This window comes from Artemia sp. Qi Xiang Cuo, chromosome 3 (genome assembly GCF_049724085.1).
Source record: "Artemia sp. Qi Xiang Cuo chromosome 3, ASM4972408v1, whole genome shotgun sequence".
Taxonomy (NCBI): domain Eukaryota; kingdom Metazoa; phylum Arthropoda; class Branchiopoda; order Anostraca; family Artemiidae; genus Artemia; species Artemia sp. Qi Xiang Cuo.
Genome location: NC_142796.1, coordinates 82,747,167 through 82,891,345, shown reverse-complemented (window position 1 = coordinate 82,891,345; position 144,179 = coordinate 82,747,167). Strand labels below are relative to the sequence as shown.

The following is a 144,179-nucleotide window of genomic DNA, read 5'->3' as shown; positions in this document are numbered from 1 at the left end:
CTAAAATAAACTACAACTCTAACAAAAACTCTAAGATAAGACTCTAAGCTAAAACTCTAAACTATTAACTAAAACTAAACGAAACTAGAACTTCAACAAAAACTCTAAGCGAAGACTCTAAGCTAAAAACTCTAAACTCTTAACTAAAACTAAAATAAACTAGAACTCTAAAAAAAACTCTAAGCTAAGACTCTAAGCTAAAATTCTAAACTCCTAACTAAAACTAAACTAAACTAGAACTCTACCTAAAACTCTAAGCTAAGACTCTAAGGTAAAACACCAAACTCTTAACTAAAACTAAACTAAACTAGAACTCTAACAAAAACTCTAAGCTATAAAAACTCTAAACTCTTAACTAAAACTAAACTAAACTAAAACTCTAAGCTAAGTCTCTAAGGTAAAACTCCAAACTCTTAACTATATCTAAACTAAACTAGAACTCTAAGCTAAGAATCTAAGCTAAAACTCGTTTAGGAGGGATATTATGAAAAGAACTTGTTCTGAAATGCCTTTTGAAATGTATTGCTTGGTGTTGTGGCATTCAAGAGCTGTAAAGTAAAGTTGTGGGTGAAAAGGATGGGTACTTCAACTTGTAAAATGGGTTTAGGAAGGACATTAAGAAAAGAACTTGTTCTGAAATGCCTTTGAAAAGTAATGCTTGGTGTTGGAGTATTCAAGAAAGCTGTATAGTAAAGTTGTGTGTGAAAAGGATGGGTACTTCAACTTGTAAAATGAGTTTAGGAAGGACATTAAGAAAAAAACTTGTTCTGAAATGCCTTTTGAAAAGTATTGTTTGGTGTTGGAGCATTCAAAAAGTAGTATAGTAAAGTTGGGGGTGAAAAGGATGGGTACTTCAACTTGTAAAATGGGTTTAGGAAGGACATTAAGAAAAGAACTTGTTCTGAAATGCCATTTGAAAAGTACTGCTTGGTGTTGGAGCATGCAAGAAAGCTGTAAAGTAAAGTTGGAGGTGAAAAGGATGAGTACTTCAATTTGTAAAATGGGTTGAGGAAGGATATTAAGAAAAGAAATTGTTCTGAAATGCCTTTTGAAAAGTATTGCTTGGTGTTGAGCATTCAAAAAGCTGTAAAGTAAAGTTGTGGGTGAAAGGGATGGGATAGTTCAATTTGTAAAATGGGTTTAGGAGGGATATTAGGAAAAGAACTTGTTCTGAAATGCCTTTTGAAAAGTATTGCTTGGTGTTGTGGCATTCAAGAGCTGTAAAGTAAAGTTGTGGGTGAAAAGGATGGATGCTTCAACTTATAATATGGGTTTAGGAGGGACATTAAGAAAAGAACTTGTTCTAAAATGCCTTTGAAAAGTATTGCTTGGTATTGGAGCATTCAATAAAGCAGCAAAGTAAAGTTGTGGGTGAAAAGGATGGGTACTTCAACTTGTTAAATGGGTTTAGGAAGTACATTAAGAAAAGAACTTGTTCTGAAATGCCCTTTGAAAAGTATTGCTTGGTGTTGGAGCATTCAAAAAAGCTGTAAAGTAAAGTTGGGGGTGAAAAGGATGAGTACTTCAATTTGTAAAATGGGTTTAGGAAGGACATTAAGAAAAGAACTTGTTCTGAAATGTCTTTTGAAAAGTATTGCTTGGTGTTAAGCAATACGTTTTGTTTCAAAAAGCTGTAAAGTAAAGTTGTGGGTGAAAAGGATGGGTACTTCAACTTGTAAAATGGGTTTAGGAAGGACATTAAGAAAAGAACTTGTTCTGAAATTCCTTTTAAAAGTATTGATTGGTGTTTAAGCATTCAAAAAAATAGTATGGTAAAGTTGTGGGTAAAAAGGATGGATTCTTCAACTTGTAAAAGGGGTTTAGAAACGACTTAAGGAAAAGAGCGTGTTTTGAAAAGATAGAATATAGCCTAAAAAAAGTATTAAAAATGGCGGGCTCAGGGGCCTTTGGAGCACCAGGGGCCCTTTGGAATCCGGGGGGATCTTTGGGGGCCGGGGGCTTCCTTTGGGGTTGGGGTAGGGGGATCGGAGCCATTTGGGGTTGGGGTAGAGGACCTTACGACACTCTTCAAATGGAACTTATGTATTATAACGACCACAGAGTTTCACCCCCAAATCCTCTTCTAAAACCTCTTCTAAAATCATCTTTTAAAATGTCTCTAACTGTTTCGCCGAAATAATTCCCTAAAATGTCTAAAATGGTTTTGCCCAAATAATCCCTAAACGTAATTTCTGTGTGTCCCCTTTGTTTTGGAAACCCTGCGCTGTCACATTTCAAATTACTTGGAAATCCTGTCGTGAATCAATAATTCCCCTTAGAAACAACAAATTAATTCCCCTTTCGTGACAAATCAATCAACCATGACATCATCTGTCAGACATTAAAAAACTTCGCCCCGGAAACAATTCTTCTGATCGAACTCCAAAGATATTAATAAACTTTGCCCCGTAAACAATTCTCTTGGAAATACATCAAAGAGATTAATGAACTTCACCCATTCCTTTTTCATGACAAATCAATCAATCTTGACATCACCTGTCAGACATTAATCAATAATCCAGAAAACATTCATCAAAGTGAGAAAATTGCTGTTTTTCCATTCTCACTGACAAAAACCATAAAACAGACATGAATTACTGTTGACATCCGTGAAAAACATCAAATAAATTGACCCACACTCATAACTGTCCAAGAAACATCCATATAAGTGAGAAAATTCCTGTTTTTTCAAGTGAGAAAAATCCTGTTTTTCCATTGTCACTGGCTGAGAAAGGAAATGTAACCAGCCCTCTGATTGGCTAAGAAGGAAACACGTGATCTAACTGTTTCCTAATTCCTGGACACCTTGAAATTCGCCCCGAGCATGCACTTGGACAAAACAACAACATCAAATAAATCGACCTTTAGAAATTTAGGTCATTGACCCACTTCAATTATGCAATCATTCTCCCTGGGGATGCCATGCCCTTATTTGCTGTACCGACAGCATTAAACTAAATTGTAGATGGCAGCAGGGGTGTCCGTCACGACCTCCTGATAGGTTACTACTTGTATAGTAATGGATGCGTTCTATATTTCTATTCAATTTGAAAATAAAATTCTTGACTACGAATGATGGAAGAAATAGCGATCGGAAAACTGCATTCGAAATGATTTAAACTCCTTTCATAAAGACGATACTTTTTTTGTCAACATATGAATAAATATGTATATAGCGATATTTGCAATTGCATATTGCGTCTGTCTGGTTTTTATGCAAAGTAATGAAAGAGACGAAATTTAACGAGCAAGAAAGTAGTGAAGAAATATGGTATGCAAAGTAATATTTAGCAGTGGAACTCAATGGTGATAAATCGCTAGGGGTGGCACCGTAATTGCGTGATTTCCAATTTGAAAATTGAAATTTTTACTAACCCCCCCCCCCCCTCTGGATACCACCTTGATAGGATGCCGTCTCTGCTATAAATTAAAAATAATAACTTTTTGGCGTTCCTGCTTTCAATAAAAAAAATTTGAAATATTATAATTTAAATGCAATACCTCCCTTCCCCCCCCCCCCCGCACTTTGGATATCACTTTGATAGGATAGCGTCTCAGCTAGAAAAATAACATTAAAAAAATAATTTACTTAATAATTAACTAGGTGTATACTAGGTTAACTAGGTATATGGTTCAAACAAACACGCAAAATAACGTCAAACAGCTTAGTGTTTCTTGAAAAAAAAAATTGAGGGTATGCTTAAAGGGGTACAAAACAACAACAAAAATGTTGAAACTATTCAGATATACTTCAAATTATTGGAGAACTGAGTCATAGGTTATCTTTGGCATTCAATAAGATCCAAAAGAATCTAATTAAAAGGGAGCACACACAAAAGCCAAATAAGGCCAGTATCCTATGAGAAATCGCAAAATACCCGAGACAATGAGCTAGTCCCAATGGGGGGGGGGCTGGGTCTATCAAATTATTTCAATGGTTTCCCAGGGAATTTGATATCATTTTCTTCTTTCTCCACTTTAAATGAAAAAAATAGTTATCTGTTTGTCATCCCTGCTTTCAATTAAAAAATTAGGTATTATCATTTTAAAATGATATCCCCCGATCCCCCCCCCCTATAGGCAATAACTTAAAATTTATTTATGAATCATATTTTTAGGGTAACGTCATTTTCAATCTTTAAGACCCCAACCTTGTACATAGCTTAGTCAATAGCTAAATTTTGTCCCAATAGAAGTTTTTTTTTTTTTGGGGGGGGGGAGGGGTAAAAATGTTTGAGGAAGAAGATTGTATTTTCTATAAGGCTTTCAACAATTGAGCATTAAACATTAAGAAAATCTTATCTAAAAACAGTAAAAGAAAAAAAACTCAGCAAACTTACAATTCAGCTGTAGAAACAATCTGTCAGCTGTCAATTTAAAAATCCAGCTGAAGGCTGAAGCTGTCTAGTAATGAATGCGTTCTATAATTCTATTCAATTTGAAAATAAAATTCTTGAATGATGTAAGAATGCTGAATGATGTAAGAAATATCGATTGGAAAACTGCATTCGAAATGATGTAAACTCATTGCATAAACACGATACTTTTTTGTCAACATATGAAGAACTTTGTATATTGCAATATTTGCAATTGCATATTGCACCTGTCTGGTTTTTATGCAAAGTAACGAAAGAGACGAAAATTAACGAACAAAATAGTTATGAAGAATTATGGTATGCAAAGTAATATTTGGCAGGGAAACTCAATGGTGATAAATCGCTAGTAGTGGCACCGTTATTGCATGATTTTCGGAGACTCGGGGAACCAAATTTTTTTTCGGGGTGACGCATAGATTTTCGGGGAAATACCCGAAACTATCTCGGGGATAGGTGCAAGCCCTGCTTGATTTCTAATCAGGAAAATCCAAATACTAAACCACACGAGAAAGAAAAGCTCCGACTTTGCGGTTGACGCAATAAAGAATTGCCGCAAAATTAATTTAAAGTCGACCAAACGCCACCGCTTCTATTGACGGCGGCGTGCCTGCGGCGTGCCGGCGGCGTTGCGACACATAAGTGGCGGTCGACCGGGCCTGTCATCGGCGGCGTTCGGTCGATCCGCCGGCGTGTCACCGGGGTCCAATTTGGGCTATATATTTGCACATTAAAGGGGGGGTTAAGTATTCAGACAGTGTAAAGTTAGAAAACAATTCTTACTTCATAATATGCAGAATAATTTTACCTAACACAATTTGCATGCAGATCCACTATACTGCCCAAATTTGTTTCTAAAGTATTATATTTTCATCGTGTTGTGTGATATTTCATATTATATTGTGTGATATTTGTATTGTGTGATATTTGTATTGTGTTGATGTTTATATTGTGTGATACATCATATTATATTGTGTTATTGTGTTATGTGTTATTATATTAAATTCTTCTTAATATTTTTTTTCTTATATAATACCGATTTTGTATAAGTAAGGATTTCGCAATTTCCACTTTCTCTATTCACAGAGTCCAGGTATTCTCTAGCTAAGCCAATCTTTATTTCCCAGTAAAACCCAGTAAAACTCACCGCAGCACCAAGCCGCCTGAGGCCAACACCGCGACGCACGCTCCTCCCCCCCCCCCAATCTATTCAAAGCCTCCCTTTTTACACCCGCCCACGAAGGTCCCATTTCCTTTAAATCTTTATTTATGTCTTCCTCCCACCCCAGACGGGGACGACCTGTTTTCCGTTTAGCCCTAGATGGTTGGCCGAAAATAACGATCTTCGGCAATATGTCATCCTTCATCCGCACAACGTGCCCTAGCCACCTCAACCTTTCTTTCATATGTATAGTAGTATATTAAACTGACAATGCACGTTCATTTGTATTTTTTTCAGTAAAGTGTAAATTATGTTCTGGTCTTGGGAAGGCATAGGGGTTTTGAGCCCTACTCATGTTAATTTCTACTCGTTTTGAGTTTGACTCGGTTATTTATTGTAATTTCCGTTCGTTCTGGGGTTCATTTATTTATCGATGCTGATTTGTGGTAGTTTCACGCTTGGTAGATTATTTGATTTTATTTTCGCTCATTTTTTGTTTAATTGTGTTCTTTACTTTTCTTTGAAAAACTTATTTTGTGGAAAAACATTATATATAATTAATTTCTGTTCGTTTTATATTGACATAGTCTTTTCATGGAAAAAGAAAATAATGCTTTAAATCTTTTCGTTTTTTTAAGGCTATAGTTTAGCCTGCTAACTGTATGTCGGAGAAAAATTTTCAGAAATTTTTAACAAAATACACCCTTCTAAAATTATGGACACAAATAGTAGTGATTAATTTAGTTTCATACCTCTAGTTTACCTGAAATAGTCCTCTAGTTTACCTGAAATAGAAAACTTGATACCATTCGCAAAAAAAATATGTTCACTTTCTTTCATAGCTTGGATACACTTACCCTATTTTGATTTGGTTAAATCTTGAGAGCAGAAGTAGCCCCGAAATTTTTAATATAATACTCTCAGTCGTTCTTGGGATACTGCTGATAGTGCTGAGATGCCTTATTAGGAATTAGCATTAACACAGGGCATTTTGATTTAATCTTAAGGCAACATTTAGTTTTTAAACATAATGGGCAAATGGGAGGGTGGGCGCGGGAAGGAGACTAGTTGACCTCCAATCACTTTCTAATATTAAAAAGGGCATTAGCCCTTTCTATTTTAAGTAGAATGAGCCCTTTTCGAAGTTCCTGCGACAAATCTTTTGATACGAAGTGTCCTGGTCTAAAAAAAATGATAAGAATAATACATTGTACCTACATCGATCTTTACTATAAAAATATCAAGCCTTCCAATCACTTTCGACTATTAAAAAGGGCACTTGCCCTTTCAATTTTCAATAGAATGAGCACTTTTTCAGTTTCTACAACAATGCTTTCTATAAGCACCTTATATGCCCCCAGGGCATAAATTACAATCCTTGACTATTAAAAAACCACTACCCCTTTCAACTTCCAATCTAATAAGCCCTTTTGAAGTTTTTACGACAATACTTTCAATAAAAACCTTATATGAGTAGAGTGCTAAGTTATACTTCTATGGAACTATGTTCCTTCCTGTACTATTTGGGGAGATTATGTTCCTTGGCACCATTCCAGACCATGTACTTATTGATTCTAGCCGACTATGTTCCTTCCTGTGTTATTTGGGGAGATTACGTTCCATGGCACCTTTTCAGAGCATGTACTTGTGAATACGTTTCCAAGCAACGCGATAAAACACGCTTTTACAATCGAAATTGTTTGATTGACATTTGCAAAAAGGGATAAGAAATTCGCAAATTGGACTCTATGAACGATATTAATTAATGTTCTAATAATAGGAGTGCGATTGATTCTATTTAGTGATTGGATAATTTCTTAACAAGAAATCTCTGAATAAAATATTTTTGGAGGGATGGGATGATGGGAGCGAGGTGTCTTAGAGTACTTATAATGGTGTTATTTGGGGAGATTATGTTCCTTGGCACCTTTTCAGAGCATGTACTCGTGGATACCTTTCCAAGCAACGTGATCAAACACGCTTTTACAATCGGAATTGTTTGATTGATATTTGCAAAAAGGGAGAAAGAATTCGCAAATTGGACTCTATGAACGATATTATTTAATATTTGAATAATAGGAGTGTGATTGATTCTAATTAGTGATTGGATAATTTTTTAACAAGAAATCTCTGAATAAAATATTTTTGGAGGGATGGGATGATGGGAGCGAGGCGTCTTAGAGTACTTATAATGGTGTTATTTGGGGGGATTATGTTCCTTGGCACCTTTTCAGAGCATTTACTTGTGGATACCTTTCCAAGCAACGTGATTAAACACGCTTTTACAATCGGAATTGTTTGATTGACATTTGCAAAAAGGGATAAGGAATTCACAAATTGGACTCTATGAACGATATTAATTAATGTTTGAATAATAGAAGTGTGATTGATTCTAATTTGTGATGAGATACTTTTTAACAAGATATCTCGGAATAAAATATTTTTAGAGGGATGGGGTGATGGGAGCGAGGTGTCTTAGAGTACTTATAATGGTGTTATTTGGGGAGATTACGTTCCTTGGCACCTTTTCAGAGCATGTACTTTTGGATACCTTTCCAAGCAACGTGATTAAACACGCTTTTACAATCGGAATTGTTTGATTGGCATTTGCAAAAAAGGATAAGGAATTCGCAAATTGGAATCTATGAACGATATTAATTAATATTTGAATAATAGGAGTGTGATTGATTCTAATTAGTGATTGGATAATTTTTTAACAAGAAATCTCTGAATAAAATATTTTTGGAGGGATTTGGTGATGGGAGCGAAGTGTCTTAGAGTACTTATAATGCTGTTATTTGGGGAGATTACGTTCCTTGGCACCTTTTCTGAGCATGTACTTGTGGATACCTTTCCAAGCAACGTGATTAAACACGCTTTTACAATTGGAATTGATTGATTTACATTTGCAAAAAGGGATAAGGAATTCGCAAATTGGACTCTATGAATGATATAAATTAATGTTTGAATAATAGGAGTGTGATTGATTCTAATTAGTGATTGGATAATTTTTTAACAAGAAATCTCTGAATAAAATATTTTTGGAGGGATGGGGTGATGGAAGCGAGGAAATGTTTCTTCAACTGAAAGTAAGCAGCAACATCAAAACTTAATCGGGCAGAAATAGAGGCTTTTTTGCACAGAAGAGTTTTTTTTACGTATCTTAAAATGACATGAAATTAAGTAAGTAACAATTGCTTTCTTGAATTCGCTTCCTGGACTGGACACAATACAGATATTTAATTCAAGAAATTATGAAAAAATTGCAAGTAAGTAACAAACTCTTTCTTGAAGTCACCTCTTGTATACAATACAGAAATTTCATTCAAGAAATTATGAAAAAATTGTAAGTAAGGGTTCAGTTGTAATCAATAGGCTCATCAAAAGAATTGGTTTCTTATGCTGATTCCAAAGATTTAGGATTCATTAACTTTAGTGTTACCAATCAAAAGCTATGATTTTGAGAAAATTGCCTGATTATCAAAAAATGAGGAAACACCCTCCAAAAGTCGACAGGAATGAAATTATCTTGGGGGGAATTTTCCATGGAAAAGGGGAAGAGTATTTTTACGTGAAAACAACTTCAACCGTGACCCACACACATAGGGACGACAAACACACAGAGACGACACACACAAAATGATGACTTACTCATAGAGACGACACACACTCAGAGACGACAAACACACAGAGACGACACACAGAGAGACGACACACACATAGAGACGACACACGCACAGAGACGACACACACACAGAGACGACAAACACAGAGAGAGAAGACATACGCACAGAGACGACAAACACACACACACAGATACGAAACAAACATAGAGACGACACACACACACACAAAAAGACAACAAACACAGATACGACACACACACAGAGATGACAAACACACAGAGACGAAACACACATAGAGACGACACTCACACAGAGAGACGATACACACACACAGAGACGACACACACACAGACACGACAAACACACACAGAGACGACAAACACACAGATACACGAAAAACACACAGAGACAACACACACACAGAGACGACACACACACAGATACGAAACACACACAGAGATGACACACGCACAGAGACGACACACACACACACAGAGCCGACTCACACACAGAGAGGACAAACACACAGAGACGACAGACACAAAGAGACGACTCACACACAGAGAGGACAAACACACAGAAACGACACAAACACACAGAGACGACACACACATAGAGACAACACAGACACAGAGACAAAACACACACAGAGACGACACACACACAGAGACGAAACACACACAGAGACAACACATACACAGAGGCGACACACACACATAGAGATAACAAACATACAGAGAAGACTTAAAAACAGAGACGACACACCCACATAGGGACGACAAACACACACACACAAAGACAACAAACACAGAGACAACACACGCACAGAGACGACACACACACAGATACGAAACACATACAGAGACGATACACGCAAAGAGACGACAAACACACACAAAGACAACAAGCACATAGACAACACGCAGACAGAAACAATACGCACGCACACACAGAGAGACGACAAACACATAGCGACGACACACGCGCAGAGACGACACACACAGAGAGACAACACACACAGAGAGAGAAGACACACGCACAGAGACGACACAAACATAGCGACGACACACTCACAGAGACGACACACGCACAGAGACGACAACACACAGAGACAACACACAAACACACACACACAGACGACACACACATATCGATGACACACGCACAGAGACGACACACACACAGAGACGATAACACACAGAAAGAAGACACACGCACAGAGACGACAAACCAACACAAAGAGACGACACACACACACAGAGATGACACACACAAAGAGACGGAACACACATAGAGACGACACACGCACAGAGACGATACACACACAAACACACACAGACAACACAAACACACAGACGACACACACACACATAGCGACGACACACGCACAGAGGCGACACATACACAGAGAGATGACACACACACAGAGACAACGCACACACAGAGACGACACACACATGGCGACGACACACGCATAGAGATGACGCACACACAGAGACGACACACACACAGAGAGACGACACACACACACAGAGATGACACACACACACACAGAGACGAAACACACATATAGACGACACACGCACAGAGACGAAACACACACAGAGAACATCACACACAGAGAGATGAGACACACACACAGAAACGACAAACACACGTAGAGACGACACACACAAAGAGACGACACACACAAACATACAGACGACACACACATAGCGACGACAAACGCAAAGAGACGACACACACACAGAGACGACAACACACAGAGAGAAGACACACGCACAGAGACGACTCACACACACAAAGACGATACACACACAGAGATGACACACACACAGAGACGAAACACACATAGAGACGACACACGCACAGAGACGATGCACACACAGAGACAACACACACAGAGACGACACACACACACACAGACGACACACACACAGAGGGAAGACACACGCACAGAGACGACACACACACACACAGAGACAACACACACACAGAGACGACAGACACACAGCGACGACACACGAACAGAGACGACACACACACACACAAGAAAAACAAACACAGAAGACACTCAAAGATAGATAGACTACTAACACACACAGAGACGACACACACACACACACACACACACACACACATAGAGACGACACACACACACAGACAACACGCACACAGAGATGACAAACACACATAGTGACAACACACGCACAGAAAGGACACACAGAGACGACACACACACAGAGAGAAGACAAACGCACAGAGACGACACACACACACACACACACAGAGAGACGACACACACACAGAGATGACACACACACAGAGACGAAACACCCATAGAGACGACACACGCACAGAGACGATACACACACAGAGACAACACATACACACACAGAGACGAGACACACACACACACAGAAATGACAGACACACATAGAGACGACACACACAAAGAGACGACACACACACACACAGGTACGAAGCACACAGAGACGACACACTCAAAGTGACGACTTACACATAGAGACGACACACGCACAGAGACGACAAACACATAGAGACGACACACATAGAGAGACGACACACACACACAGACGACAAACACCCAGAGACAACACACACAAAGAGACGACACACACACACGGATACGAAACACACAAAGAGACGACAAACGCACAGAGACGACAAACATATAGAGAAGACACAAAAACAGAGACGACACACCCAAAGAGATGACACACACATAGAGACGACAGACGCACATACACGAAACACAAACAGAGTCATAGTGAGAGAGATATCCAAAAAGTTGGGTTGATCTAGGTTCACTTAGAGTGGCACGCCACTAAGTGAATCTAGATCAACAACCCAAAAGATGACACACACATAGAGACGACACACGCACAGACACGAAACACAAACAGAGTCATAGTGAGAGAGATATCCAAAAAGTTGGGTTGATCTAGGTTCACTTAGAGTGGCGCGCCACTCTAAATGAACCTAGATCAACCCAACTTTTTGGATATCTCTCTCACTATGACTCTTTTTTTGTGTCGTGTCTGTGCGTGTGTCGTCTCTATGTGTGTGACATCTCTGTGGGTGTGTCGTCTCTGTTTTTGTGTCTTCTCTGTATGTTTGTCGTCTCTGTGCGTGTGTCGTCTCTGTGTGTGTTTCTTATCAGTGTGTGTGTGTCGTCTCTGTGTGTGTGTTGTCTCTATGTGTTTGTCGTCTCTGTGTGTGTGTGTCGTCTCTGTGTGTGTGTAGTCTCTGTGTGTGTGTCGTCTCTGTCCGTGTATTGTCTCTATGTGTAAGTCGTCTCTGTGTGTTTCTCGTGTGTGTGTGAGTGTCGTATGTGTGTGTGTCTTCTGTGTGCTTGTGTCGCATCTGTGTGTGTGTCGTTTCAGTGTGTGTTGTCTCTATGCTTGTGTCGTATCTCTGTGTGTTTCGTATCTGTGTTTGTGTGTGTCGTCTCTTTGTGTGTGTGGTCTCTATGTGTGTTTGTAATTTCTGTGTGTGTGTGTCTCGTCTCTGTGTGTGTGTACCGTCTCTGTGCGTGTTTCGTCCCAGCGGGTGTTTCGTCTGTGTGTGTGTGTCATCTCTGTGTGTGTGTCGTCTCTCTCTGTGTGTGTGTCGTCTCTGTGCGTGTGTCTTCTCTCTGTGTGTGTGTCGTCTCTGTGTGTGTGTGTCCTCTCTGTGCGTGTGTCGTCGCTATGTGTGTGTGTCGTCTCTGTGTGTGTGTGTCTTTTCTCTCTGTGTGCGTGTCGTTTCTGTTTGTATGTCGTCTCTGTGCGTGTGTCATCACTATGTGTGTGTCGTCTCTGTGTGTGTGTGTCGTCTCTGTGCGTGTGTCGTCTCTCTGTGTGTGTGTCGTCTCTGTGTGTGTGTCGTCTCTTTGTGTGTTGTCTCTGTGTGTGTCTCGTCTCTGTGCGTGTGTCGTCTCTATGTGTGTTTCGTCTCTGTGTGTGTGTCATCTCTGTGTGTGTATCGTCTCTGTGTGTGTGTATCGTCTCTGTGCGTGTGTCTTCTCTCTGTGTGATGTCGTCTCTGTGTGTGTGTCGTCTCTGTGCGTGTGTCGTCGCTATGTGTGTGTCGTCTCGGTGTGTATGTGTCATCTCTTTGTGTGTGTCGTCTCTATGCGTGTTTGTCGTTTCTGTGTGTGTGTCTCGTCTCTCTGTGTGTGCTGTCTCTGTGTGTGTGTGTATAGTCTCAGTGCGTGTGTCGTCTCTATGTATGTTTCGTCTCTGTGTGTGTGTGTGTGTGTCATCTCTGTATGTGTGTGTGTCGTCTTATTGTGTGTGTGTCTCTCTGTGCGTGTGTCTTCTCTCTGTGTTTGTGTGTCGTCTCTGTGTGTGTGACATCTCTATGCGTCTGTCGTCGCTATATGTGTGTTGTCTCTGTGTGTGTGTTGTCTCTGTGTGTGTGTCGTCTCTCTGTGTGTGTGTCTTCTCTGTGCGTGTGTCGTCGCTATGTGTGTGTGTGTCATCTGTGTGTGTGTTGTCTCTGTGTGTGTGTGTATCGTCTCTGTGCGTGTGTCGTCTCTATGTGTGTTTCGTCTCTGTGTGTGTGTCATCTGTGTGTGTGTGTGTCGTCTCTGTGTGTGTGTTTGTCGTCTCTGTGCGTGTGTATTCTCTGTGTGTGTTGTCGTCTCTGTGTGTGTGTCGTCTCTGTGCGTGTGTCATCGCTATGGGTGTGCCGTCTGTGTTTTTTTTTGTGTGTGTGTGTGTTTGTGTGTTTGTGTGTGTGTGTTTTTGTGTGTTTGTGTTTGTTTTTTTTTGTTTTTGTGTTTTTGTTTGTTTCTTTTTTTGTTTTTGTGTTTTTGTGTGTTTGTTTGTATATGTGTGTCTGTTTGTGTCTATGTGTTTGTGTGTATATGTGTGTGTGTATGTGTGTGTGTGTGTGTGTGTGTGTGTGTGTATGTGTGTGTGTGTGTGTGTGTGTGTGTGTGTGTGTGTGTGTGTGTGTGTGTGTGTGTGTGTGTGTGTGTGTGTGTGTGTGTGTGTGTGTGTGTGTGTGTGTGTGTGTGTGTGTGTGTGTGTGTGTGTGTGTGTGTGTGTGTGTGTGTGTGTGTGTGTGTGTGTGTGTGTGTGTGTGTGTGTGTGTGTGTGTGTGTGTGTGTGTGTGTGTGTGTGTGTGTGTGTGTGTGTGTGTGTGTGTGTGTGTGTGTGTGTGTGTGTGTGTGTGTGTGTGTGTGTGTGTGTGTGTGTGCTGTGTGTGTGTGGTGTCTGTGTGTGTGTCGTGTCTGTGTGTGTGTCGTGTCTGTTTGTGTGTCGTGTCTGTGTGTGTGTCGTGTCTGTGTGTGTGTGTGTCTGTGTGTGTGTGTGTGTGTCTGTGTGTGTGTCGTCTCTGTGCGTGTGTCGTGTGTGTGTGTGTGTGTGTGTGTGTGTGTGTGTGTGTGTGTGTGTGTGTGTTGTGTGTGTGCTTGTGTGTGTGTGTGTGTGTGTGTGTCGTGTGTGTGTGTGTGTGTCTGTGTGTGTGTGTGTGTGTGTGTGTGTCGTCTCTGTGCGTGTGTTGTCTCTGTGTTTGTTGTCTTTGTATGTGTGTTTCGTCAATATTTGGGTGTGTCGTCTCTGTTTTTGTGTCTTCTCTGTATGTTTGTCGTCTCTATGTGTGTGTGTCGCCTCTGTGTATGTGTTGTCTCTGTGTGTGTTTCGTCTCTGTGTGTGCGTCGTCTCTGTGTATGTGTTGTCTCTATGTGTGTGTCGTCTCTGTGTGTGTGTCGTTTCTGTGTGTTTGTCCTCTCTGTGTGTGAGTCGTCTCTTTGTGTCTGTCGTTTCTGTGTTTTTGTCCTCTCTGTGTGTGAGTCGGCTCTGTGTGTGTGTGTCATCTCTGTGCGTGTGTCGTCTTTTTGTGTGTTTCGTATCTGTGTGTGGTCGTCTCTTTGTGTGTGTTGTCTCTGTGTGTTTGTCGTGTCTGTGCGTGTGTTTCGTCTCTCTGTGTGTGCCGTCTCTGCGTGTTTGTCGTCTCTGTGCATGTGTCGACTCTATGTGTAAGTCGTCACTTTGAGTGTGTCGTCTCTGTGTGTGTGTCGTCTCTTTGTGTGTGTTGTCTCTGTGTGTGTGTCTCGTCTCTGTGCGTGTGTCGTCTCTATGTGTGTTTCGTCTCTGTGTGTTTGTCATCTCTGTGTGTGTGTCGTATCTGTGTTTGTTGTCTTTTTGTGTGTGTGTGTCGTCTCTATGTTTGTTTCTTATCTGTGTGTGTGTGTTTGTCGTCTCTGTGTGTGTGTCTTCTCTCTCTGTGTGGTTAGTCTCTGTGTGTGTGTCGTCTCTGTATGTGTGCCATCGTCTGTGTGTGTGTGTCGTCACTGTGTGTTTGTTGTATTTGTGTACTTGTCTTCTCTGAGCGTGTGTCGTCTCTATGAATAAGTAATCATTTTGTGTGTGACGTCTCTGTTTGTTTGTCGTCGCTATGGGAGTGGGCCACGGTTAAAGTTGTTTTCACGTAAAAATACCCTTCCCCTTTTCCATGGAAAATTCCCCCCAAGACAATTTCATTCCTGTTGACTTTTGGAGGGTGTTTCCTCATTTTTTGGTAATCAGGCAATTTTCTCAAGCTCATAGCTTTTGATTGGTAACACTAAAGTTAATGAATCCTAAATCTTTGGAATCAGCATAAGAAACCAATTCTTTTGATGAGCCTACTGATTGCAACTGAACCCTTACATACAATTTTTTCATAATTTCTTGAATGAAATTTCTGCATTGTGTATACAAGATGTGACTTCAAGAAAGAGTTTGTTACTTACTTGCAATTTTTTCATAATTTCTTGAATTAAATATCTGTATTGTGTCCAGTCCAGGAAGCGAATTCAAGAAAGCAATTGTTACTTTTTAATTTCTAGTCATTTTAAGATACGTAAAAAAAACCTCCTGTGCAAAAAAGACTCTATTTCTGCCCGTTTAAGTTTTGATGTTGCTCCTTACTTTCAGTTGAAGAAACTTTTCCTCGCTCCCATCACCCCATCCCTCTAAAAATATTTTATTCAGAGATTTCTTGTTAAAAATTATCCAATCACTAATTAGAATCAATCACACTCCTATTATTCCGACATTAATTAATATCATTCATAGAGTCCATTTTGCGAATTCCTTATCCCTTTTTGCAAATATCAATCAAACAATTCCGATTGTAAAAGCGTGTTTAATCACGTTGCTTGGAAAGGTATCCACAAGTACATGCTCTGAAAAGGTGCCAAGGAACGTAATCTCCCCAAATAACCCCATTATAAGTACTCTAAGACACCTCGCTCCCATCACCCCATCCCTCGAAAAATATTTTATTCGGAGATTTCTTGTTAGAAAATTATCCGATCACTAATTAGAATCAATCACACTCCTATTATTCAAACATTAATTAATATCATTCATAGAGTCCAATTTGCGAATTCCTTATCCTTTTTTGCAAATGTCAATCAAACAATTCCGATTGTAAAAGCATGTTTAATTAAGTTGTTTGGAAAGGTATCCACAAGTATATGCTCTGAAAAGGTGCCAAGGAACGTAATCTCCCCAAATAACACCAATATAAGTACTCTAAGACACCTTGCTCCCATCACCCCATCCCTCCAAAAATATTTTATTCAGAGATTTCTTGTTAAAAAATTATCCAATCACTAGTTAAAATCAATCACACTCCTATTATTCAAACATTAATTCATATCGTTCATAGAGTCCAATTTGCGAATTCCTTATCCCTTTTTGCAAATGTCAATCAAACAATTCCGATTTTAAAAGCGTGTTTAATCACGTTGCTTGGAAAATTATCCACAAGTACATGCTCTGAAAAGGTGCCAAGGAACGTAATCTCCCCAAATAACACCATTATAAGTACTCTAAGACACCTCGCTCCCATCATCCCATCCCTCCAAAAATATTTTATTCAGAGATTTCTTGTTAGAAAATTATCCAATCATCAATTAGAATCAGTCACACTTCTATTATTCAAACATTAATTAATATGGTTAATAGAGTCCAATTTGCGAATTCCTTATTCCCTTTTGCAAATGTCAATCAGTGAATTCTGATTGTAAAAGCGTGTGTAATCAGGTTGCTTGGAAAGGTATCCACAAGTAACTGCTCTGAAAAGGTGCAAAGGAACGTAATCTCCCCAAATAACACCATTATAAGTACTCTAAGACACCTCGCTCTTATCACCCCATCCCTCCAAAAATATTTATTCAGAGATTTCTTGTTAAAAAATTAACCAATCACTAATTAGAATCAATCACACTCCTATTATTCAAACATTAATTAATATCGTTCATAGAGTCCAATTTGCGAATTCCTTATCCCTTTTTGCAAATGTCAATCAAACAATTCCAATTTAAAAGCGTGTTTGATCACGTTGCTTGGAAAGGTATCCACGAGTACATGCTCTGAAAAGGTGCCAAGGAACGTAATCTCCCCAAATAACACCATTATAAGTACTCTAAGACACCTCGCTCCCATCATCCCATCCCTCCAAAAATATTTTATTCAGAGATTTCTTGTTAAAAAATTATCCAATCACCAATTAGAATCAATCACACTCCTATTATTCAAACATTAATTAATATCGTTCATAGAGTCCAATTTGCGAATTCCTTATCCCTTTTTGCAAATGTCAATCAAACAATTCTATTTGTAAAAGCGTGTTTAATCATGTTGCTTAGAAAGGTATCCACTAGTAGATTCTCTGAAAAGGTGTCAATGAACTTAATCTCCCCAAATAACAGCATTATAATAACTCTAAGACACTTCGCTCCCATCATTACATCCCTCCAAAAATATTTTTTTCAGAAATTTCTTGTTAAAAATTATCCGATCACTAATTAGAATCAATCACACTCCTATTATTCAAACATTAATTAATATCGTTCATAGAGTCCAATTTGCGAATTCCTTATCCTTTTTTGCAAATGTCAATCAAACAATTCCGATTGTAAAAGCATGTTTAATTACGTTGTTTGGAAAGGTATCCACAAGTATATGCTCTGAAAAGGTGCCAAGGAACGTAATCTCCCCAAATAGCACCATTATAAGTACTCTAAGACACCTTGCTCCCATCACCCCATCCCTCCAAAAATATTTTATTCAGAGATTTCTTGTTAAAAAATTATCCAATCACTAGTTAAAATCAATCACACTCCTATTATTCACACATTAATTCATATCGTTCATAGAGTCCAATTTGCGAATTCCTTATCCCTTTTTGCAAATGTCAATCAAACAATTCCGATTTTAAAAGCGTGTTTAATCACGTTGCTTGGAAAATTATCCACAAGTACATGCTCTGAAAAGCTGCCAAGGAACGTAATCTCCCCAAATAACACCATCATAAGTACTCTAAGACGCCTCGCTCCCATCATCCCATCCCTCCAAAAATATTTTATTCAGAGATTTCTTGTTAGAAAATTATCCAATCATCAATTAGAATCAATCACACTCCTATTATTCAAATATTAAATAATATCGTTCATAGAGTCCAATTTGCGAATTCCTTATCCCTTTTTGCAAATGTCAATCAAACAATTCTGATTGTAAAAGCGTGTTTAATCACGTTGCATGGAAAGGTATCCACAAGTAACTGCTCTGAAAAGGTGCAAAGGAACGTAATCTCCCCAAATAACACCATTATAAGTACTCTAAGACACCTCGCTCCCATCACCCCATCCCTCCAAAAATATTTATTCAGAGATTTCTTGTTAAAAAATTACACAATCACTAATTAGAATCAATCACACTCCTATTATTCAAACATTAATTAATATCGTTCATAGAGTCCAATTTGCGAATTCCTTATCCCTTTTTGCAAATGTCAATCAAACAATTCCAATTTAAAAGCGTGTTTGATCACGTTGCTTGGAAAGGTATCAACGAGTACATGCTCTGAAAAGGTGCCAAGGAACGTAATCTCCCCAAATAACACCATTATAAGTACTCTAAGACACCTCGCTCCCATCATCCCATCCCTCCAAAAATATTTTATTCAGAGATTTCTTGTTAAAAAATTATCCAATCACCAATTAGAATCAATCACACTCCTATTATTCAAACATTAATTAATATCGTTCATAGAGTCCAATTTGCGAATTCCTTATCCCTTTTTGCAAATGTCAATCAAACAATTCTATTTGTAAAAGCGTGTTTAATCACGTTGCTTGGAAAGGTATCCACAAGTACATGCTCTGAAAAGATGCCAAGGAACGTAATCTCCCCAAATAACACCATTATAAGTACTCTAAGACACCTCACTCCAATCACCCCATCCCTCCAAAAATATTTTATTCAGAGATTTCGTGTTAAAAAATTATTCAATCACTAATTAGAATCAGTCACACTCCTATTATTCAAACATTAATTAATATCATTCATAGAGTCCAATTTGCGAATTCCTTATCCTTTTTTGCAAATGTCAATCAAACAATTCCGATTGTAAAAGCATGTTTAATTACGTTGTTTGGAAAGGTATCCACAAGTATATGCTCTGAAAAGGTGCCAAGGAACGTAATCTCCCCAAATAGCACCATTATAAGTACTCTAAGACACCTTGCTCCCATCACCCCATCCCTCCAAAAATATTTTATTCAGAGATTTCTTGTTAAAAAATTATCCAATCACTAGTTAAAATCAATCACACTCCTATTATTCACACATTAATTCATATCGTTCATAGAGTCCAATTTGCGAATTCCTTATCCCTTTTTGCAAATGTCAATCAAACAATTCCGATTTTAAAAGCTTGTTTAATCACGTTGCTTGGAAAATTATCCACAAGTACATGCTCTGAAAAGGTGCCAAGGAACGTAATCTCCCCAAATAACACCATTATAAGTACTCTAAGACACCTCGCTCCCATCATCCCATCCCTCCAAAAATATTTTATTCAGAGATTTCTTGTTAAAAAATTATCCAATCACCAATTAGAATCAATCACACTCCTATTATTCAAACATTAATTAATATCGTTCATAGAGTCCAATTTGCGAATTCCTTATCCCTTTTTGTAAATGTCAATCAAACAATTCTGATTGTAAAAGCGTGTTTAATCACGTTGCATGGAAAGGTATCCACAAGTAACTGCTCTGAAAAGGTGCAAAGGAACGTAATCTCCCCAAATAACACCATTATAAGTACTCTAAGACACCTCGCTCCCATCACCCCATCCCTCCAAAAATATTTATTCAGAGATTTCTTGTTAAAAAATTATCAAATCACTAATTAGAATCAATCACACTCCTATTATTCAAACATTAATTAATATCGTTCATAGAGTCCAATTTGCGAATTCCTTATCCCTTTTTGCAAATGTCAATCAAACAATTCCAATTTAAAAGCGTGTTTGATCACGTTGCTTGGAAAGGTATCAACGAGTACATGCTCTGAAAAGGTGCCAAGGAACATAATCTCCCCAAATAACACCATTATAAGTACTCTAAGACACCTCGCTCCCATCATCCCATCCCTCCAAAAATATTTTATTCAGAGATTTCTTGTTAAAAAATTATCCAATCACCAATTAGAATCAATCACACTCCTATTATTCAAACATTAATTAATATCGTTCGTAGAGTCCAATTTGCGAATTCCTTATCCCTTTTTGCAAATGTCAATCAAACAATTCTATTTGTAAAAGCGTGTTTAATCACGTTGCTTGGAAAGGTATCCACAAGTACATGCTCTGAAAAGGTGCCAAGGAACGTAATCTCCCCAAATAACACCATTATAAGTACTCTAAGACACCTCACTCCAATCACCCCATCCCTCCAAAAATATTTTATTCAGAGATTTCGTGTTAAAAAATTATTCAATCACTAATTAGAATCAGTCACACTCCTATTATTCAAACATTAATTAATATCATTCATAGAGTCCAATTTGCGAATTCCTTATCCTTTTTTGCAAATGTCAATCAAACAATTCCGATTGTAAAAGCGTGTTTAATCGCGTTGCTTGGAAACGTATTCACAAATACATGCTCTGAAAAGGTGCCAAGGAACGTAATCTCCCCAAATAGCACAGGAAGGAACATAGTCGGCTAGAATCCATAAGTACATGCTCTGGAAAGGTGCCAAGGAACGTAATCTCCCCAAATAGTACAGGAAGGAACATAGTTCCATAGAAGTATAACTTAGCACTCTACTTATATGCCCCAATGCATAACTTACCACCCTTGCCCTGAAGGCTGGGGGAGGGAGTTGTCATCCTCAAAGACCTAATTTCCAGAACTTTCAACTATGTTGAAGAAAATTGTTATCTCAAAATTTTGATTGGATGTGTTTGGGGAAATGGTGGGCGTCAGAGGTGGGTTAGTTGCCCCAAATCAAAGACCTAATTTCCAGAACTTTCAACTACGTTGAAGAAAATGTATATCTCAAAATTTGGATTAGATGTGTTTGGGGAAAGGGTGGGCGTGAGAGGGGGTTTAGTTGCCCACCAATCACTTTCGACTATTAAAAAGGTCACTAGCCCTTTGAATTCCCAATCGAATGAGCTCTTTTAGAAGTGTATACGACACCACCTTCTATAAAAACCTTTTATGCCCCCAGGGCATAACTTACGACCCTCGCCCTAAAGGCCTTGGGGAAGTGTCCTCCTCAAAAACATAATTTATATCTCAAAATTTTGATTGGATGTGTTTGGGAAAATGGTGGGCGTGGAAGGGGTGTTAGATGGGGGGCGTGTAAGGGGTGTAAGGTGCCTTCCAATTACTTCCGACTATTAAAAAGGGCACAAACCACTCCAATTTACAATCGAATGAGCCCTTTTTGAAGTTTCTACGACAATTCCTTCCATACGAAGTGCCTTGGTCTAAAGAAAAAAATATTAATAAATGAATAATACATTGTGCCAATATCTTTCTTTACTTAGGCAGCGCGATTGCGCTGCCTATGCTCGTTGGAACTTGGTGTCACTAGTGGCTGTGAGAACCGAGAGGGAAGAACGGGAGGTAAATTATAAGATTCGGATGAGAAACAATATTCGCTATCACTGTCATTGTTACTTGGTGTCAAGTGTACCTGGGAAGAAGGGAGGGGCTAAGGAAAGAAACGATCAGATTAAGAGGAGATAAGGCTGTTCAGTCTTGAAGGAATCGAGTCTGTTTCTTATTGATATTGCCTTCTTTACTTTGGTGCTTGGCGTCATTGGTACCCGGGGACGAGGGAGAGACCGGGGGGGAGGGGAAGGTAAACTTTCAGATTAAAAAAAGATCAGGCTATTCAGCCTTGAGGGAATCGAGTCTGTTTTTTATTGTTATTTCCTCCTTTACTTTAGGTACCTGGTGGCATTTGTACTCTTGACAAGAGAGGGAATGGAGGGGAAGGAAAAACTATCAGATTCAGATGAAATCAGGCTATTCAGCCTTGAGGGAATTCAGTCTGTTTTAATTGCTATTGTCTCCTATACTTATGGTACTTTTCCATTGGTACTCGGGGTGGGTGAAAGAAGGGAGGGGGGAAGGTAATCTTATGACGTAGATAATTTTGGAGACAACACTGCCTCTCCATGACGATAAAATAAAAAGTTCAAAATAGAGATAAAATCCTTTTTAATAGACAGTGTGTAGAAATTCACAAAAATACCAGATATTTCGGTCACATATCAGTGACCGTCATCAGTAGTAAAACTCTTTACTACTGATGATACGGTCACTGTATATGTGACCGTTTTATCTGGTATTTTTGTGAATTTCTATACACTGTCTATTAAAAAGGATTTTATCCCTATTTTGAACTTTTATTTTAACGGGAAGGTAATCTATCAGATGAGGTCAGCCTATTCAGCTTTGAGAGAATCGGGTCTGTTTTTATTGCTATTGCCTCCTTAATTTTAGTACTGGGTGTCATTGGTATCCAGGTTGGGGAAGGGAAAGAAGGGGAAGGTAAACTGCTATATTCAGAAGAGATGAGGCCATTCAGTCTTGAGGGAATCGAGTCTCTGGTTTTATTACTATTACCTCCTGTACTTTTTGTCACCTTTTTTTCTGTATAGAAGGAAATGAGACAGAAGTGAATACAAACGATGACATTATCCATACTTTGTGAATTGAAATGATGACTTAATAATAGGCTTAATAGGCAAGTGAAAATAATTATATTTTTCATAGCCTCTTTTATTTTCTTTTTCATTCTCTTTTCTTTTTTTTATTCATTTCTACAATATCAATGATATTTAATATCTCAAAGGCAAAAGCAATATGAAATATCTCTAGATTTCCATTGATTTAATCAAGTATCTTCCATGGAGCTTAAATTATATATAAGCTGCCATTGCTGTGCCAGTGCTGTTTGCCAGTGCTGTGGCAAACTTCAAAGCCACAAGGACCCCAAATAATGCGAGTGCAAGTGCTTTTTGCCGAAGAAGAAGACAAATAGAACAGCACCTGAAATAAATAGAACAGCACCTGGTTGACGAACACAACAGCAACATTTTAAGAAATTTAAAAATAAATTTCTTGTGAATTATTGTCTAGATTTATCAGTAGTTGTAACGAACCAATCGTGCTCAAAATCCTCCTCAGGGCCAAACTGTGGTGTTTTCTTTGTGGATGGTGATATTTTCCCCACAGTAGAGTGCAGACGGTCTTGTATCATATTACTTTCTTTTCCTGTTTAGCTTAAAGCTTATTCCAATAGGCGATGCAAAGAACTCCCCCTAAAAATAGTCCCTCCGGATCCCACCGTAAATACTAATGAAATTGATCCATTTTCGCCCCATCTTGGCTGGTCAAGCTCTCTGTCACAAAGCTCACGTGAAAGCTCAAATTCTGAGAATAGGACAACTGTGAATATGTGGGAGAATAACAACATATATTATAACATATCTCAAATGGTCCATACCCTTAAATCCAAAAAAAAGGGAACACACGTAACCGCTCAACAGTATTTTCCTTTCTCCTGTCCTAGATTCTCCTTTCTAAAAATTAGGAAGATATCTCAAAATTTACCCTAATACCTCCTTCAAGATAAGAAATATTAATACAAAAAGGGTTGCAAAGTTCAAAATGTTAAAATCAATTTTTTCTTTCAACATTCACCGGGATGGATCTTTGCTAATAGCTGTCCCAGATCAAAAATCAGCAGATATAATGCTTAATCTAAAATCTCTTCTGAATACCCCAATTAATTCATCTAAATGGAACCCAAAACAATCTCCAACAAAAATAGTAGTATATAATGTTCCCCTAGAAATACCAATTCAGGAGTTAAAAGAAGGGCTCTCAGATAGGGCTGGTAACATAATCCCTGTAGTAGATGTAACTCAACTGGGTAAACCCAACTCTAATGGATTAAAAACAAGTAGATCTTTCTTATTTATACTGAAGGAAAAAAATAATATCCCAGAAAAGTTATTCCTATTTGGGCAAATCAAACCGCACAAGGAATACAAGCCAAAGCCTATCCTGTGTCAGAAGTTTCTGAAACTGGGACACACAACAAATAAATGCAATGAAATTCTCCTAGCCTGTAGTAATTGTAAAGGCTCCCATCCTAAAGAGTTGACAACTTGCAACAACACTCAGCCTACATGTATCAATTGTAATGGCCCACATGAATCCACCACTAAATCACAATGCCCTTTATCACAATGCATATAAGAAAAGAGCACTAACACTCCAAATAGCAACAGAGAAGGCCATTTCATACCCTTTTGCAGCTATGGAAGCAAATGCTGCCCAATCACACCAAATAAAACCCATATTGAAATCAAATAAAACTCCTAAGTCAAACACTCCCAATGCATCAAGCACTCCTTACAAAAGACCATCCTTTAAGCCCCCAGGCTCACATCTCTATCAGAAAGAATCACCAAGCCAACAAGCCTCCTTGTCTAGTGAGATGAGGTCGGCCTGGCACCCCCTCCCAACAAGAAACAAACCAGAAACACTACCAGAAATTAATCCCTTAACTGACAAACTGGATGCACAACCAAACCTGCAAACCCCAAATATATGCTTATTCATTCTAAACTGCCATGCAGGTCAGGCCTTGAATGTACAAAAAAGGCAGCAAACAAAAATCAGTGTTAAATTGACAAAAACCCACATCCCTAATCATATGCTCATTCAAGCAAAAAAAGATCTTACTTTACTGTTAAAAAGGCTGAACATTGATAAATAGTCAAGTTAAAAATAAAACAACAACACAACACATATCAATACTCCAGTAGAACGTAAGATCACTTACAGAAAATAAGTCCCCCTTTCCCAATAAGTATTTTTCTAAAATTTATCATAGAATTCGTTCTGGAACAAATGGACTAAACTTTTTGCATTTTCGTATCAGTTTCCTAATTCAAGTGGTTCAGTTCCCCTGTCCCCTCTTTGCAGGTATTGTATTATAAATAATGAAACAATTGACCACTGCCTATTTGAATGTAATATGCTGACGTCTGCACAGCATACTTTGCATTGTAAACTGTTAAAGTGCTTCAAACACCACAAAATCTCGCTATCACCCAAGAACCTAGCCGACTATACCTGCACACAGAGGTAATTGATATCTATCATCTTATAATTTAACTCCTTGAGTCGAAAGATCTATTGAAACATATCTGAGAATATCTAATAAATAAGAGACAACCAAGCCAGTAGCTCTGTAGCCCACAGAGTGAAGCAAAAGAAAAAGGGCTAAATAGTATCAACTGAAAAGCCCGCCTGCTATGAAATAGAAGAAGAAATATGGCGGATAATAGACATAAGGGGTCTATCCACAATAAAATGGTAGAAGTCCTCCACAGACTTTGGTAATTTTCATTATTCTAGCCACCTCGTTTCTCTTCCTTCTTCATTTACGTCATTGAACGCTTGGTGGATTACACTAGAAGTGTAAAATTCTTCGTCTGCAGATATACCTACAGACGAGTAGGCAGCGCCTATGATTCAACAAATGAATGTGCATTGTCAGTTTAGTACACATATACTGATATTTAGTAATCAAAATGTTAATATTGATTACTATTTGCCTCTCAATTACTTGGACTATCTGTCTTGGCTTTTCTTTGTCTACAATTACCCAGCCCAGTCTTGATGCAACCTATTGCAACTTCAACAGGTTCTTTCAGAGGTCAACCTAATGGCGGCACGATTTTTGTTGTTTCTGACATGTCGGAAATTTTTGGACATGTCAGAAGAAATTCCCGTGCCAAACCTGGTATACCCCAAAATAATTGATAACTTCAATTCAAGCCTTGCAATGGCTGAGAGATATAGCTTAGAGTCTTAGCTATAGCTGAGAGTCTTAGAGTCTTATATACTTAGAGTCTTATAGCTTAGATTCTTATAGCTAGCTTAGAGTCTTATAGGGCCTCCAAATAAGACCCTAGGCTATAAGAGCTAGCTAGATTTTAAGAATCTAAGAGCTAGCTATAAGAATCTAAGAGCTAGATAATCAACGGACGCGGTTGAGGCCTTCGACCTCGACCGAGTCCGTTGATTTTGAATTGAAGTTATCAAGTATTTTGGGTTGCAATAGGTTATACCAGGTTCGGCACGGGAATTTCTTCCGACATGTCCAAAAATTTCTGACATGTCAGAAACAACGAAAATCGTGCCCCCATTAGGTTGACCTCTGAAAGAACCTGTTGAGGTTCGTTGACTCTTATGGATTTGATTTATGAAAGTTATAAAAGTAAAAACATTTTTTTTTTTTTCAGTAAAGTACAAATTTTGTTCTGGCCTTGGGAAGGAATAAGGGTTTTACGCCCAACTTATGTTAATTTCTGCTGGTTTTGAGTTTAACTCGGTTATTTATTGCAATTTCTGCTCGTTTTGGGTTTCATTTATTTATCGATGCTGATTTGTGGTAGTTTCAGGCTTGGTAGATTATTTGATTTTATTTTTTTTTTTCATTTTTGGTTCAATGGAGTTCTTTACTTTTCTTTGAAAAACTTATTTTGTGGAAAATTTTTTTTTAATTAATTTCAAAATAGGCTAGAGGTTTGCCTTTAGTTTCCCTTCAGGAGTTGAGTTGGGATTGAATGAATAATCTCACCTTTCATTAAAATAGATGGCGTTGACAAGGATTAGACAGTTTTCTCTACTTAACTCATTTGGCGTAATGGCTTCTTAGATTAATCCATCTGTCAGCTCTTCCACCCATTTGTCAATATCAATTCTTGTAGAAGCTTTACTAAAATCTTTATTTTGAAGCACCGCCTTAAGATATTTTTCAACAAGAGAGAAAAACGATGTCAGAATCTTGAAGTTTTCTGTTATTTAACATCTATTAGCAATTTTTAACTTGTTTTTTTTTCGCTTTTAAGAGCAGTTTTTTCGCCTTTAAAAATTTTCCTTAACACTTTTGTTAGGTAGAATGCAGAGCGTCATGTACATGTTTTTTAGTGTTACCTTTAGCACCAGCAAGCACCATTGCTTATACTGTGCTGATGCTGTGTGGTAAAATAATGATGTTTCTATTCGGCCAAATTTTATTTCATACTTCCCCATAAAAATGAATTGTGAACTATGCCTTTCCGACTGTGATAGAGCCAAGGCGGCATTTCTTATGAAATATGTCCAGCAGGAAGAATAAACTAAGAGCTTCAGATTTAAAAATTAGGCCCCCTAAAAAATCAGGGGGCCATCAACGCCCCTCAAAATGTCTGTCCGACTCGTAAAAACGTAACACAAACGCATATAAACAAACTTTTGATGCGTTTTTTAAAGTTCGTTTAAACTCTGAAGCTCTTAGTTTATTCTTCTTGCTGGACATATTTCATAAGAGATGCCGCCTTTGAGATATTAATGAATAATAAAAAAAAAAAAAAAAAAAAAAAAAAAAAAAATGGGTGGCTCAATCACAGTAGGAAAGACATAGTTCACAATTCATTTTTATGGTGAAGTATGAAAGGAAATTTGGTCTATGCTTTTTCAACTGTGATTGAGTCACTCAGTTTTTTTTTCATTTTTTTTTATTCATTTAACAGCATCTATAATATCTAATATTCAGAGGCAGCATCAGGGAGTAACCCCATATGGAAATGTATACCCCCTATACCCTGATTTACACAAGGAAAACTTGGGTGTAATTTTTATAGAATTAGTTTTTTTTTAACAAAGATACAAAGGGAAAGGTAATTTTCAAACTCTAGGAGTCAATATTCTCTTCTAATTGGCATCCCTGGCAATTTTTAACTAATTTAAGGTTTCTGTTGCAATGCTGCTAAAAATTCTTCAGATTTTCTTGATATTCTTTGTCAAACAATGCCCAATGGATAAGTTAATATAGTAATCATAACTTTTTTTTCTAATACTTTGAAACTTAAAACTTTGTAACACTTTGAAGGGTCGCTATTTAAATGTTGGGGAATGTGTCACAATATAATGTTACACAATCGGTGGTAATACTTTGACTTATCCTTTATCTGAACTTAGACAGAATTATTGCACTGTCTATGATTTTTGTTTTGGCTTTATGTGGCCCGATGATATCAATACTATTTATTGATATAAATTGGTGAACCCACAAAAAATCAATTCAATAAGAAATCATAAATAACATTTCAATAAATCACGTATGTTATAACTTTAGCACAACAAATTAAATCTTACAGAGTCAATATCCATTCAAATTACAAGCAAATGAATAGCGCCATACCCGGGGATATTAAAATAGAGTTTGATCCAATTATGAGATTGCCCATTTTGTACTGGACGTGGAAGTTAGGAAAAATGGAGGATAGATATGCACTGCTGCATTAGTGGTGAAGCCGACTGAAAAAAGCTGAGTGTATACGACATTCACCTTCGCCCACCCGAAATATTGTTTTTGCTATACTAGTGTCGTCTGCAATAACTTATTTCTGACAATTTTAGTAAAAGCCAAGCACCAATAGCCTACTTATATTTATGATTGTTTAATGTGTGTTTATTGTTTATAATGTATTGCGTAATGTTTTTATATTCACCAAGCAGTGTGTTTGTTAAATAGCTGATTTTCTTCACTACCGGTGCCACTACTTCAACAACTCTTTCCCCCCAATAAAAATTCTGTAGCTACGCCCCCGCTCCGAAGTATATGTGACCACCCTTTCTATACAAACCTCATATACCTACAGAGCATAACTTACAATCCATGCCTTGAGGAATGTGAGGTGGGTGTCATTCTGAAAGACATAACTTCCAGACCTTTAAACTGCGCTGAACAAAGTTGCTATCTGAAAATTTTGATTGGTTGTATTTGGGGAAATGATGGACGTGGAAGGGAGGAGGGGCTGGTTGCTTTTAAATCACTTTTGACTCTTAAAATGGGCACTATAACTTCCGATTTAAAATAAAATGAGTCTCATCTGAAGTTTATTTGACCAGCAATTCCATAAAAACCTTGTATGCCCCCAGGGCATAACTTACAACACTTGCACCAGGGCTCTGCGGGGTTGTGCCTATCCTAGAGGCATTGTTATATGTTCTTTGGACTATTTTGAACAAATTGGCTATCTCTCAATTTCAATCAAACGCCTTTGGTGAAAAGAAAGGTAGTCTGGGGGGGGAGGTAGTTGCCCTTCATCACTTTTGACTCTTGAAAGGGAACTAGAACTTCCAATTTTCAACGAAATGAGCCTCCACCAAAGTTTATACAACCATCCCTTCCATAAAAACCTTAAATGCCCCCGGGGCATAACTTACAATCCTTGCCCCCAGGCCCTGGGGGTTTGTTTCAACAAAAAAGCCTTGTTATATGATCTTTGAACTATTTTGAATAAAATGACTATCTCAAAATTTCAATTGGATTCATTTCGGGAAAATGCGACGCGTGTGTATGTTGAGCGGAGGGGGTAGCTGCCCTGGGATCACTTTGACTTATAAAAAGGGCACTAGAACTTTTTGATTACCAATCCAATAGGCCCTTCCGAAGCTTATACGACCATTCTTTCTATAAATACCTTATATGCCCCCAGGGCATAGCTTATAACCCATGCCCTCAGGGCTATGGGGGGTTGTCATCCTCAAAGACATAATTTCTGGACTTTTAACTACGCCAAAAAAAAATGGCTATCTCAAATTTTGACTGGATGAGTTCGGGGAAATGATGGGCATGGGAGGTTGGATGCCCTCCAATCACTTACGGCTATTAAAATGGGCATTAGTCGCTTCCATTTCCAATCGAATGAGCGCTTTTCGAAGTTTCTGTGACAACTACTTCTATGCGAAGTGCCCTGGTCGAAAAAAACAAAAACAGAGAAAAAAAATATTAATATATTGTGCCAACATCGCTCTGTACTTAAGCAGCGCTATTGCGCTGCCTATGAACACACAGGAAGCTTTTGGATTTTCTTCGTTTAAATATAGCGAAGAACAAACAAAGTGGAGTCAGAAAGAAAAATCACTCAAAGATGACATAATGCTCCTGAACAGCGTTGCCAACGCTTTGAGATAAATGGTACCATTTTCCGACCAAAGTTGTACCACAAGAGTTAAATTTGTACCATCTGAACAGTAGATTAAAAATTCGAAGCTCCCGTTGCTTTGCGACGCTTGCCGGTAGTTATGTTTAACTAATTTTGCTGAAAAATGACAAAAAGTTCTAGGCCAAAGTTCTAAGAGCAGGAAAAATAAACCCAAGGCAGTAGCAACCTCATTGCTTGAAATATGAAGAATGCTTCTATAGACTTTTTCAGCTTAACAAAATAAAAGACCCAAACCACTAAAAGCATTTTAGAAGAAGGTTTCAGTAAAATTATTTGAAAGTGTTCTCGAATCTGACTGTTGGGGTTAATCCTTTCTTTCAAAATTTGGACATTAAGAGGAATAATGGATAAAGTAAGAAGGCCAATAACGTAGTGCCAACAACTTATAATCCACCAATAGAATGAGTAACGAGCGCCAGAAGCTACAAACAAAACATATCAGCCATTACGCCATGAAAGTGGCATACTCCACAGATTCCCATGGGTCCACGGATTAGGCTACCCACTGGCGAGTTAAGCGTTGACCACATAATTCACTGGTCTACCTATATAAGCTCTTGGTCGATTCTACTGATCAGAACTAAATTAATTTAACAGGAGTATTTCGACTGTTTTGCACAAGAAATCATGTTAAACCATACAAAGGTAATAAAGAAACTGAAACATTAAAAAAACAAAAAATAGGAGCATTTGTGCTAGTTCTTCTAGTTCTTCTAGTTCTCTTTTTTATGCTGTTTCTTCTTGTAGCCCGACCTTTTCATATCTCCTTCCACAGTTTTTCCACTTTGGATGCAGAACTTTTTTCAAGGATGGTTTCCAATTCTACCCCGAGTCCAAAACACGGCTGGATCTGAGTCAATCAAAGTCCCAATCTCAGAGCAAACGGGTAATATCTTCCACTCTTGGACAAAATCTTCCAGATCATTGTCACTCAGTAAATTCGGAAACTGAGCCAGAAGTGGTGCAATGTTTGGCTGATTTTACTCTACTTCCATAGCAGAGCTTGGATGAAGCCTATCGAAGTTTCTTACCAATGAATACTTGGAGTTGAAAAAACGTTTTCTCATCTCATCACAGTGCACGATCAAAAATTTCCTATACTCTTTTTAAACTTAACTGCAGCAGATAGAGATACCTCTTCTTTGGCAAAAATCACTTCCACTCGTCTCCCACATTCCATGTCCTTGATATCAACGTATTGTTGGTGTCCCGTGGTTTTATGAGGCGGGAATTACTTTCTTTGGTATAACTAGGCAATAAAAAGTGGGATGCTATTGTCTTGTACGCTTCAGAAAAACGAATACTGACAAGATGAATCTGGGTGTTCTCTTCCTGAAATTGCTTGTTTAGGTCTTCGATATACTTCAAAATATGAACCAGGAAGGCAAAGTAAGCCTTGAAAGCCACTGACAGCAGATTTTTTAGTATGACACTGGCCTTTCATTGCTTTTTTGCCTCTTTAAGACTTTCTGCACGGAAGAATAAAGTCAAGCAATCCCACCGCTCTAAATATTAAGTAGAACGGCTTGTCTAGATAATCGTTGAGTTTTTATATGTCTCAAAATTCGACGTTCTTTCAACTCTATTTACTTTTGCAATTCTAAAATCTCACTGGCCCATTTTGGGCTCTGAAAAATATACCTGTATTCATCCTGACCAACATCTTAAATTTCTCTTGGCATTTGTTTGCCGGCAGTAGTAGCACATTTGTGAATGGAATGGCATGAACAACCAAGTAAAAATAAACTCGAGTAGTCTTTTGACAGTTTTGCCTAAACACCACCTTGCCGCCCCTTCATAACCGACACATTATCTACAGCAAATCATATTAGGTTTGCCTTTGGACCTCCAATCCGGTAAATATCTTCAGCTGTACATTGCTGAACTTCTATAAATCACAAGAAGGAGTCTCTTACAGGAAAACTGTCTTCTCGATCAACACCATTCAGATCAAGGTGGCGAACGACTATAACCTGGCCTTTTTTGTTACTCATGTCTGTGCTGTCATCAACTATTATCGAGAATGTCTGCTTCTTGATGATTTCGCAAAGATCTTCGAACCAAATTTACCAATAACACTGTTCACAGGATGTGAACGACGTTAAAGTTTGGATTGTACCCAAAAATTTCAAATGTACCGCATCGTACCAGGACCTCTAAATTGTACCAAAAACGGTATAGTTGTACCGCGTAGGCAGCGCTGCTCCTGAAAAGTGACTTTTCAAAAGCTATGTGTGTTATATCATCTCTTTTCAAAATATACGTGTATTTTATCATTTTGTATGTGAAGATGCAGTTTTGTCAAAAATTACATTTAATTTTTGTATATTATGTTTTTTTTAAATATATAAATTTTTATATTTTACATATTATGTTATATAAGATTACGGGTGATGTTATTGCGACATTTCAGAAAATCATCAGGTAACAGAATCAATTAATGATGAAATCATGTCCCTTGTCTCAAAAGAAGTTAGATGTGTTATATCATCTTGCATGTGAAGATGCAGTTTTGGTCAAAAATAGTATTAAATCTTAAATAATATTTTTTTTTTTTTTATCAAACAGTTCGTGGTAAGGAACTGTAAGTAAGGAGTTACGTGGCCCAATATTAACCGAAACTCTAAAAAGCGATACCGATATATGTATCAGAACAATCAAATGATTATGCTGATTCCAAATTTATGAGTTTTATTAAGTTTAAGGTTACACATCAAAGGCTACGATAAAGGGGGAAAACACCCCCTAAAAGTCGATGAATGTAAATGAAAATTACACCATCATGTTCAGCGTATCAGCAAATTTTATTTCAAAAGGTTTCAACCGCCTGTTTCCAAATCCGTAAAATTTTCTACTTTTTGCCAGAAGAAAGATGCGTGTTTATTATTATTTTTTCTTTATTTACCAGGGGTGATGGTATCAACCTATTGATCCTAAAAGATCGAGATAGGGCTCCTTGCATTGGAAATTAAAAATTCTAGTTCCCTTCTTAAGTGACCAAAAAGATCGGAGGGCAACTAGCCTCCCTCTCCGTCCTTTTTTCCCAAAATCGTCTCATTAAAATTTTGAGATAGCCATTTTGTTCATCATAGTTGAAAGACCCAATAACTATGCCTTTGAATATAACATGACCCTCCCACAGCCCCAAAGGAAAGGTCTTTAAGTTAAGAAAGGATAATAATTCTTCAAGAACGACTCCTGAATCACAAAGGTTGTTTAATTAGAACAATAAGAAGCTTTTTTAAAAAGAAATAAAAAAAATCTTTAGCGTAAAGACCAAGGTTTTGAGGAGGGGCAAGCCCCTTCACATACGTAATAACATCTGTTCATTTTAAGTTTTAATTTTACTCCTTACTTTCAATTGAAAAAACTGTTGTTTTTTTTTAATTATAAAAGGCAGCACATATTGTAACTTCCTTTCAAATGAGCTTTTGAACAGCTCTTTATGTTGTATCAGGTTCCCGGTAGCGGTGAAGAATGAAGAAAAAGAAAAAAAGAGGACATATCTACTGCTGCTAACGCAATACAAATAACAGTTCAACAGGGGCTTAGTTCAGGCTCAGGATCTATTCCTGAAAGTTTCATTATCCGAACTGAACTGTTTTCTGAAATATCAATCTTACACTACTGTAACGTTATGACATTTTGCTATATTAGCCTGAATACTGCGGGTTTATTTCACCCTGAGCTTAGAAGTAGGTGCTTTGTTTTTTTGAGATTTTTGCAGCTTAGAACCAGATACAGTTAAAAGTTCAGTGTGATTTTATAGTCTTAAAAAGCAATTTTCGAGTCCGATTTCTGTTTGAAACATTTTCGGAACAAAAGATTATTCGTCATTCTTACAACTGATTTGGTTTGCTGATTAGTTAAGAAGAGTGTCCTTTTATTTTTTTGTTTTTAGGCTGGAGAAGAATTGCTTCTTGTCTGATATTGATGTTTTGAAACAGTCCTATCTTACTACCAGAAAAAAAGATCCCATAACCATGTATTTGTTTCGCGCTGGAGATGTTTTGGGGTATGTGGAAATTTGTTGAAACTCAACAAAACACACTACAAAACATAAGGAGAATATCAAGTTTCTAGGTCACTTAAACAGCCAAAATGGAATTATGCAGGCTATATAAACAGTTTACACGCTTGTCATTGATCATAAGGCTTTATAGACCCCTGGCTCAATGATCCACTTGTCAATGATCAGTGAAAAGCTTCACTGCATGTCTTCCTTCTTTCAGCAGGAATCAACTGGCGATTTGATAATACTAGGAACCGATTTGGCGAATGGCTGGCTGCAACATTTTGGTTGACTGGTTGGGTTTATCTAACAGAAAATGGCAATATGATGATAGCCATATTCGTTACCGAGCATTCTTGGCCATACCAAGTACGTTATTTATGCTCAATCAGTCTGTAAACTTGAAAAATTCATTTTATGTATTTAATTTGGGCTTCAACTTATGGACAAACTGACCCCCCATTATTCCAGTAGCTTGTTTCCCAACCAGTAAGCCTAAACAGTTCTCCTTGAAAGCCAAAGTTCTTAGAAATTAATGATTGTTTTAAACTTACAAAACTCTGTAAATACTGAATATTATTAAGACAGTAATATATATTCTCCAAGTAATATGCTCTATTACAATTAATCCTGGTATTTCATTTATTTTTGTATGTTTTGACCTGTTTAGGAAATGGGTTGCAAAATCGCTGCAATTACCAGAATAAAAGAATATTTTTCCAGATCGAGTTTTCAATAATTGTCATGTTGCTATTTCCATCTTATCTTTTGATCCACCATCCAAGGCTAAACGAAAAGAAGATCGCCTCAAATCAGGTGGGAGGAGGTCATACAGAAGAATTCAAGGGAAATTAGAAAGTCAAACGAGGGCGGAAAAAGAAATGCTTTGCATAGATTAGGAAGAAGTAGGAGCGTACATTGCTGTGTTGGCTTTAGGCGGCATGGTACTACAGTGAATTGTAAGTATTAGTAGCATTACGCTCTTAACAGTGAAATTAAACAATGAGTAAAACTTCAACACTTTGTGTTGCGTTCCACCACGATTTTACCAGATCATCTTATTTATTGAATCACGAAAAATATGGCTAGCGGCAACCCCTCACACTTAAAACCACTGCTGAATACCTCAAATAATTTTCGAAGCCAAAGGAACCGAAAAAAAGAAAAGTGAGATTGCAGAAATTTCAACAAATATTACTTATAAAAATAAATAAGAGTATCAACAAATGTAATCAACAAAAAGGCTTTGAATGATTGTTGCATTCTTTGTGAATGGCACTGCAATTTCGTATAAATCACGCGGGACTTAAGTTTTAGTTTCCTGAACTAGTCAGGTTTTGACTAAACCACACGTTTGACTTGATAATTTATCAATTCGCAACAGTGTTGATTTAAAATAACCTCATTTCTATCGAGTAGAAATGAAAAGAAGATAGTGCTAGAATCTTTGGAATTTGAAGACGTTTTTGGAAGTGAAATCCCATCGATTATGATAACTTCGATTATTTAAGTAATTGTGAAAGCATGGGAGAGAAATGCAAGTCGAAGACCAGATTTCTTCCTGCAACTGTTGCTTGGATTCTTTTATTGGGGACTACTGGATGCTTCTTCTACTTCCCGTGAGTTATTAGTCCTAAAGGCTGCACTTATGTTCAACGTAGCTTATTCTAATTCATTAAAATAACAATAGGTGTAGACCTGTCATGTAGGCAAATTTCAGGACCCTCTAGAGGGAGAATGAGTGGAGGTAGGTACTTCAAAATACCTTCGTGGGACATAGGCTAGGCCTACTTCAGCCTGTAGACCAATTTCTGAAAGTTCCATTTTCCTAACCTAGCCCCTTACCAAGATAGCCAAAAGCAGTTAAAGTAGAATTTTACCATATATTTTAATGAACAAGGTTAAAAGCAGAAGTTGTGTAAGGTAAGCAGTGATTTATATTTATGATAGTAATATAGGATGAAATATGAGTTAAAAACAACTAGTAATGTGCAGTAATTTACCATTATATAGAGGGGGGATGAGTGGAGGTAGGTACTTCAAAGTACCTTCCCGGGACAAACCTTAGCATGTACATCCATCCCTGAAAGTTTCATTTTCCTAATCCAACCCCTTTCCAAGATAGCCAAAAGTAACTAAAGTAGAATTTTACCAAATATATTCCAAAATCCTATTTAAATCCTAAGCCATTTAATTTTCAACCCATGCTGACTTTCTTTATGGTATATGAAACCAGCTTTGTTGTGATGTCACACTTGCCTTATCAGAAATCCTTACCCTTAAGGGTAGCAGGCACATGCCAAACAACTCTGTTGATAAGACCATTTAAACTGTATTAATTAAGGAAAGGATTTGACAACAGAGACCAGTAAAAATAACCTAATCTTTTTTAGAGGACAAATTATGTCATGGAAAGATGTTTTTGAAATTCCCCTTCCACCCAAACTTAAAATTTTCTAAAATTCTACTTTAGAAGCTTTTAAAATATTTCTAAAGTACTAAAAGATAGAGTGCTAAAAACATCAGAATTGACTTCAGAGGACACATTATATCACGGGAAAAGGTTTTTGAAATCACCCTTCCCCCAAACTCAAAATTTTATAAAATTCTACTTTAGAAGCTTTTAAAATATTTCTAAAGTACTTAAAGATACAGTGCTAAAAACATCAGAATTGACTTCAGAGGACACGTTGTATCACAGGAAGATGTTTTTGAAATCCCCCCTCCCCCCAAACTCAAAATTTTTCAAAATTCTACTTTAGAAGCTTTTAAAATATTTTAAATATTTCTAAAGCGCTAAGACATAGAGAGCTAAAGACCTCAGAATCAACTTGAGAGGACAATTTATCTCATGGGAAGATGTTTTTGAAATCCCCCGTACCCCCAAACTCAAAAATTTTCAAAAATTCTATTTTAGAAGCTTTTTAAATATTTGTAAAGCACTAATAGATAGAGTGCTAAAAACATCTAAATCGACTTCAGAGGACACGTTATATCACGGGAAGAGGTTTTTGAAATCACCCTTCCCCCAAACTCAAAATTTTCTATAATTCTAATTTAGAAGCTTTTAAAATATTTCTAAAGTATTAAAAGATACAGTGCTAAAAACATCAGAATCGACTTCAGAGGACATGTTATATCACTGGAAGAGGTTTTTAAAATCCCCCTTCTCCCAAAACTCAAAATTTTCTAAAATTCTACTTTAGGAACTTTTTAAATATTTCTAAAGCACTGTGAGATAGAGAGCTAAAAACATCAGAATCGTCTTCAGAGGACACGTTATATCACAGGAAGAGGTTTTTAAAATCCCCCGTCCCCCAAACTCAAAATTTTACAAAATTTTACTTTCGAAGCTTTTTTAAATATTTCTAAAGCTCTAAAAGATACAGTGCTAAAAACATCAGAATCAACTTCAGAGGATACGTTATATAACGGGAAGAGGCTTTTAAAATCCCCTTCCCCCCAAACTCAAAATTTTCTAAAATTCTACTTTAGGAGCTTTTTAAATATTTCTAAAGCACTAAAACATACAGTACTAAAAACATCATAATAAACTTCAGATGACACGTTATATCACGGGACGATTTTTTTGAGATCCCCCCTCCCCCCAAACTCAAAATTTTTCAAAATTCTACTTTAGAAGCTTTTAAAATATTTTAAATATTTCTAAAGCGCTACGACATACAGCGCTACAGACATCAGAATCAACTTTAGAGGACAATTTATGTCATGGGAAGATGTTTTTGAAATCCCCCTTCCCCCAAACTCAAAATTTTCCAAAATTCTATTTTAGAAGCTTTTTAAATATTTCTAAAGCACTAATAGATAGAGTGCTAAAAACATCAAAATCGACTCCAGAGGACACGTTATATCACAGGAAGAGGTTTTTAAAATCCCCCTTCCCCCCAACAACAAAATTTTCTAAAATAATACTTTAGAAGCTTTTAAAATATTTCTAAAGTAATAAAAGATACAGTGCTAAAAACATCATAATCGACTTCAGAGGACACGTTATATCACAGGAAGAGGTTTTTAAAATCCCCCTTCTCCCCAAACTCAAAATTTTCTAAAATTATACTTTAGGATCTTTTTAAATATTTCTAAAGCACTAATACATAGAGGGCTAAAAACATCATAATCGACTTCAGAGGACACGTTATATCGCGGTAAGAGTTTTATAAAATCCCCCTTCCCCCAAAATCAAAATTTTACTTTAGTAGATTTTTTAAATATTTATAAAGCTATAAAAGATACAGTGCTAAAAACATCAGAATCGACTTCAGAGGACACGTTATATCACGGGAAGAGGTTTTTTAAATCACCCTTCCCCCCAAACTCAAAATTTTCTAAAATTCTACTTTAGAAGCTTTTAAAATATTTCTAAAGTAATAAAAGATACAGTGCTAAAAACATCAGAATCAACTTCAGAGGACACGTTATATCACGGGAAGAGGTTTTTAAAATCCCCCTTCCCCCCAATCTCAAAATTTTCTAAAATTATGCTTTAGGAGCTTTTTAAATATTTCTAAAGCACTAAGACATAGAGCGCTAAAAACATCAGAATCGACTTCAGAGGACATGTTATATCTCGGGAAGAGGTTTTTAAAATCCCCCTTCCCCCAATCTCAAAATTTTATAAAATTTTACTTTAGACTATTTGTTACATATTTTTAAAGCGCTAAAAGATACAGTGCTAAAAACATCAGAATCGACTTCAGAGGACACTTTATATCACGGGAATAGCTTTTAAAATCCCCCTTCCCCCTAAACTCAAAATTTTCTAAAATTCTACTTTAGGAACTTTTTAAATATTTCTAAAGCGCTAAAAGATAGATGGTTAAAAACACCATAATCGACATTAGATGAAACTTTATTTCATATGAAGAGTATACTTAAATCCTCCTGCCCCCCACACTCGAAATTTTCCAATAGTCTACTACATAATCTTTTACCATTATTTTAAAGAAATAATAGATAGAGTGCAACAATTCAAATACTCGAGTACTTTGGCCACAGTATATATCGGTACGTGGTTTTGAAAATTCCCCTTCCTCCCCATCTCAAAATTTTCCAAAATTCTGCTTTAGGAGTTTTTAAATATTTCTAAAGCGCTAAGACATAGAGCGCTACAAACATCAGAATCATCTTTAGAGGACAAATTATATTATGGAAAGATGTTTTTGAAATCCCCCTTCCCCACAAACTCAAAATTTTCCAAAATTCTACTTTAGAAGCTTTTTAAATATTTCCAAAGTACTAATTGATAGAGTACTACAAATATCAGAATCGACTTCAGAGGACAAATTATGTTATGGGAAGATGTTTTTGAAATCCCCCTTCCCCCCAACCTCCAAAATTTTGCTTTTGAAGTTTTTTTAAATATTTCTAAAGCGCTAAGACATAGAGTGCTACAAACATCAGAATCAACTGTAGAGGATAAATTATGTTATGGGAAGATGTTTGTGAAATCCCTCTTCCCCCCAAACTCAAAATTTTCTAAAATTATACTGTAGGAGCTTTTTAAATATTTCTAAAGTACTAAGACATAGAGCGCTAAAAACATCAGAATCGACTTAAGAGGACAAGTTATATCACGGGAAGAGGTTTTTAAAATCCCCCTTCCCCCCAAACTCAAAATTTTCCAAATTTTTACTTTAGAAGCTTTTTTAAATATTTCTAAAGTGCTAAGACATAGAGCGCTACAAACATCAGAATCAACTGTAGAGGATAAATTATGTTATGGGAAGATGTTTTTGAAATCCCCTTCCCCCCAAACTCAAAATTTTACAAAATTTTACTTTATAAGCTTTTTAAATATTTATAAAGCGCTAAGACATAGAGCGCTACAAACATCAGAATCAACTTTAGAGGACAATTTATGTTACGGGAAGATGTTTTTTATGTCATGGGAAGATGTTTTTGAAATACCCATTGAAATTTTGACAAAACAACATTTTACCTTAATTTTCAGTTATCAGTTGCTTTTTCTCTGGCTTTAGTTCTGAAAACGCAATTCCAGTTATTTGAGTAGAATTTTAAGCCATATCAATGTTTTATTTTAAAAATTCAGAAAATATATTTGCATACCTTTGAAACCTTGTAAATTGGGATTGAACAAAGTTTTGAAGCTGAAAACAATTTTTTTTGTACTTCATTTAAACAGAAGATCTATTTTGTAAGGTTCCATTGCTATAACTCACAAATTTTTAAAGGTTATTCAAAGTTTTAGAAATCCCCTTACCATTCATCCCATTCCCCCTTCATACTCTAAAATCTGGTTGATAATTTGAAAAGCCTTATTTTCCACGGGGGTATTTTTGGGGGGGAGGGGGGATTTTCCGTGAGGGTATTTCCCGTGGGGGGGGGATATTTTCTGCGGGGAGGTATTTTCCGGGGGGAATTTCCGGCCGGTATTTGCCAAGAACCACAAATTTGATGGTATGAGTTTTATTAAAATCTTTTACTTTTAGGGGTTGTTTCCCCCTTTTACAAAACTCAGACAAATTTGTTAGACATGCAATTTATCAACCAGATTTTAGAGTATTATTCCGGTGCAACACGTTGCAACGAAATGGTCAGCTTAGATTAGTATAAGCAGGGGCACTGCGAGCAGGTTGCCCTCCAACAGTCGCTGATAATTGTTGTCCCTGGCAGGATTCGGTTTTGGATAATTCCCAACAACGTAAGAGAATTCTTACTCCATAATATGGAGAATAATCCTAGTTAACACATTTTCAAGGTTGAGAGCCTTTGTCTTCACTTTTTCCTTGTTTTTCCAGTTTCTCTAAGAAATTCTTGATTTTCGTAGAACCTATATATTCACAGAATATATACCCCCAACCCCCTAATGTGCAGATATATACTTAGAATTGCATCCTCAGTCTAAATATAACAAGCATTTGCATCACAAATGAACTTTACTCCCATACTCCCATGTGGTGGATGTCCCTACTTAAGACTTAAAGGTACATATATTTGCACATTAGGGGGTTGGGGGTATATATTCTGTGAATATAGAGGTTCTACGCAAATTAAGAATTTCTTAGAAAAACTGGAAAAACAAGGAAAAAGTGAAGACAAAAGACTCTCATCCTTTAAAATGTATTAACTAGAATTATTCTCCATATTATGGAGTAAGAATTCTCTTCTTAATATGTTCCCTTATGTCCAGCTGGACTCCTAGGCTTAAAATACTGGTTGCCCGGTTGGCTATTTTAAAGATTTGTATATATATACACTGTCAGATTAGCCATCTGGTGGTATCCCTTTAGTAGTGGTTAATGCAATTATATGCTAGATTTTGTAACTAAGGTTTAGCTATGTGAACCTACAACTCAATGCCTTTTTGGTAAGCCAAATGTAGGCTATACCCTACAAGCTACAAGTGGTTACAAGATTCCATAACTGAAATAGGGGTACTAGCTTACAATTGAGGTTATTGAGAAGAAAAATAGGAAAAAAATTCTTAACATATAACCTAGAGAAAAATCATAGTTAACACATTAAAAAAGGTGTTTCCATTTTACTCTACCTCCCCCCCCCCACCTTTTCTTCCTAAGGTGCAAATATATAGGCTTGCCCAAAATTATGTAGACTATTTCCCATGTATTTAGCCATGCATCATTTTTGTTTCAACCCATGTATCTGTAAATTGAATGAACACTGACAAAATTAGGAAATTGAAAAATACATAGGAAAAATATAAGTTGGGCTAGGCCTATGTATTTTCACATTAAGGGGTAAGGGGAGGTAAGACATAAGAATATAGTGGAAGTACCTTCAAAATGTGTTAACTACAGTTTTTTCTTCTATATAACAAATAAAAAAACTGTTTTCTTAATATGTTTCTTTCTCAATAGCCCTAATTATAGGCTATACCACATTAAAGACAAGATGAACTTACTACTCAATTCTCTTTTTCAGTGAACTGCAAAAAAGTTGCTTTCCAGAAAAAGATATGCTAGAACAAAAAGAGAGGCATTTTTAGATTGCTAATTTTATGCTTTTATTTAGGCTATGTTTAAAATTATATTTGTGTCAATTCATCCAAAATCCCCTTGATGGTCACATGCCTAAGACTCTAGGCAGACATGCCTTTCCAAAAACTAACCTGACAAGTGTTTGTCCAATAAGAGTCATGCATACTCCTGCCATTTACCTGTGCCCCAGTCATTTAAACATTTGCCTCTCAATTACTTGGACTATTTGTCTTGGATTTTCTTTGTCTACAATTACCCAGTGTCTTGATGCAACCTATTGCAAAATACTTGGTAACTTCAATTCTCTGTCTACAATTACCCAGCATCTTGATGCAACCTATTGCAAAATCCTTGATAACTTCAATTCAATTTCGTCATAAAGAAAGAAAAACAAGGAAAAATGGGGTTTTAACGGCCAAATGAAACTACTGACGAAAACACAACCAAGCAAATATTTCAAGGGGACTAATGCCTCTCTTCTTCAGCACAAAACAAAAAATATAATCAATGAGAGTGCCAAAGAAAAAAGCAACAAATAAAATGCTGAAAATCAATGTGAATGTCAAAAGAGAAGCCAATACTTTAGTAGTCCCAGATATAAACCTTGTACCAATTCCCCAATCACTTTATCAGACATGTCAACAACCCTTTAAGTCTCAAAGAGTATCTGCAATTATTAAAATCAGGAATCAGATGACATAGCTCTCCAACTCATTCAATGTTGTTTTTGTTTGAGTGAATGAATGTTTTTCTTTTATTTCTCAGTTATTTGCTAGTATCCTTCAATGGTGGTTCAATTTTGAATTTCTTTGCAAATAACAGATATTGGTGAATGACTCGCTTTTATTTTTGTTAAGTATTTGGTTTTAAGTCTTATAATTTTTGACTTTTAGTGAATTTTATTCATCTTTTAAATTTTTTGTTTTTTTTTGTCATTGGTTTTTTCACATTCACATTGACTTTCTGCATTTTATTTGTTAGTTTTTTCTTTGGCACTCTCATTGATTATATTTTTTTTTGTTTTGCACCAAAGAAGAGAGGTGTTGGTCTCCTCAAAATATTTGCTTTATTGTGTTTTGTCAGTATTTCCATTTGGCCTGTAAAACCCCCATTTTTGCTTGTTTTTCTTTCTTTGTGTTATGTCATGCCAATGTGGTTTAATAAATTATCATAGTGTTTGGTTATCTAGGGTAAGACCCCAAGTACTTTGCCACCACTCTGCCACATATATTATATGTGACCCCTTTCTGGAATTTATTGGCAAACTGTGAAAAGTCTAAAATCCGCTCTATATTTTTCCATTTTGCAAAGTACCTACTAAAATTGCAACCTTTGACAAAAAATAGTTTTCTGATTTGGTGCTATAACCTAGCGGACCCAAATCTAGCTGTTGAGACACTTATTAGCCGGCAAAAAACAAAACCAGCAATTCTAAAGCACGAGTGGGCAAGTTTGCTTGTTTAATTTTCCCTCTTGTTTCCTTTTTATTTATTTATTTATTTTTTTTTTTTTTTCTAAAGTTGTTGTCTTTGTTGCTATTTTCGAAGAAGTTGTTGTTTCTGTTGTAATCTTTGAGTATGCTATCTTTCAGTTTCCACTTTTTGTACTATTTTGTATACTATTTAAGAAGTTGTTGCTTTTGTTGTTATTATTATCGTTTTGTTTCCTCTTTTTGTATTTTTGTATACTCTGTCATTGTACATTTATTGTATACGACAGGTTTTCAATATATATATATATATATATATATATATATATATATATATATATATATATATATATATATATACATTTTGAAATGTTTGGTTCTAAAAAAAACTGTCTAGTGAGAAAGAATTGCCATTTATAGATGCTACAGGAATGGAAATTGTTATTTCCATGAGCCTTAACAGTAAAATTTTATTTTGAAAGCAAACTTGCAGGAACTTTGAGAGGCTGAAACCATTCAAAAAAAGGTGCCACAGCAAAACAAAAGTATATAATTAGAATAACCATTGTTGAAAACCCTAAATAGGAAACTTACCGCATCACCTTGGACAACAAGGAAAATCAAATTTTGGCATGGACAGCATTGATCTGGCCTTTTTGCTGACTGGGAAATGAAATCTCATAGAGATGATGAGTATAGGCTCATCACCACTTTATTTTGCTAGACATGCAGTTTAAGCATTGTATGACCTTGTTTAAAAGCTAATTTTATATTTAATTAGTTTTTAATTAATTTTTTAACTTTTCATCATTGTCTTAAAAACTATAGACAAGGTTACCTTAGTTACCTTAATTTAAACTTCAGAGCAAAACAAGGTCCAATGTTGGATCTGTTTGGCTCCATTATTGAGATAGCAGTTAAAGCATTGTATACAAAATAAAAAAGAACAGGGTTGTGACTGTGTTTACAGCTCAGTGACATGCCTTCCAAATACAAATGTGCTAGTATAGATATAATTTAAGCCCATTTAACCACAGATAGGTATGATCAAGGGGATCATTCTTCTGTAGTTTATAATAGACACTGCTGAACAACATTAATTTCAAATAAGAGTATGCAATCTGGCTGGATATGACAAGCAGCAATAAGTTAGTCTTTTGGTGTCCCATTAAGAGTTCAAAATGGAATTTACTCTAGAAGCAATCATAGAATTTGGAAAGAGCATAAAAAAGGTATCAAATGATGTGTTCACTTTCTTCCTAGCTACATTATGGGAATATGTAAATATATTTACCCCTGTTTCCTATATATATGAAATACAATGATGCACGGAGTACAAAAAAAAGAAAAAAGAAGAAGAAAAGAAAAAGACGGATAATGACAAATAAAACAAAATTAAAACTCATAGAACAATTGCACAAGCATAGTAATAAACCAGAAAATGACAACACAAGCCAAAGTAACAAGCACATAGACAAGCACAAATAAAACAAGGATAAAACTTATGGAACAAGCACACAAGCATAATAATAAACCAAACAACCATACAGTATATATAACAAACACAAAAACAGTAAATATTAAAAACCTATTTTTTCAAAATGGGACACCATGGGTGTCCATTTATTCCCCTATTATAAGCTACAATGCATCTACCGATGGCAGTATTGGGGTCAATTAGGCCATATTTCCTATTGGCCCAAGAATTACTTGCCCAGGGGGGAGGCTGAGAAGATATTTAGCATACCGGTAATAAATTCATCGGAGTTGCTTTGATTCTGTTGCCGAAAAGGTACAACAAAAAGGTGCAAGGTAAAAAAATTTTGGGAGTGCATATGAGTTATATAATTTAGCTAGCAGCTGGCGATTAAAACGAAGTTTATTGGAAATTATGCCGATGTAGGCACTTGACATCCAGTGCTTGAAATGGCGAATGAGAAGCTTTTTAGTTGAAGAAACCTTTTAGAATGAGAAACTTAAAAGTTTAGAAACTTTTATATATATATATATATATATATATATATATATATATATATATATATATATATATATATATATATTTATGTATTGAACTTGAGTAAATATAATAATTGATAAAAATCAAGGAGAGGATTAGTGGCTACAGTAGATAATTGGTAAGTTGGCTACTAGTTTCTGACTTGCTTGTACAATTTACAAGTAATATTTGACTAATCTTAACAAAAAAAGAAACTGCCAAAACCTCTAAAAAAAGTACCAAGATCTTTAACTCTTGGGTCGTATGGAAAAGAAGTTTTTTAAACCTCTTCAGATAGCCATAAATATATGGCTATTTGAAAATTTTGATTGGATATGTTTGGCGAAATGGTGGGCATGAAAGGGGGGTTAGATGCCCTCCAATCAATTTCGATTATGAAAAAGGCCACTAGCCCTTTCAATTTCCAATCAAATTTGCCCTTTTGAAGTTTCTACAAGAATGCTTTCTATGCAAACCTTATATGCCCCCTGGGCATAACGTACAACCCTTGCGCTGAGGGCTGTGGGGGGATTGTCATCCTCAAAGACATAATTTTTGGACTTTTCAACTAGGCTGAACAAAATGGCTATATCAAAATTTTTATTGGATGTATTTGGAGAAATTGTGGGTGTGAGAGGGGTGTTAGTTTTCCTCCAATTACTTTTGATTATTATAAAGGGCACTAGCCCTTTTAATTTCAAATTGAATGAGTCCTTTTGAAGTTTCTATGACAACACTCTCTATAAAAATCCTTATTTGCCCCCCGGGCTTAACTTACAACCCTTGCCCTGAGGGGTAGGGGGGGGGGTTATCATCCTCAAAGACATAATATCCAGAACTTTCAACTATGTTGAAAAATATGGCTATCTCAAGATTTTGATTGGATGTGTTTGGGGAAATATTGGGCTTGAGAGGGGGGTTAGTTGCCCTCCAGTCAGTTTCGACTAGTCAATTAAAAAGGGCACTAGCCCTCTCAAGTTTTAATTGAATGAGCTCTTTTTGAATTTTCTGTGACAACATTTTCTATAAAAAACCTTATATACCCCCAGGGCATAACCTATAACCATTGCCTTGAAGGCTTTGGGGGGGTGTCATCCTCAAAGACCTAATTTCCAGAACTTTCAACTACGTTGAACAAAATGGCTATCTAAAAATTTTGATTGGATGTGTTTGAGGAAATGTTGGGCTCAAGAGGGGGGTTAGTTGCCCTCCAATTACTGTTGAATAGTAAAAAGGGCACTTGCCCTTTCAATTTCCAATCAAATGAGTTCTTTTTAAAGTTTCTATGACAACACTTTCTATAAAAAAAGCCTTATATGCCCCCAGGGCATAATTTACAACCCCGGCCCTGAGGGTTTGGGGGGTTTGTCATCCTCAAAGACATAATTTTCAGAACTTCCAACTACGTTGAAGAAAATACCTATCTCAAAATTTTAGTGGGATGTGTTTGGGGAAATGGTGGGCATGAGAGGGGATTAGTTGCTCTCTAATCACTTTTGACTATTCAAAAGGGTACTTGCCCTTTGAATTTCCAGTCGAATGAGCCCTTTTTAAAGTTTCTGCGACAAAACTTTCTATAAGAAACTTTCATGCCCCCAGGACTAAACTTACACTCCTCACCTTGAGGGGTGTAGGGGGCTTGTCATCCTCAAAGACATAATTTCCAGAACTTTCAACTACGATGTTATGACATAATATATTAACACTAAAAGCCCTACTGGGCCGTGGTTAATACACAATACACTTAAAAAAAAAATATAAAGAAAAAGATCTCTATGTTCCATGCCCAGTCCAATATACCTTCCCAAATTCTTTATCCCCCAAAAATTTCTATCACTTAAACTATTACCCACCCATTCCTCCCTTTCAAACCACCCCAGAAAAATTTCCTCACTCAAACCTCTTAACTCCTTACATAAACAAAATACCAGACAAAATACCTATGTATTTTTGAACAAAAATACATATGTTGTATTTTTGAACAAAATATCTATCTCAAAATTTCTAAAATTTCTATCTCAAAAAGGTGGACGTGAGAGGGGGTTAGTTGCCCTCCAATCACTTTTGACTGTGAAAAAGGGCACTAGCCGTTTCAATTTCCAATCAAATTTGCCCTTTTGAAGTTTCTACAAGAATGCTTTCTATGCAAACCTTATATGCCCCCTGGGCATAACGTACAACCCTGGCGCTGAGGGCTGTGGGGGGATTGTCATCCTCAAAACATAATTTCCGGAATTTTCAACTAGTTTGAACAAAATGGCTTTTTCAAATTTTTTATTGGATGTGTCTGGGGAAATGGTGGGCGTGGAAAGGATGTTGGTTGCCTTCCAATCACTTTTGACTTTTAAAAAGGGCACTAGCCATTCCAATCGAATGAGCCGTTTTCGAAGTTTTTATGACAACTCCTTCGATAAAAAGTGCCCTGGCCAAAACAAGAAAATAAATAAATAATACATTGTGCCAACATCGTTCTTTACTTAGGCAGTGCAATATGATACAAGCAATCCTCATCACAGATTTTGTCAAGGTTCGAAAATTGATATTAAAAAAGATGTTAAGTTAAGACTAGTAATGAATGAGGGTGAAGGGGTGATGTTTGGTAAGAAGGAGATTGATTAAGTAGCTGGGTTTGCTTACTGTGTACTATTATTGGTTAAGATGGTAACTGTAGTGAAGATGCTAAAAGCAGAATAGCCAGGGCCCATGGTGCGTTTTTCACAATTAAAAAAAGTTTGAAACCTTAGGAAGGTAAGCCTGTAAATCAAGAACAGAATATTGGAAGCTACAATAATGAAAGTTGTGAAGTATGGTTCTGAAACTGTTTGCTTCAGAAGACAGAGTAGGAGTTGTTAAGTATCTTCCAGGGGAAAGTGTCAACAGATAATTTTGGATACCCATTTGTCTGACTGTAAAGAAAACAGTAAGCTGTATAGAAAATGTGGTTCCTTTCTGCTTTCTATGGCTATGATGAGAGAAAGGTTGAGATACCCAGGACACATTCTAGAGAGGAGTGGTGACAGATTACCAAAGGTTATCTTTTTCGACCATCCATTTAGGGTCAAATATAAAGCAGGTCATCCCCAGATGGGGTGGGAAGAGATTGTAAGAAAGGATTTAAAGGAAATTGGAACTTCTTGGGAGACTGTAAAGAGGAAAGCTTTGAATAGATTGGGATTAAGGGGAGTAGGTGCAGCTGTGTTGGCCTCAGGTAATTTGGTTCTTGTTAGTAGTGGTTGTAGTAATATCTGATCATTAAGGGGGGGGGGCTGAGCTGCAATTGCCATAATAGTAATTGTTATATTTGCCAGTAATGCTGGATAGGAAATCAGATGACAAAATTCTATTTTGCTATCTGATTTTTTTTTTTTTTTTGTAATAAGGTATTACCTCTTCCTTCAAAACTAGCTAAAAAAGGCTTGCTCTGTGCCCCTTTTTGCTAGCAAAAAGGTAGTTGTTTGTTGCCCTTTTCTGCTGTTTTCAGACTTTGGCAATTGCTTTGCTTGGGCACTACTATACAGGGTCTAAATCTAAAATAAAAATCGCCAAAATCATACCAATTAAACATATTATTTGATATTATGTCATCAACAGGTAGAGTCACTTTCATTATTTTCCTCTTTTATTTAGTCAAATCCTTGTATATTTTCCTCTCTAATTAGAGAGAAAAGCCTCTAATTTTCCTGTCTAATTAGTTAAATCTGCTATTTTTCTCTCTAATACTTAAATTCATTCATTTCAATAAGTTTCATTTAATATATGGTAGCAGGTAATTCCAATGCTCATAAGTGTTCTAATGGGTGTCTTTGGGATGAAGTCAAAAGGTCTCTTCAGGCCAAATTTCTGGGTTTGCTTTAATGGCTATAATAGCAATATTTCTCTGTCACTAACATTTCAGCTTGGTGTAATTTCATTTAATATGTTTTAGGTGCCAGTATTTGCTCAACATTTCACTTGCAATTCCAGTCTGCCAAGGAATTTTGACACTTTTTGTACTAGCAACCTTTTCTCTTGCTACATTTATGGACCCTGGCACAATTCCAAAAGGTGAGTCATAGTTCTTTGAATTTAAGTTTTGTTTTGCCTTGCTATTATAATTATAGGTTTAATTACCTTAAACTGCAGCTGGGAGCAATCTATGGATTTCTCCATGTAGAGCTCCAGATTTGACAATTTGAGTTGTATTCAGGATTCTTTCGTGACCAGGTGCACTATGCTGATCAGTAGCTTCCCAGTTGAGTATACACTCCCTGAAGGACCACTCAACATCCAGTCTTCGTTTAAAGATGTCCACAGATTCAGCAGTAACAGTTTCTTCAGACAGTTTATTCCAACTGTTGACGATTCTTAGGGAAAGAATTGAGCGCGGACTCTGGATAGGGTTCAACTGATGACCTCTAGTTCTTGAGTTAGGACCAACAGTGGGAAATAATGCTGGGAGTATATTAGCCCTCATTAACTTTTAGGTTAAAATCCCATCATCTCTATTTCTCCTGTATGCAAGTGTTGGAATTTTCAGCTTTGCTAGTCTTGCAGGGTAGGAAAGTTCCCACATGCCAGATATCACTTTGGTGTCACGTCTCTGCACATCTTCCAACGCTATCATGTTTTTCTTAAAATAAGAGGAGGACGCACAAGTCCCTTACTACAGAAGACAGATGACTTTAGGGGAACGAGTGGAAAGAGTACACTTAATCAGCCCCATGGTTGAACTAGCACCAACAGCAGACTTCTTAGCATAAGTGCTAAATTTTAATTCATCGTCAATAGTGATTCCAAGATCTTGCTCAGTATTTGCAGAGGCAAGTGGGTGACTAGAGAAAATAATCTGAATAAATCTGAAGAATCTGAATAAATCTGAAATCTGAAGTGCCAATAAATCTGAAGAAGTATAATCTGGGGCAACTGATAAATGAAACCTTTTGAAAAGTGCAGCCAAAGTAAATATTGATTTTTTTAATTCCATAGACGCTTATTTAATTACGACTGGTTTGACTTTCTGGTTTGAAGGTAAACAAAAAACATCTTTATTATCTGTCTGCATAAACCAGGCGCCTCTTAAAATTTTATTTCAGCATCTAAGAATGTCGTTTTTTAGACTAGAACCCTTTGTCTTTGGGTCAAAATTGTAGAGTATCACATTACACCTTTTTTGATCTGCCTCGATTCTATCCTTTATCTTTTTATTCTTTGAAATTTCCCTTTTAAGCTCACGAACTTCCGCCTCTGTATTTTCCGAGTCTTTTCCCACTTCACAAATTTTCTTATTTAGAGATTCCGAAATTGACGAAATTTCCATAGATAATTTTTCTACCTTTACGCACAAGGGATCCAGTTTTTTAAGCTCTATTGACATTTCATTTAATTTCTTTAAAATCTGTAGCTGGACTTCCGTTGATTCCGTCATCTTGATGGTAATTACTAGCTACTTAAAATAGAAAGGCGTACCTGTTTAAGAGTCAATTATTTAATCCACGCTGACTCAAAGCGTGCAATTAGCTAAGCCGCCGTTATTAATGCCACGCCTAACAGCAATTCCGAGTGGACTTCTCAGCAAAATCCAAAGATAATAAACTTCTCGACAAATTCTGCGGGATATATATTTCACAAGTAAAACTAATTGAATGTTGGATCATGTATTTCACAATTTCAGTCATATATATAATCCGCTTTTTAGATGTTCACTGAATGAGAACTAAAACTGAACTGATATCTGCTCTTAAATCAATGTAAAATGCTCTGAACTTGAATTATTGAATATGGTAAAAATTTTACTAAGATAAAGTAATGCAGCAGAAGATTGCCAGAACAAATTACCCAATATTGTTCTTTTGTCATTCATGTGGGGCCAAACAAAAAGGAGGCCATCACCAAATTTAGTTGGAATAGATCATAAGGTAATAATTAAAAGAATTTGGAACCTCAAGGGAGGTTCATATTGTTCTTTTGTCGTTCATATGGGTTCAAACAAAGAGGAGGACATCACCAAATTTAGTAGGAACAGATCTATTATGTTTGCAGTCTACAGCCCAGTTGATATCTGCTCTTAAATTAATGTTAAGTACTCTGAACTTGAATAATTGGATATGGTAAAAATTTTAGTAAGATAGAATAATGCAGCAGAAGATTGCCAGAAAAAATTACCCAATATTGTTCTTTTGTTATTCATGTGGGGGCAAACAAAACTGAGGACATCACCAAATTTATTTGAAACAGATCATAAGGTAATAATTAAAAGGAGTCGGAACCCCAAGGGAGGTTCATATTGTTCTTTTGTCGTTCATTTGGGGTCAAACAAAAAGGAGGACATCACCAAATTTAATTGGAACAGATCTATTATGTTTGCAGTCTACAGCACAGTTGATATCTGCTCTTAAATTAATGTTAAGTACTCTGAACTTGAATAATTACTTGCTTACTTACTTAAAGCTCTTGCTCGGCAGCGTCGCCAGCGTAGAGGGAACCAGTCGTCAGCGCCGTCAGTCTTCTCCAGAGTGGTTGGTTCAGGGCGAGGGTTGTCACTTCAGCCGGGTTGATGTTTCTGAAGGCGAGCCGATCACGGATGACGTCCGCCCATCTGGTGCGTGGTCTTCCCCTAGGACGCCTCCAGCCGTTTGCAGCTGGGTCGAAATCGAAGATGAGTCGGGCGGGTGTTTGGGCAAGCAGATGACCATACCAACTCAGCGAGCGAGACTCAAGCTTGAATAATTGAATATGGTAAAAGTTTCACTAAGGTAGAATAATACAGCAGAAGATTGCCAGAACAAATTACCCAATATTGTTCTTTTGTTATTCATGTGGGGCCAAACAAAACTGAGGACATCACCAAATTTAGTTGAAACAGATCATAAGGTAATAATTAAAAGGAGTCGGAACCCCAAGGGAGGTTCATATTGTTCTTTTGTCGTTCATTTGGGGTCAAACAAAAAGGAGGACATCACCAAATTTAGTTGGAACAGATCATAAGTTAATAATTAAAAGGAGTTAGAACCTCAAGGGAAGTTCATATTGTTCTTTTTGTCATTCATATGGGGACAAACAAAAAGGAGGCCATCACCAAATTTAGTTTATATATAAATAGAGGTCATAAGGGAGGACTTAAAGGGGGTTGGAACCTCAAGGGAGGGGTAAAGATTTAAGCTTTGGGGGCGGAGGAGGAGTTTGTTCAGCTGTATTGGCCTCAGGCAGCTTAGTGCTGTAGTGAGTCTTTAATAGTAGTAGTAGTACCAATAACACAGAGTTATTCATAAATAGGCTAATTCTGCCATCATCTAATGTCATATTTTAGATTTGCTGCTCAAAATATTTTTTATGTTATATATTAACCATAGACATATTAATTTATAATAATGAAAAACAGGATGTGTTTTTACAACCTTTTGGGGAGTTTTCCTTCCATCCAACCAGTTGCACTAAGCAGCTGAAGCGCCAGTGAACGGGTATGTTTAGGCCTGCTTTTTTGTCACTGTTTTTGATTGTCACCACCTGCTCACGTATTGCCATACTTTTTCTACATTATCTCATATCTATATATGCAATTTATCCATGTAAAACAGCTTGGAAGAATAAGAAGATAACTCTGCGATCTAAGATTGTAATATTGAAAGCTGCAGTGAGGGCAGTGGTCAAGTACGGTTCTGAAGCATGGGTGCTCTGAAAGACAGAGGAGGATTTAGATAAAATAAGATTTAGTCATGATGAATCACATACAATAATAGAGTTTATTCAGCAATACAATTTGGAATCAAAATACACTTATTCACCCTCGAAAGGCACCATTTGCTAGATGTTTTCCAGAGAAATTGCCTATGGATCGTTTTGGGTACATGTCTCACTGTATCTTCAACAGTAAACTGTAGGCAAAATATGGTTCAATCTCGCTTTCTAGGGCTAAGATGAGAGAAAGGTTGAGATGGCTACGGCAGGTTCTGCATATGAAGGATGATAGATTGCCAAAAATTGTCTTTGTCAGACAACCATTTATAGCCAAATGAAAAGTAGATCGTCCCAAGTGCGGTGGGAGAAGGCCATAAGGAAAAAAATTAAGGGTAATGGAAACCTCTTGGGATAGTATAAAGAGGGAAGCTTTGAATATACTGGGATAGAGGAGCATCCCTAGCTGTGTTGGCCTGAGGCGGCTTGGTGCTGCTGTGAGCTGTTAGTTGCAGTGGTAGTATTCATGTAATAAATCTGGGGTGTTTACTTGGGATATTTTCTCTACCTATTAAAGTATTATTATATTATTTTGGTATAATTATAAATTAAATTATGACTCAATCTTTAATTGCAATTTGAAGCTGATGTAATGACCTTTGTCGTGGAGAAGCACCTGGTTTTTGTCACAATGATTGAAGCTGCACTCGATTCCATCTGTAAATGCTAGGGAAGGATGATAGACCCTATAATTAGAGATTGAATGGTATTTAAAAAATAAAATTTTCTATTCAACAAATATAAATTATAAATTAAAGACAATGGCCTATGTAGACAAAATATATAATGTATAGACCACTATATAAAGATAATTAGCAGTAACTTTACCGCAGATGATTTCTGGCTCTTCATTCTCGGTGTAAACAAACAGCTCCTCCCACATACTCTTTCATTAGCGCGTACAAACAGCTCCTCATTTGATCTGCCATCAGCAGTCCAATTACCCTGGAACACGTATTTTGGCAGAAACTTTCTCCAAATGCCTTTGAAACCAACTTGAGACTTCGAAACCTATTTTTAATTCCTAAAAACAGCTAATAATAACATTGGACTACTAATTACCGATCCTCATATATGTATTGGAATAAATTAATTTAAAATTAGTTTCTTCAAAATTTATTATTTAATTTTGAATAATTTATTATTTCAAAATTTATTATTTTTTTCTGTGCTTTTCAAGGGTTTTTACATATAAAGGTTGAATACTTATCTCTAAGCAGGTTATTTTAATGGAATTTTGACAAACTTTAAAGTGGACCCTGTTGCATGTCTGAAAATTTCTGGAAGTGATTTGGGGCCAAACAAGGTTTTATGTTGGTGTCAATATATTACACTAAATTTGTCAGCATTTCGGAAATCTGGGATATGATTTCTATCAATCCTTCTTTTCTTACCTTAAATGGTCATTTGGGGACAAGGACAAGCCTTGTTTCTCCTATTACTTTTTCTATTTGCTATTTATTACTTCATTAGCTCGTTGCTAAATATTCAAATATGCTGCTTAGATGACTAAGTAGTTTTTGCTTTAACTCTGTCTTGTTTACTCTAGGTCAACTGTCAAAGATAAGTAGAATGCCTATTTTTGGCAATAATTTCGAAAAACTCATCACATGACCTTATTCAACCACTTAAAAGTACTTTTTCATATGAGAACTATAGAATATTTTTATAATAAATTACATATTTTATTATTTTTCAATAATTATAATATATTAACTTTAGGTAAAATTTTATTATTCATTTATTAAAATATCATTAATATTTTTTGTGTTGAATAGCCAAATTGCCTGTTGGACAACATACAAAAAAAAACCTTAGTGTATTTTTTTTTAGGACTAGAAAAAAATGAACACATGCTATGTCTCTTGAAGTCTTTCGCTGCTAAATATTTAAATGTTGTGTTAAGAATGGCTAAGCATTTTTTTGCGTTTACCTGTCCTCTGTATCAGGTCAACCAGGTCAATCCAGGTCGATCATAGACATATAAAATATAATGAAGGCCCAACTGTCATCATTTAACATTGAAAACTTATTTACGATAAAAATCGGCAACAGCTGGACTTTCAGGAGGGTTTGCATGTGTAGTCACAGCGTCACAGCTTAACATGGATTCAGAGTGGTGATGTTTGTTGATAATAATTAAACTTAGTGAACACACAGTGATGGGTTTCATAATGTTGAGTTTCAAAGTGAAGTAGTGTTCTGAAGTAAAGCAAATACACAGATCTAATCTGGTTCCAGGCTATCAGAATAAAAATCTATAAAATTGCATTAGGTGTAATTTGATGCGTTTTGACACTTCAAAGATATTTTTTTTTTCTTTTTGTTTATTAAACCTGTGAAATGAGAGATCAGGTCTTCCATCAGAATTTTTACACCTTACAGCACAACAATACTTTACCATTTTAACATATATGAATACTTCGAATTTTATAGAAAACTCAAGCCTTTTGTAATGATTGTCTTGACACCTTCTGGCCTTTAAAATCCCATTGGTGCATAAAGAGTCACATGATCAGCACTCTTTTATTTATAAACTCTTTGATGTCGAATATGAAATACAAGTAGAAAGCAGATTTTTGACAATAATTTCAAATAAATCAACATATGACACTATTCATCCACTTATAAGTGCCACTATAGATTTATTTAAGCATCTTTGATATTTATGTATTGAATAGCCAAATAGGCTGTTGGACAAAATAAAACAGCCTTAGTTTATGCTCCTTGTAAGGACCAGAGAAAAGATGTTTTTACCCTGTGGAGCAAAAATTCTAAGCTCTCTTGAAAAAGGGTGTATTTACCAAACTACATGGAAAGTTAGTCACTTATTAATAAAACCTACTTACTATATGCAGTCTGTATAGAGATATACGAAGGCTTTCTACATACAGTTGAAAGCCACACTTAAACACTACTTTTCAACATAGTTGCCACAAAAGTTTAGGGAGTTATCATAGTGATGAGGGAGTTTGGCAATTTCTTCCTTGTAAAATTCTGCCACTTGGGTCTTTAGGAGAGTTTTGGGGGGATTTGTGTACCTCCACTCCATTAACTGCAATTTTATATGTTTACGCCATGTTTCATCACTACTTACAATGTGATCAAGTTGTGAGTCACCATCTATGGCGTATGGGTCCAAGAAAGTTAACATTGCAGCCATTAACGTTCTTGGGCTCGTACGCCGAAGATGAATACTCACTTCTTGGTCGTATCTTACTTGGCGATTAAACGTGTGAAGTGTGAGACAAAATTGCAGTCAATGAAGTAGGGGTACACACATTTCCCTGGAATCCCCTCTAAGTTCCCTTCAAAATGTCCCTCTTAACCTTACGTGACGACAATGGCAAATGACATTACTGAATGACAATAAAAAAATAGTTTTCCGACGAAGAAAATGGTTTTATCACCTTGTTCAACATATATACCACTTGTGATCACAAAATGTCAATAACAAAAACATCATATAAAATCAGCAAAAATTATCATCTGATGAATAACTGGTTTTGTCATTTATCTCAACAAATATCCCATCTTGCATCATGGGAAGTGGTAATACGAAGATTTTTACAATTGTAATTGTCATTTCAAAGGAAATCAGGGAGGAACTACGAGGGGAGGATTTGAGAGAGTGTTAGATAAGGATGTTTTATTTAAGGTGAACAATTACTTACCAGAGAAGCACCCTTGGGTATTCAAAAAAAAAGAGAGGCATATAAACAAAACTGTTGGGAATTAGCTCAAATATCAATTCCTGGAAACCCTAGAAGTTTCTTCTACCAAACTTAACCACTTAGCCAGGTGATTAAAATCTTTGGGAATCAACTCAGATATCAGTTCCTGGAAATCTCCAGAGGTTTCGTTTACAGAACTTAACTACTTCCTTTAGAAAACTAAAGGAAGTTTGTCCAGAAAGCGATTATTTCCCTTTGTTCAATTTCGTTTCAAGTTTTTGGGTCTCATCTGTGACGGGTTGAAGGATCTGAAGTGACCTACCAGTCATATTTTATAGCAAATTTTCAGGGTTACCTAGTTGTCATTAAGTCTCTACCTGTAAAGGCTGTTTGTCCAGAAAGTTCTGGAAGTTTATCCAAAAAGTACTTATCTACTTTAGTTCACTTTTATGTCAAGTTCTTGAGCCCCATCTGTGACGGGTTGAAGGATCTAAAGGGGCTTATCAATCGTACTTTTATGGCACACTTCCAGGGTTGGCAAGCTGTCAACAAATTTCTATCCGTGCGGACAGCACATATACAAACAGTTCAGATCCTTAGCGGGTCAGGAATAATTCTTCTCGGGATTAAGGGGGAGGAGGGATGTGAACGTCCATAACGTGTTGCAATGTTTAATGAAAAAAATGAGGTCATTATTAAGGATTGGTTTATTAGCTAAAATACAGTATTTTAAGGATTTATAATATGAAAGGATTTATATTTTAATATTATATGGATTGATAATGTAAATAAGGATCCATTTATTAGCTATAATTGGATAATATTATATTATATCAAATAATACAAGGGTTTATAACATATTTTTGCACAAAGGCTTGTTGGAACATTTATTAAAACGTTATTAGTCAAATGCAGTGAAAAAAAGGCTACATGATTAAAATAAATATTTTCCCACCAGAGATAAAAAGAGCAGATCTAGGATAGAACAACACTGACCTTAAATAATAAAATACAACATAAATTTCATAAAAATAAATCTCAATGATAAACTATCATACGGCAATATATAAAGATAACGAAAATAGAATAGAAAGTTAAACTTTACTGTATCTTATAGCACAAGCTGACGAAGATAAAGAGGACGATTTCCGCGCTCCTCTTTACAAGACGGTTGACATAGATGGCGTCAGTGTTCGAATGAAATGGTGTGTCACGTGCCAGTTTTATCGACCCCCAAGATGCTCTCATTGCAGTGTTTGTAATACATGTATTGAGGTAAGTGCTAGTTTTTTTTTCTACTCTAGCCATTAGCATAGCGTCGTGAGTCGTCCTGGCTAAGTGGTTGGCCTACTGGGTTGGGAACCCTTTGTCCGAGGGGCACGGGCTCGATTTCTCGCGTGGTCGGTTATTTGGTTTGGGACAGGATCAGTGGCGTGACTCTGTAAGCTCAGTCTCGGTCGACCCAGCTCTAAATGGGTACCTGAAGAAACTTGGAGAAGGTAAGCAGGAAAATTATGCGAAAGCACTGGATGGCCCTCACCCCCCCCCCCCCCCTATTGCACTTCCTGGCTCAAGGGCCACGAAATGCACCACTGGTTTGGACTTTGAGGTTTTTGTGCCGTCATACATACATACATACAGCAGAATAGAATGGTCTTCTGACACCCGGGACGGACTTGTCACCCCCCCCCCCCCCCAACTTTTTTATTTAAACCCTAACTGCTAAACATAGAATTAACAAAACTCATTTATAGTGTTTATATTATGAAAAAAAAAGATGTGAAAGGAAAAGTAAATTATGCGTTTTCAAGAATTTGATTGTAAATATTTAATGTAAATAACGTAATACGCAATAAAGTATCTGCAAAATACAATATTTATAAAAATAGTATTCGTATTAATATTCCCATGACATCAGTGTTATAATAAGTATGATTATTTTACGTGGCATAGCGATTAATGAGTTTTAAAGGGTGTGTGTTAAAAAGAAATAGCTAATTCAAGCTACTACCTAAACTGTGATCTCTTAAAATCAATAGGAGATGGTAATGAATCTGTTTTGAAAGTAACTTTATTGAAGATTACAAACTGACTAATATGAAAACAGAAATAAACATGAAAAACAGCCTTATGGATCCCTTTTTTTCTCACCCTTACAAGGATGTCATCCAGGACGCCCCCCCCCCCGCCGCCCCCCCTTCTTACGCCACTGAATCTAGCTACATCCTTTTGTAGTCTTGCCCTTAAATTTTAACTCCGCCAAAAATGGTGCTGATTTAGTTCTACCGAAAATGGCACTAGAATTAACTTTTTTTGGCTGCAGAGTAATGGTCCGCGTACTGCAGGTACCGATCTCCTGGTTCTCTGGCTACGGCCCTGAGTGTTATGTGTGGCTGAGGGAAAATCATTTAGTGGTTTTGTTTTCCCTTCAGATTTCTAAACGCAACTGGCTGAGAACGGGACGATGGTAATTGGTGCAATGCATCGTTCTTTCTGTATATATTCTTATAGATTTGTTTTCTTTTGTATGGCAATTAAAGAACCTACATTGCAGAACTCCTAATCATATGGTTAGAGGCCACGTCCTTTTTGGACAGAGTCCACCCCATTTATCGCCATCTTTGTATGTTTGTAAATTAAATAAAAAACACAAGTTGTTTGAACTCTAAGTTAGGAGCAACATTAAAACGAGCAGAAATTACTCCGTTTTATGAAATGTGCTGCGCCCTCCTCAATACTTCGCTCTTTACACTGGAGTTTGACTCTTTGTCGCAACTCTGTTTTTTAAAGTAATAAAAAAATAGTGTATTGAAACTAGTAAAAAAAACTAGTGTAAAAACTAGCGAGGTATTGAGGAGGGGATAGGACCTTTCATGTAACAAAATAATTCTTGCTCGTTTTGATTTTGCTCCTTACTTTCAGTTGAAAAGACTTGTGTTTTAATTTAATTCCTTCTAAATAACGCTCGTTATTACCCAAAATCTCGTTCACATCTGCTTCACGTGCGCCGTATAACGCTCTTAGACAGTTTCGGAAAATAGATGAATTGGAAGAAAGGGATCATCACGAAAATCAAGAGATTTAATGGGAGTACGAGCCCAATCCGCGTATGTGCTTGCTGCCATCTGTTTACGTGCCTGATACCGTCCTTCAGCAATTTCTGTTACAATTAAATTAGTTGAAAAAACTCAACTGACATACTAAAAGAGAAATGACATCTTTTTTCCTCTGAGCACTTAGCTGAAAGTCAAATTGATTATTTAATCATTCTTGGAGTCAAATTTGACAGATTGTGCTTATATGTTTGATGAATTCTGAACGTTTTCTCTTTTAAAGCTGGCCCCTAGAAAGCTAAGTAAAGTCGGTTTTTTTATGCATTTATTCAAAAAGATTTATTGTGGTAGTGTCAAGCTTTCCGTTTTTATTAATGTGAAAGGAGCAACTGGAATAAAATATTCATTGTTTTTTCTCTTTCTTTTTTTATATGATGAAAGGATCGCTTTTGCCAAATAGGTAATATTGGTATTCATCCATTGTTTCGTAATTCATCTATTTATTTGTGTGTTAACATGATTATATAATCGATAGCACAGCTTGACTTTCATTGATTGGTTTTAGTTCTTTTAATTCTGCTCTACAATGCCGCTGTATTGGTGGCGCTAGTATTTAATATCTATTAAATAAGTGGTAAAATGCCAACTTTTCTTCTCTGTTCCGTTTCCTATGCTCTTCGGAGCCCGATTTTCAGGCCACCCCACATTCAACACGGGGTTGGATCTGGCTTTTGCATATTATCGTTTATCCGTATTCGGGTCTTTCGGAAACCGTGTTCGATCGTGCTATTATGGCTCGTTCTGATTTTGAAAAACCCGTTTCCAGCGAGCTTGGAACCCGTAAAGCAAAACGCTCTGAAGTTTTGCTGGGTTGAATACGGAAAACCTGAAAATAATTTTTGTCGAAAAAGCATAAAATACGCTTCACCTGGTGCCTAAAAACAAGACTTACCCTTCATTCCCACATACTGCGGATTGCAGAAAAATGAAATATGATAACCGCATTCTCTTAGCGATAAAATCGCAGAAGATTTTCCATAAAAACACATTTTGAATGCTAAAAAGTCACATGCGGGATAAGTGCAGGCTAAATAAGCTAGAAGATATTAGAATTATTCTATTCCCCGCCACAGCTGCTATTGTCCATGTTTTGCTGACATTCCAATCGCTGGCTGACCTGATAGTCCAGTCTCCCTGGAAACTTGTTCCCACGCCTTAACTAGTTGGATTTCATTATTGTGGTTTTTCTGGATTTAGTTGAACAGCAATCTTCAAATCTAATTGCAATTATTATTTTTTCTACAGTTTCCATCTTCATAATCTGCTTGCGTTTTCCGCAAGATTTGAAATGTTTTAAAGCATGCGGATTTGCGTTTTTCCACAAAATCACAAAAAAAAATCTTTGTGGAACTCGCAAATCGCAAAGATTTTCCGCAATCGACAGCACCTGGGAACGAAGGGTTAGGATGTATGTTTTCTGAAAATCTGTATCAAATTGAGGGGTAGCTAACTCTCAGCCAACTAGTATACATCCCAGAGCTTGGCAAACTTTCACCATGCTGCAGCTATTCGTCCTAAGTATGACATGCGTATGTACCACCCTATTGATTGTTGTATTGCTCGAGGATGAACTGCAGATAAATTACTGTTACAACCGTTTAGTTGAGCTTGCTTGCAAACAAGAAAAGTTTCCGCTGATTTCTTTCACGATTCAGGTGTGGCAACAAAGGAGAGAATTTACGCAACGAAAAAATCTTAATAAAAGAAAAATCTTAGAAAACCCCGACTGTCAGGTATGAATGGATCAAAGGTGGAGCCAGGGGGCAAAAAATGCTTTCATATTGATGTCTTTGGTACTTTAAGCACAATACTTGTCGTATATTTCGCATCTGGTTGTGTTATAGACGTATTCAGTTTGGCCTCTAATAACTTTATTCTTTTTTTTTTAATATAGAAGCACTTGAACTATATTTTAATCTGTTTCAAAGAATTTTTATTGTTGTTCCCATAAATAACGTTAAGCACGATGCTTATTGTATACGTTGTATGTGGTTATGTTACTCATATATTCAATTTTGGCCTCCAATTAGCTTTTATTCTTTCTTTTTTCGAAATATATAAGTACTTGAACTATATTTTATTCTGTTTCAAAGAAATTTTCATTGGTATTGTCATAAATAACGTTAAGCACAATGCTTGTTGTATACGTTGTATGTGGTTATGCTGTGTGCATATTCAATTTGGCCTCTAATTAACTTGTATTCTTTCTTTTTTTTTCAAAGTATACATGTACTTGAACTATATTTTAATCTGTTTCAAAGAAATTTTCATTGTTATTGTCATAAATAACGTTAAGCACAGGGCTTGTTGTATACGTTGTATGTGGTTATGTTGTGTACATATTCAATTTGGTCTGTAAACAGTTTTTATTCATCTTGTTTTTTATTCAAAATATACAATTGCTTGAACTAAATTCCAATCTATTCCAAAGACATAATCATGTTGAAACTTCTTTCTACCAGCTCGCATGAAACATTCTAAAGACTTTCCTATATCTTTTATACGGTTTCCAAGTAAATCAGTTGGATTGAGTGTTAGATAATTAGAAAAAAAATAAAATTGGAACTTTCCTTTGGGAATTGAGGGGTTTTTATGTTGGCAATAGATATGTTTAAAAATAACTTTTTATGTTGTTTTTCTGTCGTTATTTTTTCACGAGGTAATCTTAAAGGGATGGTGTTGATGAACGATTAATGGTCAGCTGACTATATTTTTGTTGATTCTGAAATGTAAGCGTTATTTTTTCAAATAAACGTTAATTTACCTTTGCCACATTGATGTGGCTAATTGTTATTTTTATTGATAACGCGTTTTATGCTGTATTTATAATTTTTAAAATCCATCAAAATCACTATGAAATCTAGATTTTGAACAGTGTTTGAAAATCTCAGTTTTAAACGCTATTTTTGAAACCTCTGATGTGGGGATGTTTATTGAACATAAGGAAATGTTGATTTACTTGGTACACTTCTTTGGAGTAGTATAGTTCCAAACCTCCTGATCTCGGCTAAGCTTGTAAGAGTTCCCTTGAATTTATGTACGAATCCCCTTCTTCGTGGTCAACATTCGAGTTACCTCCCTAGAGATCATCTGCAAAAAGTTCTATATTAAATTACACAGTCTTCTTCTTCGTGGTCAAGGTTCAAGTAGTCCAGTGGTGGCGCAGTGGGTTTGATCTCAGCTTGGAAATATAGGCCCCAGAGTTCGAACTCTGCTTTTGCAACGCACTGCAGGGCCGACATAAGGGCATGAGTAGAAAAGAAGCCTCGTTAATCCGAAACAAACAACAAAAGGTTCAAGCAATAGCTCACGATCGTTTGGTAATAGGGACGCTAGAGGAATTTGTCTCTAGAGATCACATGTAAAATATTCCACACTAATCGCTTTCCCGTTTCTTGAGCAGTTCAGGAACGCTTAAGTAACTTTTTCTGGAGATCATCTGCTGAAATTTAGACACTAATTTACACAATTCTGTCTTCACGGTCAAGGTTCAATCAACAGCTCTTGATCACTTGGTCGCATTTTGAATAGAATAGGGACGCTAGAAGACTTTATTTCTAGAGATCACGTGTATAACTTTCTTCACTAACCGTAACGCTAGAGCAACTTTTCCCTTGATATCACCTGCAAAAAATTGTGCACTAATTTGCACCATCCTCTTCTTCACGGTCAAGGTTTAAGCAATAGCTCGTGTTCATATGATCGCTTCTTGAAGAGAATAGGGATTCTAAAGGAAGTTCTTTCTAGAGATCTCCTGCAAAAGGAGCACATTCATTTAGCACGATTCTACTCTTCACGACTTGATCAACAGGTCTAGATGATTTAATTGAGTCATGTAACAGGCTAGGGGCGCTAGAGAGACGTCTCTCTAGAGATCGTTTGCAGGACACTGTACACTAATTTAGCAACCGCCTCTTCTTCACGATTAAGATTGGAACTATAGATCGAGATTATTTGTTTGCTCATTGAACCAATTAAGGACAGTGAAGGAACTTCTGCCTAAAAAAAACAGACAATAATTTTATGCGGTCCTTTCCTTCAGGATTGGGTACTAGAGACACTGGAGGAATCTCTCTCTCGAGATCATTTGCCAACAATTGCACACTAATTTTGGAAGGTCCTCTTCTTCAAGGTCATTTTTCCTGCAAAAGCTCTGGAGTATTTGATTTCTTCTTGAAAAGATTAGTAACGCTAGAGAAACTTTACGCTAGAGATCGCCTGCAAAAAAATATAAAATTTAACAAAAAACTAAACTGATTTATTCAGAACTAGAGCTAAACTGATTAACGAGGAGCAATCCAACCCATAAGCAGGACGTGTAGATGGTTTCTAATAGAATCTTGTCATTCATATCTCTACCAGAAATAGTTTTAATCAAACTTTATGGGACGTAAAATGAAGGGTCCTCTTGGAATATCAGAGCTTTTCAACATAATCCAGTCTCTTTGGGAGAAGAGGTGGCGGTCCCTTAAATTCATGTCATCAGGATATCTACTAGAAAGGGTTTCTAGATCTCAATCCAAATTTGTCATTTGTAATATCTAGTTTTCTAGTTATGCCATTAGGAGGTCTAGACCAAGTGAAACTTTGTGGGAAGAAAGAGTAAGCGTCTGAAATATAACTTTGTGAGGGGGGGGGGAATCTGATTAAAACTTTGTGGAAAAAGGAAAGGTGGATGTCCCACATTCTTATTATCAGAACATTTAGCGGAATGGATAATTGTTATCTCAGCCAAACTTGGTAGAAGCAATAACCTGTTAATGAATTTAACTTCTAAGGTAGTCCATATTTAACCTGGACTCTATTGAGGGTGGGGCTCACTTAAATTAATGTCTTCACGATAGCAGCTAGAATGGGTTGTCAGATCTCAGTCATGCTTTGTGGCAAGCAAAATAAGTGTCCTAGTTGGACCTGTGACTGCCCGACATTTGGACCAATGGACCGATGTTGGACAGTTGGACCCATGACTGCCCGGATACAACGTACCTCCCTCAGGATGAGGTGGAGAATGGTCCCGAAAGTCGAGGCTTCGAGACATCGACCAGAAGTAGTGGCGGGATCTCAACCAAACTTTATTAAGTTCAAGTGGTTGTCCTGCTTATGTTTTGGAGGATCAGGATGCGATCCAATCTTTGTGAAGGAAGGAAAAGGGACGGGTGCCTAAACGTTTGCCAACATGATATTTTAAAAGAAGATGTTATCAGATTTCAACCGAGCTTGATCGCAGCTAAAAGAAACCTTCCTGGTTGTCCTTTCGGAGGGCCCTTACCTCTGGCCACTATAGGGGAGGGTGTTGTTAAGTTTATGTCATAAAAAATGGTAGATAGACTGACTTATACAATTATTTTCAAGTCAGTATGTTTGACTTGATCTTCAACCTTTTTCAGAGACATAACCATTTTGAAGCTTCTTTCTTCGATTTTTCATTGCAGTGATTCAAAGAGTTTCCTGACTCCATTTCATATTTGGATTCCTTTCTCCCTTGAAACGGAATCCTTACTATGTCTATGCTCTACGGCGCAGCTCTAGGGTTGTATCCAACTCGTAACACCAGTCCTGGCAATCTTGTTTTATTCTTCTTACAATTAATATTCTACCAGTTTATTCCCTTCATTTTAAGTAAGTATAGCTTATCTTATAAAGATCTATTTTTTAGACATTACTGTGTTGAAGCTTCTTCAAGTTCCTATGAAAGTAACTTAGAAGTCTCTTGACTTCGTTTAAATTTGGGTTCCTCCCTCCATCGAAACGAAGTCATGGCTATCCCCCTCATACATAGCTTTGAAATTATACTCAGCTCCTAAACGGAGTAGTGCCAGTCCTTTTTCTCTTTGTTTGTACAAATAACATTCCATCGACTTATCCAAGTCGATTTCTTAAACTAGATTAAACTAGTCAAGTCTTTAAACTAGATTAGACTTTCTGTCAATATTTTCGAGACGCAACTATTGAGCTTCTTTCTTCGACTTCTTATCAAATTAATTTTAAGAGGCTCTTAACTCATTTTTCAATTTTGAATTTCTCCTCCCCCTTTTCTGAAACGAAATCCTGGCCACGCCCCCGGTGTGCAGTTTTGAAGTTGTATTGAGTTTTTGCCAGAAGTCCTGCCAGTCGTTTGCCATTTTTTCGCAAAAACATAAAAAAAACATTTTTTCGCAAACAATATTCCATTTAGACTTTAAACAGTTCATGGTGACCAAGTAAGGAGCTTCCTATTTAAGAGAAAAGTCCAAATGGAATTTTATTTTTACGGAACATAGGGGAAATGATAGACGGGACTTGTGGCATAAACTTTCACAACTCGCCAAGGGGCGTAGCCAGGATTTTTTCAAGGAAGGGAGGAACTCAAAGATGAAAAATAAGTTAAAAGACTCTTAAAATTACTTTCATAAGAAGTAAAAAAAGAACCTATATCCCTGATAAGCTGCTTCGTGTTTCAACTGGTACCACTGATTTTTTTTTTCTCCATCGTACAAATAAGATTCCATCGATTCCGACCTATGCACTTCCTTTCAGGTGAGTACTTGAGTTGAATTTCAATCTATTTAAAAGACGTAATTATGTTGAAGCCTATTCGTTCAAGTTCCCGTGGAAGTACTTATAGGAATCCATCTGTCTCTTGACTAGAAATCAATTCTTCCGAAGGAAAAAAAAAACCATTTGATAGGGATTTAATCACTTTTGAAGCCTTATTAGTGATTGTGCTATTTTGAAAATTTGATCTTCTCTTAATGATGCCCGTGTTTCTTTGTTGTCACGTGGACATGTTTTATCGTGTTTAGGATTATGTCGTAACTAGCGGTAGAGCCTGTTGTAAGACAAGCATAAAAATAATTAAAGTAGTTCATACTCTTTTAAGAATTGGAGGAAATAGCACCCCTCCCCCCCCAAAAAAAAAATCGAAAGGCTTTGCTTATAGTAGTAAGTAAATGGATAAAAGTAAACAGAAAAATTCCATTCCCCCAAAACATAAATCCCGAGGTTTTGACTCCCTCCCCCCCCCCAGTCGTGAGACAAACAGGGTTGACTTACCAATTACTACACATAGAATTGGTCACAACTTTAACGAAACCTACTGACTGTATAATGAGATATACCACCCGACATGTTCTTTATACTCGACATAACCTTCAGGTACCAGTTTTATAATGTCAAACGATTGTTTTCAATGCTGAAGGCCTAGTTTATTAAGAAAGTTTTATTTACTGAAGTGTAAAGAGCGAGGGTTGAGAAAGGGATAGCCCTCTCATATACGGAATAATTGTTGTTTATTTTAAGTTTTAATGTTGCTCCATAAGTTGTTTATTTTAATTTAATTTCTGACAGTTTTAAAATCATCCCTGGAAATCCCCTTCCTCTCCGCCGTGTAAAATTCTTCCTGGAAACTATCCTACCCACGAAAAAAATTTCCCGCGTAAAATCTCTTCCGACCAGCGGTCATTAGCTATTGAAAGGTTGATTCATTAACGTCAACAAAGAATGTTCTGTCTGGCCGCATTTATCTGCATAGTAAAGGGCACCTGACCCATCTGCGGAATAAGCGGGACTGGGGCTGATGCCTTAACCGATGTTTCTAAGGATGGGGGGGGGTATCAGATTTCAATAGTTATTGAAAAGATGATTCATTAAGGTAAACAAAGAATGTTCTAGTCTGGCCACATTTATCTGCGGAGTAAAGGGCACCTGACACATGTGCAGAATAAGCGGGGTTGGGGCTGATGCCTTACCCGATGTTTCTAAGGAGGGGGGGGGGTATCAATTTTCAGTAGTTATTGAAAAGATAATTAATTAAGGAAAAAAAGGGCCATTCTAGTTGGTTCACTTTTCTTGATGCTTGATCTAGTGTAGATAAAAGCCACTTCGGGATTTCATCTTCAGAGTAACCCACATCTGCAGCATAGGAGGGATTAGAAGGCTGAGTGGAAACTGTATGTTTGTCATATAAAGAGAATTCCTCAATAGCAGCACAGTCCCAATTATGGTTATTTGCTGTTTCTTCACTCCACTTACCTAGGCATAGCCCTCTTTCCTCGAGGGTCTTTTTCGAGGAAAAAGACCCTTACCATTATACCTTACTTAAGCATTATATTTCACAATTGAAAAAAAATATATTACTTTTTATTATCATAATTATCTCTGTAGAAACCAGTTTTGTAATTCACTGGGTTTGTTAATCGCTTGCTTGCCAGCAATACGAAACTGCGAGGATCTGGCTTAAAATCTTGTATTTTTCGGCATTATTTTTGTTTATTTATTTATTTTTTACCTCGCAAGTTTAAAGTTGTTTAGATGATGTCAAGTAAGTGTTAAATAAGCTATATTATGACCGTTATTCACCCTTACATTACGACCCTTATCATTGTGGGGTGACTTAAAAAAATGAGTCGGAGTTTTAGGCCACAAAGGCCAATTGCCTCACCCCCCCCCCCCCCCCCCCCAAAAAAAAGAAGAAGAAGGATATAAATATAATATAGCTCCTAAAACCGCTCGGCTATTTGTTATCGCTCATGCATTGTATATTGAAATAGAGCTCACCTGTCTCTTTTTTCCCCTTTGTAGAAGAGCCTTCCTTGGTAGTGTCAAGATGTCTACCGTTGTTTACTACCATCCAATATGTGAGGAGCACACAAAACTGGTCCTTCCAAAGAGAGTCACCCACAACTTGCCAACCAAAGGCAGATAACCAAGCACTCCCAAGAGCCGGTACTAGCAAGAGAACTTCCTTCTCCCTCCTCGGATAGCTCCTCAAGAGATCTTCTTTTGCCATAATCGGTATCGGGCATGCGGTAGACATTACTGGCTTCAGTCATATGTACCATCCCTGATTATTGGACACTGGGCAGGACGGTCAGTGGCTGGATGGTGACCGAAATTAGAATTAGTAGGCCCCTATTTGTGCCTATTACTCTCAGAGCCACCACGGGAATGTTGTCTCCACTACACCCATATGTCCACCATAGTTTTAAAGTAAATGGTGGTACCCCCTTTTTATATGTTTTATATTACCCAGCATTTTCTATTACACATTATGTCGCGCCCATGATTCAGAGCCATATTTGACCACTTTCATCACTGTACCTTCCAATATTCTAATCTTGGTTTGCAGACTCATCTTCCTATTCTTCCAAACTTTTTTTTAACTGTGAAAAAACACCGTTTAGTCCTAGACGGTTGGCCGAAAAGGACAACCTTTAGCAATATGTCGTCCTTCATCCGCAGAACGTGCCCTAGCCATCTTAACCTTTCTCTCATTGTAGCCCTAGAAAGCGGGATTGACTAACACTTTTCGTAGAGCCTACTGTTTGAAATACTGTTTGAAAACATCTAGTAAGTTATCATCCGCTTTTCGGAGTGCCCATGCTTCAGAACCCTATTTGACCACTGTTATCACTATACCTTCTAATATTCTAACTTGGTTTGCAGACTTATCTTCCTATTCTTCCAAACTTTTTTTTAACTGTGAAAAAAAACACCCTGAGCCTTGGCTATTCTACTTTTAACATCTCCAATGGTCCCACCGTCTTTACTAATAGTACTACCAATGTAAGTGAAGCTGTCCACCTGATCAATCTTTTCGTTACCCAACGTCACCTTTTCATCTTCACTTATTCGTAGCCTTAGTGACTTAGTCTTACCATCACGTAAATACCATGTTAACACATGGGCCATTTTATGATCAAACACCGTATTGTTTATAAATAGATTGTTATACCTACAAAATTGCAACAGTCTGTAGCCACTGCTGTTTTTTTTTCCTATACCAAATTTACCTAGGTTAGGATACCATCTATCCCTATTTTTACCGTTCTGGGCGTTAAAATTTCCTAGAACAAACACCATATTTCTACCTGGGATCCTGTCTTTTTGCTGATGTAACTGTAAGTAAAATTCATTTGCGTCACTAGTATCTCCATCTGTCGGTTTTACAGGGACATATACTACTATAATTGATATCCTGAACTTTTTAGTCATAAAATGAGCGATTAGTATTCTATCATTAATGCCCTCTCAGCCTAAACAAGAATTTGTAGGTTCTTTATTCATCATGAGTTATACTCCCTGTCTATTTACTTCATATTTCCTGTCTGAGTAAACAAATTCTATATCACCTAATTTTATGCTATCTGCCCCTAGGATATGATTTTTTGAAACTCCTAATAAGTCCAGTTCGAATCGTCTGAATTCATCAGTCAAAATGTCGGTAGGATATTAATTGGAATTATTTTGGCATCAGGAAAAGCAATAGTCCCGGATACCAATGCAGGATGGGGACCAACACATCTTCCCAAGTCGCCCCCCCCTGGATCCGCCACTGTCGCCTCCTCTTTGTTTCTCCATAGATTATTTAATACGTTTCTTCAGGTATTCTACTGAAGACTTATAGCAAGACACCAAAATATAAATTGGTAATTATATATGTTATTTGGTAATTATTAGATAGTATAAGGAATTACAAGTTTCTTATTACTTGTCCAAAAAATAAACGTATTATTGTCTTGTAACTGAAATGTTTCGTGTTCAGTAATGTTCAAGAATCACTTGACTCCTTATAGAGGGGAGGGACTAAGACGAGTTCATTCCATTGCTTTCATCGTTTGTAGTTTTAGTCTAGTTGTTTTTCTTGAATTTGAAATGACGAACTTGCTTCATTTTTTTTTATTCCATAGGAGGCCGAAGATTGGGAGTCACCACGATTGGCATAGAAACGTTTAATTACCTCTTGCTTATAGACTGTCTAAAATAATAACTACATGCCAAAACCAAGTCACACTCATCAGCATTTCAAATTGAAAATATATTTTGCTTAAAAAACATTTCAAAGAAAGAATGTTACGTTTTATTCCTCATTTAATTTCTTGAAAAAAAAAGTTTTAAAAACTTAAAACTTTAGTTTAGATCTTTGGTCGATTGATGAAACTGTCACCTATGACCTTTCATTTTTCGTTGGGATGATGTATTTTCCTGTAGGCTGATATTTTATTTGGATCAGTTGTTTAAAATCTGTTTTAAAAATGTATAATTGTGATTTGAAGTTGAATTTTGAAAAATGTGATTTTCATTTAATTTCAGTAAAAAAATTTGTTCAGCGCCTGTTTTTGGATTCGTTTTTTTGGAGTTCCTTGTTACATAGTTATTTAAATTAGTCCTTTTTTTCTAGAAACTTTCCTAGGACGACTTTAGAGATCTCATCTCTTAAAAAGCATGTCGAACGGTTGACAGGTGAAAAATTTCGCTTCGATAGCTAGATTTCCGGAGAACCGGAGCTAAATTGTCTTTTCACGACTGAAAAGTATATAAAAAGCTTTGTATTAGGTAGAACCACGGATGTAGAACACTCGTTCCAAAAACATGGTCTAACACCAATCAATTCGATAAATGAAACAAAATTTCCCTAAGTGATAGCAATGTGTTGATTAATGCGTTCTGACTGTCAGATAAATGTTTATTTACATCCATGGATTTACAGATAATTTGAAAAGACCTGTATTTAAACAATAGGTAGTGTATAAAAAGAGAAAACAGATACACTGTTTTGAATGTCTCCTTCTGCGGTGTCATTCTTTTTTTCTATACTTTCTCAGTTGCATCTTCTTTTGCCTCCGTTACTTTATGCTTTGTTTACTTTATGCTTTGTTTACTTTATGCTCCGTTACTTTATGCTTTGCCTCCGTTACTTTATGCTTTTGTTTTTAAAGAACTGTCCGATTTTAATTTTGTCATCCTCTCCGTATACAAATGCAGTGGGCCCTCTAGACCCGAGCCCCCGCCCAGAATAATAAAACTTCCTGAATTTCTCGGCACTTCTTATTCATGTTCTCCAATAATATTTTTAAGTTATTATCCTCCCCTTAAATAATTCTTGCATACGTTCCTAACCAAGGCCATATTTTGGATTCTTGTTGGGGGGGGGGGGGAAACTTTACAAGTCGCATCAAAATCTCTTAAGGTCCATTTTTGTCGGACAAAAATTTTGGAGGGGAGGGGACTCAAACCCTGTACCCCCCTGGTTACGACCTTGTGCCCAACCTTCTTGACATCCTTTGTGTATTTATTCTTAATTGATGTATTTTATTTCAGACTTTTGATCACCACTGCCCCTGGTTGAATAACTGCATTGGACGACGAAATTATCGATTCTTCTTTTTGTTTCTTATATCGCTATCATTTCATATGGCGAGTATTTTTGCATTTTCTCTCCTTTACGTTCTTAACCACAAAGAAGATTTGACTGAAGTGACGACGATTGTATCGTATCCTTTTTTAAACACACATTTTTTTTTATACTTTTGTAGGTTAAGTGTATCCAAAGGGTAAGGGGTTTTGAGCCAGCCTCCCCCGAAATATTTGAGTCTTAAAAACGTAAAAAAAAGCATGGAAACAAATTTCTGATGTTATTAAAGTTTTTTTGTACCCCCCTTGCAGAAAGGAATCCCTTGCAATGGAATAATGTAAAAGACTAATAGCGAATCAAATATTTAAATGTGACGCCACAAATTTAGGAATAAATGCATAAAAATTGGTATTTTAGGTTCTCTTTTTAATGCAGTATGAAGCTTAAAATTTCCGCTCTCGGATTCTCGGTGGCCGGATTTTGTGGTGTAATTTCTATTGAACATTGAGATGAAATAGTATTAACCCGGATTATTTTCCTGGTAGTTCAGCCCTTAGTTGAAATCAGGAATGACTTCGACCCAAAATATACTAGATACTTCGAAGGGTTGATCTGGACTTTTTTAATATGGAAAATCTGTCATCCACATTATTTCTTTTGTACTATGACCCATTTTCCAAGTTTCCTAGCAATATGATTTGAGTAGCCAATTGCAATACGCTTCTTTTTTCTGTGTAAGATCATGTTTTTATTTCTTTGATGAATGTGTAAGAGCACATTATAAATTTGTATTTTTAGGGGGTATCCTTAAGGACATAATGAACAATGTGAGGTTATATCCAATCACATCCTAAAATTTCAGAGTATCTGAGTAGATGACAAAAAGGATTTGACATCTAAGAGGCTTATTTAGTAGCAGCAAATTGCCTAGCGAATTAACAGTTTTCATTTTTCGTAGATTAATCTTGTTTGGATAGCTCAGCTATTACTGACCTGTTTCCAGTATTGGATAAATCTAAATTTCAAGAAAAAAGCTTTCCTTGATTCAAATTGTAACAGATACGTCGATTAACTGGACGAAAAATCTCTTGTTTCAAAATACGGGGATTGCTATAGCAATGAATCTAATTATAGTTATTTAATTATTTATTTCTACCATATTATTTAGTAATGTTATATATGTATGGGGCGTATAAAGGAACTCGGTCTGGGGGGATGGCTAGACCCATGTATCCGAGGGGGGAGGTGCAGAGTTGGAACCCCCCCCTCCAAAATTTTGCCATACTCGTAAAACGTGACAAAAATGCATATATGCAAATTTTTGATGCGTTTTTAATTTTTTTTTGTAAACTCCGCCCTTCCCACCGAAAAAAGAAGCCTGGATACGCCCTTGGCCTGACTACAAAATCTGTGTGTAAAAGTAGTGCAAGACTAGATTGATCATTACCTGACAATAAATCTATTGCCTAAAGCTTATAGAAATCTTGTTTTTGGTGGTAATTTCCGACTTTCAAACAACTCAGGATGTTTCTTCACTTGAGCTCAAGATACAATCCGCGCTAACTTTGGCCGAAATAGTATGATAGTGACAAGATACTGCAAGGCCTCGTAAGGCCAGGTCTTACCAAACCTGGACAAAATACTGCTATTAGTAACCAAAGCAGGCTTTGTGGTCTTACAAGTAATTTTGTCAACCACTTCAGGGTAGAAGTTCTGGTGCTGGTTTGAAGAGTTTTGCTAAATATAGTCTTTAAGGTATATGTTCCCTATGAAACAAGTGATTTTTTTCAATGGAGACATAATTTATTCACAATAAAAATCAACAAAAAAGCATGAAGCACACTAACCTGGGCTTGTGTTGCCACTGAAAAAAACTTACATTCACGTACATCAGCGCATTCAGGTTCCCATTTCGCAACAAAAAAAAAAATATATATAAAATAAATTAAACACATAGAACTACTTGAAAAAAAAAATTCATAAACCTGCAGGCATTGGTGTCTCAACTTACTCACGGAACCCAGACTTTTCAACAATATCCCTAGATGGCGTCTGAGACCACAGCACCGGAAGAATTTACGACTGTAAATTGCTCCAAAAGGATAAGGTGCCTTTGTCAGCGGATTCATTAGTTTCAGATCTATCTATTTGCCTAGCCAGAATTATGGCATTATTTACACTTTTTCTTCAGGAAGGATTTAAACTTGCTTGAAAAACAGAAAAATTAAAATTTGTCAACAGTTTTCAGCCAATTTCTAAAGTATTTTCAATTTAAGAATGCATGTGTACCAAATTTCCAAATTCAATTCAGTAGATGTAAGGAACTGAATCCCAGCTATGGAATAATAGCAAAATTTTGTGATATATTATTTTATATATATATATATATATATATATATATATATATATATATATATATATATATATATATATATATATATATATATATATATATATATATATATATATATATATATATATATATATATATATATATATATATACATACCATACTCAATATATTCCCCACAAAAGACCGTAAATTTATTAAAAATTCTAAACTTGTTGGCGAAAGAAAATATTCACAAAAGTCAATAGAAATCATAACCGGTGAAAAAATCCCTAAGGACCTAAATAGATCACTGAAACTAGTGAAAACCACTTGTAGTAGCAACTCTGTCACCATTCTTTATAATTGTTACCGTATGTGTAATTATAGTCCACAACTACACTATATGGCCAAATAAACTTTTTAATGTCTTTTGGTGATATATTAAAGCCATAGGCGAGCAGAAAATTATGAAACCCAAAGTTGTCCCTTAGAAATCTACATTTAATGACAAGAGAGGGATCATATGTAACGCTTGGAAAGAGAATCTTCACGGGGACCTAATGTCCTGAAATCTCCAAAATTCGTAAAGATTCTCTGTGAAGCAGTCCATGGGGCGTAACCATAGGGTTAATAGTATAACTATAACTAAGCCTTATTGATAGCTTCAAATATGCCCGAAATTGGTTGTTCACTGCTCCACTGGGCTTTACTAATAGTTATTTGAAAAAAACTACGTTTTCTAAAGAGTTAAAGAGGCTGAGTTACAAGGTCGAACCTTAAAACGTACAGGGATTATTAGGCACATTTGGGGGTCTACAACCCAGAAACCCCCCCTATTTCTCATCATTTAAATATAAAAAAAAATTTCTTTAAACTGAAATTAAGGAGCGACATTAAAACTTAAAAAGAACAGAAATTATTCCGTATATGAAAGAGGCTGTGCCCTCCTCAACGCCTCGCTCTTTACGCTAAAGTTTGACTTTCTCACAACTCTTTTTTTAAACAATAAAAACTTTAGCGTAAAGAGCGAGGCGTTGAGGAGGGCACAGCCTCTTTCATATACGGAATAATTTCTGTTCTTTTTAAGTTTTAATGTCGCTCCTTACTTTCAGTTTAAAGAAATTTTTTTTTATATTTAAAGGCTGCGAAAGCGGGGTTTGGGGGTGGTAGCCCCCAACTGTGCCTCCTAATCCCTGTACGTTTTAAGGTTCGACCTTGTAACTCAGCCTCTTTAACTCTTTAGAAAACGTAGTTTTTTTCAAATAATTTCTGCACTTTTTTGTACAGTTTATTACTTTTTATTGCTTGACTAACTGTTAGCTGATCGTGTCAGGAGTTAAAGTTGGGGGCTGCCGCCCCCCAAACCCCCGCTCTTGAACATTCTTGTGTTAAGGCTTTTAATTCCTGAATACTCAAATCACGTCGTACAGGGTGCCTCCTAATCCCTGTACGTTTTAAGGTTCGAACTTGTGACTCAGCCTCTTTAACAGCCCCCCAACTGTGCCTCCTAATCCCTGTACGTTTTAAGGGTCGACCTTGTAACTCAGCCTCTTTAACTCTTTAGAAAACGTAATTTTTTTCAAATAATTTAAAAAAGAAACTGAGTTTCTTTTCAAAGTATATTAAAAATTTGCTCTGATGGTGAATCGAACCCGAGTTTTCCGAATGAAAGTCTGAAGTCTCAGCCGCTGGACTATACAAACACAATAGTAATTGTTGTTTAGCAAATAGAAGGTATTTTCGACGCAAGCAAATTCCCAAAAATATTGATATGTGGTTTTTGGAAAACAGGGACGGAGTGATCAGATTGAGCTGAAATTTCGACGATAAGCTCCCAGGCCCCAGGAAAGCTTATCCTCTAAATTTCAGCCCGATCAGACAACGTTAAAGGGGGGTTGTGGAGGGAAAAATTAACATGGGCTAATATAGGAAAACGAGGTTTTTCGTAAATGTAAATTCGGGGGATAATTTTTTCGGTCTGAAAATATCAAAAGGCCCTAACAGGTCGAATTCTGCTTCGAATGAGTCCTCATTCAACCGGATCCGGGGCCAACTGTGTCCTGGAGGCATGTCTAAGAAAAAAAAAAAGAGATGAATTTTAAGTGGCTAGATTTGGTTTTTTGAAAACAGGGAAGGAGTGATCGGATTGAGCTGAAATTTCGAGGATAAGATCCCGGGCCCTAGGAAAGCTTAACCTCTAAATTTCAGCCCAATCGGACAACGTTAAAGGGGGCTGTGGTGGGAGGGTCCAAACTTCCGGCCCAGTTTACCCCATGAAGATAAAGTCGGAGGAAGATAAAATTTTGCAAGTTTCTTAGTTTGAGCTTGGGCTACAAAATGCAATTACCGCCGTCTCTCTGCGACCTCTAGGACCTGAAATCGCTTAACATTGTGGTGGGTCGCCTCTTTATAGAGGCACAAGTGTGCCTCCTTGATGGTTAATAGAATAACTATAAAGCCTTATGAATGGCTTTAAATATGCCCAAAGTTGGCTGTTCGCTGCTCCACAGGGCTTTACTAATTATGGTTAATGGAATAACTATTAAGTCTTACGAATAGCTTTAAAGTTCCTCGGAGTTGGCTGTTTGCTGCTCCACAGGGCTTTACTCATTATGGCTATTAGAATAACTATAAAGCCTTATGAATAGCTTTAATATGCCCGAAGTTGGCTGTTCGCTTCTCCACAGGGCTTTACTAATTATGGTTAATGGAATAACTATTAAGCCTTATGAATAGCTTTAGGGATTTGAAGTTGGCTGTTCGCTGCTCCACATGGATTTACTAATTATGGTTAATGGAATAACTATAAAGCTTTATGAATAGCTTTAAGGATGTCTGAAGTTGGCTGTTTGCTTCTCCGAAAGGCTTTACTCATTGTGCTTAAAAGAGTAAATATAAAGCCTTGTGAATAGCTATATATATATACCGGAAGTTAGATGTTCGCTGCTCCTCAGAGCTTTACTAATTATGCTTTATATATGCCTGAAGTTGGCTGGTCCCGGCTCCACAGGGCTTTACTAATCATGGTCAATGAAGTAAATAAGTTTAATTGTAATTATTTATTATTTTAATTTATATTAATATATTTTTATTTAATTGTTTTAATTATTTATTAGTTATTAAGTAAATGTAGTTTCCGGTAGCAATTTTTGCTAGAACATTCATCATTCTTCTGCGTCACAAGAAATATCTGTGAATATTTAGATTCTTAGGATATATTTCGGAATATTCGCAATCTTCTTAAGGTAGAACAATATCAGCAATTCGGAACCAGTTTGATTACTAAGCTAAAACTGATCAGCTTTTCTTTCATACAGTTTTAGGCCCTAAGGCAACTGGGATTGAAACCCGCATTACCAAGTAGAGAGCAAACCCACTCGGTCACCACAGGACACTTCGCTTCCATTTCTTCTTCTTATGGGGACACTTTCCCATAATTTCATCGCCGGAATTCTCCCACTTATTTCTGCACTTATTGTCCACTTATTGGTTGAGCCGGCCAAGTGGTTTTGTCAGTACTTGTTCCATAGGTGATTATTCTTTGTCTGCCCGTGAAAAGATCTAATGCCGCTTATGTTTATATCTGCAAAAACGTTCTCTGGAGCACTCACACCTCGGTCCGGGTTTTTATAATGGTTGAGATAGGGAAAGATCATACTGGATAATTATATAAACTGTGCCCGTTCTATAGCATCACGTCATTGTTTTCGAGTTAGCGTTTGACGGGATGTTAATGGTGCTTAGGAAATTTATAATCTATCTTACGAAACGAGTAATAATTGTAGCCTATATGTGTATATAAGTTTTTTTCGAAAAGTCTTTTTTTCTAAAAAGTGGCACACTAACATTTGCCGGTGTAAAAAAACGATATAGATAGATCACGACCCTGGGAAAATTAGTTTAAAGCCTTAATTTTGAAACAAAAAACATTTTTCGGATGAATGACGTCACATTAATATATATTTCTTATGATTATGTTTCCTTTATTAGCATATACAAGCCCGCCTAGCATAGGGGATAGCGTGTCGGGCTTCTAATCCAGAGGTTGTGGGTTCGACTCTGTAGCTGCCGAATTTTTTATTGGAAAGTTTTTTCTACTGTCCAATTTTTCCATATAGGCGTCAAAAATACTTGGAATAGTTATAATCAATTTTGCTGAAGATGAGTGTCTGTGCTAAGTATCTTAAAAAGTATATCAAAATCTAATTTGATAGTGTATTATAATTTGTTGATATAAATATGCAGGGAGGTTTGCCGAATAAAATCGAATAAAACTAAAGTTCTTAGTTATATCTGTTATCACCAAGCGAACCTTGGTCTCCTGGTGCTGTAAGATCATGGAGTTACAGCCGACCCTCGATAACTCGATAGCTCGAAATCCTCGATATCTCGAATTATTTTCAATCCACTGGGAAAAACCTGTTTAAGTCGAAGAAAAAATATACATAACTGGAAGTTCATTAGATAAGTCGTCATTTAATTTTCACTTTACCTACAGGAGTCAAAGTTTACCCCTGTATCTCGAAATTTTCCGAACGGCCCTCTGTTAGTAGAAACCCCGGTATGCGGGTTGTAACGTGTAAACTTTGATGTGTATTAATTTTGCTTAACATACTTTTGTATTAGATTCTATTAATGTTCAGGTGTCTGTTTCCTAGCAAGCTAAATTTATTATTGACATTTGAAAGTTAAGTTTTGACATTTGAAATCCAAGTCTTGAAATGTCAAGTCTATAATACACTAATAAAGTTACTCTTAACTTTGTAGTGGCCGTAGGGAGTAAAGTTGGGGATTTTGTGCCTCTGTAACTCGAATTTTTCTTTGGCTTACCTCTATAACTCGCTACCTTTACAAGTCGAATTTTATGTGGACTGACCTCAATAACTGAAACTGCATAAGTCGAACTATACGTAACTCGAATAAAATCGTGGTCCTGTGAATTTCGAGTAAGCGAGAGTCGGCTATAATAACAATTTTGATTCTTTGATATTTTTTTCACAACATTCAAATGTTTTCGTTTAATTTGTATCCGTTTTAGGTATTCCGAATCATTATTATTACTCGTTTATAACTTTCTTAGAAAAATCTTAGAAAAGTTCTTAGAACTTTTCATAGTTCTAACAAAGAAAGTTCATACAACTACATACACATCTTACACTAATATCAGTCTTTTCAAATTAGTACAGCTTTTACACTTTTTTAAGAATATATTCTCAATATTTATAGAAAAACTCCAAGTATGGTGTGGAATCCATGATCTTATAATTAAGGATTTTTATCAATCACAAACTGATTGATGAAATATATTTTCACACCATTCAAATGTTTTCGTTTAATTTGTCTCCGTTTTAGTTATTCCGAATCATTATTATCACTCGTTTATAACTTTCTTAGAAAAGCTCTTAGAACTTTTCATAGTTCTAACATAGAAAGTTCATACAACTACATACACATCTTACACTAATATCAGTCTTTTCAAATTAGTACAGCTTTTACACTTTTTTAAGAATATATTCTCAATATTTATAGAAAAATTCCAAGTGTGGTGTCGAATCCATGATCTTATAATTAAGGATTTTTATCAATCACAAACTGATTGATGAAATATATTTTCACACCATTCAAATGTTTTCGTTTAATTTGTCTCCGTTTTAGTTATTCCGAATCATTATTATTACTCGTTTATAACTTTCTTAGAAAAGTTCTTAGAAAAATCTTAGAAAAGTTCTTAGAACTTTTCATAGTTCTAACATAGAAAGTTCATACAACTACATACACATCTTACACTAATATCAGTCTTTTCAAATTAGTACAGCTTTTACACTTTTTTAAGAATATATTCTCAATATTTATAGAAATACTCCAAGTGTGGTGTCGAATCCATGATCTTATAATTAAGGATTTTTATCAATCACAAACTGATTGATGAAATATATTTTCACACCATTCAAATGTTTTCGTTTAATTTGTCTCCGTTTTAGTTATTCCGAATCATTATTATCACTCGTTTATAACTTTCTTAGAAAAGCTCTTAGAACTTTTCATAGTTCTAACATAGAAAGTTCATACAACTACATACACATCTTACACTAATATCAGTCTTTTCAAATTAGTACAGCTTTTACACTTTTTTAAGAATATATTCTCAATATTTATAGAAAAATTCCAAGTGTGGTGTCGAATCCATGATCTTATAATTAAGGATTTTTATCAATCACAAACTGATTGATGAAATATATTTTCACACCATTCAAATGTTTTCGTTTAATTTGTCTCCGTTTTAGTTATTCCGAATCATTATTATTACTCGTTTATAACTTTCTTAGAAAAGCTCTTAGAACTTTTCATAGTTCTAACATAGAAAGTTCATACAACTACATACACATCTTACACTAATATCAGTCTTTTCAAATTAGTACAGCTTTTACACTTTTTTAAGAATATATTCTCAATATTTATAGAAAAATTCCAAGTGTGGTGTCGAATCCATGATCTTATAATTAAGGATTTTTATAAATCACAAACTGATTGATGAAATATATTTTCACACCATTCAAATGTTTTCGTTTAATTTGTCTCCGTTTTAGTTATTCCGAATCATTATTATTACTCGTTTATAACTTTCTTAGAAAGTTCTTAGAAAAATCTTAGAAAAGTTCTTAGAACTTTTCATAGTTCTAACATAGAAAGTTCATACAACTACATACACATCTTACACTAATATCAGTCTTTTCAAATTAGTACAGCTTTTACACTTTTTTAAGAATATATTCTCAATATTTATAGAAAAACTCCAAGTGTGGGGATCGAATCCATTATCCTATAATTAAGGATTTTTATCAATCACAAGCTGATTGATAAAATATATTTTCACACCATTCAAATGTTGTCGTTTAATTTGTTTCCGTTTTAGTTATTCCGAATCATTGTTATTACTCGTTTGTAACTTTCTTAGAAAGTTCTTAGAAAAACATATCGTTCTTTTCACCAAGCATAGCTCGGTCACCTGGTGCTGTAAGATTATAGATTCATAATAATAATAGTAATATAGAATTAGGATTCTCTTATTTTTTCCAAATATTTTCCTTAACAATAATTGTACAGCACAGTGATACTTGGGATCATAGTTATTCTGGTCATTCCCGTGTACGGACTCACGGGGTTTCATATGTTACTAGTAGTTCGAGGTAGAACAACCAATGAACAGGTCACTGGAAAATTCAGAGGTGGATACAACCCTTTCAATAAAGGATGCTGGAACAACTGCTGTTATGTCTTGTGTGGTCCACAGTTCCCAAGGTATTTATTTTTTGTTAATTTAATTAATTTCAGTTATTTAATTGTTTTTAATTAATACGATTGAACAATTAATTTAATTTTCAAATTAATTTAAACTAAAAAATGTTTAAAAAACTTAATTAATTTATTAGTTTTGATTGATTTAAATTTCAGGTTATTTTAAATTCAATTAGATTTTTTTAATTTTAAAAGTAATTTTTAAATATTATTATTTTATTAGTCAAAAAAGTATTATATAGTCTTGGGCCCGTTTTCGTAGTTCATCCTTGTATTTTTCTTAGTATTTTATGCTTAGGAAATAGCAGAAGGAGTATCAAATATTGATTTAATGCCACGGTTATTATTATATGAAGGAGAGTTAGGCGTGGCCCAGGCGTTGAATGTAAGAAGTGAGAATTGTTAGTGCTATAGGACTTTTTTTTTATCCTTGACATGAAGCAGGAAGGACGAGCATTGATAATTAAAAACATTAATTCCAAAACAATAAAAATTTTTACTAAAAATAGAAACCGATTTTTTCCTCGAAGAATATAAATTTTCAAATAAAAATTAAATGTTTAAAGACTGGAAAGGAAAGTATGGGTATGTTTTGATATGAAAAATTGTCCTTGATCACCCTACGCTTTTATTATTTTTTTATTTTTCTTGATAGCATAAAATTTGTTTCACAGTCTTCTGTGCTTTAATATAAAAGCATTTTATTAAAAGTTTTCAAGTACCAAGGACATCAAAATTAAGGTCTTTTTTTGTCTCCCAGACCTACGGTATCTCAGGTCTATTCCTACCTGTAAAACGCTGTTTTTCTTATAATTTTTCTGTTGCTTGTTTCAAAACTCGGAAGCTTTTAAGGCAGTACCACATTTCCGTCAGCGTTGCCACGACATTGAATCGGGAAAATAAAAGACCAAAATTAGTTAGATAGGTTTTAGAACATTTTTTTCTGTAAATAAATCAAACATAAATAATATATTGATTCCCAAAGAAAACTAAAACTTCAAAAGAAGGCTGTATCTTTGTAAACTATTTGATTCTATATGTTATTTACTGTATGTTATTTATTATCAATAACATAATTATACATAATAATTATGTTAACATAATAATATTTATTATAATACATAATTATATTATGTATGTTATTTATTTACTGAATTTTCATCCAGGTTTCGTTGTTTTTTAAGTTGGTGCGGCTTATTGCCAAAAACTACGTAACTACACATGGAGGTCTTGTATTTATTAAAATTCCAATTTCTGATTTTTCCCTTATTTTAAAGATATCTAAGGTTTTGTAAGTATCCGCTTAATCAATTCAAGGAATCAGATTCTTTTCACTGGCCTTCGTGCTTTAATGGTTTTTTTTCTGGCTTTGGTCTATTGCTCATGCTTTCTATTTTATGGCTCGATAATTTTGGTCCTATATTTGTCGTCCTATATTTGTCGAAACACATTTGGTCGAAAATGGTGTAAAAATAATATATGTTACCACTATAAGTAGCTGCCATTATCACTGCAGTTTGGAGTCTTATTAGAAACATTTTGCAATTTTTCTTTATTTTTGTATTTTTTTTCTCTTTATTCTTTTAACTATTGATGTACTTTCATTGCTCTGGGGACTATTGTGTAGTTAATAGAGATTCTAAGCCTTTATTTTATGTATTTTTACTTTTTGAATATTATTTGGTTGTACTTTTGTTTCTTTCTTTATTTTTTTTTTTTTTACTCGGAAATGGTTATTGAAGCGTGCTTAATTAAGATTATTGAAGGTTATTGAAGCGTAGTAAATAGAAAAGAAAAAGCTTAAAAATCAACTAAGAAATTTTTTAACATGAATCGTATAAGTGACCAATGGCGTTAATTCACAGAGATTAGAGGTGGGGCAAAAATGTATTTTTCCAAAATCTAGGGGAGGACAATTATGTTTCTTTAAAATTTTCAATTAATGTACAAATAAAGGTAATTTAAAAGTCAGGGGGAATTCTGGGGGAGCAATGTCCTCTTCCCGCAATTGACGCAATTGTAGTGACTACAATAAAACTACAATTAGAGTTAATATTAGTCAATTTTGGACAATTGTTTCATCTTTTTTAGTCTTTGATGACTCTTTGATTCTATAGGTCAAATCATCATGAATACAAATAAAATAGAATTCCCTTGTCGCTAAAGCCATTAGTTTCTAGGCTTTCTCATAATCCTTTAATCATATACAGATAATGGACGAGGTCTCTAATTGTATTTGACAACCGAGTTCTAAATAATGAGTTTGAGGGGTTGTACACTCCATTACTTTATGTATATCTTGCAGTGCCACAAGTTCGATCACACATGCCACGCCTTCGCGAAGCGGGGCTTGCGGTAGCTGGTGTACACAATTTTGAAAGTTTGCTACTCCTCGCCTTGTTTATTATTAAGAAACGAAAGATTACCAAGGTGGGAAAAAGTGCTCTAAACTGATAGATTTATATAGAAACAATTAAAAAAAATTTCAACTAAAACAAAATTGTAGAAAAAAGAAAATGCTACTTGTATGAAATAGCCCAGACAACTCAAGTTGTGCATCCATTGATGCATTGTAGAACCGTTTTTTTCTTTAGTTTTTTTTTCAGCTTAGCGTAAGACAAGACAAGTGACATAATAGATGGGAAATATATAATTTAGGCTATATATTTGCACATAAGGGGGTTGGGGGAGTCAAGTATTTGGACAGTGTGAAGTTAGAAAACAGTTCCTTACTACATAATATGCAGAATAATTGTACCTAACAGATTAGGCATGCATACCCGCTATACTTTACCCTCTCCCCCTAATTTACTAATATATAGCCCAAATTTGTTCATTAAGATTGAGCGTCAGAGAAACAGGTTCTACTTGGAATATTAGGTCTGGGCTATATCATACAAGTACCAAAATTATACTAAAAAGATTTCATAAAAAGAGAAAATATTGTCAAGAAAATTAAAGAGCCATGTTAAAGATAAAACGAGTAAAAAATAGTCATATAAGGCTTCAAACTTAAAACTAACAGAATGTGAATCAATAAATGAAACGCAAAAGGATGCGTAGCAAAGTAATTACTTTCTGTTTGGACAAAACCTCACTAATTTAAACGAAACAGAATCCCTAGTCGTTAGAGCTATTAGTTACTAGGCTGTTGCTATTCTTCCATCATCTCATAAGCCTTTAATCATACAGAACACGGATATTGGGAGAGATCTCTGTGATAATAGCCCCGTTCTTTGACTCATCAACTTGCTAAGATTTTACTTCTTTCCGCTCAGAATGTCGTTTTGTACTCCATCATAAAGAATGTATTTATTTCACAAAACTGGTTTTACAATCAATTTAAATAAGAAATTTAGCTGGCTGGCTTCTAATTTCTTAGAACATTTTGCTAATAGTTAAATTTGTCTACCAAATAGAGCATTGAAGAGAGAACTATGATGATATTTTCATTGAAGTCCTTAGACCACTGATCAGAGCCAGGGGCGAATCTCCAGCATTTTTATTGGGGGGGGGGGGAGGGACAAAAAGGGTCCATCTCTGGATAGTGAAAGGGCATGGGATGTATAATATTTTTTCCTCCACATTATTGGGGGGCAACTGCACATTATTGGGTTTTACATACATATATATAAAAAACATAAAACATAGATAAACTTAAAAAAGTGTGTTTATCAATTTTGATATTTAAGTCTTCTCTAAGAAAAAATTTGTCTTTTCTGAGATCCGAACGTAAGTTATCATGGCCACAGGCAAGTGATTTAACCACTGCGCCATCGAGTGTTGTACTACCTTGGTTGTATATAAGTATTGCTATGCCCGATTGATGGAGCATTACCAGTCTGATACTTCATCTGAATTTAGTAGCAAAACATGTTTAGTCGGGTTTTTTGAAACTTTTACTCATGCCTAACACTTTCAACTATCAGGGGTTTCTAATTTCAGACAGGGGACGATTTCTGAAAAATATTAAGGGTACTGAGTGGGGGTAGTATATAGGCTAATAGAGAGGTATATAGGCTAATAGAGAGGAACCTAAAACATCAAAACACAATAATGTGGAATAATATGGATATTCCAAAAACACTAAAATATTGAAGAAATAAAATGAAGAAAATACATGTACGGTAATAACTACACAAAACTCGAATATCGATTATATATCGATTTTGTCGATATGACCTAACCAACTGATAAGGTGAATGATTTATTCCATGTGTTATTCCATGTTTAACCATGTGAGGCTGTTTTTTGGCATTACGAAAATTCGAAAAACTGTATTTAAAATCAATATGTTTCAATTTTTCTGAAAGCAGGGGGAGCGGATATTGTTCAAATCAGTGACCGTCCCAATACCGTCCCTATACCTGTACACAGGTATGTACATAGGAATCTTTTTAGGGGGGGGGAGGGGGGGGGGGTAATAGGCAATGATTTTGTAATTTCAATAAGAAGTACCTAGAAATGTGAAAAAAATTAGGATTTTTGGGAGTCCCCCTGATCATAATGCGATTCCCCTGATCCTAATTTTCCCCTGATCATAATGACCTTCCCCTGATCATAAAAACCTTCCCCTGATCATAATGCGTACGTCTCTGCATACACACGTGACTTTCTTCTGATCATTATGAGGCACAACCAACAAAGAACTTTTAAAAAATTAGGAAAATTAGGAGTTCAATTTTTATTGGACAAGACCTCGATTTGTAATTACGTATTTCGGTAGTTGTGGGTGTCAGTGATTAAAAAGGAAAGATCGGTGAAAAATCAGCTAAAAATAAGGTAAAAATAAGCTAAAAACACGCGGCCCCAAATAGCTTAGGAAGGTGTAGTTTTCCTTTGAAGGTGTTGTTATTTTTGAGAAGCAACAACCGACAGTTTTTGATGACATAAATCTTTGTAAAATTTAACTAATTAGCATTGATTATTCATTTTTCATGATTCAACGTGGTAACTGGCCTACGCTAAAAACCATAATTTCAAATAGCCAAAGAAAAAGCGAAAAATGAAAAGAAACGAAAAATTACGGTTTTTAGATATGAATAGCACTAAGATTGGTCCAGGAGGTGAAAAATGTTTTTATTTTAACATCCTTAGTATTTTAAAGGAAGGTGTTAGGTTAAAGAAAATTTGGACGAAGGTCATTTCGGGATTATCATTATTAAAGATTAATTTTGAAAATATTCATGGAATTTAAAGATAAGTTTTTGCATAATCTAAAAAAATAGGGAGAAGCTATGAAAACTTGGTAGCTTATTTATGAACAAAAATATCAGATGATAAACTATTTCTGCGAAAACACTTCAAGAAAAAGTTTTATTTAGAACACACATCCTCAGCCTAATTATAGTCCTATTAATATATAGTTTTCGAGTATATATAGCATTTCGGGTACCTAATTATAGCTTTCGGGTAAGGGCGACCACCAGAATCACTGCTCGATGCTTTCTACTTTAGAATTTTTTATTTTTTTTTGTTAGACTCACCAGCTTCTCAATTCTCTTTTTTTTTTGCATCGCCTCCTGTCTATTCACAAATTTCATACTTAAAAAGCTGATTCTGAGAATTTTTCTTGGCGTATTAATTTCCCCTTGTTCGGAAGTTATTTGTCCCCTAGCAAATAGTGTTTGTAACTTGGCAACGTTGTAGAGTGTCTCCATGGTACTGTTTTTCTTGCTAGAGATATGTGATCGTATCCTATTTCTCTTTAATTATTGTTCCAAAGTGCTTTTGCTTTCCTTAACAAAGGGGATTTGTGATCCCCGGATAGGTATGCTTCAAGGAAATAGTCGATAGATATTTTATAGTATTTTCAGTTACACCCCCCCCCTCCCATAATGAGCACACAAGATCGCTCGGCTCGCTCCACTTTCAAATATCCTTTTTAACTCTTAAAATAGTTTGCATAAGCCTGACCAACGAAGGAGATAGTTGTAGTATTTTTCCTGGGGTTATTTTTCCTCTTTCAAGCTTTTCAGGGGGCTCTTTTGACAATCCTTAGGGGGGCTTTGACTTTCCTCACTCTCTTCCTACTGTTAGAAGTATTGTGGTTTGGAGGTTTAGAGTATAAGTGCACATTACCCTTAGAGGCTGGTGGTATAAAGTACGGTAAGAGTGCATCTCTTAGCCATTTTTCCTGGTCCCCCTCAGGGAAATCCCCTCCACTTGTATACTGGTATTGTTCCGAGATTTTTTGCTTAATAAAAAAGCTCAAAATTCTCTATCTTGCTAGCAGAAATTCATGGAAGATACCAGTATTAATGAATAAATAAATCTGAGAACGAACAGAAAGTGAATAATCAATTCAAATATTACACGAATAAAAATTGCCACAGACATGAGTAGGGCTTTCGCCCCCAAAACCTTCTAAAAGATAGTGTCATTTGTGCTTTCAATAAATCACCTGTGCTTCGTGGTTTTATTATGAGCCATTCAAGGGGTGAATTTTCTCCGTGGAAGCATGATGAAAATGACAAAGGATTGTTGGTTTGAATGACAATGGTCCAATCATCTGAACGAAAATACTATATTGTAAGTTTTTATCACATTGTACGATTGTACAACCCAACAATACGACAAAAAAGGATTAGTGATTCGTATTTGGAAAAGGAAAAAAACCGGACCTTCACTGTTTCATAACGGGTTCAAAATTTTGTATTATGAGCAGTTATGTTTTGTGGTTCTTTTATTAGCCATTCAGGGGTTTAATTATCTCCGTAGAAACAAATCCACTGATAGCTGTATGAAAACGACAACAGATAAAATATTATAAAGGTACTAGAAACGGTTAAACTATAAATGCTAAGAGGCGGTCCTCAAGCCACAACTTTAAATCGTCGTTTTTATTAAATTTTCCTTTTTGTCAGCAAATATTTTTACCTTCTGTTATTTTTAAAATATAAACGAGCTGTATTGTTTCCATTTTAGCAACATGATAGCGTAAAAATATGGCTTGTCAGTAGTTATTTCATGTCAATGAATACTTTAACTTCTAAAATTACTACCCTACTACTGTTGGAAGTACTTAAGTTGGAAGTAATGTTGGAATCACTCATTTGGATGGATGTGTTATTTTAAAATAAGAACCCTACTACTGTTGGAACTACTATTGGAATCACTCATTTGGTTGGGTATGTTATTATAAAATAAGAACCCTACTAATGTCGGAATCACTGTTGAAATCACTCATTTGGATGGATATGTTATTTTAAAATAAGAACCCCACTGTTGGAATTACTATTGGAATCACTCATTTGGATGGGTATGTTATTTTAAAATAAGAACCCTACTACTGTTGGAATTACTATTGGAATCACTCATTTGGTTGCATATGTTATTTTAAAATAAGAACCCTACTATTGTTGGAATCCCTGTTGAAATCACTCATTTGGATGGATATGTTATTTTAAAATAAGAACTCTACTGCTTTTGGAATTACTATTGGAATCTCTCATTTGGATGGATATGTTATTTTAAAATAAGAACCCTACTACTGTTGGAATCACTATTGAAATCACTCATTTGGATGGATGGATACTTTTGAAATAACTACCCCACCATTATCTGTGTGATGTATTGTCAGTGGTGGTGTTGGAATCACCCTTGTAAGATGGACATGTAATAAAAAAAACACCTTATCACTGTTGGAAGTACTGTTACAACCACCCATGTGGATGAATATATACTTTGAAAATGGATACCCTGCCATTATTTCTGATAAGTAATGTTGGAATCACCTGTGGGGATGGGCATGCATTTTAAAATTACTACCCCGATACTGTTGGAAGTACTTACAATTGGAAGTGCTGTTGGAATCACCATGTGGATAAATATGCCATTTTAGAATAATTTCCGTGCTCTTCTTTGTGTTAAGTGTTGTTGGAAGTGCTTTTGGAATCGCCCATCTGGATGGACTTGTACTTTTAAAATAATCACCCTGTCACCGTTGGAATTACTGTTGGAATCACCCACGTGGATAGACATTTACTTTCAAAGTAATTACGCTGCTGTTATGTGTGTTAAGTATTGTTGGAAGTGTTATTGGAATCACCTATGTGGATGTACATGTAATTTTTGAAAAATCACCCTGTCACTGTTGGAAGTACTTACAATTGGAAGTACTGTTGGAATCACCCCTGTGGATAGATATGCAATTTTGGAATAATTTCCCTGCTCTTATTTGTGTTAAGTATTGTTGGAAGTGCTGCTGGAATTGCTCACGTAAATGGACTTGTACTTTTAAATAGTCACCGTTGGAAGTCCTTAAGTTGGAAGCACTGTTGGAATCGCCCACCTCGATGGATATATAGTTTTATAGTAATTACTCTGATGCAATTTGTGTAAAGTATTGTTGAAAATAGTAAAGTCGAAAGTACTATTGGAATCGTTGATATGGACGGACGTATAATTTTAAAATAATCACCCTGTTACTGTTGAAAGTGCTGTTGTAAGCGTTGTTAGGATTGTTATTAGAATCACTCAAATGGACTTGTATTTATGAATTAATCACCCTACAATTGCTGGAAATACTGTCGGAATAATCCATATGTATGGTTATGCACTTTTGAAATAATTACCCTGTCATTGTTTGTGGTAAATATTTTTGGAAGTAATTTTGGAGTCACTCACGAGGTTATGTATGTATAAAAAAAATTTACCCTGCTGCTGTTGAGTGTACTGTTAGAATAACCCTTGTTATATGGGTTATTGAATAACTTTTACAAACATAAGTTAATAATATAATATACATATTACAATATAATATAAGATACAATATAATATACATATATAATATATAATATACAATATAATATAATATAATCAACATATAATCAACAATAAGTTTGTATGATAAATAATCACCCTGTCTGTTTGTATTAAGTACCGATGGAAAGAGGGGGGATTTACTATTAATTTAGTTATTAGTAGCAGAACCGGTCGGAAGACGGGTATAAAATTGAACCATAGCTTGCACTCTTTTGTGTGGATCGGAGTAATATTCTGCTCCCATCCTCGATCAAAAAATTAGGAGTCTCCCTCTTTCATCTTTCGCTGCAAAGCTTTCCCAAAATTTTTCAATTCCATTTCCCAGCTGTAAAACAAAACACGGTTGAATTATGACAACTACGTATAAAACGGGTGGCATTTGGAGGGAGGAGCAAATGCCCCCCTAGATTTGGGAAAGTGCTTTTGTTTGTATCTTTAATAAATAAAAAAATACGCCCTTCTTTTTTGGAAGTACTATTGGAATCGCCCATGTGGATGGACATGTAGTTTTGATATAAACATCCTGCCACTTTAGGAATCACCCCCTCCCTATTTTTCGCTACGAAGCTTCCCCTGAAATTTTCAGTTCGATCCCTCACCTGTTGAACAAAAAAAGGTTGGCTTGTCAAAATTATGTATAAAAGCGGGTGTCGATTGGGAGAAGGGGTAATTTTCCCCTATTGGGGGGGGCAATCTTCATTAAAAATAATAGAAATCCTTGCCTCTCCTCCTACATCTTCATGAATGGCCATTGCTGCGCCTAAAATTTGTCAAAATTTTAGCGGAATGTTTTTTTTTAAATCAATTTTGGTTGATGTGTATCAAGATAAGCAATGGCTCACTTTGAAGGGAATTGTTTAGGCCTCCAGTGGATCATGCTACACAAAGTTGGGAATTAGCAAGGGTAGACTTTTTTTTCTTTTTTTCTTTTTTTTTGCAAAAAGCTGTCAGAAAACAAGAAAAGAAATGACAAAATATTGTGGGTTATTTAGCATCTGGTAAATCAAAGATTGATAGCATCGACGTAAAATAGGGAGAACGGGTAAATACTAACGTCACCAAGTGGATGAGGGGTAGTAGCCACTTTTTGCAATTAATTCTATAAGTGTGTGATGAAAAATGGCACGTGGTAAACAATATTAAAAAGGGAGGAGGGAATGGGGGAGGGGTCGCAGTCACTATTTCCAGTTCATTCTGTAAGAGCATGTAATGAAAAGAATGACTTGTAATTAAAGTACCAAGGCTGTCATGTCGAACGTAAAAATTTAACAAGCCAAATTAATTAGTCATGTTTAATACTTTTTTCATCCGCAACAGCTCTAACATTCTGTTTATTCTTTAACATTCTGTTTATTCTCAAAGACACTTTCACAGGAAAGGTATGCCTCCATAAGCTATTTGGCGCCACATATTTTCTTCCTTAATTTTGCTGATTTTCCCCCCTTGTTTCTCTTTTTTAAATTTTACGCTCGTTATTGCCAAAAACTTGAAAACTGTATATGGAGGTAATTTTTATTCAAAATTTAGTTCCCGGTCTCTCTCAATTTTTAAGATATATGTTATGTTCATTTTTTTCATAGTTATTTGTGTATTATACGCCACTCACTCAAGTTTACGCTGTGTAAAACTCGAGAACAAGCCGGTTTCTTCGTAAGCTTCTTCGTTACTTTAGAAAAAAATTTGGGCTATATATTTGCTCATTAGGGTGGGGGTGGGGGTAAATGATAGCGCGTCTGCATGCAAAATGTGTTAGGTACAATTATTCTGCATAATATGAAGTAAGAATTGTTTTTTGATTTCAAACTGTCCAAATACTTTATCCCCCCCCCCGAATGTGCAAATATATAGCCCAAATTATATGTTTCCCATCTATTCTGTCGCCTGTCTTTGTCTTGTCTCACGCTAAGCTGAAAGAAACTAACGAAAAAACCGGTTTGGACTCGAGTTTTACACAGCGTAAACTTGAGTGAGTGGCTTATAATATACAAGTGATATAATACATACACAAGTGAGATTTTATTTTCACATCCTCTGATACTGCAAGTGACATTAAATTGCTGGATTGGGATAGTAGCCCCTCTTTCTAATGAAACGAACTAGAGCAAGTGCTCCAAAAAAGACATTGCAAGCGATGTTACATTAGAAGATTATACTTGTACTGGATATGAGCCACCGACTCTTCCGCTATATTTGGCACTAAGATTGCACTGGACCACATTTTGCCTCTGTCTTCGGTCTACTGTTTGGAGGTGGGTGATTTACAACTATACTTTGCGCCCGTGCTTCGGAATTCCCCCAAAGACTCGTTTTTCTTCATTGTTGTATGTCCGGTTTTAGTTTGACCTCCTTTCTCGTTCCGCAGAGGTAAGGGGTTTAAATTGCACAAATTTGGAAGATGGCCAATTGCAAGAGGAGTCGTAGCCACTATGCAGTTAATTCTGTCAGAGCATGTGATGAAAAAAAATTATATGACAGGTGGTGTTAAATGGGATGATTAGACAGAAACTAATGGTGTTGGGGGGAGGAGGCGTCGTAGCCCTCTTCGTAATAAATCTGAAAACATGTTATGAAATACGTTAAACATGTTATGAAAATATGTTATGAAAGCATAAAACATACCGCATGGACATAAAAAAAAAATCTGATAGACTATGTAGGCTCATGAACAATTTCTCATGTTGTAACACTGCATTTCCGTCCAGAATAAATTATCGTTTCTCTCCAGAAAATATTTGCTATCTCATGTCACTTGGAAAAAATCAATTAGTAATGTTACTTAATATATCAGTATCATTTTGTTACATCTTAGTAATTGTCTTGTGTGGGCGGATATGTACCTTTTAAGTCATGGATAGGGAAAGAAATACAAATAGAAAGAAACTTTTATCTATAAAAATAGTTTTGATTCACCTCTCTAATCTTTGAACCTTGATTGTAGAAATGATTTATTTTCACCCATTGGATAAAGTAGTGCAATATAAAAACCGCTTAGTGTAAACATGATCGCTTTAGAAAACAAAATAGACATCACAATTCAATTTTTAACCTCCTGAGATCTGAAATCAAACCAGACATTGCAATCTTTATGTAACCTAACGCACAGGCTTCTTAAGAAATTTATCAAGAAGGGGGGGGGAGGGCAATCCTGGTGCAAAAGAACCTATAATTTTGGAATTGATGGGATATCAGTGCGAAGACAAAAATTTGTGTCGATTCAGTGGCTGTTAGATCTGTTCTCTTCAATGCAGTTGAGACTATGCTGCTGAAGGCGCTTCATCTCCATGATTTAGATATCCTTGACCACCGCTATTTACGAAAAATCTTGATGTTTCGATGCTCCGACAGGATCTCAAACGTTGAAATGTTCCATCGCTGCTGTAACATCGCACCCACCGCCATGATTGTCAAACAGAGAAAACTACGTTGGCTCGGCCAGATAATTGATAAATGTTTTTTTTTTTGTTAAATTGTTTTTCATACATGAATAAAACTCACCTATGAAACCAAAAGCCTGTCCTACAAGAAGCCTATAGTTTATCCTCCTTCAGAGGAAATTTTGTATTTGATCCCGACCAGAGTTGAAGCAATGAAACTAATAGTAGTAGCCTTACCCGTGTTGGGTCCCTTCCACGGTAGTCTACAATTGGTTATCTTTAAACTGGATTTGGATGAGCTTAAACAATTTAAAAAAATGTTGCATTTCTCGATTTTCTCATACATTTTTATTGCTGGTGCCTTTACTTTACATGGATAAAAAGAAGACGAGGCCCTAGCATACATCCTTCTCTGAGGACTAAAAAATAGATATTTTGCCCCATTCTCCGCAGTACACAGTTCGAAGTCTTCCTGCCTCGAAAAAAAGTCCTGATAATTTCAACTCTATCCCTCGCTGTGAGACAAAACGGTATAAAATTTTATAAACGATAAAATTCGGCAGAGACATCTACTGACTCAAGATTGTTAAATTGAAAAATGCTCGAGTATTCGGGTACTTTGTGCATAACGTGACATTGTTGTTTTCAGAAGTGACTTGAAAGGAGCTACCGACGTTTCAAATTATATAAAGTAAAATTAAAAGTAAAAAACTAAATAATATCAAATTAAACTTGTATGTATAATAGTGACACTAACAGTAACAACAAAGCGAAGATTTTCTTAATCGAGCATATTTTTGTTCTTACGTGTAATTTCCCGATTGTTTTTTATCAGGGTTTTTGGGATGTAAAACTGAGGAGAGGGGGGGGGGGGGGGACGCCACCCTCTGGATTCGCCCCTATTACGTGATCCATTGAATGCAAACCTAAAAAAGAGTATTTGACGAACACATAAACAAGATCCTTTATTTGTTTTTAATAATTATTAAATACAATATTATTAAATAATTATTATATATATATATATATATATATATATATATATATATATATATATATATATATATATATATATATATATACATATATATATATATATATATATATATATATATATATATATATATATATATATATATATATATATATATATATATATAATAATTGTATTAAATATTTATTAAATTTGCTTTTAATAATAATTAAAAACAATATTATTAAATAAATGTTATTAAATTATTAAATAATAACTATTTACTATTCGCTTTTTCTATCTATTTTGTTTGTTATTATATTGTAAGTTATTTTTGTATCTTATTCATTAGTCATATTTTATTGATGATTGTGAGGAAATTTTTTTTTTTTTTTTGACAACTATTTATTATTCATTCTGAATATTATTTTTTTGTTTTTGTATCTTTTAAAAGTTCAAATAGGGATAAAATCCTTTTAACAGACAGTGATGATGATAACAGTGATAGAAATTCACAAAAATACCAGATATTTCGGTCACATACAGTGACCGTCATCGATTGTTTTTTATCAGGGTTTTTGGGATGTAAAACTGAGGAGAGGGGGGGGGGGTCATAAGTAAAACTTATGACGTTTTTACTACTGATGACGGTCACTGTATATGTGACCGAAATATCTGGTATTTTTGTGAATTTCTATCACTGTTATCATCATCACTGTCTATTAAAGGGATTTCATCCCTATTTGAATATTTATCTAGCGTCATGGAAAGGCAGCGTGGTCTCTGAAATTATTTTTATATCTTATTTTATTCATGATTGTTATGAAACTTATTTTTTGACAAAAAGAACACAATTTGCTGACAAAAGGAACAAATTTCTAAAATTTGAATCCAAAACCGAAGCGACCCGTCTATTCGACCATAAGACGTTTTCTCTTTCATCAGACGACGTGAAATCCAGCTGTCCAAAGAAATTTGATTTCCGTCAGAATCTAGCACCAATGAGATTGATTTTCAAGTTGTATCCTTTTTTCCAGTTTGAAGAAACCATGGAAATATGTTGGCAAAAAGCCAAGGAAATACGATTTACCGAAATATCCGATCTCCGTATCGACTATTAACGACAACCAAGTGAAAATCTACCTCGAGCAATCCAATGGCAATGGCCTTCGTAACAATGGAAATTCCTATGCTAAGGTTAGAAATGGGGTATGTTTCCTTTAGGTGTAACTGGTATACTTTTCTCTCTTTTTGCTTTAATTCAATACGGTTTATATTAATCTTGATACCAAAGAATATGGGTAAATTGCCAAAGAACTGGCACTAGTGTCGACAAGAAAAAACCATCAACGCCATCTCGCGTTTGGCGACACTTGGCATTTTTTCAAGCTTTGCAATCTTCGTTCTGTCAGGAAGGGAGATCAGACACTTAGTGCTACCCTAATTTTACTAATTATACTAATTATATTAGTTATTCTTACTATTATACCGAAAATAATGCAAAGTTTCGCATACGCTATCAATTCAATTTTTCAATTTATAACTGGGATTTATTTTACTTTATACATAAAAAACAAACAAACAAAATACCCCCAGAAGCAAGCTTGTGCGGGGGTAATCCCTTCTAGACACATAAAAAATCATAATAACAAAATAAGATCCAAAATAATAACTCTTTTCAGTTAATATGAATACAAATACAAGTTCTGCCCCCCAACTCAAAAACTAATACTACCATAATATACTTCCCCCATTTAAACTCCTCATGTACCCCCCCCCCCTTTTTAGCCAATTCATTAAAAATAATAAATTACTAAACAATACGATCTCAATAAACTACGGAACAGCAGCAGGTCATCCACACAATTAAGTTCCACTGGTAATCTAGTCCACGCACTCGGACCGGCATGACGGATAGAAAAAAATGATCTTGTCGCTTGCGGAATCGGTCTTCGAAATTCTTCCAAATTTCTAGTTCCATGCTCATGAACATCACCCCCACTCACAAACATTCCCTTAAAACAAACAGGAACACTACCATAAAGATACTTAAACATGAACTGTGTTTTATAAAATTTAAAAAGACCCGATACCGGTAGAATCTTCAGCGTCATAAACTCATTACGAACAGATGATCCTCTATTATCCTTACCAATCAAAAGCCTTATTGCCGAATTTTGTAGTACACGCAGGGGCAGAAGATGCGTTCCGAAAGTAGACGACCATACTGAAGAACAATATAATAGATATGGATGTACAATTGAAAAATACAATAATCTTAATATACTAGTTGGGAGAAAATTTTTCAATTTACGCATAATTCCAACATTACGTGCAAGTTTCATAGACACACAATCAATATGATCTACAAAACTTAAAGTTTCATCAATAATAATCCCCAAATATCTAACACTCCTCCTTCGTGGAATCATTGATGTACCATTACTTAAATTATTCACCCATGGGTAATAACTTGGAGATCTGCTATATATCAATAAACTAGACTTATTACAATTAAGTTTTAACCTATTACTTCTCATCCACCTTTCTATATTTTTAAAACCTTCTCGTAATTGCGACATCAATTCATTCTCAGTCCTACCACATACGGTTAATTTCGTGTCGTCAGCAAACATAACTAGGGCTTTACTAGGTTTAAGTGCCTCTAGAGGAGGTTTAATAATAGTATACAACCCATCAACTGCACTTGACAAATCATTTATATAAATAGAAAACAAAAGTGGGCCTAGGGGTGATCCCTGGGGAACTCCACAATTTATAAATCTACTGTCAGAACGTGCATCATTAACCTCCACAAACATTGACCTTGAATTTAAGAATGATTCTAACAACTTCAAAGCATTTCCCCTAATACCACAATTTTCTAACTTCATTAACAAAATATCATAAGATACAGTGTCGAACGCTTTCGCAATATCCAGAAAAATTGATGCAACTTTAAGGTTATTGTCTAATGCATCATTAACATATGTAGTCAAAAACAACATTGCATGCTCACTAGAATAACCTTTTCTGAAACCAAATTGATTTTGATAAAAAAAACAAATTCTTTTCAAGATACTTTTCTAGCCTTATATATACTAGCTTCTCGAAAATTCTAGCAATAACTGGTAGCAGCGAAATGGGACGGTAATTACTGATATCATTTTTATCACCCCCCTTAAATATTGGAACAATCTTCGCTCGTTTCAAACACTTTGGAAACACACCACTTTTAAAACAACCATTTATTAGTGAAACCAGTTGTTTAATAACACATTGAAGAACAAACTTTAGCACTCTTATAGATATTAGATCAACACCTGAAGCTTTATTTTTCATAGCCATTATTACATCTGTTATTTCACTTTCCGTTACTTTAGTCATTAAAATAGAAGTATCACAACTGGGAGGAAGATATTGATCAAAAGTACCATCACTCCTATCACAATATATAGATCCGACAACATTATTACCTACACTAGAAAAATAATCACACATCTGATTGGAAAGTTGAACTGGAGTTTGATCTGACTGAAGATTTGGCAACGTAACTCTTCTCTTGCCAATAAGAGGCCTGAGGAGACTCCACGTCTTTGCCGGGTTACCCTCACTCTTTTTAAATTCTTTAGCTAAATACTCAATTCTAGCCTTCCTCAATAATTTATTTAAAGCAACATTATACTTACGATAAATTTGCTGGTTTAGTACGCTTGCCTAAATTATACTCTTTTTATATAATTCATGGCGCCTTTTCATAGATCTAAGAAGACTACTGGTAATCCACGGTTTTCTTGCAGAATCATATTTACTCTTGTTTTTTTTTTTTACGCATCCGGCAATTTTCTCTTAGACTACTACACAATTGATCATACCACTTACAAAATTTAAGATCCGGATCACTTATTGCATTCAAAAACTCCCAATCCATACACTCTAATTCATTCTTAAATCGTACAAGAGAATCCGCGTCCACAGTCGGTACAATTGGGCTACAAAAACTCCCAGCTGTATAATTATGGTCCACTTCAGCAGAAAGAAACACTCCACAGTGGTCTGAAACATCATTTACCAGCACTCCTGGTTTCCAAAAATTCACGTTCGTGAATATATTATCAATTAAACTAGCTGACGTGTTACAAATCCTTGTACAAATATTTATACCTGGGAACAATCCGAAACTAGACATTAAATTTAACAACCTAGTAGTTGCACGATTACTAAGTACCATCATATCTATGTTAAAATCACCCGCTATGAAACTTGGGCAACCTGATACATTCAACATTTCCAATTGCTGCTCCAATAACTCTAAAAACTCTATCTCTGAAGCAGAATTCTAGATGGTGTTTATTGTTTTTTTTGTCGTTACTAGCTAATTTCGCTTTTTTTTCTCATTTTATTTCTTGAATGAATTTCTCTCATTTTTTATTTTCATTTCAATTTTCTTGTTTCATTTATTTTCTTAAGCAACAAAATAACTTTTACCGTTCTGGTTCCAAACTGCAAATTTTTGTTGCAAATTAAATTTTTAGGATGTGCAGGTTAATTGGCGACATCTACTGTGGGACAAATACAAATTAAATACTGATACTATTGACATAGAAATTATAAATTCGCAAAATTTTGACAAAATAGCTATATTTTTTTTAGCTATGTGCACAATAGCTGAAGTTTATTAAAATATCTAGAAGATAAAACTGGGTCCGTAAAATATGAGAGGGAGCTTCAACACTCCTCCCTCTCTGATTACGTCTTTGACTTATTTTCTTCCTTAGCAGGTTGCAAAAATTTCTGTCAACGTGGAAATTTTGACAAAGTTAAAAATAGATCAATAAACTATCACAGGAGTTTCTGGAAAATGAATACTTCACCCCCTAATGTCTTTGAATCAATTCATGTGTATCGGTCGAACTTTTCAAGCATCTCTTCCGTGTTCATCGTCTACCTGCCTTTTCTTTCGAGTGTTGTCTTCGGATAACAAGGTGGGCTCATTCGTTGGTATGTCATTATTTTGACATTTTTCAGGGAATTGCAGCCTAAAATATTTTTTTTCCAGAAATCTGTCCCATTCTTCTGAAAATGCGGAATTTAGCACTAATCGTGCGATTTGAATCCTCTATATGAGGGGGTGGGTTAAGCCACTCGACCAACCCCTTGTGGGCAACTTGAAATTACCGTCCTTTTTAGTTCCATCTTTGTTGTTAATGGAATTTCCCCTAGGATAAATAAGGGGAAAACATGCAGTAATACACATTTCCAAAAAGTACTTGTTTTGGATGAAATATATTACTGGAAGGGTCAAATTCCGTATTTTTGAAAATATTATACATTAGAGTTTTCCATTTTACTTTGTTAATTTTTTCGTTTGTTCATTTGTCAATTCGTTTGTGAACTGGTTTTCTAGATGTTTTAATCGGTTGGAACCGATTGTCAAATTGGCTGGACGTTCACAAACGAAGGAAGGAGGAGAGGACACGGCAAAAAAACTTCATTTTATAGACACTGATTGCAGCCCTGGCTTGATGTCCCAGGAGACTATATATATATATATATATATATATATATATATATATATATATATATATATATATATATATATATATATATATATATATATATATATATATATATATATATATATATATATATATATATATATATATAAATATATATATATATATATATATATATATATATATATATATATATATATATATATATATATATATATATATATATATATATATTATTTTGTACAGATTTAATTTTAAAAATTAAAGTTTAGTTTACGCTTTCTGGTAAATACTATCCTCTGGCATCAGAGCAGTAAGCTCCGTGGGATTTCATTCATCTACGACTCTTACGTTTCTAAACACGAAATTGGAACTTTTCAATAACATACTCAATATAAAACTAGTACTTTTTGAAAACATGTGTTTTTAGTATGTTTTTCTTCTTATATCTCCTTGGAGAAATACATTTAAAAAATGAATTGTTTCAGCTAGTTGAAGCACTATTGGCTGGATAATTTTCCTCTAATTTCTTAGTAGAATAGTGCTTTCTACCAAGAAAAAGGCCAAAGGGTCTTAGTAAAAAGGCCATCAGAGATTTTTTTTTTATAAAGGCGTGATTTTGCTTAACATTTGTTTTCTCCAATTTAATATTTTACCAAGAACTTAGTATTTAATTTTGATAATTTTGTCATAGCATAATTTCGTAATATTTTATATCTCAAAGGGCATCGACGATTTTTTAGAAAGATGTGATTTAGCTTGACTTTTTTTTCTCCAATTCTATTATTAGAAAAATGTTTTAAGTTAAAACAGCGAAAGAACTCTGGTGTTTCTCTGTTTAAATTTAGATGACGTCGTATTTTTCCTGTCAAAGGCCACCCGGAATTTGTTGCATGATTTAGCTTGACTTTTTTTTTGTATCAAAAAAGTCACATAGCTTGAATTTATTTATAAATTTAATAGGGTATCATTGAAATTTGAGGAAGCAACGGCCATTTCCAATGATAGAAACTTTACACAGTTGGCTATGGAAGCATTAGAAATAAAAAAAACAACAACATATTTTCGCAGATTAAGCAATTAATAGGGATACTGGTAATTTAAGTATTGATTCTATTTATTTTATAATATTTAAAAAAATGAACTCATATTATAAAATCTCCAAGAGAATAAAACAGATAAAAAACCAAAAAGATTGGCAGCATTAGATGCTAACTGGAGAATTATTTCGCAACAAAATAGTTAAGTCTTTTTTAAATTTATAATCTTGTTTTTGCCAGTTGATTTTTTTTTTACCAATTGTATTTTTTTTTACCAATATAAAATTTATCAATTATATATATATATATATATATATATATCTGTTTTTATTTATAATGTGTTAGAGGTAATTAATTGGTTAGAAAAAAAGAAAGGAAATTAGAAGAAAATACCTGTTTTTCAGCAATTGAGATAAACAAGCATTTGAACATGGTCTTGACCTTACTCACCTATCCAATTACCTAGGATAAAACAGTATAACCACACAGTCAACCAAATTGAAATGTCCTGTTTTCGTTTTTTTTACTCTAAAGCCGCCTTGTTGTTTGTTTGTTTCACTTCGTTTTCTTCATACTGGCCAGACCCGCGTGTCGTTTGTATTTTCAATTCTCTTTTTTTTCAGGGCTGGTCGGGTAGGCCTTGGATATTTTATTTTAGTGATTTAATGCTCGTTTGTATTTTAAATGGTGAAAACTAAGTCATGTTAATGTCAGGTGAGAATCGCCAAGATCAATAACAGAAATAGGATCTACTTTAAAGAGACAGATATTGTTCCGTTTATAAAATAAACAGTTTTATCCTTATAAACGAGAAATCCTCTTACCATAAATGCAATCATTTGGATTTTATTATTCGTTTTATACATTTTCCGCATAACCCAGGTTTTATTTGAGATTCGAGAGGCCTAGGAATATTCTACTTAAATAGGCTACTAAATCAAAAATTCTTTTATTAATGGTTGATATTATGGAAAGGAAAGAGATTATTTTTTTCAATGGGCGAATTAGCTGAAAAAATGATTATATATTAGGATTAAAAAATTCGAATTAAGTAAACAGAAATAGAAGGAATTTACCTGGTCATCTTGGGGTAAACCAAGACCAACTCAACCTGCCACAATAGTTGTCTAAACTGATTGTAGAACCACAGCAAGAAATGTATTGAAACCAAGGCCGTAGCCAGGGACGCTACCGGGTTTCAACCCCTATAGAAATTTTTTTCTGACTCGTAAATATGTTAAAAATGTATATAAACAAATTTTTATTGCGTTTTTTATTTTTCTTGTCCTCTGCCCCCCCCCCTCCTCCACACGCACAGAAAAACCCTCCTCTGAAGCAAAGTCCTGGATACGTCCTTGGTTGAAATAAAAAAAAACTTCTTCTTCTTCTAAAAACAGCACCTGAAGTCTTCTTTCGGCTTTAAGGAAAACAAAGTCCTTGATACGTCCTGGTTTGAAATAAAAAAAAAACTTCTTATTATTATAAAAACAGCACCTGAAGTCTTATTTAGGCTTAAGGAAAACAAAGTCCTTGATACGTCCTTGGTTGAAATAAAAAAAAAACTTCTTCTTCTTCTAAAAACAGCACCTGAAATCTTCTTTCGGCTTTAAGGAAAACAAAGTCCTGGATACGTCATTGGTTAAAAAAAACTTCTTCTTCTTCTAAGAACAGCACCTGAAGTCTTCTTTCGGCTTTAATGAAAACAAAGTCCTCGATACGTCCTTGGTTGAAATAAAAAAAAAACTTCTTCTTCTTATACAAACAGCACCTGAAGTCTTATTTCGGCTTAAGGAAAAAAAAGTCCTTGATACGTCCTGGGTTGAAATAAAAAAAAAAACTTCTTCTTCTTCTAAAAACAGCACCTGAAATCTTCTTTCGGCTTTAAGGAAAAAAAAGTCCTGGATACGTCCTTGGTTGATTTAAAAAAAAAATTCTTATTCTTCTAAAAACAGCACCTGAAGTCTTCTTTCGGCTTTAAGGAAAACAAAGTCCTTGATACGTCCTTGGTTGAAATAAAAAAAAAACTTCTTCTTCTTCTAAAAACAGCACCTGAAGTCTTCTTTCGGCTTTAAGGAAATTCGCTCCGAGTTGTTTGCTTTTTATTTTCATTCTAATTATAATTAAAATTAAACAAACTGAAGCTGGTTGCAGGGCCACGGCAGCCGTATCAAACTGTATGATATTTTATGGTATTTTTGAAGCTTCAAATCTTTATGGGTCAAGGGTCAATACAAAAAAAATTAAATTCCTTTAAATTCAAATTAATATCTAAATAAGATACAGAAAATGGTCCCTATGTTCCATACCCGTGTCCAAGGCCGTATTCAGGAGTTTTGTTTGGGGGGGGGGGGGTAAAAAATCTTAAAAACGCCACAAAAATTTATTAGTGTGCATTTTGTCACGTTTTTACACTTCGGACAAAAATTGGGGGGAGAGGGTCAAAACCCCTAACCCCCCTCCCTGGATGCGGCCTTGCCTGTATCCATCAGCTTTTCCAACTTCTCAATCTCCATAAAAATATTACAGAATATAAAATCTACCTCTTTCTCTTTTATACCAGCCTAGAAAAATTTTGTCCTTCAATTCGTTTAATTCCTTACCCTTCCCCTTGCCAATATTATTTACTTTAGTTCCTCCTTTTTAAGCATTGTCCTAAAATAAAGTTTCTCCCCCAATGCTTCCTCAATCTTAGCACTGAGAGAGAGACGTTGTTATTTTACAGTGATATTTCTGGGTTTTCGGGTTCTCTGGAATAATCCTTACTTGTTTGGATAACACCCCCCTTTCTAGTCATAATCTTATCCTGTAATTCCATAGCGTAGCTTCTCTACAGATTTCTAGAATAGATCTTACTTGGCTAGCCCCAGTAGTTTTTGTCTTATCAGTCAAGCACTCTTGGTATGCTGCCTTTAATAGCCTATCTTCTTGTAGGTGCTTGTTTTTCCTACAACTTAACCATGCTAACTATTCTGTTCACTTTTACACTAATCAGCCCCAAATCGCCCTTAAAAGTAACCTATTGAACCAATCTCTTAAATCTAACAATTTCCTTAAAAAAAAAACTTAACTGATTCCTCTCTAACTTATTCCCCTTTTGGAATCCCATATTTTGCAACCATAACTGAATACTGGTCCCAACTTATTACTAAAAATTTTCTTCCTTAATTTAATGTCACTTAGGCCTATATTTCCTGGAACGCCTTTTCATATACAGTCCCTTCCATCAAATAACCTGGATGTGTCCTTGCACTAGCCATTCAAAGTTAAAAAAGGGCTCTTAGAATTTGCGAATTTTTTAATAATTGATAGGAAATTAGATCCCTGGAACATAAATATTTGAAATATAGTCTATGGCTTAAAAAAAAACATAACAGTTATTCTGGGAAACTATAAAACACTAAAATTATCCTCTGTTACTCCTTGAATTAAAGAATTTGCAGGATGTAATGTTCTGTTACAAAATTTTTTAATCACAAATTCAGGGCCGTATCCAGGGGTGGGTGCGCAATTTCACCCCCTCCCCTCCGTCCACAAAATTTTGTCCAACACACAAAATTTAAAATTTTTATTGCGTTTTATTCTTTTCCTCTCCACTCGCCCGAAGAAATTCCTTGGTACGGCCCTGATCACAGTCAAAATTCATTGACATTTTTCTGTTAATCGCAGAAATACGTCTGTTGGTACAACTGTTGCAACGTTTTTCAATAGAACGACGAGAAGACATTTTAGATTTTTAAAAAAATATATAATAAATCCTCAGTTGATTAATTCACTTTTTTTGTAGATGGCACCCAGTCCTGTTAAGTCGCCTAGTCGGCCTGGTGGGTTAGTGAATGCCTCTGATACTTCTGATATCGATGTTACGGAGTTAGCTGGCTCACAATCACACGTAATATTTTATTTTAGATTTTTGATATGTGGGTTCTTTTTGCTGTCAAAATTTTCGTTCAATCAGAGCAAAAAAAATCTTTAGCCTGCTGAGCACCTCCCTCAAATCACAAGGCTTTGTTTCCTTGGCCCCCCTCCTTCGAAACTGATAGAAAATTTGCATCCTATAACTCTGACCACTTTTAGATGTTTAAGCGTTACACTAAGCACCCCTGCCTCCCCCCTTCCAAGAAAACTTTTGTAATTTTATTTATCTTCGGTTTTTCTTATTGGGCTTTTTACTAGTAAGACTTCAATTCAATGAGAATCTGTTTACCCCCCCTCTCCTCAAAGCATAAGTTTTGGTCTCCGTGATCCTCTTTCGCCAATACCGTTTGAAAATTTCAACCTTACTACTCTAGCCACCGTTTAACCCCTCCTTCGAAACTGATAGAAAATTTGCATCCTATAACTCTGACCACTTTTAGATGTTTAAGCGTTACACTAAGCACCCCTGCCTCCCCCCTTCCAAGAAAACTTTTGTAATTTTATTTATCTTCGGTTTTTCTTATTGGGCTTTTTACTAGTAAGACTTCAATTCAATGAGAATCTGTTTTCCCCCCCTCTCCTCAAATCATAAGTTTTGGTCTCCATGATCCTCTTTCCCCAATACCGTTTGAAAATTTCAACCTTACTACTCTAGCCACCGTTTTCTCCAGCTCCAACTCGACCAGTTCCCCTTCTCCAACACTGCTTGAAAATTTTAATGAATAATACCATCCGCTTTTATATGTTTAAGTATTGAACTAAACATCCCCTTTTCCCTCACGTAAGAATGTTAATCAATTTGTTTTTCTTTTTTTGCTTTTTTATACGTTCTTTTATTATTAGAATTTCAGTTTAATTAAAAATTTTTAAAAATTCTTTAATTAAAAAAAAAAAAAAAAAAGCTTTCAGTCTGTTTAGTCCTTCTCCACAATCAAAAGTCTTGGTCTCCCTGGCTTCCTTCCCCAATACTCTTGGAAAGTTTCAACCGAGTAATTGACGTCACTTAGATTTTTAAGTGTTACCTAAGCACCCTCGCCTTCCCCTTTCCATAAAATTTTTCGAACTTTTATTTTATACTTGGTTTTTCTTTTGTGGATTTTTTCTACTGTTAAAACTTTGGCTCAGTTAGAGTAAAAAGTTGATTTTTTTTAGTAGTACTAAGATTTGACCCCTCTAATACCTCTGATATTGATGTTACGGAATTACCTTGATGTTACATCAAGGTATTTTCACTTGATGAAATTACCTTCACTTGATGAAATTGCCTTGATGTTACAGTGGTATTTCTGATGTTACAGAAATACCTCTAATATTGATGTTACGGAATTACCTTGATGTTACATCAAGGTATTTTCACTTGATGAAATTACCTTCACTTGATGAAATTGCCTTGATGTTACAGTGGTATTTCTGATGTTACAGAAATACCTCTAATATTGATGTTACGGAATTACCTTGATGTTACATCAAGGTATTTTCACTTGATGAAATTACCTTCACTTGATGAAATTGCCTTGATGTTACAGAGGTATTTCTGATGTTACAGAATTACCTGTGTCAGAATCATGCATAATTGTGTATTTTAATATTCTGATTAATTTTCAATTGATTAACTTATTGATTAAATTGGTAAACTTCAGATGAGAAGTAAAATGCTTTAATGGATACTGTAAATAAATTTATCTTTAATTGATTTTATTTTGGCGTACCTTATGGATGGCAACCACTTTAAATGGCATTATCATCATGGTGGGAATAATGGTACCAATAATTAACCAATATTGTATTACTAATAATCACTTTATTTTTTTTTTTTATTATATTTTTCTTTATTTTATATTTGTAGGTTTTGTTTGCTTTTTCTTGAAATTGCAGTCACGACAGTGGCTAATTTTACTATATGTTTTGTTTAACAAACATTTTTTTTATAAATATTAATTATTAACGCTTATAAAAATGGTAAATTAAAAGCCACATCTGTCGTTTCATACGGCAAAAGTAAAAAGAAAAGAAACTTGAGGATTGCATAAAAATGGCTTTGCCCCCCCCCTCTCCTAGTTATAGAATTTGAAGTCACCTTGCCCCCCCCCCCTCCCCTCTAAAGAAATTCCTAAATTCTAGCTCGATATCCCAGTCGTGAGACAATACAAGGTACAGTTACCAAAACTATAGCTTTCAAAATGCTAGTAAAATAGTTTAGTATCGATTTTTTCTCATAAGAATGAAAATGTAAAAAAAATGCTCAATGTTCGATTTGAACCCTTAGCTTCGACTTTCGGAGTCTTATGCTCTATTATTTGAGGCAGCCACCCTTGATTTTCTTTTATTCCTTTTCTTCATCAAAATACAAATAAATGGATTGTATGGCCCTACCGACACTGTCAAATATGGATAGTAGATAAAAATAATAATATAATTTTTAATATAAAAATAAAAATAATAATAATAATAATATATTTTAGGATTGCGAAGCGTCGCCACCTCCAGCTGCTAGACAAGATATGGATTTCTTCATGCATGAATCGCCCACCTTCTCTACTGTTGCTATGTTACCTAATTTTGAGAGGGGTCATAACCTGAGACCACAAAGCACTAAAGGATCCCCTCATCCAAAAGCTAGGTATGTTTCTTCTAAAGTGTTAATTAAAGTAGTTTCTGTGTTTAAAAAAAAAAAAAAAAAAAAAAAAAAAAAAAAAAAAACACACACATACTAAGAACCAAGGCTAAAGACACTATGGCTTGGCAAAAATGGAGATGCTTCTTACATCATCAGAAGAGGAGCTATGGGATGTGGGACACTTTTCACTTCCCCCTAACCCCCCCCCTGGATGCAGTATCCAGCAAAAAAAGGACAAATTGCGATCCCCTTTACATTACTGTATGTACCTCTTGTCTGTTTTGGGGCAAATGAATCAGATAATAAGCTTTTATAACGGTATTGGGAACTTGTATGATAAATACCCTATCGCTCAAATTGTTCATTCATTAACGCAATATAGACACGGTTTTTTTTTCGTTAGTTTCTTTCAGCTTAGCGTGAGACGAGAAAGAGAAGTGAAAGAAAACATGGAAAATATATAATATGGGCTAGATATTTGCACATTAGAGAGGTGGGGGTAAAGCATTTGGGCAGTCTGGAGTTAGAAAATAATTCTTGCTATATAATATGCAGAATAATTAAACCTAACACGTTAGGCATGCAGACCCACTAAACTTTACCCCCGCCTCCTACTGTGCAAATATATAGCCCAAATTTGTTTCTAAAGTAGGCCAATTATTTTTTTTATCTTACTTTTGTAAATTTTATTAGGATTGAGTTTCAGAGAAACATATTAGAAGAACTTTAGTTAGGGCGTATATTATACAAGTACCCGGTATTGTTTGCTCAAAGCAGCCGAAAGGAACAATTTTCAGAAATAGTTTCATTTTGGGGCATGTGGTTCCGAAATAGGGATCCTAAATTGGTAAACATTATTCTGATTGGGTTTAAATTTGCATCGTCAAGTCTCCGAGCCCATGGGACCCCATTGCAGTTCTGGGGTCCAATCGAATGAGCCTGTTTTGAAGTTTCTACGACAACGCCTTCTATAAAAACCTTATATGCCCCCTGGGCATAACTTAAAACCCTTGCCCTGAGGGTTGTGGAGGATGGGTGTCCTCCTCAAAAATATATTTTCTATCTGGAAATCAACTACGCTGAACAAAATGGCTATCTCAAAATTTTGATTGGATGTGAAATCTTAGAAGGAGCTGAAATCTTAGATGTGAAATAAAAAAAAAATAAGTGAGGAGCATGGCAACCTCAAAACAGGTTTACATTTATGTCCCTAGATCCTTTTCGGGCAATGAAGAATCCAATGCCATAGATTCCAAGTGTCCTTGATAATGATGGACCAAGTGATTTGATGTCCTTTGCCCCTGCAGTCACTTAAGCTGACGCGCTTTTTATATTCGTTTTTCTTTTTAAATATGTATTCCCAGAGATTTGACATATTTTCTCAGCTTGCTCTTAATAGACTATCTCCCTATTGGTTCTTTTTTTAGTGCCAGGAGGAGTAACTGTTATTCGCTTCTACTCGACATTAATTTTTAGTTCCGAAATTTATCTTTCAGAAAGAAAAAAACCGTTAAATTTCAATTCAATAGAGAAGTATGATATCCCACCTTTTCTTTATTACAGAAAAATTGATTAAAGTTAAAAATTTGTTGCAATTTATTTGTTAAAAGTAATTTTTTTTAGTTGTTAAATTTAGATAATTAATATGGTATTTAATAAAAAGAAATTTATCAAATTTCTAAAAATTCACTGAAGAACTTGTTAAAGAATTTATTTTTCTTCATTAGAGAAATAAATTTAAGGTGCTAAAAGTGTATTCATCTTTGATTTCATCTTAAATCGACAGAAATATTGGGTATAATTTGTATAGCATAATAGAGTCTAATAATAATACTTTTGTAGTATATTATTATTTAGCAGCTTTTTTTTACTTTTATTCTATATTCAGTCTATACACTTCTAGTAAACATATCTATAAATCGAATGTGTATATATGGCCAAAAACAATAAATAATTACATGCTTAATTATTAAATAAATTTCACTTTAATTCCTTATTTCATAAAGCCACATAAACTATTACGATTCGCTAAAACACCGAGTTTAATAATATTTATTAAATTAAATTTTATTTTAATTGTTGATTAAATATAGGCAAAGAGAGACAAGTGTTGACTTACTTGACTTAAGGCTCCTGCCGCATGGTATGTGGTATAGGGAGCATAGGAATTTTGCTCCTCCAGGCGGACTGATCTGCTGCTATGAGGGGGACCTTGACAGCACCAATGTCAGCCATATTGAGGAAGTTCTGAAGCCTGTCCTTTCATCTGGTCCGAGGTCTACCCCTTGGGGTTAATCAGCCTTGGAATATGGGGTTAAAGTCGTATATAATTCTTGCAGGGGCTGTTGGTGGCATCCGAAGGAGATGCCCAAACTGTCTGAGACTTCGCTTGGCAATTTGTATTGCAAATGGAACTTGGTGAGTAAGGGCAGGGAGCCTTTCATTACACACAAAATCATCCCATCGGAGCACCTGATTCGACAGAGTTGTTTCGTCTGGCTGGCGTCTATCGTACTTAAGATGGTGGATTTGAGGGATCGTGTCTCAGCTGCTCAGAGCAGGGCTGAGCTCAGTGATAAGTTATATGTGCGCATCTTCGTGTGATTAGAAATCGTGGGTGATCTCCAGATGGCATTGAGTCTTCCGACGAAAAAGAAGCTTTTGCGATTTGGCTACCCGGTTCTGCGTCCACAGAGCCATCATTCGAAACCACGGAACCAAGATAGATGAAGATAGTAACAACTTCAACAAGGCTTCCACAAACTGTAATGAATTTCGTGGGCCTTACTGAAGATGGCGACTCGATTACCATTATTTTTGTTTTTTAGCATTTACTTTAAGCCCCACTTCTGCAGCTTCTTCCTGCAGGACATTCCAAGCGAGTTGATTCCGAGGTCATTCCGAGAGTTAGTAACGAGCACAAGGTCGTCTGCGAAGTCAACGTGGGTGAAGACTCAATCTCGAAATTGGAGGTCAAAGGGTAATCGATCGGTTGTTCGAGTCATGACAGTTTTATGACACAATCAAACAATTCTAGGACAGCACACCCTTGTCGCACGTCCTTCTCATGGTAAATGACGTACTCCGTTCCCTATTCGCTTGGATGCAACTCTCGGGTTTCTTTGTCTAGCATTTCAAGGAGTAGACAATATTTGGGAATCGGATGGAGTGGACTATAAGCCATAGAGATTTAAGGTTGACCGATGCGATGGCAGCCTTAAGGTCCACAAATGCTATATAACCTTTTCTAGGGAATCCTTTTGTAATTTCCACCAACTGCCGCACTTTAAAAATCTGTTCAACAGTAGACCTCTTGAGCATAAACCCGGTCTGTTAGATTCATCTATTTCTTCGCGGAAAGTCCCTGCAGCGGTCAAGAAGAGTCATTACAAAGAGGTTGCGGGGCACTGAGAGAAGAGTAATCCCTCTGTAGCTTGAGCATATGCTCTTGCTTCCATTCCTTCTCCGCTGAGGTAGAATGATGTTCACACACCAGTCCTTCGGGACCCTATCAGTGTGCCATATTAGAGAGAAGAGCATCTGGAACCAGAGCAGCATTGCTGGCCCTGTGTTCTTGAGAAGCACTGCTGATATTCCCCATAATCCTGCAGCTCTATTATTCTTCAAACGCTCTGTTGCGGACTGGAATTGTGCTATCGTTAAGGTAGTTTCACTTGCCTCTGTTGGCAGTTCATGGATGCTACCTGCTAGGCTTCCAAGGTCCTTGCTAGTCTCCATTAAAAAGCAAGTAAAAAAAGGTAAAGGAAGTAAGAAAAAACTGATAAATAAAATAATTCATAGCTTATATTTTGTATAGATTTAGTAATTTCAGTGGTTTTGTAGCTGGGTAACACAAGATGGCGATAGTTGTTTTTTCTTCTTTTATCAATTTTGTGTACTCTTTCTTGGATGAATAGGGCTAATGTTTCTTGTCCGCATACACTTCGAATCAAACATTTCAACTGAAAACAACTGAATATCGAGTCAACGATTGGAACTGAAATTTTTTTTAGTGTAAAAACATTATTCTAAAAAGCTAATTGTAATTAGTTAAATCATATCATCAACAACACAAAAATAGAGGCGAAAAAGGAAGAAGAAAAAAAACTAACTAAACTATGATCCTTACAAGGAGCATACATTTTCGAATTTCTACTTTTTAATTTCTACTTGTTTTTCATTACAAGATATAATTTTTTCAGGTTAGATGGCGGTCGAAGTCGCAGTCATACGCCAGATATGTATGCCACAGACACTAATAGTGATAGTACTGGCACGACCTTGTTAAATAGTGCGGTTTCTAGTCCTAGCATTAAGGAACGATTAAGGGCGATAGGTGGAGTTCCAACCCCTTTGGCCATATCTACGCCTCTTGGGGGGCAAAGTAGACTGAAGTCAGTCCAGAATCATCCTCATTTAGTAACTGGTAAGTTGAGATCTGATGTAGTGCTCACATTGTCCCTAAATTTTTCGAAATTCCGGTATTTCAGAACGAGTTTTCTGGCATCTCCCTTAAGACTAGCTTTATTAAGTAGCATCAGTAAGCTTCGCTAACCTTGGTAGTATCATTTGTAAAGACGATGGGAGTGGTGTAGATGTTAAAAGTAGAACAGCCAAGGCTCAGGGTTTTTTTTTCACAGTTGAAAAGGTTTTGAAGAATAGCAAGATATGTCTGCGAACCAAGATTATAATATTGGAAGCTACAATGATGACAATGGTCAAATATGGTTCTCAAGCATGGGCGCACCGAAAAAACGGAGGAAGATTTGCTAGATGTTTTCCAGAGAAATTGCCTACAGATTATTTTGGATACCCGTCTTACTGACCGTATTTCAAACAGCAGGCTATATGGCTTGGGCACGTTCTGTGGATGACAGAGATTGCCCTAAGATTGTCCTTTTTGACCAACCGTCTAGGGCCAAATATGAAGCAGGTAGTCCATGTTTCAGGGGGAGAATGTCAAAAAGAAAGATTTAAGGGAAATAGGAACTTCCTGGGAGGGTGTTAAGAGGGAGCCTTTTAACAGATTAGGAGGGGGGAGGAGCATGCGTAGCTGTGTTGGCATCAGGCGGCTTGGTCCTGCAGTGAGTTGTTAGTAGTAGTAGTAATATTATTGTTTTATCTTAAGGTTCATTTATTTAAGTGTGTTAATTTTCCGGGAGTTTATCTGTTCTATCGAGTTTCCTAGTCTAATGGTTGGACCGCAGGATTTTGAATCTTTTGTCCGAAGGGTCAGGGTTCGATTCCTGGTGTGGCCAGTTATTTGTTTTGGGATGGGGTCAGTGGTGCCATTCTGTAAGTTCAGCCAGAGTCTACCCAGCTCTAAATGGGTACCTAGAGAAATATGGGGAGAGTAAGCAGCAAGAGTGTGCGAAACACAGTTCATATATTATCCAGTATGATCATTCTCTATCTCACCCATTATAAAAACCCGGACAGGGGTTTTTTATTCGGAAACAGGCTAAACAAGCTAAGGCAGAAAGAAGTGGGAGGAGCTTTTTGTTGACGATGACCAGAAATGATCTGCGATAAGCTTACTGTTATATTCTGTCTACTGTGGTGCGAAAGCACAGGATGGCTCGCTCTGATTCCCCGTTGCACTTCCTGGCTGAAGGGCCATGAAACGGAGATCAGCGCCGCCGGTTTGGGCTGTAAGGGTCTAGTGCCACATCCTTCACCTTTTTTTTATCTATTCAATTATTTAAACTTGGGACCTATCAGTTGCCCCATCCTCTCCAGTTTAGAGGGAAGCACCAGTTTTGGAAGCACTGATTTGTAGGAGTTGTGACCGGGACTTTTACTCTTTATTTCCTTTATTTATTTTTCATGTCGTTTGGCTGTTTTGCACAACAATTAACGTTGGGACCTGTCAGTTCCCCCTCCTGGAACGGGCACCCATTGGGTAGGAGGGGAGCAATTACCCCCCTCTTCGTATTTTTCTCCTGACACTCTAGATTCGGAAAATTGCTTGTTTGTTTTTTCATTGAAATAAAAGTGAAAGACAACAAAATTACTCTGCCCTCCTGAATTTTGCAAAAATACCTTTTGCCCCCCTATATCTTCGTGGATTGGTGTCTTTGTATCCTGGGCCTTTTGAAGGACCCCCAGGATATCTCGGTAATTTTTTTTTGGAAAAACATACTTTTTTATTGAATATTTAAAGTGTACAAAAATGTAAATTCCTTTAAAATTGTTTTTTTAAGGCGTTTTATGTTTATACCCTTTACAAAACCGCTTTTTGGAAAACCGAATTAACTGACAAATATCGAGTACCGGAAAGGGTACCTTTTTTAATACCGTTGTTTATATTTTAGAATCAGATTTGCGCTAAGTTTTGCCATTTGTTGAACATTTAAGTTGGTATTATAAACAATAATTATGAAATGTATATAATAAATAAATAATATATAATAATGTAAAATGAATGTAATAAATATGATAATAATAAATAATAATAAAAATAAAATAATATTATTTGAACTATTGACGGATAAAAACCTGATCTTTACTTTAAGTAAGCAGTGTTCGACGCAGAGTCTACACAAGTTATATAAAAAGACCTTTGTTATATAAATGACTTTTAAAGTTTATTCTCATTTGAATTTATGTTTAAAAGATTAACTTCCGAGTAAGACGATACTTCAACATAGATATAAAATATCTATGACAAATAACAATATATAATAAATTTAATGGGTCTTATATATATATACAGTTATCGTCTTAGATCGATCATAAAGCTATTGGTTGAAGTTCCATGGACATCACAATAAGACTTCTTTTTTATCCCCTGGATCCATCTTAAGTCTATCTAGTTTTAGGCTGACGCCTCCCCCCCACCCTTGCAAAATTCCTCTGCAGACAATTCTCTTCCGAAAAATCTTGCCGTAGGGGTAAATAACTCCTCGGGAAAGCCTCCCCACGTGTAAAGTTTATCAAAGAAAGGGAAAGCATGACAAATAAAAAGAATGAAGAAAAGAAGGGATTTTGGAATGCTCTACCTATATTCCAAAATATAGGTGAATATACGGCCTAAAATAGCCTATATAATTTATTTTTGTATTTTTTATTGTTTTAACTGGTGTCTTTCGTGTTTTTGGGAGTCAGAAATGGAGTTCTGAAAATAATTAAAGTTCTGAAATAATAAGAGTTCTGAAAATAATAAAGGTGAAAGAAAATAATTTTGAAATATGAAATTAGTGATAACTGTTGAAGGTGTGCCACATGATGGAAGTGCACACTGGAACAGGCTAGGACTAAGAATTACGCCTCTGTTCTGGCACCAATTTCTATGGCACATGAAACCAGATCACCTCTTGTGATCGAGAATGTGTCCTCTCAGTATACATCACAAGGTTTTGCTAAGTAAAGTGCCTTTAAGGTTATATAATTATTATTATCAATTAATTTAAATAGCATGAGACAAATTCCAAGTCGGAACCTAGCAAACTTAAAACTAAGCTAAAAAGGTTATTTCAAATAAGCAAGCAAACTATTTTCTTAAAATTTTATCTTACTATGCTATTAAAACTCAACTCCAAGCTTCGAAAATTGAAATCGAATCAGTCTTTAAATATCAACATATTTTATTGTAATAAATTTAATAGTAAATTAATATTTCAAATCACAAAATTTAATTTTAAATAACGCCGAATAATTTATGAGATTTAATTGTAAAATTTAAAATAAAAATTGATCGAAATTGATTAAACTGATTAAATTTATTTTCATCAATAAGTATAATCTTAAGTATCGGCAAGTGTAAATGAAATCTTTGTCAACCTATAAATATTTAATAATCGACAAACAGATGATTGATATAAAAAAGATATTTGTGTCCAGAGAAGGGGAGGAAGTTCACTCCCTCCCTAAGTTGAACGTCACTCCCTCCCTAAGTTTTGCTCGGTTGGGACAAAGCAACAAACATACATGGAAAACATAATTTGTACGCGGATACCATCCCCCCCCCTCCGAAAAAAATACGGCCTTTGGGCCTTGGTCAGAAAAAAAGGGGCCATATTTCCCAATCTAGGTCTAGTGTGTTCTTCAGATGAAGGATGATATTTTGCCCATATAGGGTCTTTCGGCAATGCAAATGAAGCCAAAATAATGGCCGAACTGTGAGGCCAGAAGAGGCAGAGCATCCTTAAATAGGGTGAAAGCCAAACTTCGATAGGGTTTAAAAGAAATCTAAACTTCATGGGAGGCAATAGAGATTCAAGATTTGAGGAAGTTGGTATGAAAGAGTGGCAATTTCATAGGGGGCCGATGGTGCATTGAATTATAAGCATTCATTGCAGTAGAAGAGTACTAATTCATTGATTTATATTGACAGCAGATCACGTAATGGATGGGCGAGGTGTTAACACTGGTAACTATTACGGCGTTCAGCAGTTGCGACAGAACCATCCTTCACAGCCTTATGGACAACAAAGAATAATTTTAAGGAGTAACGACCCTCAGAGTCATCTACTAAATACAGATAGTCATCATGTTGATAATCTTAGAGAGCTTGCAGGTAATTTTTTTTTTTAATTTTAGTGTACTAGTTCGAGTTTTTTTCTTCTCGCGGTATCCATTTTAACTTTTTTTTTCAGTTTTATGGTATTCAGTTTATGGTATCAAGAATATGGTATTGAACTTCACAGTACCTACCGGCGATGCTGATTTCAGTTTCATGGCCCTTCAGCCAGGAAGTACAGGGGGACTGGGGCCAGTTATCCTCTGCTTTCCCATACCTTTCCTGTTTATCTTCCCCAGATTACTTCAGGTATCCATTTAGACCTGGGTCAACTCTGACTGAACTTACAGTCACGCCACTGACCCTGTTTCAAACCAAATAATCAGCAACATCAGGATTCTAACCACTATCCTCGATTTCAAGTCTAGTGTGCTAGCCACTCGACTAGGGCGACATCATAGACGTGAAGGACGGTAGTTTTTAAGGTAGTAGTGATGCTTGGGGGCAAGGGGAAAATTCACTTATGATCATTAGAAACTATGAAATAACTGAAAAAAAAAACATACCAGCAAGATAGCTAATTAGATTAAAATGGTGTATTAATAATCTCGGATTTGAAGATTATCATTGAGTTGATTGAAATGCGTTGAGGCATGTTTTTTAAGTAAGTACCGTTTTGCGATTCCGCCACCGCAGCGCTACGGTCGGTGTTCTGTGCATGCACGCTGGTTACCTACATCTCTTGTCTACGCACTGACGTCATTACAGCCTGATTCTTCATTGTATACGTTGTTTACTGAGTGTTTAAGATACCTCCTCTCGTTACTGAGTGTTTAAGATATCGTGAGTCCCGCCGATTGTTAAGTACGGGCTGTTATACGATTTCTTAGTGCTAAAGGTGTAAAACGGATCGATATCCATCGTGAGATCTGTGAAGTTTACGGACAAAACATTATGAGTGATGGAGTGGTAAGGAAATGGGTGAGAGCATTTAAAGATGGCCCCACAAATGTGCATGATGAAGAACGGAATGGGCGTCCTTTGGTCTTTAATGAAGATTTGGTGCAGAAAGTGGAAGAAAAGGTGAGAGAAAACAGATGCTTTACAATTTCATCAATGTGCGACTGGTTGCCTCAATATTCTCGTAGTGTTTTGTATCGAATTGAGATTAAGAACTTGAATTACCGGAAATTGTGTACACGTTGGGTTCCAAAAATGTTGACGGATTTGCACAAAACCCGACGTTTAGGCAGTGCATTGACTTTCTTTGAGCGGTACCACAATGAAAGTGAAAGATTTTTTAGACTAAATTGTTACTGGTGGTGAAACATGACTGACCTACGTCACACCAGAATCAAAAATAACAATCCATGGAATGGTGACATTTATCATCACCCAAAATGTAAAGTTTAAGCAAACAATTTCAGCCCGGAAAATCATGTGCACAGTTTTTTGGGACAAAAAAGGAGTATTGCTAGTGGAGTTTCTGCCTCGTAATGAGACAATCAATGTAGTGTCTTATTGTGAAACATTGAACAATCTGCGTCGTGTAATCCAGAACGAAAGACGTGGCAAGTTGAGTAAGGGCATCATTTTGCTGCATGACAATGCCTGTCCACATGTGGCTAATCGGACCAAAGATCTCATCAATCCCAGCGATCTGGCACCCAGCGACTACCATTTTGTTCCTGCACTTGAAGAAACACCTGGGTGGTCAGCGTCTTCAAGACGATAACGAAGTCAAAACAGTTGTGATACAGTGGTTAACAAGTCAGGCGGTAGAATCTAATACACAGGCTTGAAAAAACCTGGAAAGTGGCTGCAATCACGATATTCTGCATCGAAAGAATCTGTTTTTTTTTTTTTTCACAGCTAGCCAAGCACTGGAACCTCATAGAGAGCTGCTTTTGTAATAAAAAAAATAAAATATTTAAAATGAAATCATTTTTTACGAGAAAAACTACATTTTTGAATACGAGATGATGAATGACGTCGAAACCGTTGGTTATCACCGTAAATGACGTAGTAATTAAAACCTATTTTTGATGGTGAGAGAGAGAATTTATTTAACAATCAAAGAACAATACAAGAAAAAGAAATTTTTGCCTATTAGCCTTATGGCTTGTGCGGCCTTTCTCCAAACTACAAAGCAAATCCCTCGTCAATCAATTACCCCGCTTCCCCCCAAAAAAACCACTTGAGACCCTGTACTATACTATTCTAAATAACAGTACTATTCTATACTGTTTCCCTGCTCCAAAAAAAAAGAACAAAACATAAATTATAAACACCAAAACAATGGTCGCTAAGCGATCTACAAAAAGTCGGCCATCTTATTATGATGTTAGTTATAATGACGTTAGTATATAATGACGTCATATTAGGAAATAAATTGATGTTTTGTTGCAACGAATAACCTGTAATAAGTAACATTATTTTTAGTGTCTTATACTATTCCTCAAAAAGGAAGTTTTTTTTATCTCAAAGAAAGAGAAATGACATAGATCATGACAATTCAGCGGTGACAAAAACAAAATTGAAAGATCTGCTGGGAAAAACATGATGTAAGATTTACTTTTTTTGTAGAGATATCTTGTTCCATATTCCGTTTCATTGCTGATTTCGACAACGATCCAAAAATCTAGCCTAGAAGGAACGAGAAACAGGGACCCGTTTCATCTCCTTTGAAACGGTTTCACGAGCAAACGGCTGCAATAAAATGATCTTGAATATTTGGACATACGTTCAGCTGTTACTACAGAACGACTAGAACTTCGATCCTCCTTTGTCAGAGGATAGTCACTTAGTCGCTGTACTGTTGTAACTGATTCTTAAGAATGTATTATTATGTTTGACGTTTGGTTAAAACAGTGTGTGGTAAACAAGTGTAAGTAAGGAGGGACTCTGCCCAATAGTAACTGAAACTCTTGAAAATGGGAATTTGATAATAATTGACACATCAAAACAGTTGGTACTCCGCAGTTGCCTGAGGGAGGCAACCCTCCAAAGGTTGTCTCCTGTCCCCCAAAATTTTTCTGTGAGTGGGTGGTTCTGAAGATAAATGCTGTTTTGTACTGATCTCTAGTTTCCATGGAGTCCTTAGTATTTCTCCATAAAAAAAAATATCCAGCTTATCTACCCTCTTTTCCAGGCTCTCCTCAGCGTGGATTATACACATGGAAGGACCAATTATCTCCCGTAGAAGTTGTAAACAGTAAATCATACCGACCCCCTTTGCGGATTACTCGACCAAATGAACAATCCCTCCCAAGAGGACAGTGGTACTTAGATTCAAGGAGACAAGGTGCTCGAACCCCTGAACATATACTGCACGAGTCGCAAAACAATGAAATGAATCAGTACTCAAGATCAGCTTCACGTGAAACGAATTATGAGATTTCGGTGTAAATTAGCTTAATCAAGTGAAATGGTGTTGCTTAGTGCTGATTGGCGTGTAGGGAACTTCCTTAGTGCTGATTGGCTTTTAGGGGACAAAAGGACTTCGTCCTTCAGATCTGCTCCGTGAAATATTGTCATGATTTGTCATCAGTTGTTAAAGCTTAGCCATTTTAACCAATCATGGATGGCACAGCATGTACTTGAATCTGACTTGTGGATAATTAAGCCTATTTGTTTTTAGCCAATCATAAACGGCATCAGCTTAATGTTTGAATTCTAATTAGCCACTAATTATGATGCCAATGAGAAAAAGGCTTTAAACCTATTAGAAATGACATCTGTTACCCGTGTTTGATTTTTGGTTAATTATGCGATTCATGTTTTATGTTTTAAACATATGAAACGATTTATGTCACGACTAGCTTTTATAACCAATCAGGAATTGTACCGGTTATTTTACTAATATCGATTGGTTAAGAGAGAGACAAAGGACTGTAAAGTATTTTTTTTTACCCTTGCCCCTTTTAGATAAATCTGTAACAAAATGTGCTGCCTTAGCTACGTTTGGGGCAAATAAATGAGAAAATTCTATTTTAGGGACATTTGCTATCCTGGAAAGTGATTAAGCTGGGTGAATAAAATTTTGAGGAATTAATCCAGGGCCAAGAATATTCCATAGGAAAGTAGCTATCTCAATCTTTTCCTTATTTCTAGGATATACAAGATTGTATCTATATGAATTTTGACAAAAAAAATTGTGCCTTTATTTTTTGGTTTTCAATTTCTTTTTCATTGGCTTTACTTTTTGAAAATACAATTAGATGTTTTAGTATTCTTTCAAGGGTTTTTGTTTCTAAATTAAAAAAATAAGTCTAAAACAACAAAATTACCTTCTCCTTGATTTGAAAAATATACTTGCCCCCCCCTTACATTTCCATGAATTGACGTCTAACTTCTTTATAGCACTGGATTAATTTAAGAAAAAAACAAAATTAGAGACACTTCAAGTTCTTAAAACCTTATAATTTGGTATTGAGCATAAGTATGAGGATAAAAAAAATTTCTCCTGTGCCTCATTTCAGCAGAAGATTTATTCTGCAAGGCTTCACTTTTATAACACAAAAACTTTTATAGGTCATTGAGGGTCAGTGCCTTCTGGAGGGGGGTAGGAGTGGAGGTAGATTCTTCAAAATATCTTTCCAAGACGTCGTTAAGGCTCTGAACGCATCCCTGAGTTTTATTCACCCGAGTCAGCTCCTTTCTAAGATACCAAAAACCCGACAAACTAGAATTTTATCGATAAATGTTCTTTTTTTTAGTTTTATTGCTATTTAAATGCAGTATAAGAACCAGTGATGTTGGAGTTGTTAAATTTAGATTAATAACCGTGTTTCCACTGTTAACGAATTCTCCAGTATTTCCTAGATTTCTTAGAAAGAAAATTGGGTTTCCCGAAATTTCCCTTAAATCAACTTTACAAAAATTAGCAAGATATCTAAATCTGTAAAAGTCAGGGTTTTTATCTCCATTTTCAACATTAATTTAGGAGCTGAAGGAATATTTTGAGGGGCTCAAACCCGGTAGCCTTTTCTTCACCCTGGGTACATCCCTGAGAGCAAATACATAAGATCAAAATGAACCATGAGCCTATTTATTTATTTTGTTTGAACTTGTGTGCTTTTACAAGAGTTAAATTTTCGGAGATTGTTGAGACTACAATTCTTAGATGGAAGAATTTGGGTTAACTCCGGAAAACTTGGGAACGGTGGAAATAGTAGTTGATGACTCCATGTATGAATCTTTTCGCTTTGACTAGACTAATTATCGTAAAAAAAATTATTTGTTATATATATATATATATCAAAATGGTATATCGTGTTTTATCACCATATAGACGAATTACGTGATATTTTACATAATTTGAACATGGATTATTAGAAATGTGATTGATTATTAGAATTGACCTCTGACTTTTTTTTTTCTTTTATTCGTCAAATTTGTTGAACTGTTTTAAATTCAGCTTTATTTATCGAAAAGTATGAATTTTGAAAATATTTTACTTAGCCCAAATGTCAAAAATTTAATATAAATATTCTTTTTATAAAAACATTTTTTTTATTTTTAATTGCGACGTCTTAGATCCTTAACTGAGCAGAGTTACGTATTTTAAGGATGAAAATTATGAAATTGGCTTTTTAGGTAAGGATGGAACGTTTAATGGCTCCCATTAGTGGCACTAATGAAAAAAAATTAAACGAGGGAGGTTGGAAAGGATCTTTTCAATTTTCTAAACGAAGTTACAAAAAAAGGATATTTTCAAAATATGGGGGTGGGGCGTTATTTATTCATAATCTTAAGAGACAAGTGCACTGGTGAGGTCAGTTTTTTGTATTGCTGTATATTCTAAAATTTGACCTTGTATCTAGAGGGGGTGAAAATAGATTTCTTTGGTTTTCTGCATCCAGACTTATCAGGGAAATATTAGAGTAACAGAATGTCTACTTGCAGAGGAAAAAGGACATCAGAAAACCTATTGACGAAATTCCGCTTCTTCCTTTTCTCGCCTGTTATAAAAATAACAAAATAATCGACGTTTTGTAGTCCAAAAACTCAGAAAAAGCAGATACTTTATTTTGGCTGATATACTAAGCTTAACTTTTTTGGATTTTACATTTTACGTTGCTTTTTTGTGTTACTTTTTTTCAATGTTGGCTGTTAAAGGTAGAACAAAAAGGGGGTCCTCTGTGTGAAGTTTACCCGGTTTTAATGGACTTTTTACTAAAAAATTGTTTTCTTTGTTTCGTACATTGAAAAAGGGCTCTTGATTCTTGTGTTTATTGTTTGTTTTTTTCTTATGAAATGTAACTGCATCACTTATGTTCTACTCTTTGATTTTTGTTTGTCACTCCTTTCTCTAAGTTTTAATGATTTTTTGTTTGATGTTTTTGGTCAAGGAGCATGGGTAATATACAAGACTTAAAACTGGCGCTAGTGTCGATAAAAAAAAAACATCAACACCATCTAGCGTTTGACAGCACTTTTTCAGTTTAATAATAGAGAGGTTTCTGGAATACCGTATACGCTATTGCGCTCACCTTATTTTTTTACAATAACCTTAAATGATGGTAGTGATGTAAAATAAGGTAAAAATCTTGCGTCTAGATTTTTAGGCTCTGATGTTCTGTGTGCTCTTCTGTGTGCTCACCATATATTGCTCAGCTCTAAATTAATACGCTCAAAGAAGCTCAGCGTTCTTATGTAATTTATGAAACTGCAAGAATTTCACGATTCTAAAAATAATTTTATTTCCAAATAAAGCTGTTAAGTCAATTAAATAAAGTTATTTAATAGATTAGTAAGACTTGCAAGTTTTGACTACACATTCAGGATTTAAGCGTGCAATGGAACATAATTTGAATGATCATGGTTATTATTTCAAGGTGGGGCTTAAACCACATTTTAAGTTGATGAAGTTCAACATTCTGTTTAGCTAAACATTGTAAACCCTATCTGGAAAATTTGTTCGTAGATAATTTTGCTCTTTCAGTCTAAACCTAACACAAGTGCAAAGTCTTTCTCAAATAATTTGATCAAAGATTCCAAATTCTTCCCTGTATCTTAGCCAGGGTTGCCACCCGATGATAAAAAATCATTAGATTTAGTGATTTTCTGGTTGACTTAGTGATTTTCTTCAATAATCTAATGATTTATGTGCAAAATTTAGTCATTTTTTTGTTTAGGCAATATGAAAAATCACTAGAAATAGTGATAAATCACTGAAGGTGGCAACCCTGATCTTAGCTCTGAAACTAATGAACAAACATAACAAGAAAGACCTATCATGTACAGCTTCACCGAAAACTAGGTTAAGTTACGAAACTTGGTCACTGATGGATTATAACTTCCTAACTATTTACCCCAAGTCGATTGGATCTAATCTGAATTTATTCGGGTATTTATGAAGAACAAAATAATAATATAGGAAACAAAATAACAATCAGTAAAATAGAACTTCTTTATTAGCTTTTAAAGTTGCTGCCTTATTTAGAGTAAACGAGAGATGAGCGCAAAATAAATTCAGAAGCCTCAGTTTCTGTACGCTATTTTATATAACGTTTAAACATTATGAGCATTCTGTAAATTTGGTTTCAGAAACCTCCCTAATAAGTAATATTTCAGTGTGTCTAGTCAGTTCCTGACAGAAAAATGATTACAAAGTTTGAAAAAATGCGGAAGTGTTGCCAAACGCAAGATGGTCTTGATAGTTCTTTGCCGGCACTAGCGTCAGTTTCACTCTTTATAAGTTGCCCAAACTCTTTGGTTTTACGTCTTAAGAAGTCGAAATTCCCCACAGATTTGAAAATTATCAATTCTACTTCAAGTACCAAGGACGTAAATTAAAAACACTTCATCCCCCCTGGATTCATTTTAGATCCGTTTGTGTTTGAACACCATATGTTTCTAGGATTTAATTCTTCGTATTTTCATAATTATAAAGTTTTTAAAGGCTTTTTCGTCAAAATAAATAAGTAAAACCAATAAGTTCAGTTTGACAAATTCCCTAGCTTTTAGTTATTACTATTATCTTTAGTTACTAATTGGACTAATTAGTTAAATTAACTTCTCGTCTGTACAAATTAGCGTCCATATATTTAGTTCAATATTTAGAATACATATTTGTTCAAAAACAATTACGTCTTCTTAAGCTATTTGGTGGTTACCCGCTTCTCTTTTTCTTCATTTTAGCGTCTGCCACTTCCAAAAACCGCATATGGAGGTCTTTTCATTCAAACTGAATTCCCCCATTTCAATTTTTCCTATTTTTTAGCATACATATAGTTATATAAGTTTTCCACCTAACTTATGGGTTTTCACTGGGTTTTTCATTTTCACCGTCCTCGGTACTTCCACAATAGTAAATTAAGATGCTGATCAGGGCCGTGATCACGATTCTTTTTTTTTGGTGGTGGTGGGGGGGGGGGTTACACTCTTCCCCTGTACTACTTTCCACGCGTAGTACACAAGTGCTGTTTTTAATACTTTCTACTCAAAACAGAACTTTTGGCATAAATGACACTTTTTAGGCTTTTTTGTCCTTTTCAAGTTCAGATCCTTTTGGAACTAGTAAATGCCCTTAAATTAAATGGTCGACAGATGATCTGTTTTCTTCTTGTGTATGAACGGTAAGCTGGTTCTTTAAAAGAAAGAGGAATGTTTTCTTGGCCGAAATTTTAAATTTACATAACATGGACTAATCCCACATACATCTCTTCTTTTTTTGTGAAATGTAATATCTTTTTTCCTTGTCTTATCATTGCATATATATATACTTACGGCGAAATGGATCAGTAGAAATATTAGGTGCTTTGATATTATTAACTGTATCACTTTTTTTATTCGAAGAAAAATATTTTCTCAAAGATTTTATGTGATTTTGTATTTTAAAGTTTTTCTTTCCTTTAATTTATTTTTGTTGTTGGTTTTTGTAATTGACAGCGTTATAAATTGTTGTTTTTATCAGCAATAAATTAGCGCGGTTTTCTAGAGACTTGAAAATGACCTGTGAATTTTCTAGAGACTTGTAAATGACCTGTGAATTTTCTAGAGACTTGTAAATGACAATTTATAAGGAGTAAGACAGATAGTTCGATCGAAATATATTGGTTTAATAGAAAATATATAAAATTATACGTTTTTACCCCCTCCCCTAATTTCCATGAGTTGACGCTACTGGGCAGTTCAATGACGTCGAATATTATCGCTCACTGACTGATGGTTCTGGTTTTTTCATAGTTCTCAAAGGGAAACCTTCTACAGTTGCCACTAATTTCATAGCTGCACTGAAATACTTGCATAGATTGATCTGCTAGTCTCCGTCTTGAGGAGTTTGGTTTAATTTTGACCGGCTTCTATTCTTATATGAACCAGTCGAGCAAAAAAAAGGTAATGTAAACTTAGTTCAAGCCAGTGTGTTTTCACTTCCAAGTTTGAACATTCGGGGGAAAAGGTTGAATGTTTGGGGAGAAGAAATGAAATTTCGGAGAAAAAAAAACAGGAATAGAAAATAGAGATATTCTTAGCCAGGTTCATCAAAATTAATTTTTAATAAGAGGAAACAATGTATACCTAACCTCTCAAGTGGTTGATGACAAAATTTTCCGAATCCTTCGACAACCTTAAGTTCTCAAGAGGCCAATCCTGTACACAGGGTAGAAGACGATTTATCTTTTGGAAAATTTGTGAAATTACTGTAAAATATTTTTTTTTGTTTCCTCATAAAAACTGAATATGTTTCTTAAAAAAAAAAAATCAAAAGTTTATGTTGTTTTTATTGAATATTTCAAGATTTTGGTAAACAAGGGCTTGGGTATAAGTTGGGGGGTGTCCAGCTTTACCCTCCCAGAGAAAATTACCCGCTGAAAAATCCTGTCCACATGTAAAATCGAGCAGCCTATGGGCCTATGGGTTTTATTTCTTACAATTCCTGTTTTTACATTTTTGGAGGCTGGTGTTTGAGTTATCATAACAGAGTAAGACAAAGGTTAAAGAAATTTATTTGCTTGATTTTTTGAAATGAAAAATTCTGTCAATCTTAAATTTTCTTGGCTCTGACTTGGAGTTTGATTCCATGCTATTGAAATCAAATTAAAAAAAGGGAAATCTTAATTGTGTTCATCCCAGACACCAGATTTCTTCAGGTTAAAAAAGATTGAGAAGATTCAGAAGTTTATTCAAGTCTTACTTGTGTTCCTCCCAGACAACACATATTTATTCAGAAGATCCAAAAGAAGAAGATTTCTTCTTCTTCAGAAGAAGATTTCGACAGAATAAAGTTAAAGCAAGGCATGAGAGATTTAATGAATATCATAATGTGAGCAAAGAAAGAAGGAAGATTATTCCTTGATATTATCCACTGACGGATGTGTAATAATATAGTGGATTCGGGTTTGGTTCAACCCAAGCACCCGCTCTCTTTAGTTAATTCACCGCAACAAGAGGTCAAGAATTCACTCCAAAAATTCTTAGAGGTTCACTAAAGTTTGATCCGGTTTGCAGATACTCTTTTCAGAAAAAAGAAGAAGGAAGTTTCTTGGGTGAATCAAGCAAAGAACAACTCTACTAATGGAATAAAAAAGATGCTTATCGAATCATGTTTTTGTCACAACATCAACCATGTGCGTTGTAGTTTGTGAGTAGTTTTTCAATCTAATTCCACAAATAAGCACCAAATGAACATGGGTAAGCCCATGCACAAACCTTTAAAGATGCGGTAAACTACGCAACTGTTAATTAAAAGTCGTTGGGACAAGGAGTTGGCACCGTTTCTGTTTTGGCAATTAAAAAACGGAACAGAAACAAATTCTAACAGAAACGGAGAAAAAACAAACAGAATTCCGTTTTTTTCTTTTTTTATGAAAAACAGAAACGGTCTTATTTTTTTCTTTTTAACGGTCGTTTTAACAGATATTTCCGTTTTTTTCAGTTTTTTAGGTTTATCAAAGTAAAATGAATATTGACAAACATTGATTAATAAAAAATATCAAATATAAAAAAACCAAACATCCCCCCAAAAAAGATCACACACACCCCAGTTTGCCCCCCCCATCTGAAATTTAGTTTCTAACAAAATCTTGTCAAAACTAAGATAAATCTGCATAACTCAAGCATCAATAGAAATAGGTCGGTTTTTCTTTTAGTTTATATTTATCTTTATAGTACTATAAAAGTACTTTTGTAGTACTAAATAGTGCCTTTATAGTGCCAAATGCTACCAAATGCCAAATTCTTGGTCAAATAGACCACTTTAAAAAAAAACTTGTGATCAACCCAAATATTTAATTAATTTTGTAAAAATTATCGATTTTTGAGACTTCTATTTTAGGAGAGAAAATTTACCGTTAAAGAAATCCCTGTAAAATCAAGGATAAAGGGAAGTACTACTTCTAGATACAAAAATTTAATCAAATTCTATGCAAAAAAAAACATTAAATTTTCAAACCAGTAGCACCCCCCCCCCCCCTTACTTCTAGAAATCCGCCACAGCCACTTATCTATCGAGGGATTCAGTGGTGCCAATTCATGAAAAGTTTCAGAGATGCAATTCGGGGGGGGGGGCTTTGCTAAGTTTTCAATTTTCTCCAATGAAAATATCAAAAAAGTATATTATAAATGAAAATAAAAAAACAAAGGCATATTAGAGTGAATGGACGAAAAATCAAAGAGGGGCCTATGCTAATTGGTACCATTCGACTGACTTGTTAGTAAACGAACCTGTTTTCACAATCTATCTAAGTAGTTTGACATGACTGTTCAGCAATAAAAGAAATTTAATATCTGCGCTCAATGATATGGATCCATGAAAAATTGGAACATATCAAAATCGATTCAATATTACGTGTTTTACAACATAGAGCTAGAACAGAGTGACATGCTATAGAGTCCTGTAGTCGGTGTACTATAGTAACTGATGATTAAGGATGTATTATCAGGCTTGGCAATATTATGAACAAGTTTGTGGTATTGAACAGTAAGTAAGGAGGGACTCGGTCTAATAGTAGTCGAAACTCTAAAAAATAGGGTTTTGATAACAATTGATACACCAAAATAGTTGTATTTTTATGCTGAATCTGAATCATAGGAGGCGCTGTCAAAGTAAAGAGTCCCCTGTCCCCACAAATTGTATTTTTCCTGAAATGCATCTAATAGAAATTTTGAGATAGCCCTTTTACTCAAAGTAGTGTACCCTGAGTAATATGTGATATATTTAAAATAGATCAGAAATAAAATTGCTTCCTTCTAAGAATACATCCGATATAAATGCCTCGTAGCATTTCAGACGTTTTGTCTTACAGATGTGAAGTGTGGAAAAGCTACCGGTCAAATTACGGCATCAATCAAGAAAGACGGTTTTGAATTTCGCGAAAATGCTTGCCAATAAAAAATCACGAGATACAAAGTTTTACAGGAAGTTTCAAGTTATCATGGGAATATGAATGTCTAATCATCAAAATATTGAAAATAAATTATTAGACGGGCGGTTTGCATAATGATTTTACTTTTTAAGCAATGACAAAGAATCAGGCCCTACACAAGAGATGGGTCAATCGCGAAATATCTCTTAGAGCGCAGATTCTAGATTCGTGTTATATAGTGAAAAAAAGTGTTTTTTGCGGCAATTATTGATTGTCTCTATTGTCGTCATTATTCTTGGACATTATGTTTTTAGAGATACATTATGTTCCTACCATTCTGCGATCGAGACTATATTTGTCGTTCTGATTATACGTATGCTTGAACTGAAGCATTACTTATATATGCACGTTGCTGTATACCTGAAAATGTCAGTCTCAATAAAAACATTACTTTTCTATTTGTGTTGCTTTATTTATGTGCCTGTATCTCACCGCAAAGTAGATAACTAGTTCAAATGTCCCCATTGGATCGCTCATAAGGAATCTGATTTCTAATTAACACTAGAGGTAATCCATGAGGAGATGACCCAAGGAAATGTGGTTACACTTCTGGATTGATGGTCGGAGAACTTCCAACCTACTATAGTTACATATTTTATTTTCTCCCATAGGGAGTGGTGCGGTCATTTTCTACCCCTGTCATATACGCTTTAACCATTTTCCCCCCATTACAAATGGTAAGCCATTACATATGGTAAGCCTTTGGCGGCACAAGTTTATTTAACTTAGGGGCTTAAGGTAAAACCTAAGCAGTACAAGTGGAGCACTTCCATAACGGCGTAGTTGGCGCGATCCTCAAGAATATAGCTTAAATCCTTAATGGCACAAGTGGCGCGGTCAGAAAACTTGGAGGAAAAGATGCGAACTAGTTATGCTACAAACTTCTTAATTTAAATTTAAATCATTGGATAGATACAGATTTATAAGAAAAAGTGTATAGGCCTATAACCGCTAAGCTATAATAGGAAACCCTTCTAGAATATCTCATAAGAGATAGCAGTCTCCCCCAAATAGGTTAAGTGAAAAAGTATTGTGAGTGCATAATTTTGTGAAGTTGGTTTAAATATTTCAAACTCAAAAATGTCACGAGAACTAAGCGAACTATTAACTGCGCAAAAGTTGGTCGCGAAAAATGTAGAAATAACAAAATTTATTCCGCAATATGATGGACAAACAGATGTCGAAGAATTTAATATTCAATTGGTCCATTTTGTAGAATTAACAAAAACAGCTACAAACGTTAGTCGTATGCTCCTCCTAAGATTAAGAGGGCAGGCCTTAACCTTCCTAAAGCAAATTGAAAATACTATTGGAGATGATGACAATTTGCCAATACGTACAATAGACAAATTGTTTACGGCATTCAAAGATAGATTTATCGAAACTAGTTCAAAAAATAAATTAAAACACGGAACGGTATGCTTTGACCATACACAGAATGTGAGAGAAAATTTAAACAATATACGAATTTCAGTAGAAGCAAAATTTGGAAAGGGTTCTGGAGAATTGTATGAAAAATTCATACTACACGCCGTTTTGCAAGGACTTCCCCCAAAATTATATAGAATGATAATATCAAAAATATTCAAACGTTGGATCTTAAAGTTCAGGAGTTGGGACGAATGATTGAAATTGATACAATTGTGGTAAATCACAGTAAAACAAAAATAAATAGCCTAGGCGAATCGACCAGGCGAAGAAAGAATGTTAAAAATCCCAATTTAACTATTGTAACAGGGCACAAATTGGACGCAAGAGGTTCAATTCGCCTAGACGTAAGAAGTGATAATAGAATTTTTCCAACAAACTTTATAATATGCAACAATTTTCTGTATGAAGGCGGTAATTTTTTAAGGTCGAATAAGGTATTACTAGACGTAGCGAATGAAAGGCTTGTATACCTGGCAAATACCCCTTCCCCTACCTTAAGGAATTGTAACAGAGGTTGTGAAGAGGGTGTAACAGTAAATGGAATTTCTGGCGATGCAATACCACAATCTTTTAAGCCTGATTTCTCGCTACAAAAAATACATCACATAACCAGAAATTTGGTTCCATTCTCTGGGAGACATCAGAGAAGTGAAGTAAAATTAAACAATAAGTGGATTGAATCGGCTAAAAGAAAAATAGGAGATATGCGAAAGTATAGGTAGAATGAAATTAATGAAAGAGTGGAATTATGGAAAAAAGTAATGAGCCCCAATGTGGTTCAGGTGCAGTCAATGTTATTGGCGGATAGCACCAGTCTAAATATAATAGACCATGAAAATAAAGAAAAATATTACGGATTTGCAATATGGAAAACAAAAATCCCTCTCAAAACGATGCAGAGAATTCAAATAGCACAAATGATTGAACCCTTGAGCGACAAGTCCGAAACATGGTTTGCTATCCCGTCCGATGGATTTCCTGAAAATCTGTTATGCGAAGAACAGATTATATCCTTCGATAAAGGAGAAGGTTTTATTTGGGTAACTAATAACCATGAGAATGATAAAATTACGATAAAAAAGGGAACATGTCTAATTCAAATCCAACTTATATCGGAGAATGATTTAAATAGATGGGAAAATTCCAAATTAAACCTAGTTAACGGCATTACAACTTCAAATAACAAATACCCTCTAACTAAAGCATAATTTTTAAACAAATGTATTATGGATCATATTACGGACTTAGAACTTAAGAAAAAATTATGTGAATTATTGTGGAATTTCAAAGATGTGTTTTCCGCATCTGAAGATGACATCAGACTGATACCGTTTTATGAACATTCAATTCTAACAACCGGTAATTCTATCACGGAACAGCCATATCGTATACTGTATAAGCACAAAGAGTGGTTAAAAAATTAAGTTCATGAACTAGAAAAAAACGAGATTATATTCCCCTGTATTAGTCCGTATTCCGCACCTGTGATCTTATTCCCAAAAGAATGGTAACCTGAGACTCGTATTAGATTATAGAATCATTAACAAACAAGTAGTTAGTACTAAATTTCCTTTACCAAGAATAGATGTAATCCATGACTTTATCTTAAACAAAAACAAAATTTTTACATTTTTGGATCTTACACAAGGCTACCACTAAGTGAGAATAGCCGAAAAAGATGTCCATAAAACCGCATTTTCTACAACTGAATGCGGCTCCTATGAATACTTAAGAGTATCTTTTGGACTTAAGACAAGTTCAAGCGCGCTATGTAGACCCTTATTGCATCTATTAAGAGGATTAAAGAATATAATTCATTTTGTTGATGATGTCATATGTGTAGGCAAAAATGCTGAACAGCACTTAGCAACACTAGCTAAAGTGTTCGAGAAATTCAGAGAGGGCAGATTAAAATGCCGGCCTGAGAAAGCCAATTTATTTCAACCCAAAATAAAATTTTTAGGAGTAGTGGTGACGCTAAGAGAGATATCCCCAGACCCAGACAAAATAAAATGTGTTGAAAACCTCAAACCCCCTTGAACTATGAAAGAATTAAGAGTAATTCTAGGTCTTACTGGTTACTTTAGAAAATTTGTGCGCAATAACGCCCAAATTACGAACCCCCTCACGGAATTAACTAAAAGAAACTCCCAAAATGTTACCTGGTCCCAGGAAGCTCAAACTTCCATATACCGTCTCACTTCGGAACCAATATTATCGTTGTCTGATTTTGAAAACGGACAATTCGTGGTCACAACCGACGCTAGTTCGAAAGGCATTGGTGGTATTCTTTCGCAAATAATTCCCATAATAAACCCTATCCTTTATAAGGACCGTCTAATCAAAAAAAATAGAAAAAGTTAAATGCTATTCTAGCAGAGTTTTATCAAAAAGTGAAAGTAATTATTCCACTACAAACCTTAAATTATTATATATAATCCACCATCTGGATAAATTTAGACATTAATTGATTGGTAAAGAGTTTAAGCTACAACCAGACCACAAAATCCTGCAGTACCTTCACACTTTTAAAACCCCACAGGAATTCTAGCTAGATGGATTATGAAAATCCAAGATCTAGATTACGAATTTGAATATTTAAAAGGCAAAAAAATGCAGCTTGTGATTTTTTAAGTAGATTCCCAGAAAATACTCCGTCGGAGATGAAAAGAAAGAAGTTTTTATTTTCTGAAACCGAGAAATCGAGGACGCCGTCGGAAGCTGAGGAGAACGAAATTAACGCTATCAATACTAAGAGTAAACATAAATGTAAAAAAACAAAGTCAAAGACACAATAAAGGAAAATAAGGATAACTATTGTCCCTTGTCCTTAGAAAATATAAAAAGAAATAAAAAGGGTGAAATGTGTTTAGCACTTATTAATTATTTTGTGAATGATGATGCGTTACCAGATAAATTCAAAACTCTTAGAAAAGAAATATAAAATTTTTACTATGATCTTGATGAAGAACTATTATGTAGAATTGTGACTGCTGAGGCAAATAGAAACCAAACTTCAATAATACCTGTATTACCGCAAAACTTAATAATACCTGCCTTCGAATATTTTCATTCAGACATAGGTGGACACCTTGGAATTACCAAAACTTTTCATAAATTAAAACAATATTTCTATGTCCCGTCGGCGTTAACAAAACTAAAAGAATTTGTCAGTACATGCGAAGCGTGTCACTTAAGAACAAAACTCACAAGCTTATCCTAATCCCCCCATGGGAAGAGTCCCGGTTCTAAGGTTCCCCTTCGATATTGTCTCATTTGATTTATATGGAACCAGCGGAGGTTTACCTGTTTCCAATAGAGGCCATACTTGCATTTTTTCCGTTATTGATCACTTTTCTAGATTTACTTTTGCTAAAGCATTAAAGAATCAAGGCGCATACGCCACGAGTAAGGCGTTAGCGAAATTATTTTTAAAGTTTGGCATTCAAAAAAAGGCTATAAGCAATAGCGGAAGTAATTTCGTTTCAAAATTAACAAAAAATTTAATGAGTTTTGTTAACATACAGATATCGGTGACATCCCCTTATCATCCACAAGCTAATGGTAAAATAGAAAGCAGACATAAGATATTTTCAAATGTTTTAAGCATTTATACAAAAGACAACAGGAATGACTGGGATCAATTCCTACCTTACTTGACCAATGTAATAAATACTGCGTATTCAGAGACAACTGAAGAAAGGGCTTTTTATTTATTATTTGGTTGCGACTTCCGAACACCGTATGGTGACATTGTTGAGTCCCGACAATATTATAATAACACAGAGGATTACAAACAAAAGTTCGTAAATATGATGAGAAAAAGTTATAAGATAGTCAGGCAAAAGCTGGAAAAATGTAAAATAAGCCAAGAATTAAGAAACCTACCTAAAGTCAAGGGGAATATAGATTTTAAAATAGGAGACTGCGTCTACCTAAAAAATGACGCGAGGGCGGAAGTCAAAAAACTTTCCAACAAATATTTTGGACCGTATAGAATAATCAAAAAATACGATAACGATTTTCCTTTTAAAATGGCAAACCCCGATAATGGAAGAACTTATAAGGCATATGTTAGTCGAATAAAGAGCCAAATTCCCAGAAAGATAGGTATTGAAACTCACGTCTACCGATTCGTCAGACGCGGAGGACGAACCCCCCAAGTCAAGGTTAGCCGAGTTGAAACCGTTTAATTTCAAACAAGATTATTTTGAAAATGAAAGCGACGAGCAAAACTTCGAAGAATTTTTTGCTATGAAAAATCTAGTTATTCCCAAGAGAAAATCACTAATACCTGTAAGAATAAAAACACCAAAAAGCCCAAAAAGTTTATTATCCGAGAGCGTAAGAGACTTAGATTATACGGTATCTCCAAAACCCAAATTTTTTCCTGATAGAATCTCTACCACTTGTCCCCCCAAAAGATTTCCAGACGATACGGTTTCCCCGGCAGCCCCAATAGAGAGACCCCTGTTGCTGCAGGAGGAATTGAACAGAGCCTTAGAAACTCCGGGTATTAGCGTAAAGAAAACTCCCCCTAAAGATTGAATTAAAACAAATTTTCAAGAAGCTATGGACTTAATAAAGTTCCCCATAAAGACGAGGCAAAGTACGCTACCTTGGAATCGAACCCCCAAGGATGACCAGCAAGAACATTATCACGACATAACCGTATCTAAGGCCAAGCCTAAAGGATGGTCTACCTGGAGAAAAAACACTAGTGCAAAAAATGCCCCATCCCCCCGAAGACATGGCATTCAAACAATGGAGGAACCCTGCAATAACTTTTGATTCCTCTAGGAGTTCTCAAGAGTCTTTCAAGTCTCCCGAGTTGAGAACTCAAAACGATGATTGGGAAAAATAAACCCCCTACTTCCAAAGGAGTAGAAATTTACGAAGGAAGGGCAGGCGATACTTCTAAAACGCGAAGTGCCACTTCTAAAAGTTCTAATGCGGAATATTTGGAAACCAGTTCCGAAGAGTCGGGTGACAAATCAGACCGTATGGTAGTTAAAGAAATAGGGAAATAAAAATCGATTTCAGCGGCCGCGCACGCAAAAGAAAGGAAATTAAAAAGTCAATAATTTTTGAAAAATCAATACAAAAAGTTTGATCTTATATCGCTAGCAAAACCTAAAAAGAAAAAACCGCAAGAAACAAAGGAAAGGGTATCGACACAGTCAGGTAGAACGGTTAAGAAACCTGACAGATGGAAATATTCCTAATTAATGTAAAGTCACAATTAATGTAAATTAAAAGAATAAAGGAACATCACCGCTTATAAAAATAAGAGAAGCATTAGACTCTCAGATTCCCCTATTTACAAATGAATATCAAAGATTAACGTACGTGGATAATAGATAAAGATTATTCTCAACCAATTTCTGATGGAACATACTGCTGACCGTATATTTCGTATTCGCGATTTCCTTGACTAAGAGAACCTTACTGACTTTTAATTATGGAAGATTTTTGAGATTAAGAAGGCAAAACCCGAAGGAAGAACACGTGGACACGACTGAAATGCAGAAGTTAAACCCGGAACCCCATGAAAACGTCTAAGCCAAGAAAAAGGGGAGACATTAGAAAACGATTGGGTAGACAGGTATCCACTCGTCCTTGCTATGTCTAGTTCCCTCATTGTAAGTGTTGTTTACGTAAAACCGTGCGGCTACGACGCTGCAACATGAGTTTCTTAAACAGCACGGAGGTGCGTGAACAATGAAGGCATGGAATATATTATAAACTTATATGTAAACTGAGACCTCAAACTTAATGATGTAGCTTAACTTACATTTAAGTAGTTATTTCAAATCTAATGTAGAATTAAATAAGTGTTGAAGGAAATAAAAATAAATTGTGTGCAATAGCGTGTACTCAGGATCAGAATAAGAGATCTTACTTAAAGTTAAAGGAATTAATCTCTTATATTGTCATTATTCTATAACAACTTAGAAGAAATTTCTATGTTTGAGGTTTCCCAATGGAAATTTTATATATTTTAAACCAACATGATAATCATGTCGTTTATTAAAAATCAATATATGTGTAATAATATTAGTGTATTTGTTTAATATTGTCTTGTAGCGTAAAATTCACCATAAATGTACCCAATCATATTACCTATTATGTATTGTGACGACTCGTTTTAAAGAACGTGTGATTCTGCCTCGCATTTTATTACAGGAATTGGAATGACCTATCGAAAATCAGTCATTACAATATGTAGTCCAGTGTATATACAACCTAGTAGCACCTATTTTCATCATTCCTCAACCAACGATGAGTACTCGCCATAAATTCCAGACAACGAAGCTAGGACGAAAATTACGGTTACCTTTCTGATCGATGTTTCCTCAATCAAAAACCATATTATTTATCAGGTAATACTATCTAATAAATGTCAGTATCCACTGCATTATCGAACTATATAAACACATCAATCCTGAGAACCCCATCGACAGTACAAGATATAAGTACATAAATATCACCCTTGATAATCCTTATGGACCCATGTACCCTATAACTGTATAGTTATGATATTTGATGAACCTAAAAATTATTTACGTGTCGCAGATTCGCCTATTGAATCCCTTTCTACCATTTCTCGGGACCCATCCTATCACCTCTATCAAATGTGAAAAGTTCCTATCTCTGTTATCCCATAAATGTTACGAGCTAATTTCTGAAAAATGGACCTGGAAACCAACAGTAAATAAGTTGAATTACAATGAATTACAGAAACCAAAAGTAAATAAGTACCATTTTTTACACCCCCTCCCCTCAATACTTAATGCCCCTTCCTAGCATTATATTCACTAAATACTTGCCCCAATGGGACTTGTTCATTGTCTTGGGTATTTTACTATTTCTTGTAGGCCACTGGCCTAATTTGGCTTTTGTGTGAGCCAGATTGTTTTTGTGTGGGTCCCATTGTAACTGAATCCCCGTGTAAGTGAACCCCAAGCAACTGAACCCCCCCCCCCCGTGCATCTGAACCCTCGCGCAACTGAGCCCTCCTTAACTGAACCGTCATGCAACTCAACCCCTGCGCAACTCCGCCCCATTTAACTAAACTCCGTGTAACTGAACCATCGTGCAAGTGAACCTCCGTGCAAGTGAACTCCCCGTTTAATCGAACCCCCGTATAACCGAACCCACATACAACTGAACCCCCTAAGCTATATGATAAATGGTGTTTACCATAGAAACTACAGCTAGCTCGCTACAAAGTGTTCGCGGGGCATAGTGAATTACGCTTTCTCTCATCAAATTCATGTCAGTGCTGCCAGTCTCATGATTGAGCTTTGCTTGTTTTTGACTTGACGTCTGAATATCTGAGTAGCGACGAAGACCACACTGCCTTTCCATAACAAACAACAAAAGTACGAAGAACAATAGGGAAATCTTTTTGCAAGACAGTGGAGATAATTTGAATGAATATTTCGGACTTATGTCCAAGGGCCGTCCTCATCACGACAAAAATATATGAAAGAAAAAAGACTCACAACAACAAGCGACCAATAAAACCAAAAAGTAAAATCTTATAAAAAAATGTTCAAAGCAGTCCTAGCATCCTTACTTCAGCGAAGTTCAACCAGGACTGATAAAAAGTAAGGTAAAACAAGGCGATTCAATGAGATGACAGAAAAATAAATTGAAAACACGTTCTTATTGCTAATCCAGCCTGTTTGGCAGCTAACCTCAAAGGTCTTTTTGTGACCGGTTCTGTGTTAATGTGTATCGGTTTTTTAAAATATTTTGTAAGATCATTTTTACTTAAATTTGTGTATAGAGCATTTAGTGTATATTCCCCCAAGTCCCTATTTAAGGAAATATTATTATTAATCTTAAGTTTGATTTCAATTGATTCTCGGACTACCTGCTTTGTGCCTAGGTCATTGCTAATAAGGGCGGATTCATCAAAAAGATAAAACAACCAGGACTGATAAAAAGTAAGGTAAAACAAGGCGATCAATGAGATGAAAGAAAAATAAATTAAAAACACGTTCTTATTGCTAATCCAGCCTTATGGCAGCTAACCTCAAAGGTCTTTTTGTGACCGGTTCTGTGTTAATCTCTATCGGTTTTTTAAAATGTTTTGTAAGACATTTTTTAATTAAATTTGTGTATAGAGCATTTAGTGTATATTCCCCCAAGTCACTATTGAAGGAAATATTATTATTAATCGTAAGTCTGATTTCAATTGATTCTCGGACTACCTGCTTTATGCCTAGGTCATTGCTAATAAGGGCAAATTCATCAAAAAGTATATTGTGGTTAGGATTTTCAATAATATGGCTGCCTAATTCTGTATTAATGTCTATCGGTTTTTTAAAATATTTTATAAGATCATTTTTAATTAAATTTGTGCATAGAGCATTTAGTGTATATTCCCCCAAGTCCCTATTTAAGGAAATATTATTATTAATCTTCAGTCTGATTTCAATTGATTCTCGGACCACCTGCTTTATGCCTAGGCCATTGCTAATAAGGGCGGATTCATCGAAAAGTATATTGTGGTTAGGATTTTCAAAAATATGGCTGCCTAATGTAGAATCAGATGAAACAGTGGAAATATTAGAATTTAGAGCTTTGACAATATCATCTTTATGCTGTTGTATGCGCTTTTCTAAATTCTGGTGTGTGCTACCTATATAATATTTGCCACAATCGCATGGTATATGATAGACCCCTCTTTGGCGAGTAACTGGGGTTTTATCTTTAAATTCAGAAAATTTATGACTCACTTGTTTTTCTTTCATATATTTTTGTCTTGCTGAGGACGGCCCTTGGACATAGGGCCGAAATATTCATTCAAATTATCTCCACTGTCTTGTACCCAACCCAGATGAAGTTAGGGCTAGTCTTATAGATACCCTTTACAGCAATCAAAAAAAATATTAATTTTCCCGCCAATAAAAAACCAGATAATTTGTAAGACCTAAAAATACTATCTAATTTCCGTAAAGATTCATCCATTATTATAACTAAAGGACATAAAAGCAATTCTCTGGTTGTCATGGATACGACAGATTACGATACAAAAATTTATTCTCATCTAAATGACGAGACAACATATAGAACTACACCCCACGATCATACTGATCAATTTGCAAAAAAATTATAAATAAATTAAAAAGTTTAAAACAAAATGGTAAAAAATTACTCCACAGCTATACAATAAATTTTTCTCCCGCGGTAGCTTTTGCCCAAAGTTTTATGATCTACCAAAATTACACAAGCAAGGCATTCCTTTAAGGCCCATAGTAGCTTGTACGAAAGCCCCCACATACAATATTGGGAGAAGGTTATGTACAGCCTTTAAACCTTTGCTTTACTCTCAAAAATTATATATATGTAATTCGGTAGATTTAGTTGAAAATTTCAAAAACGTAAATATCTCAGAAAATACAATTATAAGTAGCTTTGACATTGCTTCAATGTATACGAATATTGATGTCACAGCATCTGAACAGTTATTAGAAAATAAAATACAAGAAAATTATCACTTAATAGAAGCTTCAGCAGCAGGAATAGATTGTGATGTCTTAATGGCCTTGGTTAAACTCTGTAACAAGTACTCAATGTATTTCCAATTCTGTAATTCTTTTTACCAACAAATTAATGGTTTAGCAATGGGCGCGCCCCTCTCCGGGTTACTGGTGAATATTTATGTGGAACATATTGAAAATTGGGCATTAGGTTCGTATTCTGTGAAACATATCTTTTGGGGACGCTACATGGATGACATAATTTCACTCTGGAACTATGGGGAAAATGAGCTTAAGGGTTTTTAGATCACCTTAATACATACGATAGAAATTTACAGTTTACTTTAGAAATCGAAATCGCAAATCAAATCCCATTCCTAAATGTGTTATTTATTCGTAGCTTCGATAAACTTAATTTTACTATTTATAGAAACCCAACACAAAATAATAGATATTTGCATTTTAAATCCAACCACCCCCCACAAGTTAAAAGAACAGTCGTAATATCCCTCGTCGATCGCACCCTAAATATTTGTTCTGATTCCCACATCACAGCAGAATTAAACTTTATCAAGGACATACTTTTTGGAAAGGGGTATCCTATTTTATTTATGAATAATGTAATTAACTATAGACTGAAAAGAAATTCCCGTAAAATTAATGATAGTTTACCAAGTGAGATGTCTGACAAGCCGTTAAACATAATTTACCCCCCAATAGATAAATTAATTACCGATTTGAAAACCCAAATACTCTCCAAAGCCAATATAATGCGAGAATGGTATATAGAAATCCCGTAAATTTGCCGACGGGAAATGAAAATTTTTCAATCCGACGCAAATAGTTAATTGGCCGACGGGAAATTAAAATTTTTCAAGCCAAAATCATTGGCAGTCAGCGCCAGCAAGCGGCACTGACGCAAGAAATCCAAATTACCGTAATAATACATGGCGAAGGCAGACAAATGTAAATCAATTAGATATGCCTACGGAATCTCACATGTCTGAATCCCTATTGCAGACACCAACGTACGAAATAAATCCACGGGAAAACGCGTCAGGAACCTCAGAAATATAAATTGGACCCAGAGAGCGCCTAAAATATTCTATAGGTCCAAACCAATAGTAGTACCTTCCTGTAGTGATAGTAATAACAAGTTACCTATATTTAATAATTTTTGTATAGCAAACGCTTACTTTAAAGCTTTGATTGACTCCGGTGCACCGATTAGCATCATAAACTCATGTGTATTTAATATGTTGCCTCTGCATATTAGGCGACAGAGGAATCCTAATAATCCCCATTTAACTAGCGTGACACGATATAAACTGGATGCAAGAGGTTCAATTTACCTGGACGTAATAAGGGATAATATAATTTTTCCGACGAATTTTATAATATCCGCTAACTTTCCGTATGAAACCATTATTGGTGCAAATTTTTTTAAGGTCTAATAGAGTACTATTAGACGTGGCAAACGAAAGGCTTGTCTACCCGGCTAAGGTAGGGGAAGGAATTTCTACCTTAAGAAATCGTAACAGAGGTTACGAAGACAACAAAACAGTAAATAAAATTTCTAGCGGTACAATGCCACAATCTTTTGAACCTCATGTCTCACAAGGAGGACATGGCATAATCAGAAATTTGTTCAATTATTCTGAGATACATTGCAGAAATTAAGTAGATTTAAATAATAAGTGTATTGAATCTGCAAGGATAAAAATAGGAGATGTGGGCAGATTTTCAGGAATTTCATTTGACGGGGTTGCAAACCGTATTTCAGATTTGCTATCTACTGGTTCAATCATCTGTGATATTTGAATTCTTTGCATTGTTTTGGGAGGGATGTTTGTTTTCCGTAACGCGAATCCATAATATTGCTCTTTATTTTCATTGTCTATTAGATTTATACTGGCGCTATGCTGCGGAATTGCGGCATCTTGCGGTGTCACGTTTGGTTTTACTATGTTTTTCCATAATTCCGCTATTTTCTTAATTTTGTTTGACCTATACTGTCTTGTATCGGGTCCCTCGTCTACCGATTCGTCCGATACAGAAAATGAGCCCCCTAAATCAAGATTAGTAGAGCTAAAACCCTTTAATTTCAAGCAAGACTATTTCGAGAATGAGAGCGATGAAGAAAACTGAAGAATTTTTAGCTATGAAAAATTTAGTTATTCCTAAAAGAAAATCCCTGATACCAGTAAGAATGAAAACGCCAAAAGATCCAAAAAGTTCATCATCGGAGAGCGCAGGAGAATTAGATTATACAATAACTCCGAAAACCCAATTTTTCCCTGATAGAATTTCGACCCCTTGTCCCCCCAAAAGATTTCCAGACGATATGGTTTCCCTGACACACCAATAGAGGCCCTTGTCATTGCAGGAGGAATTGAACAGAGCTGTAGAAACTCCGGGTATTACTGTAAAGAAATCTCCTCCCAAAGATTCAATTTAAAAAAAATCTCCGAGAAGCTATAGATTTAATAAATTTCCCAATTAAAACGAGTCAAAGTTCTTTGCCTAAGAATAAGACTCCCAAGGATGACCAGCAAGGACAATATTATGATAACTGTGTCCAAGGTCAAGCCTAAACAATGCACTTCATGGAGAGAAACACTACTGCAAAGAATGCCCCATCCCCCCGAAGACATGGCATTTAAACAGTGGAGAAAGCCCGCAAAAACTTTTGATTCCTCTCAAAGCTCTCAAGAGTCTTTCAAATCTCCCGAGTTGAAAACTCAAAGCGAGAACTTAAGAGAATAAACCTTCTACTTCCAGCGGAGTAGAAATTTATGGAGGAAGGGCAAGAAATAATAATTTAAAAACTTTCAACTCACAAGTAAAAATCATACAACTATAAAAATGTTGTAGAAAAATTTTGTTCAACATATATCAGGGCTTCGCATAAATCAAAACCGTCTGATACCGTCTGTTCAACATATATCAGTTCCCGAAAACAAATTCTAATTAAAAAGTCACATTGCGTATAATTGATTCAAATAATTTCCTTTAATACCAAAAATTCTACCCGTACCATTCCAGTATGATGTATCCAGTCCAACTGAAAGAAGTCCTGATAGGAACTACTAAACGAGAAGTATTCATACACCTTAGAAATGATCTTTGGTTATTTTCTGTTCCAAGAGAAACTGTTGGAACTTTGTCTTGTTATAATAATACAGAAAGAATAGATCCAAGTTACAGCAAAGAATTACTATTACAAGATGTGGGTACGATAACCGAAAGACAAGGATGTCGACTTGTAACTAAAGAGTCAACTGTTCGAACGCCGTTAATTACCACGAGCGCAAATGTAATAAGTCCTAAAATAATCAATTTCAAGGCAATTAACCTGTCGTACATTATTCCCAATATAGATAATGAGGAAACGAAAACATCGATATGGTCCAAAATAGAAAAGAGTAAAGGGACATTAAGGCTTAAAAAAATAAGAGAAGTATTAGACTCCCAGATCCCCCTATTTACTAATGAGGACCAGAGATTAACATATGTAGATAATAGATACGGATTATTCTCAACCTATTTATGGTAGAACATACTACTGACCATATATTTTGTATTCGCGACTTCCCTGACCATAAGAACCTTATTGACTTTTGACTATTGAAAAATCCTGAGACTAAGAAGGCAAAACCCAAGAGGAGAACACGGGGAAACGACTGAAATGCAGAAGTTAAACCCGGAACCTCATGAAAACGTCTAAGCCAAGAAACAGGGAAAATATTAGATAACGAGTGGGTATAGAGGTCTTTACTCGTCCTTGCTATGTCTTGTTCCCTCATTGTAGTGTCGTTTACGTAAAACCGTGTGGGTATGACACTGCAACATGCATTTCTTAAACAGCACGGATGTGCTTGAACAATGAAGGCATGAAAAATGTTTTAAATTGAGACCTCAAACTAAATGATGTAGCGTAAATTATGTTAAATAGTCATTTTAAATATAACGTTTAATTAAATAAGTGCCGTAGGAAATTAAAGAGAAATGTGTGTATTAA

General features: G+C 35.6%; 1 protein-coding gene across 3 annotated transcripts; it reads left to right on the top strand.

Moving 5' to 3' along the window:
- The first annotated feature begins 35,992 nt into the window (after positions 1 to 35,992).
- Positions 35,993 to 125,801, top strand: Zdhhc8 (zinc finger DHHC-type containing 8). Of its 3 annotated transcripts, none has more exons than XM_089086665.1 (11): positions 35,993 to 36,178; positions 49,889 to 50,007; positions 58,465 to 58,622; positions 72,539 to 72,711; positions 82,009 to 82,203; positions 96,351 to 96,510; positions 105,654 to 105,758; positions 108,247 to 108,404; positions 112,604 to 112,827; positions 116,737 to 116,919; positions 120,014 to 125,801. In XM_089086665.1, exons 1-11 carry the CDS (start codon positions 36,084 to 36,086, stop codon positions 120,268 to 120,270), a joined length of 1,827 nt encoding a protein of 608 aa, XP_088942791.1. In that variant the 5' UTR covers positions 35,993 to 36,083; the 3' UTR covers positions 120,271 to 125,801. The 3 variants fall into 3 exon arrangements, with proteins under 3 accessions (XP_088942791.1, XP_088942790.1, XP_088942789.1); XM_089086664.1 differs by having other exon boundaries at positions 96,351 to 96,522; positions 116,740 to 116,919; XM_089086663.1 differs by having other exon boundaries at positions 96,351 to 96,522.
- The last annotated feature ends 18,378 nt before the right edge of the window (positions 125,802 to 144,179 follow it).

Bases quoted from the DNA above. Each gene is read 5' to 3' on its own strand.
- Zdhhc8 (XM_089086663.1), top strand. From the start codon at position 36,084: ATGGGAGAGAAATGCAAGTCGAAGACCAGATTTCTTCCTGCAACTGTT. The intron at 50,008-58,464 runs GTGAGTCATAGT...TGTATCTTATAG, and splicing joins CCCTGGCACAATTCCAAAAG to CACAAGCTGACGAAGATAAA. The intron at 105,759-108,246 runs GTAATATTTTAT...AATATATTTTAG, and splicing joins TAGCTGGCTCACAATCACAC to GATTGCGAAGCGTCGCCACC.